General features: G+C 34.6%; 15 protein-coding genes and 1 long non-coding RNA gene across 27 annotated transcripts; 9 read left to right on the top strand and 7 right to left on the bottom strand.

Moving 5' to 3' along the window:
• Positions 1-1,023: 1,023 nt before the first annotated feature.
• LOC125576647 (K(+) efflux antiporter 4-like) lies at positions 1,024-5,822 on the top strand. The gene is made up of 20 exons (XM_048737154.1): positions 1,024-1,515; positions 1,822-1,865; positions 1,994-2,058; positions 2,176-2,239; positions 2,358-2,419; positions 2,527-2,602; positions 2,760-2,834; positions 2,980-3,051; positions 3,147-3,230; positions 3,353-3,421; positions 3,587-3,664; positions 3,828-3,916; positions 3,986-4,082; positions 4,162-4,215; positions 4,316-4,411; positions 4,584-4,772; positions 4,858-4,935; positions 5,069-5,113; positions 5,189-5,278; positions 5,376-5,822. The coding sequence occupies exons 1-20, from the start codon at positions 1,263-1,265 to the stop codon at positions 5,457-5,459; spliced, it is 1,764 nt and encodes a 587-aa protein (XP_048593111.1). The 5' UTR covers positions 1,024-1,262; the 3' UTR covers positions 5,460-5,822.
• Positions 5,823-7,833: 2,011 nt separating this feature from the next.
• Positions 7,834-9,946, bottom strand: LOC125576648 (probable protein arginine N-methyltransferase 1.2). The gene is made up of 9 exons (XM_048737155.1): positions 9,692-9,946; positions 9,586-9,596; positions 9,352-9,507; positions 9,201-9,264; positions 8,978-9,120; positions 8,799-8,886; positions 8,588-8,703; positions 8,350-8,500; positions 7,834-8,215 (listed from the first exon to the last, which is right to left on the bottom strand). The coding sequence occupies exons 1-9, from the start codon at positions 9,846-9,848 to the stop codon at positions 8,010-8,012; spliced, it is 1,092 nt and encodes a 363-aa protein (XP_048593112.1). The 5' UTR covers positions 9,849-9,946; the 3' UTR covers positions 7,834-8,009.
• A 91-nt stretch (positions 9,947-10,037) lies between these two features.
• LOC125576649 (phospholipase A2-beta-like) lies at positions 10,038-11,671 on the top strand. Of its 2 annotated transcripts, XM_048737157.1 has the most exons (4): positions 10,038-10,346; positions 10,509-10,545; positions 10,613-10,732; positions 11,230-11,671. In XM_048737157.1, the coding sequence occupies exons 1-4, from the start codon at positions 10,266-10,268 to the stop codon at positions 11,427-11,429; spliced, it is 438 nt and encodes a 145-aa protein (XP_048593114.1). In that variant the 5' UTR covers positions 10,038-10,265; the 3' UTR covers positions 11,430-11,671. The 2 variants fall into 2 exon arrangements, with proteins under 2 accessions (XP_048593114.1, XP_048593113.1); XM_048737156.1 differs by having other exon boundaries at positions 10,093-10,346; positions 10,509-10,732.
• A 4,374-nt stretch (positions 11,672-16,045) lies between these two features.
• Positions 16,046-19,824, top strand: LOC125576644. The gene is made up of 7 exons (XM_048737148.1): positions 16,046-16,288; positions 16,448-16,580; positions 16,708-16,811; positions 16,886-17,057; positions 17,140-17,274; positions 17,369-17,600; positions 17,679-19,824. The coding sequence occupies exons 1-7, from the start codon at positions 16,248-16,250 to the stop codon at positions 19,613-19,615; spliced, it is 2,754 nt and encodes a 917-aa protein (XP_048593105.1). The 5' UTR covers positions 16,046-16,247; the 3' UTR covers positions 19,616-19,824.
• A 67-nt stretch (positions 19,825-19,891) lies between these two features.
• Positions 19,892-21,060, bottom strand: LOC125576646 (40S ribosomal protein S15a-2). Its single transcript, XM_048737153.1, has 3 exons — positions 20,830-21,060; positions 20,186-20,346; positions 19,892-20,112 (listed from the first exon to the last, which is right to left on the bottom strand). Exons 1-3 carry the CDS (start codon positions 20,957-20,959, stop codon positions 20,014-20,016), a joined length of 390 nt encoding a protein of 129 aa, XP_048593110.1. The 5' UTR covers positions 20,960-21,060; the 3' UTR covers positions 19,892-20,013.
• Positions 21,061-21,159: 99 nt separating this feature from the next.
• LOC106376199 (60S ribosomal protein L28-1-like) lies at positions 21,160-22,560 on the top strand. Of its 2 annotated transcripts, none has more exons than XM_048737151.1 (4): positions 21,160-21,236; positions 21,342-21,499; positions 21,736-21,899; positions 22,267-22,560. In XM_048737151.1, the coding sequence occupies exons 2-4, from the start codon at positions 21,352-21,354 to the stop codon at positions 22,384-22,386; spliced, it is 432 nt and encodes a 143-aa protein (XP_048593108.1). In that variant the 5' UTR covers positions 21,160-21,236; positions 21,342-21,351; the 3' UTR covers positions 22,387-22,560. The 2 variants fall into 2 exon arrangements, with proteins under 2 accessions (XP_048593108.1, XP_048593109.1); XM_048737152.1 differs by having other exon boundaries at positions 21,167-21,206.
• A 232-nt stretch (positions 22,561-22,792) lies between these two features.
• LOC125576645 lies at positions 22,793-24,172 on the top strand. Of its 2 annotated transcripts, XM_048737150.1 has the most exons (3): positions 22,793-23,405; positions 23,612-23,706; positions 23,790-24,172. In XM_048737150.1, exons 1-3 carry the CDS (start codon positions 23,018-23,020, stop codon positions 23,793-23,795), a joined length of 489 nt encoding a protein of 162 aa, XP_048593107.1. In that variant the 5' UTR covers positions 22,793-23,017; the 3' UTR covers positions 23,796-24,172. The 2 variants fall into 2 exon arrangements, with proteins under 2 accessions (XP_048593107.1, XP_048593106.1); XM_048737149.1 differs by having other exon boundaries at positions 23,612-24,172.
• Positions 24,173-26,159: 1,987 nt separating this feature from the next.
• On the top strand, positions 26,160-26,633 carry LOC106350726. Its single transcript, XM_013790577.2, has one exon. The coding sequence runs from the start codon at positions 26,160-26,162 to the stop codon at positions 26,631-26,633; it is 474 nt and encodes a 157-aa protein (XP_013646031.2).
• Positions 26,634-31,008: 4,375 nt separating this feature from the next.
• On the top strand, positions 31,009-38,049 carry LOC125576642 (receptor-like kinase TMK3). Of its 7 annotated transcripts, none has more exons than XM_048737147.1 (3): positions 31,009-37,590; positions 37,722-37,731; positions 37,822-38,049. In XM_048737147.1, the coding sequence occupies exon 1, from the start codon at positions 31,384-31,386 to the stop codon at positions 32,755-32,757; it is 1,374 nt and encodes a 457-aa protein (XP_048593104.1). In that variant the 5' UTR covers positions 31,009-31,383; the 3' UTR covers positions 32,758-37,590; positions 37,722-37,731; positions 37,822-38,049. The 7 variants fall into 7 exon arrangements, with proteins under 7 accessions (XP_048593104.1, XP_048593102.1, XP_048593103.1 ...); XM_048737145.1 differs by having other exon boundaries at positions 37,712-37,731; XM_048737146.1 differs by having other exon boundaries at positions 37,665-37,731.
• Positions 38,050-39,384: 1,335 nt separating this feature from the next.
• Positions 39,385-41,145, bottom strand: LOC125576643. Of its 3 annotated transcripts, XR_007315072.1 has the most exons (4): positions 41,115-41,145; positions 41,008-41,051; positions 39,886-40,811; positions 39,385-39,742 (listed from the first exon to the last, which is right to left on the bottom strand). It is a non-coding gene; the product is annotated as an uncharacterized LOC125576643 (long non-coding RNA). The 3 variants fall into 3 exon arrangements; XR_007315070.1 differs by having other exon boundaries at positions 39,886-41,051; XR_007315071.1 differs by lacking the exon at positions 41,008-41,051.
• Positions 41,146-43,860: 2,715 nt separating this feature from the next.
• LOC125576641 (profilin-1-like) lies at positions 43,861-44,934 on the bottom strand. Its single transcript, XM_048737140.1, has 3 exons — positions 44,643-44,934; positions 44,295-44,432; positions 43,861-44,202 (listed from the first exon to the last, which is right to left on the bottom strand). The coding sequence occupies exons 1-3, from the start codon at positions 44,763-44,765 to the stop codon at positions 44,068-44,070; spliced, it is 396 nt and encodes a 131-aa protein (XP_048593097.1). The 5' UTR covers positions 44,766-44,934; the 3' UTR covers positions 43,861-44,067.
• A 13,193-nt stretch (positions 44,935-58,127) lies between these two features.
• Positions 58,128-59,630, bottom strand: LOC106374512 (profilin-5). The gene is made up of 3 exons (XM_013814519.3): positions 59,393-59,630; positions 59,016-59,153; positions 58,128-58,480 (listed from the first exon to the last, which is right to left on the bottom strand). Exons 1-3 carry the CDS (start codon positions 59,522-59,524, stop codon positions 58,346-58,348), a joined length of 405 nt encoding a protein of 134 aa, XP_013669973.1. The 5' UTR covers positions 59,525-59,630; the 3' UTR covers positions 58,128-58,345.
• Positions 59,631-70,970: 11,340 nt separating this feature from the next.
• Positions 70,971-72,770, bottom strand: LOC125576697 (serine/arginine repetitive matrix protein 1-like). The gene has a single exon (XM_048737265.1). The coding sequence runs from the start codon at positions 72,768-72,770 to the stop codon at positions 70,971-70,973; it is 1,800 nt and encodes a 599-aa protein (XP_048593222.1).
• Positions 72,771-74,096: 1,326 nt separating this feature from the next.
• LOC106410610 (AP-4 complex subunit sigma) lies at positions 74,097-75,177 on the top strand. Its single transcript, XM_013851154.3, has 4 exons — positions 74,097-74,354; positions 74,597-74,683; positions 74,773-74,841; positions 74,924-75,177. The coding sequence occupies exons 1-4, from the start codon at positions 74,214-74,216 to the stop codon at positions 75,056-75,058; spliced, it is 432 nt and encodes a 143-aa protein (XP_013706608.2). The 5' UTR covers positions 74,097-74,213; the 3' UTR covers positions 75,059-75,177.
• Positions 75,178-75,841: 664 nt separating this feature from the next.
• LOC106440588 (inositol oxygenase 2) lies at positions 75,842-78,685 on the bottom strand. The gene is made up of 11 exons (XM_013882291.3): positions 78,337-78,685; positions 78,084-78,207; positions 77,880-77,964; positions 77,581-77,785; positions 77,086-77,145; positions 76,899-76,951; positions 76,650-76,772; positions 76,489-76,558; positions 76,305-76,383; positions 76,142-76,223; positions 75,842-76,059 (listed from the first exon to the last, which is right to left on the bottom strand). The coding sequence occupies exons 1-11, from the start codon at positions 78,365-78,367 to the stop codon at positions 76,033-76,035; spliced, it is 939 nt and encodes a 312-aa protein (XP_013737745.2). The 5' UTR covers positions 78,368-78,685; the 3' UTR covers positions 75,842-76,032.
• A 5,546-nt stretch (positions 78,686-84,231) lies between these two features.
• On the top strand, positions 84,232-85,653 carry LOC125576696. The gene is made up of 4 exons (XM_048737264.1): positions 84,232-84,368; positions 84,421-84,585; positions 84,780-85,249; positions 85,349-85,653. Exons 1-4 carry the CDS (start codon positions 84,232-84,234, stop codon positions 85,651-85,653), a joined length of 1,077 nt encoding a protein of 358 aa, XP_048593221.1.
• The last annotated feature ends 15,382 nt before the right edge of the window (positions 85,654-101,035 follow it).

Genomic DNA, 101,035 nt, shown 5'->3' with positions numbered 1-101,035 from the left:
AAATATGTATCTATTTTATAACAATACATGAAAATCTATTTGTTACATAAGTTAAATTTGTGTTAATAACTATTATAATTTTATAGTAATAAAAAACCTTAATTTGTAAAACACTTGAACTATAACTAAATAACAATACATCGCAATTCACATTTTATTTTCTAAGTCTTTTTTTTTATCTTTTTGATTTATTTTAGTCTTCACTAAATTAATATGAAGATTATAAGTTTGATAGACAATAATTAATGGAAAATTTTCAATTGAAAATGCATGATTTTAATGAACACTAAATATGGAAGAGTGGAAAAACTTTTATTTCATGTTTCTGTTTTGTTTCATATTTTTATTTTCAAAATTTCAAGCTTTGATTTTAGTTATAGATTTGATTATTTTATTTGATGGTAGAAGTATTTTTACTTTTTTGTTCATTTATTTGAACATGTAATATATTTTTAATAAATGACTGTGTTGACAATATGACTCTAAAATTCATATAATATGATCTCAAACAAAATAATTATGTTTTTTGGTATAAAACCGAATAAACCGAAAACCGACGGTATATAAACCGAACCGAACCGAAGTAAATATGGATTTAGAATGGTAGTTATATTTTACTAACCGAAATACCGAAAACCGAAAAAAAACCGAACCGAAACCGAACCGATATCCGGATTGAACACCCCTACTCTCTCTGTTCCCAAAAGTAAGATTTTTTAGAGTATGGACGCTTATTAATAATTTAATAAATATTTATAATTTAATTTATCTTTTACTTTATTATACACTTTTCAATAACTTTCCACCAATGAAATTTAATTAATTCAAATATTCTCAATTAATGTTTTTCAAAAGTATAAAAAATACCTTAACAATATAGAAAATCTATCTTTGTGGAACAAGAAAAAATTCTAAAAAAATCTTAACTTGGAGTATTGAATGAGATATCATTTATTTATTAAAATAAAATGAAAATTTGCTGGTTTCTTCACCAAAATTAAGCTATTTAGTACAAGCAAAAAAAAAAAAAAACGATAACAGTTGAATATAATTTACACGTATTTAATGTGCATATTCAGCAAATGTTACCCTTTTTACTTTAATAGTATTAATTAATTTTCCTTCGATCTGTTTTCTTTCTCGCTCTCTAACCACCAGAAAGAGAGAGAAGAAGAAGAAGAAGGAAGCAGAATCTATCTTTCACAATCACTCTCTCTCTCTCTATTTCTTAATCGCTCCGCCGCGCCACCACCGTCACTGAGATGCGGCGGTGTAAAATCGGCGAATTCATCTCCGTGGAAACGATGAGGTTTCTGGCGTTTCTCCTGATCTGTAGTTTCCATCTTGCCTTCTCCGCCGAGTCCGATATCGGGACTGAGTCAGTTGCCACACGCGAGATCAACGGAAACGCCGCCGAGTCCAATGCGACGAACGCGAAACCTAAGGAGGACAGTTTCGCCGATATGATCGATAGGGCACTTGAGAAGGAGTTTCCGGAGAATGACCAGAACGATGGTTCGTTTGCTACACTAGGGATTTAGATTTGGTGAAAATTGATTCTACTCCTTAGGGATTTATCATTGATTTTAGCTAATGCTCACATCTGTATATATGCATTGGAGTTTTTAGATTACTCATGGCTTATAGAATTTAATGAATTGCATATTGAGATGATAAAAGTTATTGACCAATGGCATAGTGCTTAAAACTCTTGGATTATATCACTTGGTCTGGTCTCGTCCTAGAGGATATACAAGATGTTATTTGAACTCTTTGAATAAGTGGTTTGTGAATTGCTTTTGTCTTGTTTTGCTTTTGCAGTTCCTGATCCAGGAAGCTTTAATAATAGCGTTGCTGATCAGCAGGTTGGTTAATTGTAATCTTTGTTTTCGCCACTTCATTTGTGGCCTTATTGCTTTTAGACGGTACACTACTCAGTCTTTCTTGTTTTTTTTTTCCTTCTTTTTATTAAACCATTTGTTCTGCTCTTTAGGCTGTTCTGGAAACTGTTGCTCGAGTGAAGCCCAAGAAAAATGAGACCAAGACCAAGGAGGAGAAGTGAGTCTCTTTATAATCATGCTTGCTTTACCCTTTTTGGACTCGATTTGTGAAAGTTGTGGCTGCTATCTAGCTTTGTTTCAGAGGCGGTAATATAATCAGTGCCTTTTATGCTAGATCATTCTTTAATTTGGATAACGAGAATGGCGTAGAAGATACTCCAAGACTGATAGATAGGAAGGTAAGCTTTCATAGTCTTTGAAGAATTGTACTATATATTGGTTAAGAGAGAATGTACACCTGTTATCTACCCGTTTGTGACAACATTCCTGAATTGTGAATTTTCAATTCCAATCCAGGACAACGTTTTTATCATGTCCAATCCAAAGTCCAAGTACCCTGTACTGCAGCTAGATTTAAGGTAAATATAGCATTCGTAAGGAAAGGTCTTTGATCATTTATCATTTGTAAGAATCTACCTAACCGTTTTTTGTTGGGGACGCCTCTCTTAACTGGATATATTTGTAGGCTGATCTCAGATTTGGTCGTCGTCATTGTTTCTGCTACTTGTGGTGGAATTGCATTTGCTTGTGCTGGTCAACCGGTGAGTACACGCTTCCTTTGCAGAGCTTGTAACTTTCAACATTATTCCGTTACCATTTGAGTATTCACCTTTCCAAGAGCTTAGAATTGATTTTGTTGGCCTTTGAATCATCGAACAGTGACGGCCATATTTAATTTCTGTACTACTTACTTGGCAGGTCATTACTGGGTATCTGTTGGCTGGATCTATCATTGGACCGGGTGGGTTAAGCTTTGTTAGTGAAATGGTGCAGGTAGCTTACATCAGCTTTAGCTCTTCAAAGTTCCTCCTTTTTGTCTTCATATTGCATTTCGACGGAAGTTTTCATGATTAAGAGATTGACTGGCTATGTTAATGGTCGACAAGACTTGATATATATATTCTTTTGTGTAGCACAGGTTGAAACAGTAGCTCAGTTTGGTGTAATCTTTCTTCTTTTTGCTTTAGGATTAGAATTTTCTGCAGCAAAGGTTTGCATGTTTCCACCCTCTTACACTTTTCTGGTTTCTTTGTTCTTTTGAAACTTTTGAGATAGTCATTGATTTATTGTACTTTGTGGTCGCAGCTTCGTGTAGTTCGTGCAGTAGCTATTCCAGGAGGTCTTCTTCAAATATTTTTGTTCATGTGCTTGAGTGGGATAACAGCCTCGGTATGTTCTAGTTTGTAAATAGTAATAGCAATTGAGTGAGAATGAGTTATTAGGCTTATTGTGTATAAATCATGAAAAGGAATGCATTGGGTTGACTTGGCTGCTTCTTCATTGCATTGCAGTTATGCGGTGGTAAACTAACAGAAGGAATATTCGTAGGTGCTTTTCTTTCGATGTCGTCAACAGCGGTGGTATATTCTAATATCACTTTTGTAATTCTAAACTGTTATAATTTACTCTGTGTGCTCTCACTGTATTAAATCCTTTCTTTTGTTGTACCAGTTATGTTTCCCTAAGTTTCTCTTTAGGGGTGATCCTCATATGTTATTGTTACCTTGCCATGATTCTTGTATCAGGTATTGAAATTTTTAATGGAAAAAAATAGCATAAGTGCTCTACATGGCCAGATAACCGTTGGAACACTTATCCTTCAGGTATCCACTTAGTCACTCTCCAAACAATAGCATAGTAGTGTGATTCTTACAGGCTACTGTTTCCGCTTAGCCTTTTGTATGCAACTGGATTTCATCAGTTAATACGTTGTATGCGACAGTTTCTTTAATTAGATTTTTAAAATATGATTTCTTGGATATCTAGGATTGTGCTGTGGGTTTGCTTTTTGCTCTCCTTCCGGTTCTTGGTGGCACATCTGGGGTCCTTCAAGGAATGTTTTCCATGGCTAAATCGTATGTATTCTATTTTCCTGGAAGTTTTTAATACTTCATTTCTTTGATCGTGCGGTAATTTATTTCCAGGCTGGCTATTTTGATTGCGTTTTTGGCTGCTTTGTTTGTACTGTCACGTACCTGGGTACCTTGGTTTCTAAAACTTATGACAAGCCTTTCTTCTCAGGTATACACACATTTTTACTTGCTTCCGTTTTTGGTCTTCAAAATGTTTATCAACTTAAGCGTTCGTCAATCTTTGACAGACTAACGAGCTCTACCAGTTGGCCGCTGTAGCATTTTGTTTGCTTGTTGCTTGGGTCAGTCTGATCCATTTGTTCTTCTTATCTATTGGCCGTTTGCACATGTGCTATCTCAAATTTTCAGTTCATAAACTCAGTATTGTTTTGGTTTCTTCAGTGTAGTGACAAGCTCGGTCTAAGTCTTGAGCTGGGTTCCTTTGCGGCAGGAGTGATGATCTCAACAACGGATCTCGCCCAGCATACTCTTGAACAAGTAAGAAGTCAATTTTGACTCTTTCGGACTTGTGGATCTTTTCGCATTTTATTTGAACATTCTTATGCCACAAGTGTCTTTTGTGCTATATATCTGTTGGTGACTTTATGAAATGCATTTCTCTTTTTTGCCACATAGAGCTCTTCGTATCATTCCTGTGCTTCCCTTTCAGGTAGAACCAATCCGCAATTTTTTTGCAGCGCTGTTCCTTGCTAGTATTGGAATGTTGATACATATGCACTTCTTGTGGAACCATGTTGATATTCTGGTAGCAGCTGTGTTACTGGTGATAGTGATAAAGACCGTGGTCGTTGCAATCGTTGTTAAGGTCTTTGGATACAATAACAAAACTGCAGTACTTGTAAGAAGTGAACCCTTCCTTTTTGCTTTCACATTGCTCCAAACCTTACTCGTAGTGAGAGCCCTTACAGTTTTCTTGTCTATAGGTTGGAATGTCGCTTGCGCAGATTGGGGAATTTGCTTTTGTTCTGCTAAGTCGAGCATCTAATCTTCACCTTATTGAGGTAAGCAATCAAATGAAACTGTGTTGTGCAACTACGGTTATATCTTCCCGACTGTGTGGTACCCATAATAGGTTGCTCATAATTTTGCTTTTGGTGGAGTGATAACGGTGAAGGGTTTTGTGTTTATTCGCAGAGCAAACTGTACCTCCTGCTTCTGGGAACAACTGCTCTAAGCCTGGTATGGTTCACATCCACACCATTTCAGTTATAGAACGAATATTTTGACATGTACATTAAAGTGAATATGTTGCAGGTAACGACACCATTTCTATTCAAGTTGATACCGGCCGTTGTACATTTAGGAGTGCTCTTACGGTGGTTCTCTCCCGATAGCTCAACTGAGGTAAATCAAAAACATATATGTCGTCCTGTTTCTCTCTGCACACCTTTGGCACAAACTCAGCTTTTTGATTGTCTTTTCTCTTCATCTGTATCATCAGATTGGTTTCAAAGGAGGTTTGTATCGTTCAGAGAGTGCAAAGCTTATATCACAAATGATCCAAGGTTCTCTTCACGATTCTTGATGTTGATTTCCGTAGTTGACACGACAACATCAAAAAGCCACATTTGATCTCAAGCTAGGGAAAGGCGATGAATGGGGAGCCGTCGATTGTGTTCCGGATGTATAGATGTTTCTGAGAGATCAAGCCGAAGAGGAAACCGTATAAAATCTCTTACACGAAGATAACCACTACACAGACTTGTAACTTTGCTTCATTAAGTTTTGAAACAATCTTCAACGTATTGTAATGATACCAACCTATAAAACTAAAATCTCTTACATAAAGTGCTTTCTTGAGTTAATAGACTATAGAGTACAACAACAAATACAATGTAATCAAACAATATGAAAGAGAGAAAAAATATGAATCAATGTTTCTTTAACATTTCGTAGGAACCTTAGTTTATATTGGCTTTAACTTCAGACCAAGACTCTGTGGAGACAGAAGCTCACCCGACGGGGACTAAGTGGACTCCAAGGGCGATCACTAACCCGACCAGGCCGGTACAGTCCAAACCCCACGAAAAAGAATGCCATTGGTATCAGCATTGCATGTGGTTGCTCCTCTGTCACCATTGAGCAAAGCATGTTCCAAGAATCTAAAGAGCTTTTCGTTACACTAAACCCGGATACCTCAACCAAGGCGCTGTATTTTCTGTCTAGTGCAGCCACCATGCGAAACGTTTCAGAGTGGAAAGGAGATTAGTGTACGGCATTTCAAACTCCTCAAGCCGTCGGTTATGTCATGTCTCCTGTTGATTGCTTCCAGAAGCAGCCTAAGGCTAATAACATGTCTTTCACCAAGCAGATGAATACACACATCATATGATACACGAGCTTCCTGTCGTTGTCAGAAAACAATATCAAATCCATTGAGTATAGGCAGGGTTTCTTCAAGGAATCACAAGAAAGATTACCTTACTGAAGTACCTCTGCAAGAAATGATCTTTTAACAGTCCAGACATGCCATTATAGTACAACAAGTTTGACACTAGCTGCAGAGACAGTATTTACATCATGTTCTATATTCGTCTGGGTGCGTTTTCCATTTTGTAGAGTCCTATAAACTAACCTTATAATAAGCCCATTCAGACCATGAGGGTGCTTTGCGTTGAGGCGATATAAGAATCAGACCCAAAACTCGATCTTTATGTTTAATCTGCAAAACCATAAAACAACCACTAATAAGTAACAATAAATTTTATGATGTTCTATGAATTGCAGCTCAATGAGTGAATACAGAAAATAAGGAAAAATTGACGTGATTGCTACAGGTAGGAGAAACAATAGTGCTTGAATCTTTTTTTCTCTCCAAGTCTATAATTGTAAAACTAAACACAACCAGTACTATGTTTTACTCTCACTTCCACGTCTCTATTTTTTTTTAGCTGGCAAGAACTTACCATTTAGGGGATTGACTGCACAGATTGATCCATCCTTTTCCAATCTTACATCAATAAACAAACAATATATATTCTTGTGCCACAAGGTTAAATACACTTGTATTGATTAAAAGCCTAATAATAACTTTCATTAGAACAATGATACAAAGTTTTTATTAATGAACATATATGCCTTGTCACTTTTCAAAGTAGCAAGCATCGAGACTTACACACATAGCAAACTGGTCTACAAATTGAGGTCGACAAGGACTTGATATATATGTTTGGTCTGATTTTTCTCCTTTTTGCTTTAGGATAAGAATTTTCTGCAGCAAAGGTTTACATGTTTCCACCCTCTTACATTTTTTTGGTTTCTTTGTTCGTTTGAAACTTTTCAGACAGTTATTGACTTATTCATTGTGGTCGCAGCTTCGTGTAGTTTGTGGTCGCATAGTTTTGTTCATGTGCTTGAGTGGGATAATAACAGCCTCGGTATGTTCTAGTTTCTAAATAGTGATAGCAATTGAGTATGAGTTATTAGGATTTTGTTTACGATTCATGAAAGTTGCTCAAAAAAGAAGTTCATGCATGATTCATCAAAAAGAAAGCATTCGGTTGACTTAGTTGTTTCCTCATTGCAGTTATGCGGTGGTAAACTAACAGAAGGAATATTTGTAGGTGCTTTTCTTTCGATATCGTCAACAGCGGTGGTATATTCTAATATAATTTTTGTATTAAATCCTCTCTTTTGTTGTACAAGTTATGTTTCCCTAAGTTTCTCTTCAGGCTTGAGCCTCATATGTTATTATTACCTTGCCATGATTCTTGTACCAGGTCTTGAAATTTTTAATAGCCGTTGGAACACTTATCCTTCAGGTATCTACTTAGAGTCACTCTCCAAACTCTAGTATAGTAGTATGGTTTTTACAGGCTACTGTTTCCGCTTGCTCTTTTTATGCAACTGGATTTCTGAACAGAGAGGGTGTTGTTCCCAGGAAAACAGAGAGAGAGAGAGAGTCAGAGATATGCTTTTAATAGAACCACGGGGGTAAATTTATGTTTTCTTGTTCTGAAACATTGCAAAAATGGAAACTTGAAACATTACAAATGAGCACTGCTTTCTCAGCCTCAACATGATAAAATGAGACTTGTGGGAGATTGGCTCTATTGCTTCCCTTTAGAGACAGCTTTCACCGCATTTTGTACAGTTGGGTCCTTGAGATCTTGCAGTGCTGGCCATTCAAAGAATAGCTGAGCTTTATGTCGACATCTCTGGGATTCTTCTTGTTAGGTGCAATGGTCATGCTTCCTGTGATCATTTCACCCTCGCATACTGTTAACACATCATCAAGGTACAGCACTGTCTGCTTCCAGTGTGTAGCCCTAGATTTTGGTCCTGCATTGCATATTGTGATTATTGTCTCATAGAGTTCCAAACATCGACAAATAAGTTATTGCATCATATACATTTTTGTCTGTTGTTTCGGAATATCATATAAACAGAAAATTTCGCAGGAAAAAGTGTGTTACCTGTTGAGAAACCAATCATCTTGTGGCACATGGTGAATGACACATCAAAGTAGGCTACAAGGGCATGTATATGATCATTCCGTTTTGCCACAAGCATAAATGGGGATGTAAAGGAAGCATCTTCAGAAGCCATCTTAGAGATATCCATTGTCTTTAGAAAAAAAAAAAATTTGTATTAGAAAAAATTAACTAAAAAGAGAGCTATCAATAAGTACTCAAGTATAAATCTTTACTTTACCTTGAGTAGCTTGCTATCAGTCACGATCTGGTTGCCATCAACTGTGTCAACAAGAGGTTCCGTGATTGCTCTTCTCTTGATGCATGACATGTCAAACCCATACACGTCGTTCCAAACTGTTTAGGAGAAACAAGTAAAAGTCTGTAAACTAAAGGAAACGTATAGAATACTAGGAAAAAGTGACAAAGGTCTCTTTACTTCACAAACTCACATTCAACTTTGTCTTCTTTGTAATGAGCATCCTCTATGGCAGTAAGATAGAGAGAAGCTTTATCTGGTAGAACAATTCCACCATCAACCTAACAACAACCAAAAAGAAGCCAAAAGCATAAAGAAGAAGTGTTCAAAACTATAATGAAGCCATCAAAGGAGAAATCACTTTTAACTTACAAGCCATTTATTGCGGGCATACAAGACGGTGTCAAGCATGTTTTCATAAACAAGAAAGTAACCCATCCACTCAGAGATAATCACATCCACTTTAGGAACCGGAAGCTCGATTTCCTCAATCTTCCCTTTCAAAACCGTTATAACTGCCCCCAGAAAAGAACCAAACAGTTGTTAGTAACAAAGTTATTAATGAACACTTTAAACATTTGTATCAGATTATTACCATCAGAAAACCCATTTGACTTGACGATCTCCTTGGCAGTGTCAGCCATTTGAGAACATTCAACCTATTCAAAGAATCATTTGTGTCAATCAAATGAATCCAAAAGCCAAATGTGACAAGAGGAGGAGAAGATAGTGTATTATATACATACAGCGTATACGTGAGCAGCTCCTGCTTTAGCACAGAAGAGAGACAAGATCCCTGTGCCAGCTCCGACATCAAGAACGATTTTGTCCTTGACAAGAAACTTGTTCTTGTAAATAACATCACGGTAGCTCTTTGTCCTCACTACATCCTTCAACATTTCCTGATAAATAAGACAAACAAACACCATCAAGATCATACAGAACAGAGGGTTTCCGACTCAAACTGCAAAGACACTTACTTCATGAATACCTGCAAAACCCAAATCAATTTGAAACAGAGTTAGCACTTTTCGGAGATGAAGAAAACAATGAGAGAAGCTTCAAAGATGAAAGTTTTTTTATTACCGAAATGGGAGTAAGAATCGAAGTAGTAATCGGCGCTGGTTATGTCATCAGCGACATCGGCATCGCACATTGTTTCATCGGCGTCTTCAAAGGGTAACTTCGTGTTCTGATTTTGATCAGAGCCTTGCTCGTTGTGGTTGTTCTTGGTACCAGCCATTGCACAGAGAGAGAGAGAGAGAGAGAGAGGATTAGGGTTTTGGAGACGAGATTTGAATCGGAAAGGGCAGCCTAGGGTTTTAGGGAGACAACGTTTATGTTCACGGTTATTTAACCGTCGGTTTGATTTTATTGAAAGCCAAACCGGTTTGGTTTATTATACTGATTGAATTATTATACCGATCCGGTTCAGCTAATTTAATTCGTAACGTATTTTATTTGGGTTGACTCGAGAGAATAATTTTTAAAAACAATTTTTATTTGGTATGAAGCAAAGGAAGGAGCGGCGAGAAAGGAGGAGAAAGACCAATGAGATCGAAACCTTAGCGAAGAAGACAAAAGGACCATAAACATCAAATCCAGAAGCTTCTTCCTACTTACCTAGCGCAATAGAGAGAAAGAGAGAGAGTCAGAGACGATGATGGTTCGTTCTGCTTCGACGCGTTTCGCGGGAGCTTTCTTCCTTGTCATCTTCCTCGTCGATGTCGTTCGCTGCGAGGTTTGACCTTTCTTTCCTTTAAACGAATATGAGTTTCCATAATTAGACAAAAGCAATCGCATTGTCGTAGAATCAGCTTATGAAAATTATAATTGGAATCCGAAAGCTCAGATTCCACAAAGATTTGGTCATTCAGTTCACTAATGAATCAAATTGTGACAGGAGTGCACCAGAACCTGCATTGCACAGAATTGTGACAGTAAGTGTGGAGAACCTTTTCTTTTTCCGTTTTAGCTTCTCACTTGCGTATATTCGTCTGTTTACAGCACTTTCTATACGATATGGGAAGTATTGTGGGATCGGACACTCTGGATGCCCTGGTGAGGAGCCTTGTGATGATCTTGATGCTTGTTGTATGGTCCATGACAGTTGCGTTGGGGCCAAAGGTAAATAACCATTCAAGAATGCAGATCCCTTAACGATTTGATCATTCAAGAATACAAATCATAAGGTTCACTACACTTCTTATAGTTTTTGTTGAATTGTGAGGAAGATTTATATGCACATTATATCCTTGGCATTATAAACTGAAATTAACATCTGTAGCTACAGATTCAGTATACAAGTAAAAATAGACCTTGGGTTTTATCTGACCTGTTCGATCTGTCTCAACAAATGGCTTAATAGTGCAGAGTGCTAGGATAAGGTTCAGGTGATCTTAAGTGACTCTACTGCTCTACGAATTTTTTTTATCGTTCCTTGATGCTTTCTTCATCTGATGATACTGTGTTTAGTTTAGTGGTCTCAGTTTAGTGATCTAAAGCATACTAATGTTCATTCTTCTTATGCTATAGTTTTAACGAATTGCAAATGCTAAGTCTTTGGTCTTGGGTTGTCACTTGGCATGCTTATGCTTTTGTTATTTGTTTCCCCATTTTGGCAGGTATGACTAACATAAGCTGCCATAAGAAGTTCCAGAAATGCGTAAACAGGCTTAGCAAATCGATAAAACAATCCAAAAACAAAAAGGTTGGATTTTCAAAACAGTGCCCTTACTCGGTAGTCATACCAACGGTGAATCAAGGAATGGATATCGGCATTATGTTCAGTCAACTAGGCAATGATATGAGAACAGAGCTCTGAGTTTTAGAAGGCATCACATTGGTCATTGGTAGTTTTAGAAGACTCTTTGGTGGTGGTGGTGATGATAACTGGTAACTATTTCCACTGCAAGTCTCAATTCAAGTTCCACTGAATGATTTTCAGATGTTATTCTTGTATACTATAAGGCACTATGTGATTTGCTAGTTTTGGTCAGAAAGTCTCTTTCTATTCTTATTTTCAAATTATGAATTTTGATCCAGCTGATACCAACATTTCTCAAAGCATTGTCTCATCCTTTCACTAATATAGATCTTGCCATCGCTTCTTATATCCTCTCTAAACCGTAAAGCTCATCGCCTCTAGCTTTTTTTCAGATCTCAATTTGTTTTTCTTTGATTCGTCTTGAATTGATGGATTGTACACGCTTCAGATTTGATATTAGTTCTTGTCTAAGAAGCGTAGTCAATCTCTCTTGGCCGCCATAAATAGTTCTAGAAATTTTTAATACATACAAATTCTCATCAAAGTCCATGCAAACATTGATTACATCAATTGTCCCACATGCTATTAGTATCAACACCCAGTACATCCTGTTAGCTAAATAATATGATTAATCTCCACAATTTTGTATAAAATTAACAAAATTACATAGAATTAATATATTGTGTTGTGTTTAACCAGATTAGCCATTAGTTTAACTCGATTAAAACCTGAACATGACCATTAATTCTAACTCAAGAACATGTTTATGTTAGGATTAAAGGTCGGATTTAAACTTTAATCTAACTAAAACTATTGGGAAATATTTTAAGTAATTTATGTTAATTATTAAAATTTGCTTAATTTGATAAAAATTGAGGTAAATTGATCAAATTTTTAGTCTATAAAAACGATTAAAAAATTAACAAGTACCTGAGTGTATTGGGTGTTGATGTCAATAGTTTTGTCTACAAGTTAGAACTTCAACCATGACATGTGTGATTTCCTGACCTAACGGTTTCAAGCGTGACATGTTGACATTCCTAACCTCACGGTGTTGTAGATACATCAATATGATTTATCTGGTTTAAAAAACTAAGGTATGCAATTTTTTTTAAAGAGTGAATGTGCGAGATATATGATGTGAATGCATCTCCAGATCAGAACTGCTCAATATTGAAATATGAGCTAACCTTTCCTTCTAAGATTGTGTATTTCGGTTTTGGTTTTCGGTTCAGTTTTTTTTTCGGTTTTAGAGATCTGAAATCCGTGCAGATATTTATGATATTCGGTTTACTTTTAGTTTGTTTTTGGTTTTCAGTTCAGTCTGGGTAACAATGTTGAAAAAACGCTAACATCCGAAAAAATTTTGGGTTCAATTCGGTTCCAATTTGTTTAGGTAAAGTTTTCAAATAATTCGGGGTTTTAGAAGAAATTTTTTTGGTAATTTAAATTTTTAGAATAAAATATCGGATAGTCTGAAATATTTCGGATATAAAAACCATTTTGATAATTCATTTTTGTGGTAATTCAGTTGCAAATAGTATCTTTAGGATATTTGTTATTTGAAAACTAAATATAATTAATATTTTAAAATATATAAACTATATTTTTAAATTGTGGTGGTTTTCGTTCCGATTCAGTTTTGGTTTTCGATTTGGGCTCAGTTTTTTTTAGCTATAGAGATATATAATCCATTTGAATATCTAATAAACTCTGTTCATTTTTTATATAGGATTTTGGTTCGGTACAAGTTCCGGTATAAATGTGCCGAGGCCTGTTTCCTACCCAAAAAAGCTAATCACTACTATATGAAAGCTACTCATTTTGAGGCTTCTTAGGAGTGCCACATAGGACAAAATATTCTCCACCAATCATACTGTCACGTCATCGCGAATGTTTAGATGATGGGTCTCGAACCAACCAAACCCATCAAAATAGTAAGCCCATTGTATAACTTATAGCTTCCTTTTCTTTAGCCTACTCGCCTCAGACGTCTCCAGCGACTCCAAATCTATTCGTCTACCCAACTTCACCGGTGTAACTCCTACGACTACAACAATGGCACTTCAACGCTCCATTATAAGTTATAACTCATCAAGTGAAGACTCTTTGTACCTCTCCACATCCCTCCTCTCAATCTCTTGCCCAGTTCCTTAAATTTGATTTGTCACAAAAAGTCAGTGCATCAGATAGTTTTCGAAATTCAAATAATACTAGGTGTTTTTCTGCACCATGTGCAATGATAAATTTTTTAAAAGTTAAATTATATTTAATAAATTTTATTTTAAATATAATTTAACTTTTAAAAAATTTATTAATATTATATATTTTATTATTTTTGACTAATATTTAATATAAAATTGATTATTTTTGAGACTATAATGTTTGCTATTGTGATCAACACCTTTTTAGAGTACTCTGTTTGTATTTTTTTTTATTAGTCATTTTCCTGTTCTTTTTTTCTTTTTGGTAAAATGATTTAAAAAAACTGAAGCTAAAATTAATCTTTTTGTTCTTGATCATTCACGTTATCTTCAAAGTCAATAACATGGCCAACGTAAATGATCGACGTTGAGATTTCAGCTTTTTCTGATTTTTACTATTCTAATGTTTCATTATAATTTGAATATTCTCTTTGTTTTATAATATAATGGTTTAAAAGTATTTTTTTGTTTCACTATATAAATTGTTTTTGTATTTCAATGTAACTTTATATTTATTGGATATTGTGTGGCCAATTAAATTATGTAAATTACTGTGTAATTGATTAAATTTATATATTAAATGACAGTTTTCTAAAGTAATAACTTTTAAATATTACAGATTTTAATTAAAATTGATTACATTTTGAAAAAGATAGAGTAATCTATAAACTAACTCTATATAGATATGAGGAGAAAATTGTAAAATGGTCTCATCTTGAATTTCTCTCATTCTGTGCGTTCTTAATTGGGAAGAGATAATCAACATCTAATTTTATGTTACTCTCAGTATATTAGAAATGGTCGAACCGTAAACCAATTAAAGATGATGTAAGGAAGACATAAAGATGTATTTCTAGTTATCACAAATATAGAATCAATTGAGAACAACTTAATTATGTCCAGCGTAGGACAACATAGAAGAGTTTCCATACCTTCTAATATTATAATATCTCACTATATTAGTGGTTAAATCAGTTTTCTCTAGCACAAATACTCACTATATTCTTAGAGTTTAAGATTTTCTATCTGATGATATTAGTAGTTTGATCCAAAAAAAGAAGAAACGGTCGAACTGTACATTATAATTGGAGAAAAAAACAAACAAAAATCAACCGAAGACTTTTAAGGTATATGAAACAAAAATTAGAAATATCAATTCTCTGCAATTAAAGAATAATGCAATAAAATTGTAAAAATACAAAATAAAACAAAAAAAATACACAGAAAGAAAAATTTAGTAATGCTGTCAAAAAAAAGATTTAGTAAAATAAAATCATAATATAATTTCCATAATTGATAGTGCTCAGCTACACTAAAAAGTCTAAATTTACAACATACAAAGTTTTATTTACATATTGAAACCTATTATCTAATTAAAATGATTCTAAAAAAGTGTCAGCACGAAGAGTTAAAAGATATACTATAAAATATAATACATAACGTGAAAAATACATTATCACTAATCACTTAAAAATCATGTAAGTAGTAATAAAAATGAAATGACAATACATTTATTAAAACCATAGAACGACACGCAATAAGGTGTTATTAAATATATAAATTACAAATTAAATATGCTCAATGCAAACACATATAAAAATGAGACACATATTTGGATATATTTAAATTAATAATTTTAAATATATTATATTCTTGATAATTTTAAAATTACTTAAAAAGAAACTAAATTATTAAAAAATAATATACAAATAAAACTAAAGCAATATTTTGTAACGTCAAAATAATAAATGAATAAAAAATAGTATGTTAATAAAATAGATTTTAGATTTTAAAGACTTCTAATTCATGTAATATTACAAAATTCAAAATTTGTTTATTACAATTAATATTTTACATTAGATATATTAAAATAATATTATAGATCGATATTCAATTGTCAGTTTTCAACTATTACACGTAAAAATATATTATCAAGTACGTTTTTTTTTTGAAAAGGAGGTTTTATATTTTAAGTAGGTTATTGGAGTACTTTTTCTTTTCGTAAATTTATTCGAGATAAGATTCCGATTTTATAAACTAAGATAATTTGTGTTCTATACATAATTATATTTTTTTACATAACTCTAAAATCTCAGACTTGATTCTTCATATTTTATTAGTTAATTATGTTACATATAATAGAAATATTTACTTCAAACTAAAAATATAAAAAAATTAAATTTAAAAATTTGTTATATATAATTTAATATAGAAAAATTCATATACAAATAAAAATGATAAATGTAATAAATTTAAATATATTATCTGTGCGTAGCGCGGAGAAATGATCTAGTTCCAGTAAAACCATTTAACATATGAAAAAGGGTTCAATAGGTCCGACTAAAAAACTTTAGTCGAGGAATTGGAACTTTCCGATTCCTTTCTTGATTTATTATAATTTTATTTTATTACACGGTTCTCTCTTGACACGTCGTTGACAAAACATATATTAATGGGATTGTCCAACCCAAGAGCAATATTCTATTCTCATCTTCCTTCTCCCCCCCTCCTCTAAAATCAACATTATACGTTTCTTCTGGGTTTGTCCCCTTCGAAAATTCCAAACCCTAGTTTCGCTCTTCTTTCTTTTCGCCAGATTCGAACCAGACGGTCGAACGAACGGTTTCCGATCTTCCTCTTTTTTGTTTTTTTTTTTGCTAAGCTTCGTTCCATGAAGAAGGTTCTTCATCGAGGCTTTAAGCCTGCTAAATGGTAAAATTCGATTCCTCTTTTTTTTTGAGAATATGTTAAAAACATTACAGATTCTAGCTTTTGTTGTCTAGGATAAAACCTGATGAACTGAGTCTTTGGATGTTACTGTTTCATCCCTTCTTATGTTGTTTTTATTTTTATTTTTTAATGTGTGTGTAGTAAAACAGCTTTACAAATGGCGAATTCACGCCTGAAGATACTCAAGAACAAAAAGGAGATTCAGATCAAACAGCTGAGGCGAGAGTTAGCTCAATTGCTCGAAGCTGGGAATACCCCTACCGCTAGAATTCGTGTAAGAACAATTTTAATCTTTGATTCAATCATGTTTTGTATTGATCACATTGTGAATGTGTTTGGTTGTCACTCATGTTGTTTGTTGATGAGATTGTGAATGTGGTTTTTGTTTCTCCCTATCTCAGGTGGAACATGTCGTGAGGGAAGAGAAGACAGTGGCTGCTTATGAACTCATTGGGATCTACTGCGAACTTATTGTTGTTCGTTTGGGTGTTATCGAGTCTCAAAAGTAAGCAAAACTGTGTTCCTTTGTTTTGTTGTTCTGTGTATAATGTACTGATCGTTTGTGATATTTACTTACAGAAACTGCCCCATTGATCTGAAAGAAGCGGTTGCCAGCGTCTTATTCGCTTCCCAGAGGTTATCAGATGTCCCTGAGCTCTCAGAGATCGTTAAGCAATTCACTACCAAGTACGGGAAGGATTTTGCTACCTCTGCTATTGAGCTGCGTCCAGATTCTGGTGTCAGTCGCTTGGTAAGTGGTTGCATCCTGTTCCTATGTTGATTTTGTATTATTTAGAAGCGTTTCTTGATTATGATCTTGTTTATGTTTCTAGCTGGTGGATAAATTATCTGTCAAAGCCCCTGATGGTCCAACAAAGGTCAAGATTTTGACGGAGATAGCTGAGGAGCATAATGTTGTTTGGGAGGCACAGTCTTTTGTTGAACCGGATCCAAGAGACAAGTTTTTGGTAAGTAATAACAATAACATGTCTGTAGTGTTAATGCATGATTGTTTTCATCTATCTGTTAACAATAACAATGACCTTTTACTTGTGTGTTTAGAGTGGAGCAAGCTCGTTTCAGTCAGCGAGTAGTGTAAACGTTGTGGATTCCTCTAGAATCCCAAACAAGGAACAATATTCAAGCGTTCAAGCTCCAGCACCTGTTAATGTTCAACATGGAGCAAGCGAAAGGAACTCTTATTATGCAAGTGATGGAAGATCTTCAAGCCGTAGCGACAATGTTACTTCTGGGACGGCTGATGACTATCATCATCCAAATGCACGACCTTCTCGTAAGTAGTTTCCTTCCTGCTGTTTCTGTTTATGTTTCTTGATGTGAATCATTCAAAGAAGTTTGTTTTGTTTGACAGGGTCTAGGCCTGATGAAGGAGAATGTAGAAATCCCAATCATGGCGAAAGTAAGCAAAGGTGGGAAACAGAGTTTGTTGATTCTACAGATGCTGCACGTGCTGCTGCTGAAGCCGCTGAGAGAGCAAGTTTCGCTGCTAGAGCAGCTGCTGAGCTTTCTAGCAAGGAAAGGATGACGAGGCAGAATTCAACAGAGTCGCATATGTCCTCTGCATCTGTCAATTTCAGAAACGAGCCTTCACATAGACGTGACAGATCGAATGTTTCTGAAGATCATTCATCTCCAAGACACAATGTTAGGATGCAGTATCAAGATATGAACAGAACCCAACAAGATAGATATGGTAGGGGAAAGGAACCTGAGAATCCTCCTGCAGTTCAGCCATCAGAGAGACATTACCTGAATAATAACTCGAGAAAGAGTGGTTCCTTTGGTAGAGAGAAGCAGCCAAGCGAGGATAAGACAGATTTAAATGTTGGTTATTCGGAAGATGTTCAGTTCAAGAAGCAGTCAAGCAGAGCTTCATCACATTCACATTCAAGTAATTATTCTGATGAGCATGTCATTGACTCGGACTATATGAAGTCACCAAAAGCCGTGGAGGAGAATATCTTTGCAACTGAATATGATCGCCAATCTCAGAGCAGCTTTAAAGATAAAGATTTACATGATCATGGACATGATGATGCTGGTACTTTTGATGATTATAGCTCCTTTTTTGATAAACCTAAATTCGATGCTGAAGATGATGAATATGATCATGGAGTGGGATTCTCATTGCTTGGCAGCAAAGCACCTAGCCTTACGCCAACACCAGCTGCTTCCTGGAGCTTTAAAAGTGATCATAGTAAGTCTCATGGAAACCACAGCTCAAGCTCACAAGTCTTCCAAGAGAGCCCATTGTTTGATGATGTCCCTGCAAGTCCTCCTGCTTTTTACCATGAGCCAGATCGCCATGCTAAGTTTGACAACTATGATCCAAATTCAGAAAGTGAAGATGATCAGCCGAGACACAGAGGTAAAGTTGATGAAACGGTGAATCTGACATCTCATCGATCTCAGAAGTTTGAAGTCTCTGATCCTGTGGGACGTGAGTTTTGCCCTGTAGAGACAGATGAACATAAAGATGATTCAAGGACAAGGGAAGAATCAGATTCTGAGGCAGATGCTCTGACTGGTCTGAGTTTTAAACCTTTGGTCGGTGGATTCAGGAACAAAAAGACACTCCCGCCATATAGAATGAGCCTGGCGAGAAACGAGACATCGTCCAAGTCTGGAAAGGAACATAATGGAACTGATGATGCTGGCAAGTCGGTGTCTACTCCTAGAAGTAGCAGGAAAGCAAGCATCAGCGAGAAGAGACCAAGCTCTATACCGCCGCAACCATCTTCTAGTGATGATGATGACTCAGAGATCCAACTTCGTTCAAGAAGACCAGAAACAAAACCTCAAACCTCATATCGTGATTCCCGTTTCAGCCATGATGACCCAGAGGAAGAACTTCCAGGACAAGCTTTTGTCAGAAGTCAAGAGAAGACTCATAAGCCAACAACGAGAGTAAGAGATCAAAATAGATCAAACTTTAAGATCCCAGCTTCAGCCTGGTATGAAGATGATGAAGAAGAAGTCGAAAGAGTCAGTGCCAAGCCAGTTAAAATAACCGGGGTCTCTCTAAGGACTAAGGGGCAAGTGAAAGCTCATGAGAAGCGTTCATTTCCAGTTACACCAACGAGAACCAACCAAGAGTCTCATGACCAGCCATCTCCAAAATCAACTTCAGGACAAAAGACAGTTTCAAGCTCTGTTCCACCAACTGTAAAATCACCAGATCCAGAAACTCCGTCAAGGGAGAGAGCTAGTCATGTTCATCCCAACCTCCCGGATTGTGATGATATCTTTGCAAGGCTTGGCGCTCTTCGTACTCCTAATCGCCGCTGAATATGCCCATCCTCCGTCTGTTGATACATTTACTCTTGTCACAAAGATCACTCTAAACTCATTCCTTACTCTGACTGAAGTTGATTTTCTTACACATTATACAGATTGAAGCAGTGATGTGCTAATACTTGGTTCTTTTCTTCTTTTTTACCTTTTTGGTGTTTACTCTTGACTGATACATTATACAGATTGAAGTATTGGTGTGACTATGCTTGTTTCTTTCTTTTTGCGTATATTACTTTTGGTGTTTATTAGCAGAACAGAAAGCTAAAGATATTATAGAACAATGGAAACATTATCACAACAGATTAAAGTTTTGTTTTATATTTTTGCCATTTTGCTCAAAGTACAAGTGCAAGAAACAAACAAGTAAGCCAGACAAATGATTACGATCTCTTTTAATAGAAGAAACCTAGGACCTGACCACCAACATTCCTCTTGATAGCCTCTTCATGGTCCAAAATGCCATCAGGAGTGGTAACCACAACATAACCCCACTGCAGATAACATAACACAAGGTTAAATTAGTGGTACTGCAAGATAAGCATAATCAAGGGGGAAAAAAGAAACCTGGCGGGTTGGAAGAGTGCGTTCTGTGTACTGCCCAATCTCTTTAGCCTTGACGTCTTGCCTGTAAGTGAGAGCTTTGCAATCATTAACCCTTCCTTGTAGATCAACAGTTATTCTTCCAACTCTGTGCGGATCATGGACTTGATAGTTCTTGATGTAACCTGTAATTTACATAAACATTACACTTTCTGAAAGTAGCAAATAAAAATATTCAATTATTACAAATATTATCTACAGACATGAGCCACAAATCTTGACTTAGGATGCTCAAAACATAAAAGCAAATTGGAACAAGCGTAAATTAGACCATAGACTTGGAAAAGGAGCAGACATGGCTTTTTTCAGACAGTAGATCCAACATAATGAGTTAAAAACATAAACTTTCAATTGACTGCAACTTCACTTCCAAACCAATAACAAAAAAAAAAGATCATCTTTGGACGATGTTACATAGCAATGCTTCAGATATACGATTCGGGATAATTTCAAGGATTAACAAAGAGGTCCCTAAGTTACATGAGAATGAGAGTAATCATAGAGAAACAGAACTAGCTACTTGACGACAATTAAGTGAAGTCAATGTCAGAACCAAGCTGATGAATAGATGGATCTTCAGATCAAAAGCAGAGTGAAAAATGTGAGACCTTTCTCCTTCATGATTCGGAGGAAGGAAGACATAACGGTAGAGACAGGCTTCAACTCCACAGAAGCTTTCCCTCGCTTCTCCGCATTCACGATCGTCCTCAACGCGTCGTTCAGTATCCTCCTCCCCATCTCTCTCTCTCTCACTAACACAAGTTTCTATAGAAGAAATGAATCGAAAGATCTAAAACCCTTACCTTAACTTTGATAGAACAGAACAAATGTTTGCGATTTATGGCATTATCGATATATTTAATGATGATTAGGGGTAATTTAGACTTTTCGTTTAAATTAGGGTTTTATTTTTCGGAGGTGATATATAAATCGTTTTGATCTCGTCATATTACAAAAGCTTCGGCATAATCACCATTAAACCCGAGTCTATACCTCTCTCTCTCTCTCACTCACGGTGAGCGTTTAGATCCTCTCTCTCAATTGTTTAGATCGACACCTGTTCTTGTCTGTAATACTTATTTGTATTTCTATTTGGATTGGTCTGGTGGTGGTTATATAGGTTTTGAAAAATGGCGACAGTACCAGGACAATTGATATGGGAGATCGTTAAGACCAACAACTGTTTCTTGGTCAAACAGTTCGGAAGAGGCAATGCTAAGGTTCAGTTCAGCAAAGAGAAGAACAATCTCTGCAACCTTAACTCCTACAAGCACTCTGGTAAAGATCCAATCATCTTTTGCGTTCTCTTGTTTATCGATTGGATATTTTTGGTATTGGAACTGACCTTGTTGTTTTGTTTAGTGGCTGTCTGAAGTAGAAATGTGTCTACTTTATATTAAAAATATGATTACTACTTATTTACTTAAAAATATATTTCTTTGAAATTTAAAAATAAAACTTTATGTTTTGTGTTTTCAAGCACTAATGTCTCGATCTTTTTGACTTGGGTTCAGGTCTTGCAAACAAGAAGACAGTGACCATCCAGCCAGCTGACAAGGATCAAGGTGTTGTTTTGGCCACCACCAAGACCAAGAAGCAGAACAAGCCTAAGGTCTCTGTCAACAAGTCTATCCTTAAGAAGGAATTCCCCAGGATGTCCAAGGCTGTCGCTAACCAGGTAATTTTGTATCTCTACTCAACTAGTTTCTATGTCTGTAGGTTGCTGTTTCTAGTTATTGGTTATTTACAATTGTTCTTTGTTTTTACTTGTGAGTGGAGAGTTCATGTGTATATGTAATGGTAACATGGCTTGATAGTAGAGGTATTTGGTTATCTTTATCACTCTTATGTGGGATGATGAATATAAGTTATATCATGTTAGGCCTCTTTGTGGGATGAATTTTCACACTATTGATCTCTTCATAATGATTCTATTTATGATAAACTTTTGTCTCATAATAGACATTTAATGATGCCTACTTGTAGTGGCTTTACATGTGTTCATTTTGTCATAATTGGGTTCATTTGTGTGGAAATTGAATCAGGTGGTGGACAACTACTACAGGCCAGACTTGAAGAAATTCGCTCTTGCTAGACTCAGTGTCATCAGCAAAAGCATTAGGGTTGCCAAGTCCGGTGCCAAGCAAAGAAACCGTCAAGCTTAAGCCTTTTTCAAGTACTGAAGACGTTTATTAAGTTGTTTTTTGTTGAACTACCTTAACACTATGCTATGCTTATCCTTTTCAAAAGATGTTAGAACTTTTTTTTATTTATTATGCTTTTGGTTTCTGGTGTGCTTGTGTTGGATCTTTTTTTTTATAAAATCAAGGAGTTGATCATGTGATATATTTATTCTGTTTGACTCTGAACGAAATATCCATGAAGCCTCATTTAGGAGATAACTTCTGTGAGATTAACTGTGGTCTTCTCCTTCACATTCCTTCCACACACGAATAGCATGACAACCTTATAGAACTAGATTACAAGACGAAAAAAGACGAGTGTAAAGATAGGTTTTGATCAACTTTTTATTTGTTTCTTTGTGTGTTTAGCTTCCACCGCAAGAGAGACAATCTTCACGGTTTGTCAAAGAGCAAACCATCCGTGCCATCTTCGTCTCATCGTCTTCTTCTTCTTCTGTTCCTTCAGTTACATCAGTCCAGGGGAATGTCACCTTGGCTGACTAAAATAACTACACTGACACATAAAAGTGTTGGGTCCCACACGTTAGTGACTTAGATTTGGGGTCCCACACGTTTGAAGCCATCATGAAAACAGTTTGAAAGAAAATTCGATATGGAGAAAGCGGTATGTAACCATGGCTTCTTCATGATGGCTCCAAACGTGTGGGACCCCAAATCTAAGTCACTAACTCGACCTATGACCGTTTCAAATTCCTCTTCTGTCAGTGTGACCATCTCTCACCCTCGCACTCTCTCTTTTCTTGTGATCCAAGTTCACGGCATCAACAATGTCTCAAGGGTCGACGAAGAACTCATCTTGCAACAAGTGGGAAGGATGCTGAGAATATCAGATGAGGACGGTCGTGACGTGACCGAGTTCCAACAACTTCATGAGGATGCAAAGAAGTATGGTTTCGGTCGAATTTTCCGCTCGCCCTTTCTCTTTGAAGATATGGTGAAATCCATCTTGTTGTCTAACATTACTTGGGAGAGGACACTAGGTATGGCTTCTAGCCTCTGCATATTGCAATCTAAGCTAGCTGACGGAACCGTTAGTAGTCAAACTAATAAAAAAAGGAAACGAGTAGTCAAAGCAACGAAAGAAACAAGTGGAAATTTTATATCTTTATATATATATATATATTTTTTAATTCTGTTATAAGTTATATATTTCATTGATTAATCTAATCTAATGTTGTGTTTGGAGGTGCATGTAAATGTGGAATGTTCGAAAGAGACGCTAGAGACAGCAGCACAATCCTTTTACGACAGATTCTCTCCATTCCAGTCTTTAGCCTACTGGTTTGCTTCTAGTATTTTGGAATTTTTAAATCATATTCAGTTTCTTTTATATTTATATATATGCTTCTTCTTACACTTTATAGGTTTGATCTAATCCAAAACTACGAAACAAAACTTGGCAAGCTTAGCGAGTTGAGTCAGCTTGACTACAAGAGTGTTAGCGGATGCTCTCACATGAAGCAACTCAAGGCAGACTAGATGAATATCTCTCTCTCTAAAAAAAACTCGTTTTTCTTATTATTTAAGTAGCTTGGGTTCAATTTATTTTATGTTTTATTTTTTTTCTTCTGGATTTTTGGCTTTTTGTGTTCTACATTACAGCTTTGTAACATTTCATTTTCATGACCTGAGAATTAGATATGGGAGAAAGGCTCTGTGAATTAAATATGGGAGAAAAGCTCTCTTATGTGGTGTGTTGTCTCTGTAACGAAACGCTCTGTTACAGAAGATCATATGTTTGTCCCTATTTATGTGTTGTTCTTACGCTTTAGCTGTCCATCGCTTTTAAAGCTAAAACAATCCCAAATACGGTAACTTGACAATCAAATCCTCCCTTTATGTAAAGCCGGTTAGGTATAGAAACAATCTCCAAGCCGTTAATGAAAGCGAGAGTGTGTGGAGACTGAACTCAACCCATGATCCTTCTGCTGGTCCCGTGTCCAGGCTTGGCCAGTGGTGTCGGAGGTGTTGGAGGTAGCGCCGCAATTGATGAGGAAGACATCGGTGGGCTTGCATGCAGCCGTTTCTCCTTCTCCTCCAGTGGTGGAGGCGGAAATAAGAATAGAGATAACAAACAAAATAAAACAGATCACTGGAACTGAAAAAGAACAAAACAAAAAAAAACAATGAAACTCTTGTTTTGGAGAAGATGAGAGATGAGTGTATAATTGAAATCTTGTGTGGTGAGTGAGTAGGTGGGTTCCATCGTTGAGTGAGATACCAATCATATTGAATGATGCTTTACAAGCAAGCGACTCGTTCAATCAACGCGTAAACTGTAGCAACCTGTCATCCTACAATGACCATAGACATCAGTGATCATAGTTACTCTAAAGTAAAACGAATCAGGACATCATCATATACATTAACTACGGTAGATCATTGGGACCATTGTTCACTTACCACGATGACTCACAGAATCGTGACTCTTGGATAAAGAAATTAATCTATGTAAAAATAAATAAACGATGTATACTAAACTTTCTTAGCACGTTACGATGATTTTCCTCACTAATTTGACCATAATTAAATGTTTTTTTTTTGAATTGAATGTTAAATTTAATTCAAAGAAAAATACTTTTTTACAACATTTGCATCCTATTTTTGAGTTTGCATATTTAAAAAGTCTAAAATTTCCTAACAAAGTCTCATCTCCTTGGGAAGCAATTATGGCGCATGATCACTCATCCTAAATCCCTCTTGGCCAGAGTTTTTAAAAGCAGATACTTCCGCAATATTGACCCCCTAAACGCTCCTATTGGATCAAGACCCTCCTACGCATGGAGAAGTATGCATGCGGCTGAGCAGCTGATCAGACAAGGGGCCAAAGTGATAATAGGCAATGGCCACAACACCAATATATGGCAAGAGAGATGGTTAGGAAGTAAACCAGCGCACCCCATTGATACCACAAAGCTCATTCCAGAGCAATATCATCACCTCTTATCACCACAGACGAAAGTGAGCGACCTGATGTCTTGTTCTAAGAAAGAATGGAACACGAGCCTGATAAGCAACCTGTTTCCTCTGGAAATACAGCTTAAGATCGCTCACATAAACCTACACGGAGACAAAGGGGACGATACCTACAGTTGGGAGTATACAAAGACCGGTCACTACACAGTGAAGTCTGGCTATTGGGTTCTCAAGAACATCATTGAGGCAGAGCAGAAGGGCACAACAGTCGACCAACCAAGTCTCGATGGTCTCTACCAAAAGATTTGGAAGCAACAAACGAGTCCAATGGTACATCACTTCCTATGGAGATGCATAAGTGACGCATTACAAACAGCAGCAACGATGAAACGTCGTCATATTTCAAAAGAGGGTAGATGCATGCGCTGCTCCATGGAAAGCGAAACCGCAAATCACATACTGTTCCAATGCCCCTATGCACGCCTGGTTTGGGCAATGTCTCCCATTCATGCCCCGCCTGATGGTATAATGTCTGACTCGCTATATTCAAACATCTGTCGTGTGTTGAGCTTACAGGCACAATACCCTCAAGAAGATGTAAATGCAGAGCTGATTCCATGGCTTTTGTGGCGTCTCTGGAAGAATCATAATGCTTTTGTTTTCCAAAACATAGACTACACTGCTCCAGATACTGTCACCAAGGCCATCGAGGACATGAAGGAATGAGAAGGAAGAAAGGAGGAAAGTGTAGAGGTTAAAAAATCCACAAGCAACAGAAGGGTTTTCAACTGGAAACCGCCAATGCAAAGCTGGATCAAATGCAACTCCAGAATCAAGGCATTGGTTGGATAAGTAGAGATTCTACTGGTCGGTTGCTGTGGGCTGGAGCTCAACGGTATCGAGGAATGGGATCACCAATAGAAACTGAAGCAACAGCTCTCAAATGGGCAATGCAAACGATGCTGAGACTGGGATACACTCAGGTCATCTTTGAAACAGATTCTATGGTATTAGCGAGCATGATTGCGGGAAGGGAACCTATTTGGCCAAAGCTCTATCCAATCATCCAAGAAATCTCCCATCTTCTCTCGACAAGCCGGAGCTATAGGGTCGAGTATTACTCACGAGAAGGTAACAAGTCGGCAGATAGGATAGCGAAGGAAGCTCTTTCTTTTATGAATTATGTTTCTAAGTTGTATTCTATGGTGCCAAGTTGGTTAAAACAGATCTTTGAGGTGGATGTATCTATGTTAGGAGTGAACAATGATGTAGGTCCAAACTCTTTTGGTTAATGGAAAGTAGAAGTTGAACCAAAAAAAAAAAAGTCTCATCTCCTTAAGACATTTGGCTATCTCGTATCAAACCAATCTGCCATTCCACTTGCATACTCCTTATCTCCTTTTCGCTGAATCACAGAGATACATTTCACGCATTTTATAGTTTGTCACACAAAAGCTAATCGAAGAATATAATAGTATTATTTTATAGAAGAAAATGGAAATGACGTGAAGAAAACTCCAAGATCTATAAACAATATTCAAACTATATAAGCCGATCAACATTGTTAGTAGGACTGGACATTTTATCTATTAACTTTGATTCGATTAAAATTAATATTCATTTAAAAAGCAAATTATAAATTCTATAAAAATTAGAGTCAGATATCCGCTCCGATTCGAGTTTTATACAAATATATATATATATGTACAATAAATATAGAATTTTAAATGTATAATTTTGTATAAATATTATTTAACATACAATTTATAAATCTCATATAAAAGTATTAAGTTAAGAAAGAAATATAAATCTTTATAAATTACAATTTTCTAAATTTCATGTTTTACAGAAACATTTTAACTAATTTTAAAAAAAATTTAGAACATATAATTTCACTAATCTTTATTTTTACTTTATATTATGTAAAATATATTTTGTAAACAAACTTTTATAGTTTTTCTAGATTACTTGTGTTGAACAAGTGGATAACATATCTATAAATATATGTCCGCAAATATCTGTTAAATTTATGGATGTCCGGGTTTTTGAATATCCATATTTTTTAATCAAAACAAATCGAAAAATTAGATATCCGTAAACTGTGAAGTAAGTCATATAAATACTGAAAATCTCCTATATATTAATTGAAAATTATTTTAAAAGTTGTAACTTATATTTTGTAGTAATTGCAAAAGAGACTTGATGATGTGTCATTTAATTAAAATTTCAATTTGACTTACTTGGCAACATAAGAATCAATTGAATAATTTGTAGGTCCAAAATCCAATTGCTGAGGAACATTATATTAACAATTTTTGTATCCTCCTCATTTTTGTTTATTTTTATATTATTAAAAGAAATTAAAAAAATCACATTAACACATGTAATTTGGATTTTTTTCTTATATGTTATATTTTGAATTCTTGAAAATGACTTTAAATTACAAAAAATGTTAAAACTTCCTTTGAAAATTCTGTGATCAATGGCTCAATTGTTCTTGTTATAGCAAGATACAATGATCATAAAGTCGTATTAATATGAATTTTTATTTAATAGATATTCAAATTAAATAATATATATATATATATATATATATATATATATATATGTATTATTTAATATTGTTTAAATTAAACTATGTACCATTTAAAATACATAAATATGTTAATTTTAAAATTTGCATAAAAAGAGTATTGAGGCCTTAATATTTTAATTTTGAAATTTGCATCGAAAAAATATCACATCAAAAATTTTGGGATTAATGGTTTAAATTTGTTTGTTATATCAAATATTTATATTAAAATATACTATATATTTATGTCAATATAATGGAAATATAATTATATACCATATAAGATAAATAAAATGATTATTTTAATTTATTTAACATAAATATATTGTAAATAAACAAGAGGTATTATGTTGATTAATCTAATCTCCTATATATTAATTGAGAAACAATTCAGCATGTGTAAGATTTTATTAATTGATATTGTTCGAAAATCTTACAAGATTTATTTTGAAAATCTTACAAGATTTATTTAGAAACAATTGAAATCACCTCCAGCTTCGCTGAAGAAGCTAGGTTCCTCCAGGAGCTTAGAACATGGATTGCACAAAAAAATTGCTTTCCTAACCCTAATCTTCTTTCTATTCATCACAACACCAAAAGAGAATATTTAAAAGTGTCTATTGACAATCTGAAACAGTTTTTAATGATTAACTAAATGGGTCACATACATAATAAAGTGTGTTTTTGTTTAAAAATTATTGCATACTCAAAATCAATATGAACCATCATCATTTTCGTTTAAATTTTGTCATAATAAAAATATAGGTCTTGGAAAAAAAAACTGAATACAAAAAAAAACTGAACCAAAACCGAACCAAAAAAATAGTACTGAACTTTAACAAAAATTGGTTAGATATCCGAATGGGTTCAAAATTTTGGTATATAGAAAACCGGAACCAAACCCGATCCGAACCGAAATATTTTAGGTATCCGAACCAGCTTTATATACTTAAATATATTAATTATTTTTAAATTTAATTCTAAAAGAATATGCAAAATATATAAGATGTTATTAAGTTGTCCAAAATACTTGAAAATATATACAGATAGTTATAAGTATATGTTTAAAATAGCTAGATGATATCCCAGACCACCTCAAGTTTGAGTAATAGAATTGTCATTTGACGTAAAAAAAAAAGAAGCTAAATGATACTTAGAGATTGATTGTTTTCAGTTTTTGAATTAATTTTTGGTTTTTGATTTTCCAAAATCTAGTTTTGATCCAATCATTATTTTAACAAACTAGATTCCCTAATATTTAGGGCAACAATTTTTTCCATTGTTTTCCTGTGTTATGTATAAAATCTAGAATCCACATTTTTCTCGTTTCTACCCACGAAAACCATTTTGTTTTTGCTTTTTTTTTTTTGCAAAAAATTATTAACTTTAGGAAAAACATTTACTATCTATATTTATTATACAAAGCACATGAATAAACATAAAAAATAATAATATTATTCTTTAAAGTTTAAGTTATTGGAATTTTGTTTAGGTAAATTATTTATTTACTATTTTTACTATAAAATTATATATAATTAATTGAATTTGGTGGTAATAATTATTATACATTTATTACATTGTAACTTTATTTTTTATATAATATATGGCATTTTTTATGTTAAATGTTTGAATTACATAAATTTTATGTATGACTACCATTTTTAAAATATAATTATTTTAATTTTGCTTCTATAAATATAATTATTAATTATCTAAGCAAGAAGTGGAATTCCTACTCAATATTGCTCTCCCTTAGCAGCGGGAAAGGAGTCTATCTATCTGGGACGATATGAAAATGTGTCGGCACGGTTCCAACTCGTGGAAGAAGGAGGACTCTAAATTCATTTATTGATAAGTATTTTGTAATATTTTAATTTCGTATTTTTCATTAAAATTTATCATATTTTAAAAATACAAGTAAATTTTATTTAATTTGTTTAAAAAGCTTAACAGTTAACTATGTATTTTCGTTGAGATATCAATTAAATGTATATTTAATATGTAATTATTAGTTTTTAGTTAATGATATATTTTAAATAAAATTTAAAATAAGTTTTTATTTTCATAATAATACTATTTCTATTTTTTATTGTTTTTAAAATAATATTTTATTATAAATAGTATTATAGTTGAAAGGCAAAAACCAAAAACCAAAATCTAAAATTACCATTCAAGTTTTTGAAAAACCAAAATCTACAGAAAAATCAAAAACCAAAAATTTAAAACCAAAATTTAAAATCTAAAAACTAAAATCCAAAAACCTCTTAAACAATCATCACCTTAATATACCTAAAATACTTAAAATATATATTAATTTTCAATCCAAATATTTAATCTAAACCAATTTTTAAGTTACGTTTAAGTATTTTGGCATACATTATTAAAAATTATATGTTCTAAATTATTTATATTTTTAGATTTTGAAATATTTAAAGTATATATAAACTTTAATTTTTAAAAAAGTAAATAAATAAGTTATCTGAACTCAAACCCGAACCAGACCCACAAAGATGAGAACCAAACCAAACCCGTAAGGATCTGAATCGAACCGAACCAAATGGTACCCGAATACCCACATCTAATCAAATGTAAAAAAAAATTATTGATAACAAAATGTATATTGTTTATAATATTTTAATACAATATATTTTAAAAAAAAAACTCAATGGGCGGGGGTTATGGCGGATTATCATCTAGTTATAGTAGTATTCAATTTGTACCTATACTTAATTCCTTAATCATTAGTGGGAGCCGAAAATGCCAAAATAAAATCAATCATAGAAATACAGGCAAGAGAATAATAAATCAAAGACCATATCGTTTTTCTCATCTTGATCTGTAGATTTTTCTTTGTTTCCTTCTTACTATAAAAGTGGTCAGAGAGTTGCCAAATTTTCATCCAAGTTATGGTAGAGTATTCAATTCGTACCCATCCTCAATTCCTCAATCATTAGTGGGAGCTGAAAATGCCAAAAAAAAAAATCAATCATAGAAATACAGGCAAGAGAATAATAAATCAAAGACCATATCGTTTTTCTCATCTTGATCTGTAGATTTTTCTTTGTTTCCTTCTTACTATAAAAGTGGTCAGAGAGTTACCAAATTTTCATCCAAGTTATGGTAGAGTATTCAATTCGTACACATCCTCAATTCCTCAATCATTAGTGGGAGCTGAAAATGCCAAAAAAAAATCAATCATAGAAATACAGGAAAGAGAATAATAAATCAAAGACCATATCGTTTTCTCATCTTGATCCGTAGATTTTTATTTGTTTCCTTCTTACCATAAAAGTGGTCAGAGAGTTACCAAATTTTCATCCAATCAGTCAATCGTTTCGATCTTCTTACTTAAAATATGATTTTCCCATTTTGTACTGTTTATCTATTATTAATAGAGAGAGTGTCTCTATCCCACAATCACACAACACTCTCAAGTAGTCTCAATTTTCCATCACATTTTTCCCGCGAAAATGACGAGATCACATCTTTGCCTCCTCTGTCTCCTCCTGTCCCTTGTGAATTTCGCCGCTTCTCAAGACGATGCGACGATCATGCAATCCCTCAAATCTACTCTTCATCTCACACCAGACGTGGACTGGTCCAACCCTGACCCTTGCAAATGGCCCAGCGTCCAATGCGACGGAAGCAACCGCGTGACGAGGATCCAGCTTAAACAGAAAGGCATCAGCGGGACTCTCCCTCCGGATCTCCAGAAACTTTCCGAGCTCATCGTCCTCGAGTTATTCTCCAACAAAATCTCCGGCCCGGTTCCTGATCTCTCGGGACTAACGCATCTACAGAGGCTGAATCTACACGACAATCTCTTCGAATCGACGCCGGCGAATCTCTTCTCGGGGATGAACTCGTTGCAAGAAGTGTACCTCGACAACAACCCTTTCGCTTCTTGGGAGATTCCAGAGACTATTAAAGAAGCCACGTCTCTCAAGAACCTCTCTCTCGTCAACTGCAACCTCGCGGGTTCGATTCCTGATTTCTTCAGCTCCCAGACGCTCCCAAGCCTCGTTTCTTTGAAGCTATCTCGCAATAATCTGCAGGGAGTGCTGCCTTCCAGCTTCGGAGCTTCCTCGTTACAGCAGCTCTATCTCAACGGACAGAAGCTATTCGGGTCTATCTCGGTGTTACAGAAGATGACTTCTCTCGTCGAGGTTGATCTGCAAGCTAACACCTTTTGGGGTCCCATCCCTGATCTCTCTGGTTTACAGTCTCTCAGGTTGTTCAATGTAAGAGAGAATCAGCTCACTGGTCTTGTCCCACCGTCCTTTACTGGTCTCAAATCGCTTACTGTCGTGAATCTGACTAATAACTGCTTTCAAGGACCAACTCCCTTATTCGACAACTCCGTCGCTGTTGATATAATAGCCAACACGAATAGCTTCTGTCTGGAAACTGCTGGTGCTCCGTGTGATCCTCGCGTCGAGGCCTTGCTTTCTGTAGCTGATTCGTTTGGATATCGAGTGAAGCTAGCCAAGAGTTGGAAAGGGAATGATCCGTGTGGTCGTAGCTGGCTTGGGATTACTTGTTCTGGAAGTAATGATGTTACAGTGGTCGATCTTGGGAGGCAGGAGCTCACGGGTACGATACCTCCGAGTTTTGCTAAGCTTACTTCCTTGGAAACCATCAATCTTTCTAATAACCAACTCACTGGGAGTATACCGACAGAGCTTACCAATTTGCCTATGCTTAGGACACTCGATGTGTCGAACAACGACATCCACGGTGATGTGCCCAAATTCAGCCCAAGTGTGAGTGTGGTGACTACTGGTAACGTTAACATCGGGCCTGTCTCACCGACTGATTGGAAATCCTTCAGAAATAGAATATAGATCATTTTTTGAAAAACACATTTAAAAACTAAATGAAATTAATAAAGGAAATTGAAAATTTGACCTAGTTGTACTACACCCACGTCTTCTTTCTTTATCTAAAATTATAAATCAAATTATCTGCCGAGAGCATCTCTAACTCCACTTTATATTTCATTTTTTGCTTTATTTTGAAGTAAGTTTTGCTTCAACCTTACTTCATTTTTTTTGCTTCAGAATGAAATAATGAACATTGTTGTTTCAAATTTGAAAATCTACTGTACATATCTTCATTTTTTAAAGATGAACGTTTTCGTTATAAATTGGTACTTAACTTTTATTTATTCTTATCTTTTGACGAAATAAACTATATGCTTTAATATAATCCAATTAATTTCAAAATTTTGACTATTAATTTTATCTAATCAGATGTTTATATCAAAAAACATATGAATCTTTTTTAATTCGATTTAAAAGAATCAAAGATAAATAAGCTCATTTCTTACTCTAAACATTTTTGTTAATCAATTGTAGAAAAATATTATATATATGGTGTTTTTTTATACAAATTATGATGTTTTGTGTTTGTTTATTCATGTTATGTAATAAATTCATTATATGAGGATATTAAATTTATATGAAATAATAATTATGTTGGATTATTTTTAAAACAAAATAGTTAGGAAAAATAAGTAAATATAAAAAAGTAATAAGGTGTCTATTAGTAATTAATGATAAAGTAGAGATGAAATATACTTGGAATATTCTTTTTATAAGAAAGAAATGAAGCAAACCATTGCAGTGATTGCTACTTCATTTTGAAAAAAAAATGAATTTTTTAAGATAAAATTGAAGTCAACCATTGGAAATGCTCTAACTACAAAACAACATGCACACAAATAAAAAGTTTGCAGATAACGAGGTCAAAAGAAAAGCTAAAAAGGTAAAAAGTTAAAACTAAATGAAAATTTTGATTTATATGATATAAATAACACGAGTTATGAGAATTTGTGAAATGTTTTTAGCGATTTAAACCCCTAACAATTATTAGATCGGATGGAAAACCCCCAATTAAAACTTTATGTTTTTAAACCCTCAACTATTAAAACGTTAACCCACCGTTAATATCGTTAACCTTCTGTTAACACAGTCATCTTTTCTGGAGGGATTCATGTTATATTAACGAGGTGTTTCATATAATCACATAAACGTCACGAGAAGCTTACAACCGATGGATGTTTTAGTGATTTAAACCTCCAAATAAAAACTCATTTTTTGGTCTTGGAGAAATTTTAAATTTGCGGTTTTAGCAGAAAAACGTGATTTTCAGTTTTTGCAGGAAAATTCGATTTTAAGTTTTTAGCGGAAAAAAATTGATTTTGTGGTTTTGGCAGGAAAACCCGATTATTAGTTTTGGCAGAAACTTGATTTTTGAAGTTTTGGCGAAAAATGTGTTTTCGGTTTTACGAGAAAAATTGATTTTTGATTTTGGTAGAAACCCCTATTTTAAGGTTTTGGCAAAACAACTCATTTTACGGGGTTTTATGTGAAAGCTCGATTTTTTTGGTTTTGGCAAGAAAACTCGTTTTTGATTTTTTGGCGAGAAAAATTGATTTTACGGAGTGGTGAGAAAACTTTATTCTGCATAACCGAACAAATTTAAAATTCCAGTATACAGTTAAATATTGTATACAATTTATATAAAGCAAAATAAAAGAGCTAAAATTAAGCCCTAAAAATTTTAAGGCTAATTATGTTCAAGCCTTTTAAGCTTTGTGTCAATGTAAGGGTTTGTGCTAAAAGTTGGCCTACAAGGTCAAGGATAACCCTGGTAGGTTGAGCCACATTAATATTCCTACTGATGGTGTTGAATACACGCCGGATATAATTCTCTGTTACTATTCTATTCAGAACCGACTATAAAATAAAGACAAAGGAGAAAAAGGGATCCAAGCCTCAGAATCACATACCAAAATTATACTCTTTTTACAATCAAATTCACTTGTATTCTTACATATCTTGTTCTTCATCATTATGTCAACTTTGAGTATCACTAAGAAACTTTTTTCCATCTTTAAGTCTCATACGCATTATCATTTTGTTCAATACTTGTTCAACATATTAGATTAAAGCATAACCATAATTTATGAGTGGATCATCTGGTCCGTCATTTGGCGCGCGAAAGGAAGGAGGTGGGAATTAATACAAAAACCCTCTACAGATCCGGCGTGAAAACCAAATAAAATTGACTGGAACACACACATCTGATTTATCCAGAGCAATAAAAATCACGGGTTCCACCCTGCATGTCGTAGGACAGCAATTCAACGCCGATGTAACTCACATCACCGTAACACCACCGACATCACCAATTGCCAATCTGGACGAAACTCTATCCCATGCACCATGCGAGTTACGAAATGTTTCCTTTATCTTGATTCAATGTGCAGGTCAGACGGAGGTTATGGGACATCAAGCTTTACAAAGCTTAAAGCAACTCACAAAAATATTGGGTGAATAGCTGGAGCATATCGATTTTCAAATTGCTTCGTCACCAAGAATCCCGCGAGAATAATAGTTTAGACAATAGTAACCATGAATCCATTTCAGACAACATACCACAAGCCTGAAAAAAGAGATCATCATCTTGAAACAAACATTATCCCAAGCTACAACCTATCTCTAGTTGATGAAATCAAAGATCCACCGAGTCACCAGATCGGTCCTGAAGTTGTTCACGGACCGCTTAGCCAACGTTCCCATCTCGAACATCTAACCGAAGATCTCCTCTTACAAAGGGAAAACAAATTCATGAGCTCATATGACAGTTTTCTGCATTAGAATGGGACAAACTTCCTTTGACGACAGATAGAGATACCAGATATTTGCCTACTCTTTGTCAAGAACCTAATAAGAGCAGTAATATCGTCAAAAATTGGACCATATCAACATGCTTATCTTTTTCAGAATGAGACAAATGTTTGTGTCTTTTAATCATTGAATAATGGTACCATCAAATAAGAATTCATTGATCATACAAGTCAAATCTCCTTTCACTATGTCCTAAAACTTCTGAAAAATAAAGCGCTCGTTCCATCAGGGTGCATCGCAAATGTAAGTTTTACCTCTCATTCTGTAACTGAAGCTGTGAGTTTCTGATTTATCGCATCTGTGATTGTTGTAAAGATATTTTCCAAAAAGCATCATTTATTTCTTCTGAATTTGATGATTCGAAAGAATATGATGATTCGGAAAGTGTTCTAAAGTAACCTGTAGCAATGGCTCTCATTATCTCCCCATCTAGTCATCTTCCATAATATTTTCTGAATTGTCTTCAGCAGTCCTGTTATATTTTAATAGATTAGTTACAAGGACATGATGAGAACGGACTATATTATTATAACATACCCTGGACTTATATTTGGACTGAATGAGATTAGACTATAGTTTAGAATGAAGACAGTATATTTGCGTACCATAAAGCCTATTCATCAGGCCCAAATAATAATAATACGGGAATCTGTATATTAGGGTTTTCGCTTCTTTTAATTTTCTCACTGTGCCGTCTGAAGAGAAGATAGATCAGACGAAAATGGAGAAAGGCAAGGGAAGAAAGGAGGAGATTGTTACCAGGGAGTACACTATCAACCTCCCACTACAAGAAATATTGGTTTTGATAGCAGTAGAGGATAGTGTTTTTTGTCTTTATGCTATGGTTGACATAACCGTTAGTTTTAGATAGCGTTTGTATATTTTGAAACGCTATGATAACGTAGTATATTTGGAAACGTTATGATAGCGGATGTTTAATAGCAAAATAATTAAAACGCTATGTTTGGTTTATCTAATCCCTAAACCCTAAACAAGTTCTTAAACCCTAAACTCCAAGTATAAACCTTAAAAATCTTGTGTTCTCACACTATAACTTCAAATCTTGAATTTTAACTCAAATTTATTCTTTTTAAGTTTAATATATAACTTCCAAATACACAAACCTTAATTCCTCAATCAAACTCTATACCCTAAATCCTAACATGAAACATATATAAACCATACATCCAATACATATAAATTTCAAATCTAAATTTTTATTAATCTAACAAATTTTAAATCTAAATCCTAATCACAAATCCTTATATAGTAACTATAACCCTTGTACTTTCAAAATTTTTAACCCTAAAATCATAACACAAAACACTTTACACAAACTAATGATAAAAACCCCATTATGCAGTTTTTGAAAATCATATAACCACAAAAATCTAATCAAAATTTAAATTTCATATGTTAAATTACAATATATAATCTTTACATTTAGGCAATTTATAAAACAATTAAAAAGAAATCTAAAAACAATTTTAGTGCTTCTTTTTATGACCATTGATTGATTATAATCTAAGGGCTGAAATTATTCTTTTGTCTATCTCCAACCTTCTCTGTCATTGGTTAATTTTTTTTCTGAAAGATCAGGGTTCTTAGCCATTGATGCAACGTAATCCAAAGGCCACAATTTAGTCTCTCTCTTTCTCACTTATCTTCTCCTATACGACTTTTTATTTTTCTTTCTTCAGCGACAACATCGAAGATGAACCCAATGAGGGCAAAGCAACTGGTTGTTGGACCACCATCGAAGAAGAGACGACGGCACCGGTCTGAGTTCGTCGCTGTCGTCACCGGTCTCGAACTCGGAGGGAGCATGGTGGTGCTTAGTAGCGAGGGTGATTTCTGAAACGGCGGCGGAGAGAGGAGGCGTGAAGAGTTCGAGGTGGTGATGAAGTTTTGCCAAAGCAAAGCCCTCGCATCATCGCAGTGCTCATCCTCTTGTCCGGTGACGTTTTAAAACTCCTGAAGCAGGTTCGATTGTTTTGAATCTCTCTCTCAGCATCTGTGTTTTCTTAATTTTGGGTATTAATTTTTAGGGTTTTCAGATCTGTTTATCCATGTCAGTTATGGTTCCTTTTTTTTTTTTGGAAAGCCAATGTCAGGATTACACAGGTGAAGTTTGGATTGTTCTTTTAAGATGTATCCTCGGATTTGATTAGTGAATCACGTGTTCTGTTCTGAGACTTTCATTTGATTCTTAAGATGGCAAAGGAAGCTAGCAGTGGTGGTGGAGGTGAAGCCGAGCAAGAAGAAGAAGAGAGGTGGAGAAAGAGAGACGACAAAGACACAAAAGGAAGAAGAGGATGCGGCGAGGTGGATGGGAGAAGATTAGATTTAGATTTATTTTTTAATCTGGGTTTAGGCTTCTTTTTAATTTTGGGTTTCGTTTTTGTAATACAATTTAATTAATAAATTAATTTTAATTATAAATCAATTTTAATTTATAAATTGCTATTTCGATATATATTTTTAAATTTTTTTAATTATTTAATAAGATAATAATAACAAAAAAGAAACGTTATAAAAAAATATTTAATTGCATACATAAAAGCGCTATAATATATAACAATAAAATAGCAGTGCAAAAAACCGCTATCTAATGTGCCTGACCTACTATGACGGGCGATGATACAGCGCTTCATAAACCGCTATCGTATCGTTAGATAGCGTTTTTCGTCCGCTAATAAAAGTTTTTTTTCTTGTAGTGTCCACAGGCGCCTTCATAGCTGATAAAAATGTTGTGACATCTCTTTGTTTGTAGAAGAAGATTATTAGGAAGAGCCATTAACATCATCTCCTTCCTTATTGCTCCATGTACATTTTCGTTAGGGTTTTACAGATGCTGATTGATTCGATCGATTATAAATATATGTACGCAGCACATTCAAGAAGAAGGCACCCAATGTCATCAAAGAGATTATGAAGTTTGCACTGAAAGCAATGTGAACAAAGGATGTTAGAGTGGATGTTAAGCTCAACAAGCAGATATGGAGCAGGGGAATCCGTGGTCCTCCTAGGAGAGTCAGAGTCTATGTTGCATGTAAGAGAAATGATGATGAAGACGCCAAGGAGGAGTTTTACTCTCTCGTCACTGTCGCTGAGATTCCTGCTGAAGGATTGTCTGGTTTGGGCACCAAGGTCATCGATGAAGACGAGTGAAAAAATGGTAGATTTATTCACTCATAAACCCTTATCATTGCAACCTTTTTTGTTTGTTAAATCGCTAGATGAAAGACATAAGACTTTGCTTGTTTTTGATCACTTGGTAATTTATATCTTACTAGTGGTATTCCGGCGCTACGCGCCAGGTTTATATGTTTTATTCTTATATAAATTTATAATTTATGTTATAATCGTTTTAGTAAATAGAATATGTTTAAAATACGAAAATAAAAATATGTTGAAAAAGAATAATACATTTTCGATAGATCTTTGTTAGCGACTATAAGGTATGATTTTGTTTTGATATTGATTAATTCAAAATGGAATAGCGTAAGTGGTTGTGACTAATTGATTCAATAAAATAGAATAAATAACCAATAATAATAACAAAGTTCATTTAGTTAAAATTTAAACAAAAAGCGTTATATACAAACTTATACACGTTTTAGACTTTGTCTTTAGTTGCCCCTTTCTTATCCGAGTAGTTGTTCTCAGAGTTTAATATCCAAGTGTGTTTTGTTTTTTTTTTGTCACCAGCAAAAGTTATCTAAATACGTTAATACCCAGAGCTTAGAAACAAATGTCAACCAAGACTTAGATGGATTAAGACGAAATATTCTTTTATTGATTTAGAATATAGGAAATGTGAAAGTAGAACCATAAATATTTTCTTTAAAAACACTAAATGAAAAAAAAGCTTGCGAGAAAGTGGAAGAGTCTTCACTTGGCTATCTTCAGCATTTATGCTTTGTGTTCCTTCTTAAGCTCCCTCTCTGTTGTTGAAACATGTGGCTCCTTTGCTGAGCTCCCGACTGTGTTTTCCTCAGTTCCTGTTGTTTCAGTAAGTAGAAGCCACCACTGCAGGTGGCCTGATCAGTTGCAGACAGCTTATGGTTTTTTGAGCAGATGCAGGACACACATGAGGCTCCTGGCGTATCGTCACCTAGGTTGTTGTCCCCGCCTGTCCAAACGCATTATAAGATGTTAGACTGTATGTTAAAAGGAGAAATACATAGTATATGAAAGAGTTGGTAAACATGTAATGCAAAAGTTGCAGTAGGGCTAAACTGGTGACGATCAAAGAAACATGCGTATAAAACTAACCATGAATAGATGGATGATAATAACCAAAGCATCGAGGCCCTATTCCAAATCTTTTTTAAGATCGAAGATGTTGCTGATTTGTTGCACCGCTTTATAAATAAGAGAATGTTAGATAAGAAACCGAAGTTGTTTTGGATATTATTATAATAGAAAATACTTTCACATATCTCATTAGCAACAGTTTTCTCAAGCAAGGAATCATGATCATCCCAAGTGATTTGATCAAGCTTTAAAGAAGCAGGAGTAAGCCACATCTGTAGTATGACTAATGAAGATCAACACATAGGATGGACAAAAAATGCAACCCTCCAGGAAGAGTATTTTAACATCTCAAAGAGAGTTTCATATGTAGGCTTCAGAGCATGTCTCATATTCCACTCAATGCGATAGGAAACAATAGATAAAGCCTCATTATCTGTAGAATGAACCTCTCCATCGTCACCTAAAGAGGGTTCGTTCATCTAGAGAAATATATTGAAGAATATCAATCAAAATACAAAAACAAAAGATTTACTGGGTGCATCCTCAACCCCAAGATATTGCCTAATGAATTTCTAGACTTGCTCTCTGTTGACATCATATTCTTTGGCTAAAGCAAGCAGTAGATTCAAACGTTCTTGATGAAGCTAGAGGATAGAGTTTCCCTAAAATCATTTTGAGGGTAAGTAAGAACATGGAAGAAGCAATGTAAAGATAGTTTCTTACCTCTTGAAAGTCAATAAGAGTAGTGTCTCAGACACCAGTTTTATTCGCTGATTATGCAAAGATAAAATGGTATCAGTTCAGTTACCTTCCTCAGGTAACATCAAACCTACTGAGCTTGTAAACAGCTCCCTCTTTCAGCATATGTTTAAAAGTGTTAAGGCGATGAACAAATATGGAACCTTGGAGAAGCGTTGTCGCTGTTCCTTCTTGAATCAAAAAGCCTGCCATAAGAATACACCAAACTTGTAACCAAAAGACTTTGGAAAGAAAACAAACAAAAGCAAATCCTGCTTTTATAAGAGATGAGTTCACAATCTGCGACAACAGCTGCCTTTGGAGACTTTCTAGATATCTGATCTTTTCGATTGAATTTTCCACACTAAAATTCTACCACATGTCTGAAATCCACATGCTTACTGTGAAAGCCAATCTGTTTTCACTATGTAAGTTTTGATTTGCTCCTGTTGAAAGTTGTTTCTTGTCAGATTCAAATGATCAAATCAAAAGGAGGGAAAGCTCATTACCATTATCGTCGTCTAGACGCACCATCTCAAATCAACAGGAATGTTCACTACAATAAAGAGTACCGCACTGTCATCACGCCGGAGAGTTCCATCGAACCTCGAGATCTCCTCCAACTTTAAAACACTTCAAAACCTAGACACGCGAACTGAGAACCAAGAACCATCGCTTTCTTTCCTAAGTCGTCACCTCGCCGGAGAGCTTCATCGTCTACCGAGATCTCATCCGCAGTGACCCAATCCTACCTTAATGAAAGAAGTCATAGAGCTTCTATATCGGTATGCGATTTCTCTCAAAATCTCTGCCAGAAGTCGATGTTGGAGTAGACGATGAGTTCTTTCAAGCCTATAGAGTATAATCTCAAGTGATCAAAACAAATTCACCAATGGTCTCAGAAAAGAAAATAGTTTCAACTGCCTCATTATCTTGCTTACCGATTATCTTGCTCTCCGGATCACTTGAGATTCACTTAATCTCCCGGGTCAGCATAGTACTCCAATACCTGATAAGGACTCATGTATGCAAAATGCAACCTAAACATGGCTAAATCCTAATCTATATGATCAAAATTCACATGGGTAAATGGATAAAATCAAAGGGGGATTATCTCACATACCGAAGTAGCATGGAACCAAGTAAAGCTCTATGACTTCTTGCATAGTCCTCAAGAACTGGAGAGGCTCTACTGTGAGATACATCTCCTCAACAACTAATAACACTCCATTTCAATCCGATTTCCTCAAACCCGGCGTCGGCATCGGACCTTTCTATATCGGTATGCGATTTCTCTCAAAATCTCTGCTGCTTTTCTTTAGTTTCGGAACTCGAGGATCAGTTAATCACATTGGTCGTGCCTTAACAGACGATATATATAGGTTCAAGATATGTCACTTTTTGAAATCAATATCTAACAAAAAATAGAAAGTGATGTAACCGAGTTTATCCTTTTTACTCAAAAAAGGTGACAATAGAGGTGAAGAGAGTACTACTTTATTAATTTTCACATATCTAATTAAGATGAAAACATAAAGACACTTAGTACATTTTTTTATTTATGATACATAAAAATTACAAAATTACCTAAAATTTATAAACAACCAAGAGAAAATATTTATCAATATTATAATTTAATTATTTTTATATTTATTCCCGTGCTCATCTAGTTACTTTGTAAATATACATATTTGCATTGTGTAAACTTATATTTTAAAAGAAAAATATTTTTTTATTCTAATATTAAGATCATCTATGTGAACTTTTTTTTTATAAAATCACATTATATACAAATATTTGTTTTCATATAAGAATATATAGATATAAGAAAAGTATTTTATTACTTCAAAAGTATATTTTATATATTTAAAAATATATTTTAAATGATATTTTACTATTTTGTGAACTTTCCTTTTATTATGAAATCATATTATATATACATATATTTTCATTTTTTTTTCTTAAACTTTATAAATATTTCCTTTTTATTTTATATTTTTATTTGAATTTTTTTATAAAGTAAATAATAGTATTTAAATGCTTTTTTGAATTCATTAAGGCTATCATAGTAATCAACCACCGTGAGAATTAACGTGAGCGTGATACCTAGGAAAGTGACTTCTCAAATAATATTATAGAGATAATTTTAAAAATTTTGAAGACCAATGTGAATATTTTAGCCGGCAGTGTTCAGAACGGCCGACCGATCATTGGGCAAGGGAGTATGCAATGCATCAATGAAATTGTGTATTATATAACTCAACAGTATAGAGGCAAGAGAATTGTGAGTTTTGATGATGGATCTGAAGAATGATGTACCACTGAAACACCAAAAAAGATTTTAAAAAATCTCATCAACCACAATGGTAAGTTGTAGGCCCTGTTTTAAAAATAGGCCGCCTAGACGCTACGCGTCACTCTTCCGCTTTGATTTATGCCAACCGGTTTAAAAAATCGGATATCCGATTTTCTCTGTCTAGACCGCTTAAATGACAGTCTAGCCGCATAGGCGGCCGCCTAATCTATATATTTTTTTAATAATATTTTTATTTATTTATTTGATCTAAAATTTTATAAAAATCATTTATATTCATACTTTTAATGAAAAGTACACTATATTAAGTTTATATATTCTATTTGTTTATTTTATACAATCTTAAACATAGAAATGTATTAATGTTATACACAATTAAAGATTAACATGTTTTATAACATAGTAAAGAATTTTAAAATTCCACCCTGCATAATTTCCGATTAATTTCCGATTTTCTCTTTCGGCGCTAGGCCCAACCCGACCGTCCAACTAGAGGCTAGCGAGTTTCCGAACAGGGGTTATAAGGCAGATCATGCCTAATGAAGATTTTGCGACTTTGTGGGTTCTTGAAAATGTCAAGAAGCAAAAATGGACAGAGAAAACTACTGTGTTTCTTCCTTCAAACGTGAATCTGGTACTTAATGGGCACTAATGGTGACGAAGAACTAGCGTTTGCCTCTGGCTGTCCCTACGTTGTTTATTACTACGATGCTATGAAAAGAAACAAAATAGTATCGAAGGACTCTTATCCTTCCCAGTTTCGAACCCAGTCTAAAAAGTCCAAGTTCCTAAACTATTTCTACATCACATTTTCTTTACGTAAATTCATCTTTCTACAAACGTTCTTTTATGTGGCATTGTACACAGAAATGTTCAAAACCACAAAACGTAAACCTACCGCAGATCAATTTAAGAAAAACAAAACTATGGAGAAATAAAAATCTAAAGAAAAAACACAATACATAAGAAGGGATAAAAAAAGATGATCCAAATGCCATTACATAAGAGACACAAACCCAGTAACAAAGACCAACAACAAGAAATTGGTTCCAAGGCTTCAAATTGATTTGCGTTTTGATAGCACAACGATTCAATCACAATGACAAAGAGCATTTTTTAGTTAAAAAGAAGACTTTGAAACTGAAAATTTAGAGGTCAGACTCGATGAGGTAATCCCCGAGCCTTTCCACAACCAAGTTGCACTGCCCTCCAGTCATGGGCTCCTCGTAGATGCCAATGACCAAGGCTTGAGTCGTCTTCTTGATAGTAACGCCTCCAGGTCCCTGCATAGAGATTCACATTATTGTAAAATGAATTCTGATTCCTATCATAAGATTATGTACAAGTAAGGGTTAATAGATAAGAATAATGTTACCTTCTTGCCTCGGATGACAGCTCCTGGTTCACCTTGAATAACCATGTACTTGGCTCCACCGAGAAATAGACCGGTTGGGGCAAGGAACCCAGGCTCCTCGAAGTCCGTGGTGATTCCTTTGATCTCTTCAGGCTTCAACTGTAAACACACATTAGATTATCAGATAAACACATGGGGATCTTCTAGATCCCTAGGTTGAACTCAATCTACTGATCCAGAAAAGCAGATCGATTTTCTCATCAGGTTCCGGAGATGGTGAAATCGAAATCAGATCCGAGATTTCTCAGATCTAAAATCACCGAAAAGACGGCTGAATCTGACCCCAATGATCAGAGAAGAGAGAGAAACCTGAGGGAAATCGGCGCTCTGAGCCCAGACACTGCCGTCTTGACCGAGAATCGCGGCGGCGGTGAGGTGGTTGCCTTCCACATCGCACATAAGGTGGTCATCAACGTACGATTGCCACGACATCTTCTTCTTTTTCTCCGGTGGGGTTTTTACTTTTTTTTCTTTTTTTTTTTTTTTTTTGCTGTGAAAGACTTCTCCACTTCTCCCTCGATGTGAGCTTTTGATCGCAGACTAGGAAATGTTGTGGTTCAAATTTATATTCTCTCCCTTTCACAAATTATTATTTTTTATACAAGTACATTAAATTTCTATCATAAATCTCTTATATTTTATTATTTTAAATTTCTAATAGAATTCAACAACTGATAACTCAATAAATTTAAGAGAAACTAGATTTTGACCCGCCCTTTAAAGGGCGGGTATATCTTTTGTTTCAATTTTTCCGTATTATTTCAAGAAATTTAGTTTTAGATACAACCGAAAAACTATAATCATAATTTAAAATAAGGTTGTGGCTCCAGAGTTTTGTACACAAACCCATTAAAGCGGCAACGGTAATCCAAAATGCTTAAAATACTGTAGATATTTGAAATATTTATTGGGGTTTTAACCAAAGATTTAAACATAAGTAATTTTATGTTAAATTTAAGTATTTGTTCATGTATTATAAAATTTATATGTCATTTGTTGTTTTTATTTTTGAATCCGGTTTGTGTTTCAAAAAATATCCATCAATTAAGAACTTGATAACCCACAAAAACTGCTAAAACCAGAGCATGCATGTTGAACTTATGGGAGAGCTTATGGGTGATTGATATATAATCTAATTTTGTTTAAATTATCATTTTTAAAATTTAAAATTTAATTTGTTATAAAATTTGTTTAAATTATATTTTTATGTGAAATAAAAAAGAAATAATTTGAAAATTAAAAATTTACTATGTTTTTAAACATGGGATTTTCTTTTATTTTTAATATTAATATATTTATAATTATATTTTAAAATAAATTAAAAACTGACATAGTCATCTACAGTGAGGGTATGACTGGTTTCCCCGCTACCACCCGCAAACGCAACTTTTGCAGTTGGTAACGGTTGTTGGCGTTTTACAACAATCACTCAAACCGCTTTAAATTGCTTTGAACCGCTCCAAACCTCATAAATTCAAAAGCTGGTTCCAGGTAGCGTTTGCGGTTGCGGACAGTTGCAGGAGGATACTTATTTTTTTTCTTTTTCTTAAAACAATATAAATACAAAAATTAAATTATTCAATAAAAAATTAAATTGGAATTATAAAAATACTAAAATATATCTATTATATTTGAATTAATATTATAAAAATTTTAAATAAAAATATTTTCTTTTATTTAAAAAAAATGATACCATAACTTTCTAAATATAGTTTGTATATCTATTATAATATTATGATTTTTGATATTTTTATAATTTTATAAAATATAAATATTGTTAATTTATTATTTAACTGCTGTTGCATTTGACAGTTAACCAGTCTTAAGTATCCCGCAAACGCACCAATTTCTAACCGCATAACCAGTTGTACAAATCTCTTAAACCCGCTAGTAACCGTAACCACCCGCATCCGCAAACTCCCGCAACCGTAACGCTGCGTTTGAACCAGTTATGCCCTCAATCTAATAACTCAATGACCGGAAAATAATTAGATTCAACATCTAGACTGTGTTTAAAACATTAATTAAACCTTAGTTCATTCCCATTAATTTGTGTGGTGAAAATAATATTTATTAAAGTATAGTATCAATATTACTGTTTCCAAATGACATAATATTTATTTATTGGACTTCATCGTCGACAATTTGTAATATTGAAAGTAGTGGATCACTCTGATCTGAGAAGTAGTTACAAAATTATTCTATTAGTAACATTCGTATATGACATAATTGGATCCAAAAATTTTGGAATGAAAGTAGAAGTTATAAATTATTTTATCAAGGTGGTTATATCATATATTTAGATAATCAATTAGATGCAGTTATATTTTAAGTTGGACTAAACATATATCAATAGGTCATGTTCCTAATTTAATAGTATTGATTAAAATGATCAAAATGTTTCATTAAAGAGGAAAATGTACACATATACTCATATGGTTAATTAATTAAAACTTTAAGATTTAGAGTTAAGGAGTGGGGATTTGAGATTGAAATTTAAAATTTTATAAAATAAAAAATAAATATTAAAAATTTAAAATAAAATTTTAAAAATAGTTTTAAAAAGTATTTTCGAATTACGAAAAGAAAATCTGAAAAAAAAAACAAAAAAAAACAATTCAAAATTAAAAAAAAAATTATAAAAAGGTTTGAATTTGAAAACATATAATCTAAAACTATATAAAAAAAATTTTAATTTTTATTTTTTATATATCTAGGGTATTATGGTTTTTTTACCTATTAAATGAAATATTTTAGTCATTTTTCTCCTTGTAATTTATTTTTGTGACCAAAACTTGAAAATTAAATGGTCTATTTAGGAGAATTGCCCTAAATTTAATTATCTTTTAAAAATTTACTATTTATTATTACTAATAATAAATTTGTAAAAGCATTCACATCTATTTTTGTGAAAAAAATCTAAACATAAGAAATATTTTTCTGCTTAATTTTTAACTATTTTTTGTGTTCAAATCAAATTAATTATAGTTTAAAAATATAGTTATTATTACTTGAAGAATTTTTTTAAAAAATATTTAATACTTTATGTATTCTTAATATACAAAATGTTGTAGGGATATATTTTTACTATAAAAAAGTTGTAGAAAATTAGAATGGGAAATAGGAATTGAAAACATTAATAAGTAGATATGCACGAAGATATAGAAACAAATTTAGGCACAAATGGTATAAGTTGAGAATCTTTATAAATTTAATAAAGGGAAGAAAAATATATATAGAGAAATCAAAGTATTCGCTGAGTAGCGGAAAATATCAGTTAACATACATACACTAGTTAATTGTATAATAAGCTGTTTCTGAAAACGTTATTTAGATTTTTTTTTTAAAAAAAATTCTATATTACTGTATAGTTTCTATGTTTTGAATTTGATTGATGTTCGTATGTGATAAATTTAAACAAAATATTTAAAATTTTATAGTCGGGTTAAATTTGTTATTAATGAATTTAGATAGTGACACCTTGTATCAAACCCAACCAGGATCTTCTTATGGTGACTGACTTATTGCATCAAATATTCTAAAGGTACATATGCCGAAAATGCGATCGCTTGGAACTAGCTAATATGAGCTAAATGCACGATGAAGTCACACTTGAAACAAGTCGGGTGCCCATCATTATCAGGAATCTAGCAACCCACTCAGTAATCTACCACCTTTGGAAGCAGAGGAACAACCTTATGCGTAATCAGGAATCTATCACGGCCAATTCTGTTTTCCGAAGCATTAACAAGGAGATAAAGAACATCATCTCAGCAAGAAGACTGAGAAAGAAATTTAGCTTCCTTATGACCATGTGGCTGAGATAAGGGATTTAGGAGACTCTCTATTATGTTATCCACATAGGCGTGCTTAAGGTATAACCAAAAAGGCTTTTGTCTCAGGCCTCCAGAATATATAGAAATTTTAGGGCCCCATAATTTCAAAAATCTGGTGTAGCATAGTGGTTTTAGGTAAAAAATTTAATTAACATGCTTTTGTCAGAAAAAGTTAATTTTGTTTTATTGTCAACTTTCCAAAATTAAAAAGGAAAATCTTTTTCGTTATATCAAAATTCCTAAATAGAAAGAGAATAAAAATCGCAACTACTTTATACATTATCTATATATATTCTTAAGTTGTATGTATAACTTATTTCTCAAGCATTATCCCACCCTCTTTCTTCTTGGTTCCTTGTTGTGTGCTTCTGTCAACAAGCAGAATGTCTCTTTTTATTTAATCATCACCATCTCTTCTTGTATTAAGGTATATATATTTTTCTGTATAGACAATTTATATTTTTTGATTAAAAAGGCCCATTTTTTATATTTGCCTCGAGCCCCTGTAGACCTTCGCACGGCACTGGTTATCCATCTTGTTTTTTCTTCTTTTTTACCAAGATGGTTCAGAACAAAGATCTTACTTTGTAAAATCTTTTATTCATTATATGATATTTACAGTTTAGCAAAAAAAAGTCGGGTGCCCATCATTATCATTCATGCTTTACCACTTTACCAGGCATGCTTGTTCCAATAGCTCAAATTGTGTTGAAACAATATATACCATTCTGAATCATTCAGAGGCGGTTAATTATGTTAAAACGACATTTAAAAGCAGCTCAAATGTTTTGAGAAATACATGATGTGCATACATATAGTCTCTATACGATAATCCATGATTTATATTTTGGTTAACTGCAAGTGAAACCGAAATTACTTCGAGTTGCTTGCACTGAGTAAACGCAGTGACTCATATCATATAACTACGCATAATAATTAATACTTCCTCCATTCCGAAAGTTAGATTTTTTTAGATTTTTTTTGTTCCACAAATATAGATTTGATATATTGTTAAGGTAATTTTTAATACTTCCGAAAAACCTTAATTGAGAATATTTAAATTGATTAAATTTCATTGCTGGAAAGTTATTGAAAATTGTATAATAAAGTAAAAAATAAATTAAATTATAAACATTTATTAACCCAATTCTTAATAAGCGTGTATACTCTAGAAAATTTTACTTTCGGAAATAAATGGAGTATCCATTAATTTGGCTTTAATATATTATTTTAGACAATGAGTTGTAAACATGATTGAATTATTGATTTTTTTCAGTTATTCGGCACAAAAAGAAGTTGAGGGATGCCATAATGTGCCCACCATTCGTTCCTTCTCTATTCTCTCCGAATACAGAGTGGATATTCTCTTTGCAGATCACAATTATGTTATTGCGTGACACCCAACATTGCATTTACATCTGCCCCATCACTTTCAATAATTATAGTGTTTTAAAAAACCCTCAACTAAAAATCCTGTGAAATAAACCCTCAACTTTAGTTCCGTTAACATATATTACCCTCCGTCTAAAAAACCGTGACGGAGGGTGACATATGTTAACGGTTTATAAGTTGAGGGTTTATAATGTTGAAAACTTAGTTGAGGGTTTTTTTTACGATTCAAAAATAGTTGAGGAGTTTTATCACTAAAAGTCATTAAAGGGTTTTTAAGTTATTTATTATCCATTTATACATTGTTTTAGATTGATTTGTAAGCCTTTAAAACTAATTTATATTTTTAATATATTAATCTATTATAAAATTAATTTATACATCTTAAATTAATAATTTTCAACACGATTTACAACTTATTATAACTTCAAAATATTAAATTATTTGATATTTGACAATAGTGATATAAAAAAAATTGTGTGTTTATATCGTCATTTTCAAATATCAAATAATTGAAAGTTTCTAAGTTATATTAAGTCTTAAGTAGTGTTGAGGATAATTCATCCATGAAGTCAATCTTTCTATTTGGAGTATGACGTACTTTTTCTTATTTTCATTATTTTCGTCATCAGGCTCATACTTTCCTATTTTCCTATATTGTTCTTGATTTATTGTATTACTTTATGTTTCAAATATATTATTGATCAAGAAAATAAAAATATAATGTAGTTATTCATAAATCAATGAGAGTAAAAATAATCATGCATTATTTTGGAGGGGGAGAAGTATGAAACGGATGACAGAAATCATGAAAATAGGAAAAAGTGCGTCATACTCTAAATAGAAAGATTGACTTCATGGATGAATTATCTCGACACTACTTAAGACTTAATTTTTTTTTTTTGACAGCAAAAAACATTCACAGACTCATATAGACTCTGTAAACCAAGGTGGTAACTCTGAATCCATGTGTACGACGAAAGACGGTTGTTGCCGAGCACTACGTGCCAAACTATCCGCCCTTATGTTCTCCGCCCTAGGTACATGAACAATATCTGAGTTGACGAAACTTCTTCTCAAAAGCTTAATATCTTCTAGGTAGCTTTCAAATGCTGGCCATTCTTCTGGTTCCGAAACCATCTTCACCAATTGAGAACAATCCGTTGCAAACGTAACCTGAAACTGTCTTAAATTTCTCATGCATTCCATTGCCCAAATTAATGCCTCCATCTCCGAATGAAGCGGTGAAATACATGCCCTTACATTCCTTGCCCCTAGTAAACCATCATATCCTGGTAATGTACTGAGCCAACCTTGCCCTGAAAATAGATCCTTATCTTTCCATGAACCATCTGTGAAGCACCATCTTCCTGTGGTTCCTAAGTTAGGCCTGACCTGTATTTCATGTGCACACCCGTTGTTACTAACTTGTGCCTCCGCCCAAAGTATTGATTCTACTTCTGCTAGTCGAAGTGTTTCCCTGGGATCAATATCAAGATTACTGAATACTTTATTGTTCCGACCCTTCCAAATATACCATAATATCCATGCAAACTGATGATCCTCCATCTTTGGATTAACTCTCCAAAATAGATGGTCCATATTAGCAAAAAGAGAGCCAATAGGGAAAAAGTTCGGGTTTGATGGGATTTTAGAAAGTGCCCAGACTTGACGAGCTGGGGGACATTCAAAAAACACATGGTTTATTGATTCCTCTGTATCGCCACACCGTGCACAGCAAGTATCTCCTTGTATTCCTCTTGCTTTTAGATTTTTCGTTACCGCTATACAACCTGATATCAACTGCCATAAAAAATGTTTTAACTTTGGAGGACACCTCACTTTCCAGCAAAAAGCTTTGAGTATATCAACATTGGGACCATAAAATTCTGGTGGTTTTTCCTTATCAGGATAAATCCTTTCCACTTGGTACCCTGATTGTACCGTGTATTTTCCATTCTTGGTGAAATGCCATCCATTCCTATCCTCCATCCGATTTCTACTCAATGGTATACTTTCGATTATTTTTGCATCGTGTGGATCCACCAAGTCCCTAATTGCCTGTAAATTCCATGTTCGGGATTCCGGATTAATGAGAGAATCCACTGTGAGTTCCGGGTAACTATTATGAAGGTTTTTGTTAGCTGGTCTCGGGCGAGTGGATGGGAGTCAGGGATCATTCCATACTGAAATAGATGATCCTGTTCCAACCCTTTTAATTAGTCCTTTACAAACCAGAGATCTAGCAGAAGTAATACTCCTCCAGCCATATGACGGGGAATATGAACGAATCGGATCCAGGGGTGAAGCATTCCTGTAATACCGTCCTTTAAAAACTCGAGAAAAAAAGAGAATTTGGCTTCTCGATCAGTCGCCATAATTGCTTCCCAAGCATTGCCGTATTAAAATCAGTCAAGTCCTTAAAACCTAAACCACCATTATCCTTATGGACACACATTTTATCCCATGATTTCCAATGCATACCTCTTGTACTACCTCCTGGGCTCCACCAAAACTGCGCAACAGCACCCGTTAGCTTCTTCACAGTCGTTTTCGGTAGCCGATACACAGACATCACATGGTTTGGCAAAGCCGTAACTACCGATTTAATAATCACCTCCTTGCCACCCTTAGTAAAAAATCTAAAAGTCCATCCATTAACCCTATTATTTAACCGATCTTGTACGAAGCCAAACACTTGTACCTTAGAACCTCCTAGGCTTTCTGGCAGGCCTAAATAAGATCCCATTTCACCTAAATTCTGAATTCCCAAGATATCCCTCAATTCTTGACGACTATCTTCATCAATCTTATGTCCAAATTGAATTGAGGATTTCTGGAAATTAATCTGTTGTCCAGAGACAGTCTCATATTCCTTTAGAATCCTGAGTATAGTCTGACACTCTTCCTTGTTTGCCTTACAGAAGAATAAGCTATCATCTGCGAATAGCAAATGAGAGATGGTAGGGCAAGCTCTTGCCACTTTCATACCGGTTAATTGTTTCATCCGCTCCGCCTTTTTGATATTTGAAATTAACGCCTCCGTACACATAATAAATAAATAAGGGGATAAAGGATCCCCTTGACGTAATCCCCGCTGGGGAATAATAAGACCTCGTGGCTGCCCATTGAGAAGCACTCTATATTGAACCGAAGAGACACATTCTCGCATTAATTTGATCCAATGAGGATCAAAACCCATTTTGTGAAGGAGAGCCTCAATAAAATTCCACTCTATCCGATCATATGCCTTACTCATATCTGTTTTTATTGCCATAAACTTATTTTGACAAGACTTATTAGCTCTCAAACCATGAAACATTTCCTGCGCGATAAGAATATTATCCGAAATTAACCTTCCTGCCACAAAAGCCGATTGTGTCTCTGAAATAAGTCTGGGAAGACAACTTTTAAGCCTTTGACACAAAACCTTCGAAATTATTTTATAGCCCACATTACAAAGACTTATCGGCCTCAGTTCCGTCATCCTTGTCGGTCTCTCTACTTTTGGTATCATACAAATATTAGTTATATTCAGCCTTGAATCCAATTCGCCTGTTATCAAAAAATTATTCACCAGCTCAACCACATCCTTTTTAATGACATGCCATGAATGCTGAAAAAAGAGAGCTGTCATTCCGTCGGGTCCTGGTGCTTTCTCTGGATGCATCATAAATAAAGCTTGTCTCACCTCTTCCTCCGTTGCTACCCGCAATAGCCTTTGATTCATCTGAGGAGAAATTGATGGTCCTATCTCCTCCAGGAAACTAGTAAATTCCGTAGGATTAGTAGAATTAAACAAACCATCAAAATAATCTACCGCCACCTTCTCAACACCGTTCTCATCTGTGATCCAATTACCTGCTTCATCATGGAGGCCCACTATTTTATTTCGGATCCGCCGTTGCTTTGTCAGAGCATGATAAAACTTAGTATTCAGGTCCCCAGATGAGTACCACATATTTCGGCTCTTCTGATGCCAATACTCCTCCTCATCCTTATAGGCTTCCTGTAATTTCCTGGAAATCTCAATAATATCCTCTTGGGATCTATTGTTATCTGTTTGTACATCTTCCAAAGCTTGTTGAAGATTCTGAATATTTTCCTTCCCATAAGGTTGATTGTATTTCCGCCATGAAGATATTTCATGTCGACAATTATTAATTTTGGCAATAAAATCCCCTGATTGGCCCTCCTGATTTCCTGTCCACCCCGACACAATTGATTCCATAAAACCCTCCTGGCCTATCCACCGCTTATCAAACCTGAACTGTCCTCTTTTTTTCCTTGATAATTTATCTTCCAGAAAAGCAATCACCGGTCGATGATCCGATCCCACCATCCTCAAATACTCTGTATAAGAAAATGGAAAGAGTGTATGCCATTCCTCATTAGCCAAGGCTCTATCCAGTCTACATCTGACCGTTACAGCTCCTTTCCCTTTACCTCTCCGTCCTTGCCATGACATTTTATTACCACGGGCCGGAAATTCTAATAGTCCACTATTCCTTATCATATTGTTGAAAGGAATGAAGGAAGTCGCACATCTTAAAGAGCCCCCATCTTTTTCATGATTTCCAGTAATCTCGTTTAGATCTCCTATAATAAACCAGGGCTCCGATCTAGCTAAACCATATCGGGTTAACCTTTCCCATACATGTTCTCTTAAGCTTTGATCCGGCTCTCCATATACAAAAGTAAGAAATACTTGTTTCCCATTAACCACCGCCTCGACATCTATCATTCTATTGCTAGAATATAATATTTTAACCTGGTACTCATTATTATAAAAAAGCGCTAAACCGCCACTTCTCCCAATTGGATCCACCGTAACCAAACTATCATAACCAAAATGTGATTGAAATCCTTGTACAAATCCAAAATCCTGTTTCGTTTCTGATAAAAAAAAAAAAAATCTGGTTTATGTTTATGCCATGTTTCCCGAAGATAACTTATTGTCCAATGACTTCCAAGACCTCTGCAATTCCAACTTAATATTTTCATATATAAACCTGCTTGTATTGCTCTTTCGAGCCAGAAGATCGGGGTTTAATGATACCCAGCAATCTTAGATTCTCAAGGTTCCGAAGACCAGTAAAATCACAATCAATCTTGTGAGATACACGATCAACCCCATTAGGAACAGCATTACACCATTGAAATCCATTATTCCTTTTTTCAATCTTCAGAATACGTACATACAAAAGGCCGATTAAACTATAATACGTACTATTTTTAACCCCAACCTTGCGGTACACATATAGGTCCGTTGCAGACCCATTATCTTGAGAATATGACTCATTAAGCCCATTTAATCCAGAACCAATAACTTGCCAAGTGTTTCCCCAGCACCATAACAAATAATCAAAAAGATAGAGTAGAATTATAAAACACTTGTGCTCTGGAAAAATTTGTGCCACCAATAAATATAACCCACCATTCGTATCAAATGTTATATAGTATTCTTTATATTGATCCGATAAACCATATGTAATCCCCAAAGCAAAGAAACCAAATGCATTTACTATATTCCGGAATATACCTTTCAACTCCCATCTCCTCAATCGCAAAGGCCATAAGTGTATCAGGTTTTCACACCAATGCAGAGTCAGTACAGTAAACAAAACGCCAGTAATAGGCCACCACACACATCCATGATTCCAAACCAAAAAAGCCAAGCCCTCTCCGCAATGTAAAACGGTTACGTACACACCAAGAAACCACCATAAACTCAAGAAACCATTATTATTCCAAGTCTTGTTAAGAACCGAAAGAAACATAACAACTCCAACTTCCCCCACCCTCTTAAAACCAATTAAGTCACCAATAGTAAAGCAAAGTATTAAAAGAAATAAAAGACCACCCCCATAAACCAATTTCGTCTCGCGTAGGCTCTCTGTAAAATCAAAGCACAACTCCTTGAAGCCATCTATCACCACACGAATCTTGCCATAGTCCAAATCCACCTCCGTTGTCTCACCAATGGCGTAGGCTCTCTGGAAGGTTGAAGTTGACCAGAATTCAAGTGGGACCCCCAATACCTTGATCCAGAAAGCAATCTCTGAAGGATAGTTCCTTGTCATCTTTGGTTGCCACCGAGCCAAAGATAGCATCCAGTAGTCGAAGTGAAACGGCTGCATCTCTAGAACCGCCACAATATCTTCTTCTTTGTCAAAATGAAACTGGAACTTACCCAGTCCCAAGTCCACTCCCACGACCCACTCTTCCATCTTCCATATCTTCGGTAGCATCACGAGCAGCGACTTAACATCTTGCTCTTCCGGGTTCATACACCTCCCGGTCAACGTCATTGAGTAACTCTTGATCAAGTCAGAATTATCAAGATGAGGAACATATATCTTCAACCGCTTTCTAATTCCCTCGCCATTCTTCATGTCACCACCCTTTCCAACAAGCTGACTCTTATGATTTAGAACCGCGTAAATCATCAAGGAGAATCTTGTTTTGATGAAAACGAATCCCGTACCTTGAATCCCTTTTGGTCGTTCCTTTGATTTCCATATCCAATCCGAAAAACTTGAGAGTAACCATATACTGTCAATCCCAGATTCTTCTCTGCCCCCGAAGAACCTTCGCGAATCCCAAATAAACCTTGTTACCAAATTTTCCTCTTGATTCCATATCTGTCCGATCTGGTTATCAGGAAAATGATCTTCCCAGATCCTTTTTACTCCATAGATCCCCGGATCCCAACCTCGAAGCCACATGAAAACCCTAGAAAAAAAGAGCCATCGCCGTCGCCTTTTTTTCTTCACACCAGATATATGATGTGAATACTTAAGACTTAATATAACTTAAAAACTATAAATTATTTCATATTTGACAATGACGATATAAACACACAAATTTTTTTATATCACTATTGCCAAATATCAAATAATTTAATATTTCAAATTTATAATAAGTTGTAAGTAGTTTTAAAAATTATTAATTTCAGATGTATAAATTAATATACAAATATATTAATGTATTAAAATTTATAAATTAGTTTTAAAGGCTTATAAATCTTAAAACAATGTATAAATGATAATAAATAATTTAATAATATTTAATGACTTTTAGTGATAAAACCCCTCAACTAAAGATGAATCGTAAAAAAAACCCTCAACTAAAAATCCAGTGAAATAAACCCTCAACTTTAGTTTCGTTAACATATGTTACCCTCCGTCTAAAAAACCGTGACGGAGGGTAACAAATGTTAACGGTTTATAAGTTGAGGGTTTATTTCACTGGATTTTTAGTTGAGGGTTTTTTTTACGATTCATCTTTAGTTGAAGGGTTTAATTACTAAAAACCCAGATTATTAAGATGATCTTTGATTTTGAAATACTCAGTCTCTCATAAGTTTGTGGAAATAGTCGATGATCAAATTTAGGAGCATTTTTTTACTCAAAGAAAAAAAGTTGGGAAATAATTATCACATGAATTATTCAGTTTTTTATTATTGATCAGTCGATGAAAATGTCTTGGGTGCGTATTATAAAATTCGGTGTCTAGTGTTCCACCGTAATACCGTGACAGTTGTCTCAACCAAAACAATGTAAAATCTGCTTTATTCTTTCTTTCTCTTTTAACAAGGATTCAAAGACTTTGTAAACATTTTGATTTTTGGCATATGGTTATTTTTTAAAAAAAAAATTGATTTGACGACATACATGACCAAATTAAATTTATCTTTTCAATATTTTATCCAAACACTTTTAAAGTTAAGTTTACTTAAAATTGAGTAGTTGAATAACAGTAAGTTACTAGGAAATGATTTGTGGCACTGTGGGAGAGAAGGCAAAATAGAAAAAAAGTTTTTTGAACTTTCTAAAAATTAATGCATCACCGTTAGACGAATGGAACACACAAGTCAAGAAAATGAGCGTGAAGACCCGTTAGGGGATGCTTTGTCGGGGCGTTACATATTGTTAGAATCATGAACTCCTATAAGCAAGAGAGAAAGAAAGAGTGGAGAACTAGAGATAGTGAAAATGATCATCTTGTCTTTTTTTTAACATCATCTTGTCTTTTTCTTATAAGTAAAAAAGCAACTCTTAGCCGTTTTGAATTTAGAATCTTCAACTATAAAGATACAATAGTTTTGATGACTCCACACATCAAAATCCATATGTCTAGAAACACCAAAGTATAATGGTTGAAGGTGTATTGGAGAAGAATGTCTTCTCTAATAACATTTGGAGTCTAATATAAACGTAGATTAGAAATTATCTTTAGACTTTAGCCCCAGATAATGGAATGTGTTTGAATCTTAATATGATGCAACAACATTTCGGTAAAGGTCTGCGCCAAGATGGATTATATAGAGTTTGAAAACTCTATGAATGATGACAGTTATTACGGCATCTCTGATCAATGATACTTGGGAGGCGGTAGGCACATCAACTGATAGAAGGCTTTGCAACCACGGTTGGTTAGTTCTTAAAAAGGTTGATGGAGAATGTGCAAATGTAAAGAAAATTATTCACGTATCCGACTTTTTCACTTATTATTCACAGAACCATGTGAGTATATATATACGCAAAAAGAAGTGTAAGGAAAATTAAATCAAAACAAATAATTTAATTGCGAAACCAAGAAACAGAGGTAAATAGTCTTAAGTTTCGGATTCTTCTTTTGTGTAATTATCTGCAACCTCAAGTTCAACTTTCTTTTAAACTTTAAGCAGAAAGACTCAAAATTAAATTAGAAAAAAACATACAACCAACCAAAAAAAAAAGTTTAGTAAAACAATGGTTTAAAGGACTGGAACTGGAGCATTCTTCAGAGATCCTGTTCGATCAAGTAATCACCCAACCTCTCCACGACCATGTTACATTGTCCTGGAGTCACTGGTTCTTCGTACAGACCAAACACCATCGATTGTCCTGTTTTCTTGATCGTGATTCCTCCAGCTCCCTGCACAAGTTATAATAAGAATCCCACAAGTCTCAACCGCTAATAACGTTTTTGAGTTTGGAAACCAAATTCCTAACACCAGATATCAAGTGATTATATATTTGACCATCTTTGCAAAAGTTGATTCTCCTAATCTTAGGCATGAATTGTTTCAAATGCATTTTATGTGTTTACGTTTGCATTTGCATGGATCATTTTTATATTTAACTTACCATTTTGAATTACATAACATGTTTCAAGCTTCAAACGCAATTGTGAATTCCTTTTGCGTTTGCCATTTACATTTACACTTAACAAAAAAAGAATCTTAAATATTTCATATTTGAGCTTACATGGAAAAAGTGTACTAAATGTATATGAAAAAGCAAAGAAATAATTCAAGCTTAGAGTATCCATTGTTTCATATGCATCTGCATTTGCATGTATATGAGAAAAAAGAGCTAAACTTTCAGAAATTAGCTTTTTTAATTTGAGTTCCCTAAACTATTTTTGCAGATGCAAAAAAAAAAAACATTGGAAATTCTCCTAAGTATACCTTCTTGCCACGGATGACAGCATTAGGCTCGCCTTGAATAACCATATACTTTAGTCCTGCAAGGAACAAGCCTGTGGGAGCAAGGTGGCCTGGCTCATCGAAATCTTTCATGATATCTGTCATCTCTTGAGGCTTGAACTGTTTGAAGAGGATAAATCATCAGCTATTTTTTGTTTGAAAACAATTGTTTAACCATATCCAAAATCAGGAACTTGGTACATTTAGAAATAACCAGTAAGAAAATGTCAAATACAGTTATACACTTGCTATATATATTTAATTAAACACGCAGAGCCTACAACATAGTTTGAAACGGTTATGCAAGTTGGAATCGAGGAAGGCATTCATGGACGATCAAGGAGGAGACAGAGAGTTACCTGAGGAAAATTAGCGCTCTGAGCCCAAACACTACCGTCAAGGCCGATGATGGCGGCAGAGGTGAGGTGGTGACCTTGGCCATCACCAACATCGCACATCAAATGCTCATCAACGTAAGTTTGCCACGACATTATCTCGATTTCTTTCTTGTTCTTCCTGGTTTGTTAATTTTTAATAATCTTCTTACGTATGTATGTGCAATGCATGCAACTCTGAGGAGACTTCGTCGTCTCTCGCTCGATAAATAGGGAGCTAGCAAAAATGTCGTGCGATGAATCTGAACCGTTGGACTCAATAGGTACATTCTTAGCCGCTCACAAATTCAACTAATACTACTCACGTCTCGCCTTTGTTCTAGCTTGATCATTAACTCCATGCACGCCAAGTGTCCTTGTTTATAACGAACATGAAGTTTTTAAGGAAACAACGACAATATATTGACTTTTGTCTATTAGTTCTCTCATGTTAAAAATGATTGTAGGACCATGATTTTGTAATAGCGACCTTGAAACAACCTCTTCTGAATGAAAATATCGTCTCAGTTTGAACCTCTACACTATTTTGGCATACCATATCACAATTTTACAATTGCAACAGAGAACTATTATTTTGTACCATATATGATCATTCTGAATTTCCCAAGCTTATTGGCAAATTCTCGAAGAAGAGCTTTGCCATGTCGAACATAGATTCCTCTCGTTACCATTACCGACAATGAGCTTGTGACATAATCTACCATGGAATAAGGTTATATCAATTTAAATGTTATATTCTTTTTGTATTTCTCAAATCCTCCTATTCTTATAGAAAGTGTTTCGATTAATTCTTTTTATATTTATATACTACATAAAATAATATAGAAATCGATAAAATGATATAATATTCTTATATAAAACATTTTATTTGTATATAACATATTATTATAATTATTAATGTCTTATAATGTCCATATATGTCTTATAAGTCATTTATAAAATTATATATCATGGCTTACAAAACTATTTTATCATAAATTTAAATTATTTATAAGCGTATATAAAGCATTTATAAAAAAATAGAAATCGTCCTATATATTAAAGAAACATGAAAACGGAAGCGGGGGTACGTAGAAGCGGAAGCGTATGGAAGCGCATAAATGAATTTTTTTAAAAAAAATTAAGAAGTAGGTACGTGTTGAAAGCGTATCCATATATATATACACATATATATACATATGTAAGAATTTTATAACAAATCTACAACTAAAATTATATGATTTAAATTTAAGATAAATCATTTATCCATTTATAATAATTTTAAAATAAATTATTATATTAATTATTTTTAATACTTTATAACTGATTGACATAATATATTTGAAGATATGATTTATCTTTGATAAAAACCTCAATGCATAAAGATAATTTATAGTATTAATTTTAATATTTGTATATTTATATTCTCTCTATTCAAAATTATTAAATTTGAATTTCATATAAATTAGAAACTATAATTTCATATTTCTATTGATATAAAACATTGTGTTTTCTTTTTAAAAATGTAAGCGTGATTCCAAAACAGAATTGTAAGCTTCCAACGTGTTTTTAAAGAGAATATTTTAGAACCGTTTTTAAAGGGAGATTCCGTAAGATTCCACAAAGTTCTGATTCCGATTCCGGTTCCAAAGCGGGAAGCAGACGTCCGATAAAGCTTCTGCGCAACGTAGAGGAGAAGTTACCTAAGTGAATTTTTTTTACATGTCGATTATTTATGAAGTCTAAAGATATTTTTTTATAAATTACTTGGTCAATAATTTTTAATTTTGTTTATTTTAGTTTAGATTTAAAATAAAAAATAAATCTAGAACCATTTACTATCACTTGTCAAATAATCTAAATTAAATTACAAATAATTATTTATGGTAACTAATTATTAAAATTATATAAAAAAATAACGTTTGATCAATTTTTTTATATTTATAAACTATATAATACAATGAACGGAATTTTTTTATAATTTTTAATTAATTTAATTAGATCTACAATTAAAAGGTAAGTATAAAAATAATTATTATCACTTGCCAAATAGCCTAAATGATATTACAAATAATAATTTATGGTCGTTAATTTTCAAAATTATAGAAATTGTAAAAATGTTTAATCAATTATTTTTATATTTATATAATGCATAGAAAACAATTTGTAGAAATCAATATAATGATTTCATATTAATATAAAAATATACCCGTATCTATAATAATTATTAATCTTTTTAATGTCCATATATGATTTATTAATAATTAGGTTTTGAAGATTGGACGAATTATATTTACTGGAACATGTAAGAACTATGATTTAGAAATATTTTGCATTTAAGTCAAATAATATAGTGAATAAGTTAAAATTATGATTGAAACGAATTCTAAGATAGATTTTTGGTTCAATGATTGTATGCTTTGTATTACTATTTATAGAGATAAATAAATATTACAAAAATAAGTAAGAAATTAGGAAGACGGTAGCAAAAAAAAATTAATAAAAAATTGAAATGATAACGAGAAAAATAAGAACAAATTGTTGATAACGTGTAATTTTTATGATTGATTTCAGTTGAATTAAGTACATAACCACATTATATACACAACACATTCACCTAAAATTCTAAGTAGCCAACACGTTGGGCTAACGTTATATCCCCTATATATTAAAAGAGAAACATTATAACATTTTTGTAGCCACGTGTCATCACCGCAATCATTCTTAGAATCCTTAGAAAAATATGATGGTCCATCAAAATATATAATAAGCTTTTATTAAACTAATCATAAATTGATTATTAATGTTCTTAATTGTTTCCTTAAATAAAAATAACAGAATTACCAAATGTGGCTAAATTATATATGACAATTAATGATTTTGAATAATAAAGATTTGATAAAAACTAGTCTATTCTCTATCATTTTTTTATAATTTTAACATATTAAAATAAATTAAACAACCACATTAACTATATAGTAAAAATTTAGATTTTTATGTATATAAAATATTTTGAAATTTTTAAAAAGGAATATAAATGACTAAACTTGTCAAAAAATCTCACATTGAATTTTTCATGGTTTAAAGTTTTCGTTATAACAAGATATAAATGATTACAAAATTATATAATAAGAAGTTTCAGTTAATAAATATTAATATATTAATATTGTTTAAAATAAATTATGTATCATATAAAAATACATATGTATTTTAATTTCGAAATTTTCTTTGATTTTTCGTTTGATAAACTTTTTGAACAAATATTGACAACTTAATATTTAATTTTAAAACTTTTCATAATGTTTTTAAAATTATAAATGACTAAAACTATTAAAATCTCACCAAAAAAAATTGTTATCGGTGATTCAAAATTTTTGTTACAGAAAATACAAATGATCAAAAAACAATATGAGTATAAAATATTATTTAACAGATATCAATATTATAAATGTAATTTATATATATGTTAATATCATTGAAACTTAATTTTGTATCATATAAAATAGAAAACAAAATATGTTTGAATTAATAAAATATATTTATGTGTTTGCACCAATTTAATCATATACATAATATTTACTGAGTTTTTAATTATTAATATATATGAATTATTTAATAATATATAAATGAATATATAATACATAAAACTAATTTATTTAATATTTATTCCGTGTAAGATGCGGATCGTAACCTAGTAACTAACTAAAGAAATGTACCGGTTGGTCAACTCAGATAAATCAGTAGATTGTGTCGCCTACAAGTAACAAAACAACAAAAGACTTTTACACTTATGTAATAGAGAAAAAAATCAATAATTTTATAGAATTGATGATAACATGTAATTTTTATGGCGAATATTTTTGTCATTAGGAAGCAATTTTCAAACCTCAGTCTACCTAATAAAAAGGTTATTCAAAGAACTTTAGACTTGTGATCTTCACCTATTGTTGTGGATACGTATAAAAGAAAATACCAGTGATTGATTTCAGCTGAATTAAGCATGCATTTACATTGGGATAAATTCTAATTTTTCTTGTGATTTTGTTAGAAATTGTATTAGCTCAGACTTCTTTAAATGTTTCATCTAAATAATTTATTTAATATGTTTTTTTTTTAATTTTAGGATGTTTATTTGGATGGAGGATATAATCCTTTGTTTTTTTACTTAGGGCTCGACTGGTTCAAACGCAGCGGTTACAGTGCGGATGGTTGTGATTCCAAGCGTCATTAAGAGTTTTGCATGACTGGCACAACGTTTGAAAATTGTTGCGTTTGCAAGATATTTCGGACTGATTGATTATAAGATATTGCATCGATTTAATAATAAATTACCCATATTAATATATTATAACATTATAAAAGTATAAAAACATACTATTGTAATAAAATATAATAAATATCAAAATAATATGATTAATAAAAATATTATGTTTATTTATGAAAATTTTAAATTAGTTGAAATTTAGAATTTAATAAAATTTGCTTTGAAAATTTATAATAAAACTTTTAAAAAACATTTTATTTCGTTTTATATATGTGTATATCTTTATATATGTATGTATATTAATGTTTAAAAATTCTAATAAATAGTTAGTTTAAAGTTTTTATAAAACAAATTATGATATTGTTTGTGAATTTTAATTAATATATAAAATCTATATATATTTTTATTTATAACATTTCCATTTTAAATTTGAAATTTTATAATTTTAAAATATTTTTGAAAATAATTTTATATTTATTTTTACACCCGCAACTGCAAACGCTAGCTGGAACCAACTTTTGATTTTAAGAGGTTTGAAGCGATTTGTAACAGTTTGTATGATTGTTCCGAAACGCTGTCAACCGCTACCAACTGCAAAAGCTGCGTTTGCGGGTGGTAGCGGGGAAACCAATCAGACTCTTAGTTGTTGTACATATCATCACCATCAAAATGAATTTAATCTAATCTATTAATTTAGGATCCTATTTTTATCTACTATTAACAAGTCATAGTAGAACCACTTATAGAATTAGTTAATATGACATATTTGATTATTTACATTAATAATAAACCAACTATAAATTTGATTTTTTTTAGTTATAACAAAATCGGTTGAGAAAGAATCTAACAAAATCTTACTGAAAATTTTAAATATTTTTATAAAATAACATATTAATTAATTTCGTATTTAGTAATATAATATTGTTATAAATCAATGTTAACTAAAATTTTATTATAAAACAAGAAAATAAAATTATATATTATTCTTTATAAATTCTATAATTATATTCTGTGTTATATAAAAATAGAAGTGCTATATGAATTAAATATGACAAAATTCTGTTAAATAGGTAAATTAACAAAAACAAATTTATACAAAAATAAATTTATTAAAATATGTTCAACCTAAGACAGTTTTAGGTTACGTTTACAACGGATTGTTCTCAATTGGTGAAGATGGTTTCGGAACCAGAAGAATGACCAGCATTTGAAACCTACCTGGAAGATATCAAGCTTTTACGAAGAAGTTTCCTCAACTCAGACATCATCCATATTCCCCGAACGGAGAACCAAAGGGCGGATAGCTTGGCACATAGTGCTAGGAAACAACCGTCTTTCATCGTTCATATGGATGCGGAGTTGCCGATTTGGTTTACAGAGTCAATATGAGTCTGTGAATGTCTTGCTGTCAAAAAAAAAAATTAAAATATGTTCAACTTTTATATCTACAACTATATATTATCTTTTTATTTATTTTTAAACTCTCAACAATATATTGTTTAAAATATTTATATACAAATATAATAGTATATAATAACCTTCAGTTCATATACTATTTAAAAAATATGTTATTAGAAAACTATTAAATTTTAGTAATTCATTTAAAATATTAATGAAAACTCAAATTTTAATTATTATTTTTAATTATAAAGAAATATGTTGAGAAGAAAATAGAATATATTACCAAAAAATCAAATATTCTTATAAGATAATGTAGTAATATAGTAACAAAAACAAATTCAAAATTCATGTAATCTTCCAAACTGAAAAATAGTTGTGTAATTTTTTAAAGTTTTCTTGACAAAATATAAATTTTGAAAATAAATATTCAAACCCAAAATAATATATTTCAAATTTTACAAAAGATAAAATCATAGATAATAAAGAATAACTTTTTGAAATGCACCAAGAAAAAAAAACTATATATGTTGTAAAAATTAAAGCAATCTAATATTTTGAAATCTTAATTAAAAATAAAAAGTAAACTCAATATCATAACATCCAAAATATCATATATCAATAAAATTTACTAAAATAATGTGTTATATGCTACTATGTATAAAATCGTCTAAAATAATAGGGCTATATTATTTAAAAAAAAAATAGTGTTTTTCCTTATAAATCCCGCTAAATACTAGAATAATATATGTTAAAGTATATTTTTTAAACATAACATGTAAATATAAATTATTTTAAATATATTTCTTTTCTATAATATAAATAAATAAAATTTTAAAATGTATTATAGCAAAATGTATAAATTAAAGAAAAAACGTTTTAAAAGAGATTATCTATTTGATTATTTTATATTGTTATTTTATTAGACCTAACTCGAAAATATATTAGTAAGTAATAAAAATTAATAACAAAGTAAAATGTATGAAACAAATTACTATATGTTAATAATACCGAATAAGAAATATAAAAATAAAATTATGAGTTACACAATATATAATAATAAAATGAAATTTATATATTTAAAATATTTGTAATAATATCAAATATATTTATAAAATGAAAAATTATCCGCACAGACGTGCGGATTAAAATCTAGTTAAAGCATTAAGATTAACAACAATAGTTATCAATTAAGAAAGTAATTTTTATTTTTCTATCGTTATATTAATCAACTTATAAGGTAAAGACTGAAAACAAAATCTATGGTCTAGTGATATGATTAACAGAATCAGGATACTCTTGACGAATGTAATCGTACATGAGTCCTTGTAAAGGGCTCATGACAAGCGGTTGGGTTAGATATATGGTGTTACATTCCGGACCGAGGGAGGAAGCAGGCGCATTCACACTGTGTAACCAGTAGAGTCCATGAATACCATGTCTTGCAATTGTATTATCTAAGAGAAGTCCTGGCACTATGGCCAGCTCGTTCTCCTCTGTAACTTTTAGTCAAAACGACATTTTCACCTACTTATAGTTCTCTATCAGACTTTTGATCTTTACCTATTGTTGTGGATACATACAAAAGAAAATACCAGTGATTGATTTCAGTTGAATTAAGCATGAATTTAAATTGGGATAAATTCTAATTTACTTGATGATAACGCGTAATTTTTATGGCCGGCCACCAGCCACCGGCGGATTAGAAAATATATGTTAAGGCCGAGATTCAAATCCAAATTATCTAATCCGTTTATACTTTAATTATAATTGCGATTGATTTACTTTCTTCTAGGTGATAAAGCAAGTAGAAACACTCAGGATGTGTTTATCTTTTTTTTTTGTAACACCAACTTTTCATTCATTTTTAAACTCCAATGTTTGAGGGAGCTATTACAATGGATTCATTCCACAGGGCCTGCTTTGCCAAAGCATCGGCGTCCTTGTTTCTACTACGCTGAATCCAGCAAAAAGAGATAGAATCAAAAGCTAAAGCTAAACAACGAATGTCAGCGACAATGCCGTAGATTTCCGCCACCGGGGAGCCTTTGTTGATTGCAGTAATCAGTTTTGAAGAGTCTGATTCACACCGCACCTGTCGGAGGCCTTTTTCAATACCACAAGCTAGAGCTTCCCTCAGCGCTAGCCCCTCAGCCACAATGGGAGAGTTGACGAAATGACAATGAGCAAGGAAGGATGATCTGACGTCCTGGCCGCTAAAGGTCCAGCCAAGTCCCGCCAGTTGGAGATCTTCTCTCCACGCCGCGTCTGATTGTATCAGTGTTGAGCCAGAATTGTTGGTGCAGGCTGGAGTCTTTGTTCCTTGATTAGGGGTTGGGCCCTTGTTGTCTCCTTGTTCCGTCAGCCATTCCCGGGCCGCAGCTATCGCCTTTGTCATGATCGCTTCTGGGGTTGTCTCCTTATTGTTGAAAATGTAGTCATTCCTTGCAAGCCATAGAAACCAGAGGATCCAAGGGGCCAGTTGTCCGGAGCTTACTCCCGTAGGTGGAAGGCAAGTGGATTTGTAGAGGGAATCCCAACAACCAGACAAATCTATCAATCCTCTTGTATCAATGCAGTGCGTGAAAGGGGCCAATTTCCAGACCCGTTGTGCCATTCCACAGTGAAGAAAAAGATGATTCATAGATTCAAGGGTGTTACACCTCTTACAGTGTGGTGTTGTCGTGATGTTGCGAATTGCTAGGCATTCGCCAACTGGGAGAGCTCCTCGAAATAGTTTCCACAGGAATAACTTGATTTTTGGTGCTGTGTGGAGCTTCCAAATTCCAGCAGTCCAGTCAAAGTTTTCTGTTTCCGGTTCTTCAATTGTCTCCCTTGAAATACGAAGCGCCATTCTGTAGCCTGATTTAGTGCTGTACTCTCCAGACTCATTTCCTAACCAGATAAGCTTATCCGGCGCCCCCGTTTTGCTCGGTTTCAGGCTTAGGATCTTGCTCTCTTCATGCGGCAATAACCTTCTTATTTCGTTCACGTTCCACTCTGAGCCATCAGGTAGGAGGAGGCAGTCAACCGTGAGGTTTAGCTGGGTCATTGGAGGTGGGCCCATTGGCCTAGTCTGAGTCGAGCAGCTCAGCCATGGATCACTCCATAGGAGTATAGATTTCCCATTACCGACTGCCCAGCCTGCATTGCTCAGAATGAGGTCTCTGCCAATCAAGAGTCCTTGCCAGCCATGAGATTCCACTGATTTGTGTGTAGCCTGTAGGAACGAGGTCTCCGGAAAGTATTTTCCCATCAGGACTCTGCTCAGGAGACAAGTCGGGTTGTGAATTAATCTCCAACTTAGTTTTGCCAAGAACGCATCATTGAAGCTCTGGAAATCTTTGAAACCGAGGCCTCCTTCAGACTTTGGTTGTGTCATTTTCTCCCAAGAGACCCATGCCATTTTCCTCTTCCCATCTTTATCACCCCACCAAAAACCAGTTAAAGCTGATTGAATGCGCTTACATAGTGAGACAGGCAGTTTAAAGCAAGACATCGCGTGAGATGGGATGGGAGATAGGACACTTTGGAGCATCACCATCTTCCCCGCTGTCGTAAGATATTTATTCGACCACCCCTTTGCTTTCACCACAATTCTGTCAATGATTGACGAGAATAAATCTTTTTTCTTCCGTCCAAAGCTCTCGGGCAAACCAAGGTACTTTCCGACCCCTCCCTCTTTTTGAATGCTCAAGATATTCTTCATGCTTGATTTCAGTGATGCTGGTGCTTTACGGGAGAAAGTGACTGACGATTTATCAGTGTTAATGCACTGTCCTGAGGCGGTTTCATACCGCTGTAGGATCCGCTTGAGGGCTGTTGCGCTTTCCGCATTTGCTCTAGTAAAGAACATAGTGTCGTCCGCGAAGAGAAGGTGGTTCACTTGCGGACTGCCTCGTGCCACTCGGACACCCATCATCTCTCCCTCTATTTGTGCTCTGTTACACAACCCCGAGAGTACTTCCCCACACAGAATGAACAAGTATGGTGAGAGGGGATCTCCTTGACGGATACCCCGGCTCGGTTTAACTCTTCCTCTAGGCGAGCCGTTGATGAGGAAGGCGTAGGTAACTGAAGAGACACATTCCATTATCCACTCTATCCATGTCGGATGGAATCCCAATCTTTCAAGGACGAGTTGGATAAACTCCCATTCTAGCCTGTCATATGCTTTACTCATGTCTGTTTTCACAGCCATTGAGCAAATCTTCTCTGCTTTGGAAGTTTGGAGGAAGTGGAGAACTTCGTGGGTGATGAGAACATTGTCCGATATGGCTCTCCCGGGAACAAAGGCCGATTGGTTTTCCGAGATGATTGAAGAGAGGAGAGGCTGCAGTCGTTTTGTTAGGATCTTGGAGATGATCTTGTAGTACACGTTGCATAGAGCGATCGGTCTATATTCAGCGACTGTCTGCGGGCTATGTACCTTTGGGATTAATCGGACGAAGGTATCATTGATCTTCGCTGGGAGCTTCGCCGTGACAAAGAAACCTTGGATTTCCTCTATGATATCCGGTCCAATAGTGTCCCAGTTTGAGTGGAAAAAACCCGCTGAAAACCCGTCCGGGCCTGGTGCCTTATCAGCATGAATTGAGAACACTGCCGTTCTTATCTCCCCGGCGTCTGGGATCTTTATGAGTCTCTCATTCTCCTCCGTAGAAACCTTCGGTTGGAGAGCTGCGGTTACCACTTCTGCTCGTTCTCCTGCGGTGCTGGTAAACAGGTTGTTAAAATATTGCACTATGACCTTGGCAATCTGATCCTCCTTATAAACTGGATTCCCATCGAGGTCCTCTATCACCGAGAAGGAATTTGCTCGTCTCCTGTTTTTTGTTGTAGCATGAAAGAAACCCGAGTTCCGGTCGCCCAGCCTTAACCACAGCAATCTACTCCTTTGCCTCCAGTATGCTTCTTCTGATTTATAGGCCGCTTTCAGGTCGCTGGAGATTTTTTGGATAAGTTCTGTGTCGTTTAGAGGACTTGTTAGTGCCGTTTCCAGTTCCTCTCGCTTTCTCTCGATCACTATGCGGCTGTTGCTCTGTTTCGTTTTGTTCCATCTCGATATAGCTCCTCGCACCAATCCTATCCTCTCCGAAATAGACTTTGCTCTAGCAGCTTGCCAGGTCTCTCGGATCAGTAACGTTACTTCGGGGTTATCCTTTAGACGGCGATCATATCTGAATAACCCTCGGCGCCTCTTCTTGCACGGTTCAAAAACTGAAATCAGGGGCTTATGATCTGATGCTTCGTATGGAAGGTAAACACATCTCGCTGTTGGGAATCTCTCCGCCCATTTAGAGTTTGCAGCTGCGCGATCGAGTCTGCAGCGAACCAAATCATCTCCTCGTTGTCCTCTCCATGAAAGGGAATCCCCTGTATGTTGAATATCAAAAAGGTCTCCTTCCGCAAAGAAAGTGCGCATGTCAGCAAAGGATCCTTCCGGTCGTTCATTGCCTCCTGTTTTCTCGTCATTGCTGAGGAGGTCGTTGAAATCCCCGGTAATGTACCAGGGTGAGTCTCTTTCTTCAGCAAGGTTGACTAGGTAGTCCCATAGTTCCTTCCGCTTGTGCTTCTCTGTATCTCCATAAATGAAAGATGCAAAGAACTTTTGTCCCTCAACTTCAATCTCGGTATCAATTAGGTTTGCACTAGCTTCCAAAACTTCGAGTTTTATTTCTTGTTTCCAAAATAGGGCCAAACCACCCGCACCGTGGCCCGTGGGAGGTACTAAATCATAATACTCGTAATCCAAATGCTTGCATTTATCAAGTACAAATTCATTGGGGTTCTTAGTTTCCATGAGAAATAAAACATCCGGGCTGGTGCTTTTCTTTATTTCCCCGAGACGTTGAACTGTCCAAGGATTCCCCAAGCCTTGGCAGTTCCAGCTCGCAATTTTTAAGGAACGAGAGTTGACGGATTGTGAAAATCCGTCTTCTTCTTCTTTGTGATCGCAGGCACCATGCGGGATAGCGGCTGATCGTCTGAGTTCTGTGACGAGCCTCTCCTGTTAGAGCTATCGCGTGAGTTTGTAGGTCTGTTTTTCTGCCCTCTTGGTACAGCACTTGGCGTATTAGCTGGAGTGAGCTTCCTACGGCATGTAGGAGGTTTTGTCTGTTGTACCTTTCGTTTTCGTGAGGTAGAGCCCGCTAAGAGTTTTGGACTCGAATGTACTGTTCTCTTTGATCCTGGTGGTCTTCCCGGCTTGCGTCGGGGCGCGGTTTGGTCAGGTGGGCTTGTTCCCTTTGAGAGTGGTGGAGGGGGTCCCAGCCGGAGGATGGCAGAGGTTCTTTTTGGACTAGGCGTAGCCGTACGTTCCATTGGAGGGGTTGCTTGTGACGCAAGTTTTGCTCTCACCATATGTGCGGCTGTTTCCTCAAATTCTCCAAGTTCTTCCGCTTGACGGTATCTCTCCATCCGAGCTGCGCTCTCTGTTGGATCAGCTACAGACGCATATTGGTTCATAAAACCTCTAACTTCTCCCAACGCTTCTTCCATCGCATCTGTGGGGAGGTCATCGATTGGTAACCGTAGGGGAATCCCCCTATCAGTTGAGACGTGTCCTCCTTTAGATGCACTAGATTCCTCTCTGTCAATTCGGGGAAGAATTGGAGGGCTAGGAAGTCTCCCAACTCTAGCTGAAGGGTCTGTAGTTTGTGGTATCTCAAACCGGGGAGGTTGGCTGTTGTTCCTCTGTGCTGCACGGAAAGCAGATGTGTGAGAGGATCGTTCTCTCTCCATTGCTCTTTTATCTGAGATTTGCCGCCACTGATAGTTTCTGTCTTCCGATCTTCTGGGATTTGTGTTTCTGGTTGATTCAGAAGGTTTGTACACTCCATGGTGTCGTTCACGAGAATAGCTTCGATTATCTCTGCTATAAGGGCCTAAACGCTCAGAGTTTCTATGCCGAAGGGAGGTTGATTTTCCATACTCTGAGGGTCTGTGGTCATTGTAGCCCCTTGCGTTTTCAGATTGAGTATGAGCTTTCTTTTCTTCCTCCACTTGAGATTGTTGCTCTTTTTTCTCTGCTTTAGCCTTTAGGCATTCTCTAGCTTCATGGTCTAAGCGCTTGCAGTAGGTGCAGTGTTTATCCAGGCCTTCATAGACGAGGGTTGCTGTTACTTCGTCGCCGTTTGGAAACTCAACAATTGATTCCATGATGAGGGGAAGTCTCCCATTGATCTGTACCCTTATTCTAGCACTGAGTGAAGTTATATCGGCTGTTTCATAAACACCCAGATCTTCCCCTATAACTTTGACAGTATCCTCCGTCCAGAGGTGCACAGGGAGGCCCTGGACTTTAATCCAAAACGGAATGAGTGATGGAAAGTCAGGTGCAGTGGTGGGGTTCCATCTTTCTACGATGACCATCCACTTTGCATAGCGGTAGGGTCGCTTTTCAAGGACCGAGAGGAGATCCTCTTCTCTTGCAAATTGGAACTGGAACATACCTTGTCCGAGGTCGGACCCCACCGGGCGTGTCTCAGTGGCCCAGCGGTCTGTGAAGAAAGGTAGTAAAGACCAAACCTTTTGAACAGATAGGTTCGTGACCCTACCAATTAGGGTTAGGGAGTGTTTCTGGAGAAGGTATGAGTTGGCCGGCTCTGGGGCTCTTACTCGAGCTTTCCGTGGAGCTTGGTATGGTTCTGAGACCATTCCTTTCCCTTTTTCAGCTGCTGTTAGTCTCCTATTCTCCATTCTGGGTTGACACTGTTGGATAGTAAAAAAGCTCTGTTTTGTATGTGGCTCCGCTATTGAATGAGGAAATTGTCGATGGAGTGGTAGTAAAAGAAGAGTCCTTCTAATCTCAAGGAGAGAGCTGAGCTTTCTAAACGGAGGAAACCCTTTCTAGCAGGCAGAGAGAGATAAAAACTTCGTGGGGCTGGTCTTGTGGGTTCATCGTCGAGGTATCGTCGGTTGTCATGGCGGTCCCGCCGACCCGAGTCGGGGGTATGAACCCGGCGTTTTGAGCTTCACGCGGTGGGGTCTGCTCAAGGACCGGTGGATAATTCTCTAAAGGGAAGGAATTTGAAAAGATTCTCTGATTTGCAGCAGAAAGTTGTTCAGAAACGGTAAGAAACTGGCGGTTAAACGGGTGAGTTTACGGAGTCAACTTTCGGGGGACCTTTCTCGAAGATCGTGCCTGGGAGAGTTTTTTAGCTTACTTTTTTTTTGGATCCAGGCATGATTTTTAAGCGACGTATAACTTAGGATGTGTTTATCTAGTCTTCGTTTTTTACTGACTAGGGAGAGAAGAAAACTCATGCTTTCACTATGATCAATACGATACAATAGTAATGAGTTAATCTCTCTTTGTGCAGGTATTACAAGAACATACACAAAGTGATCACCGGAGAGGATTAGCACAGTGATTACGACGAGGATGACTCGCTGTCAGCCTCTGAGCCTTCTGACGCTGAAGACTAGTAGTCGTGAACCGGAGAAAGCGCAGTAATCTCAAGAGCTATGATCTCTTCCTCGATCTCTTTATCTCGATCTTCTTCTTTCTCCTTGCTCTGTGTGTAATATTTCTCTACTCTTTGCCACAAATCCTCTATTTTTTCTCAACCTCTTCTGCTTTATAAGGAAGATGATGATCGTTGTACAACCTTTGCGGGACCTGCTTTTGTAACTGACTGCTGACTCAGCACCAGCTCGTTACCGAGCTTAAATGATTTCACGGACTGATGTTACTTGGGCCGGTCTTATTTCGTTAGCACAAGAAGAAACCCAAAACTAATTGGACACCGCTTCACAATATCGGCATCACCGGGATCCACATTTTGGCCGTCGAACATTATGGTTTATTCAAAAAAGAAAATAATAAGAATAATTTGATGTCATGAATTCACCAAGATTTAAGAACCATGCCACGCAACCCGAAATAATCTACCAAATGATGTACATAAACACACTAATGTTGGCTAGGACGTAAGGCATTTTTATTAGCGGGCTAGGGTAAGTTTGAGCTAAGCCTGCTTAGTATTTATATATGGGCCGATAAATACAGTTCTTTTCGAAAAAAATAGTTAATTTTCTCCTATTAAAAACAAAAAATAAAAAATAGCGATGACGTGTGTATGTATCCTCAAGAAGAAGAAGTAAAAAATCGAAAGATCTGAGAGAGAGAGAGGAAGGAAGATGGGAATAAGGTTCATACTGATGGTGAACAAGCAAGGCCAGACTCGCCTTGCTCAGTACTACGAGTGGCTCACTCTCGAGGAACGCCGTGCTCTCGAAGGCGAGATCGTTCGTAAATGCCTCGCCCGCAACGACCAGCAGGTTAACCTCTCTTTCTCTTCCAAATTCGATCGTGATTTTTGGCTCCGATCTCGATCTGCTTTGGGTCGTAATTAGCTGTTTCAAATCCTGGAATTGGAAAATTTGATTCTATCAGATCGATCCGGCATTAGCTTTTGAAAAATCTCTTAGTTTCATCGAAATTTGTGATTAGATTAGATTCGATTGATGTTTGAGTTCCTTTGTTCATATGTTGGTGTATTGGCTGGCTCTTAACGAAGCAGTGTTCGTTTGTGGAGCATCGCAACTACAAGATCGTCTACAGGCGTTACGCGTCTTTGTTTTTCATGGTTGGTGTTGATGACGATGAAGTAAGTTATTATACCGTTACCTTTTATGTGCTCTAGGTGTGTTGATTTTAACAACTGATTAAAGCATTTTTCTTGGAGTCTTGTTGTAGAACGAGCTGGCGATTCTAGAGTTCATACATCTTTTGGTTGAGACTATGGACAAGCATTTTGGGAATGTGGTAAGTTTTAGTAACTGAATAGAGAGTTTTGTCTTGTTTTGTGTCTTCTATGTGTGATTCGATTCTTGTTTCATGCATCTAGTGTGAGCTGGACATAATGTTCCATCTCGAGAAAGCTCATTTCATGCTCGAGGAAATGGTCATGAATGGTTGCATTGTCGAGACCAGCAAAGCCAACATACTTTCACCTATACAGCTCATGGACAAAGCCCATTAAATTCAAGAGCCTTTGTTCGTTTCCTTTTCATCCCACTGTTTGTTAAGACAACTTCTGTAATATTATTACTGCTTCACTCTTTTGTCTCTGGTCGAATCTAAAGAACAATTTGTTTCTTACATGCTTTGAATGGTAGGGGTTAGAGATGTTAGTTTAATGGGGACTTCAAATATCCGTTTCATTCTACTTAACCTACTTGTATTGTTTATTAGCCACTTAAAAACAAAATCATTCTTTTTTATATCCTTTAGTTTTCCAAATTGCAAATATGTTTAACCAAAAATATATAAATTCTTACAGAAATCTTCAAGAGAGAACAATGTCGCTATTTTTTCAAACTTAAAAACATATATCAAACCAATTAATGAGTTCATGTCGTCTTGCAGTGGCGTTATCAAAATGGGAAAAACATTTAAACGGATACTTTAAACAATATCTCTCACCACCAACTCTTTCCTTGCTGGTATAGTTAGAAGATGCTTGAATGTGTAGGAGTAGTATTAGTATCGTATTGTAGTTTCCAAATCTACCTTCATGGTTTATGGCGAACCGTTCCATAAAATTTCATTACTTATAAGTTATAACCTCTTTTTTAAGTCGACATATTTTTCGTGGTCATCACAAGCTTAGGGCATCAAACAAAAATTAAAAATGTTGGACTGACGGTCCTAGCTTAACAAATACTGAGAATGGATTTTTGTTCACTAATCCAAATTTATTTGATAATTGACCGAAGATACTGAAATATCAAAGGTAAAATTTGAACTTAGGAACTTAAAGATATAGAGATCAATTTATTTTATTTTATTGATTAAATACAACGTCATTCTTAAAATGATTGGGAAAAGAAAAGAAGAATGAACATTATTTCTTATTAGATAATTTAAACTTTCTTTTTATGCAGTAGAAACTCATCAACCTTCCGTCTCGTCCTCCAAGTAAAATGTAATCAGTGATCTCCCAACTTTTATCTTTCACCATTTTAGTTTTGCCGGAAAATACTGCATTGAAGCGCATGATATGTTTACAAATATGGATATATAGTAACACATATATTCTATTGTACATAGAAAGTATTTTTACCTTGTTGATAAGGGAAATGTAGTAAGGCTTCACTTGTTCGACATCTACATGAACTTTGCTCTTACTGTATAGGTCATATTTACTGCAATTTTTTTAATTCGTTTGAATAAAAAAACTTAGAATATAGAATAGTAACAACATAAAATAAATGACAAAAATTTACTTGAAAACATGGAGCCACTTGAGATCCTCCCTGTCTTCATCGTTCATCAAGTGTGTGTAGGTTCCCGCTTTGTGCAATGCTGCACGATTATTTATTAGAATTTTAGTAATTAAAAAGTAGCTGATATCTATACTAAATTTAGTGAGTGAAACATAAGATATGGTTGACACATTTGAAAACGTACGATAAAAGGAATGGTATCGAATAATGAAGAGACCAGCGTGAGGAAGAGTTGCGCCATTCTCCTTGGCCACCTATTTTAAATTATCAAATCAATCATATTATAAGTTTTGGTAGTTCTTTTAAATCATAATCATTTACAGAAAATAAGAAACTGATTATTACCAAATACATGTAGTCGTCATGACCCCATGACATAAGGACATTGTCCAGTCCACATCCTTCACTGTAAACTCCATTTTTGGTGTTGTACTTTGGGGTGTTATTATCAGGATTTTCTTTAAAATACTGCAATATAGTAATGGTAAATATATTAATTAACATAACTCAACCATCATCTACGTTTAAATTCGAACTTGTCTTTCACAAAATCTGAAATACACTACCGATAGACCTAGTGCATTATATTTTTACCTTGTGGTGAATATTGGCCGGGTCGAAGGTGCATCCAACTGGAAATGTGTCGCCTATAATTCAATGGAAGTGTTAAACTGTGTACTTTTTTGTTGCTATTTTACAGAATTAAACGAAAATATAGTTCTAGACAAGTATATAGTCCACAAAAACTTAAAATAGGATCATTCATATTTAATGTACATACCAACGACAGCCCACTGAGGAAGACCACCGAATTCTGGCAAAAGGAGAACCTTTCCAAGATCTGGATAAAAACCAACAGTAATTCAAAATCCAATACTGACACAAGAATCTCTTCTACAAGTATTCTAAACCAGGGTATTAAAAAACGGTAGCTTAGAATATAATTAATTCTCATGTGTACATGTTTTGCTTCAAAGAGAATGGTACAACAAAAAATCTTTGAAACTGTTGGCCGTTTTATATTGCAACATTTATAACGTGGGATGATGGCATTTTATTGAATTTCATGTTACACAACCAGCGCCATTGACAAGTTCAACTTGCAGCCTTTTATCATTTTGGACCTCTCGACTTAAATTAAAAGATTGTAATTATAAATTCGTAGAAACACATAGTCATTTTTGTGTGAATAACTATTATATACGATACATTGAAAATGTTCAAAATTTGTATTGTGTACATATATAGTTATGATATAGCAGAAGAAGACATGTACCGTGGATAAGAGCAGTGAGATGGAGCCAGTCTTCGTTAGGATAATCCTTGCGGATGGCTTCAGCGGTTTGGAGAAGGTGTTGAATTTGAGGCTCATCGAGATCAGGATCGCTCTCATCAACCACATTGTTCAATAGCTCACAACATTCCCATATACTCATTTCCATTTTGTTAACTTTTCCATACTCTTTTCTCATATCTTTCACCTGTTTCAATTTTTTCTAAGTTGTTAGCTTTCTATTAACACTAGATATTTTTAATTTAGTTAGCCTCATAAAACTTTAATTTAATTAAACTTACAAAATCATAAGTCTGATGAATATGTTGCATCCTGTAGAATTCCTCAACACCCTGCTGTCTCTCGCTTTCACCGTTCTCATAGTCCCTAAACATAAATAGAAAATGATAGTGATAAATTTTCATGTGCAACATTCATAAACATATTATCACATGCAGGTTAATCAATGTAGTTATATCTCTAGAGACAAAAGAAAAAGCACAAACCTAAAAGAGTGGCCCAGGAAATTGATATCAGGAGCATCGAATTCATCAGTTTCTTTAGATTTTGGAACCATAAAACCTCCATCACCCCTCTCCTCTTTTGTTTTCTTTTCCTCGATTCTTGAATCTATAAAATGATCAAAACGTAAGTTTCATATGTTTATGGATAAAAATCTTATATACTATCATTGTTCAGAACTAATCTAAGCATAGCGTTCTCTAATATATTAAAAGAAAAAAAGAAATGAAACGTTACCAGAGACGTAATGTTCAACAAGAACAGTCATCGTGTTAGGAAGTTGATACGTAAATTTAAAACAGAAAAGGTGATCAAAAACCAAGATACTGTGAAGATGCTGATGAAGGTGCAAGAGAATGAAGAAATGTATTTATATTGATCCAATCAAAAAGTCCTTCCTGCATATTTGGAGACAGTGTGAGTCCTTAGGGAGCAAACTTAACTTGCATTGTGTCCTCAAACTGAAATTACAAAAAGAAGATGTTACTCTTGTCCGTTTCTTTGTTGCACCAAAATTGAGGAAGTCTGTCCTGAATTATGAAATAATGAAATAAATTGAGTCCTTAGCAGCAAAATAATAAATTAGGACTCAAGAAGAACAGCTGTGTTGTTCAGTTTTTGTGATATTTTAGGATATACTATTAAAGAAATTGACAAGTTGGGAGGAGAAACAAGTCAGCGTGACGTGGATAATTATCTCCAACCAGTTGTGTTTTGACCAACCTTTGAGTCAGTATCTGCTCAGATTTTATTTCCTTCTTTTAAGATTACTCTCTTTCTATTTAAACTTGATGTTTTAAAATATTATTCTACATATCTAAAAATGATTAAAAACATATCACTAAATTTCCAGTTATGGTAGTTTATTTACTTAATCATTTGGTAGAGATCGCCATATCTGTGACAAGAATTTTTTTTAAATATACGTGATGAAATATAGTATTGATTTTGTAATCTTTAATGAATCACATTACAGTTGTTCCCAACCATATGTATTTTTGTGTTATTTAGTTTTAAATGATTGTGTGTTAGTAATTTTCGGGTTTCAGGACTGATGCTTAGGGTCCGAATGGTGACCGCGGAATTGGTAATATTAGCGGGACGGAATTTAAGTGCGGTACGGTCTAACTGCGGTTCGTGCGGTTTGCGGGACAAGTGCGGTTTTGACAAAATTAGCGGTGCGGAATTGTGTTGATTGGTGAACATGTATAGTTTGCGGAATTGAATAATAAAAAAAATAATATTAAACAAAAATATCAATGAAATCAATATAGTTTAAAGTTAAAATAATTTATTTACTGTTATTGATGTTTTTTTTCCTTATTTAGAAAATTTCAATACCAAAATTTATCTGAATTAAAAATTTAAATTACATACATATTAAAAAAGTAAAATACAAAAAAAACATTATGGAATATTTTGATTTTCTCACAACATATTTGCAATATTATCTCTTATTTGCACCATTTGTTCTCCGCGTGTCGTATAAATTGCCAGAACAGCAGTATCATGATAAAGTAGGATTACGTGGAGCGGGTCAACCCGCCCCGCATAACCCACCAACGTGCAATAATATCATAATTGTTTTATACATAATTTTAAATAAACTTTTAATTTACATTTATGTTCATATAAATTTAGCTACTAAAATTATTTAAAAATACAAATTTAAAAATATTGTAAAGATTATTAATAATTTTACTTAAACTAAATTTAACTAAAAGAATTAGTATATAATTTATATTTTAGGTATTTGATATAGAAGTGCACATCGCTATTAAATTTTCAATTAACTACAATAAGATTGACTGCATTATTTAGAATGCATAGCTACTATATAAATTTACTAAAAGATAACTAATTTAACAGTATAACAATAATATGTATGTGTATTAGTATATATAACGTTACTTAGTTGAAATTTAACATATTTCCAGTTTAATTTAAATTCAGTGCATTAGTATTAATTTTATAACTAATTTTACTTTTTAACATAGGAAAAAACAATTTATTTGAGTCAGTTCAGGAAAAAAAAATATTGGAAACGGTTGAATCAAAAAATGTTACGTTTTTTAGGTGTAGAATGAATGTTAGTATAGTATTGTCCAATAGGTATTTATATAGAGTTAAAATATTATTTTAAAAATCGAAAATAAGAAAAAAGCTATTGACCAGTGCGGATTTCATTGGACCGCTGGTTAATATATGCGGTCTGCTTTTGAGAAGCGTTATTGCTTTTATAAGCCTATTCTCTCTGTTATTTTTTGAAGTGCGTTTTTTGTTTTACTGTATACAAAAAAACGCATTTGAAAACAAGATAGTGTGAATGGTGAACCGAGTGCGGTTTTCGAAATACCGCTTTGAAATCCGCGAATCAGTTGTCGCCAATCATAACCTTAAAATTGAATTTTTACAACGCGTTTTTGTTTTTAAAAGTAAGAAGAAATTATGTCAATTTAACGTGTTTTACATAGGAGAAATTGCGGCGGGGATACTTCACCGTCCATAGCACTTTGTCTTCATGTCCACCTCGTGATATGTATCAAAATTAAATTTATAACCAAATATTTATAATATGACGTCAAGAAACAAAAAAGAACTATCATCCATTTAGCACATGATCAAAAAGATTTGTGTTCACAGATATTTTATTTGATATTGATATGAACAGAAAAGAGTTGTTACGTTTCTAATACAAAATATAGTGCATTTCTAATTCTAAAAAGGGGAATTGGAGTCTTTATACATAAGAAAAGGAAAAATTAACTCCATATCCATAACATCACTTTGGCTACTATATGTTATATATTGTTGTATAAAGTACCAAAAATAACATTTTATGCGCGTGTAAACATCAACGAGTATTATTATCTTGCAAATTGAAAAATTGTTTTTACTTTACAAACTCTTGCATACAGCGAAGAAGGGAGATTTGAAGAGGGTGCGTGCTTTCGGTTGTGCGGTATAAGTAGGATATTGAGAGTTAGGGTTTCAGTAGTTTTTTTCAATTTTACGGCGGCACAATTGAGTTTCCAAACCCAACAAATCAAGGTAAGTTTGATTTGATTTCATAGCATTTGGGTATATAGTCTAAGTTTCAAGCTGATCTCGTCTTGTATCTGTGGGTGATTATATATGTCAGGTGTCTGGTTTGTTGGGTTGGAGATAGTGAAAACAGACGATGGATTGAATTGGGGAAGATGAACAGTAACGTTGTGCAATGTACTCTATTCTATTTTATAATTACAGTATAGTATGTTACAATTCTTCTCCTCCTCTTCGGTAAAGTGTATCTCCTTTGCCTTATGATTCTTCTCCTTCACTACTCCATCAGCTTTGTTGTCTTATCCTTCAGTATTGTCGCTAATATATAGCTTTCACCTTATTTATATATTGAGTGGTAATGTGTATTTGCGTTTTGAAATTTCATGCTTTATAAATGGTATTATTTTGCTATTGTGTTGAATGAATGCTCTAAGTTAATGGAGATTCACATACATGTTTGTATTGACAGTTTATATTGCTTTCATACAATCTTTGAATAAACATTACATTATAGTATACTAATCTATTCATCAAAATAGTATAGTTTCCTCTTATGTCGCTTTCACTCTTACACTCCCTCCTACTCTTTCTCTCCTCCCCTCCCTCCCCCGATCTCTCTTTGTATTGACAGTTTATATAGCTTTCATACAATCTTTGAATAAACATTACATTATAGTATACTAATCTATTCATCAAAATAGTATAGTTTCCTCTTATGTCGCTTTCACTCTTACACTCCCTCCTACTCTTTCTCTCCTCCCCTCCCTCCCCCGATCTCTCTTTGTCTTTCTCTCCATTCCTCCTTCCTTTCCTCCATACTTCTATCTTTCCTCCTTCCTCCTCCTCCCCTTCTGTTCCTCACCTATCCATTTTTCTCCTTTTCCCAATCATCAATATAGTAACTATCATCAATTACCATACTATTCTAAATGAAATATAGTATATTTTAGACCTTCAAGGTTAGGGTTTAGGTAGCTCCGTTATGGGCGATGGTTTGGTTTTACAATTTGGGTTTAGGGTTTAGGTTAAGGGTTTACGGTTTGGGTTTAGTGTTTAGAGTTTCGGTTTAGGGGGTTTTGGATTTAAGGTTTGGGTTTAGGGTCTACGGTTTGGGTTTAGACCTTCAAGGTTAGGGTTTAGATAGTTCCGTTATGGACGATGGTTTGGTTTTACAATTTGGGTTTAGAATTTGGATTTAGGGGGTTTAGGGTTTAAGTAGCTCCGTTTGAGTCTATGGTTTGGGTTAAGAATTTGTGTTTAGGGTTTGGGTTTATGGTTTACAGTTTTGGTTTAGGGTTTAGGTAGCTCCGTTATTGTTTACGGTTTGAGTTAAGAAGTTGGGTTTAGGGTTTGGGTTTAAGGTTTAAGGGTTATCTTTTGAGACTATATTACATTTTATATAGTATAGTATAGCATGTGCATTGGAATCATTTGCACGCACACGCGCTTCGGAGGTTATTACGGGTAATTTTAGGTGAACTTGTCACATCGATGGGTTTTTACTGTAGAATGGCTATATTCTTCATTTTAGTGCTCCTTATGAATATTCAGCAAATTGTCCCTTCTAAAAATAGCCTATTCTAAAAGCTCCATATTAACGTATGATATGTAGTATACGAGAAGTTATAAAATTTTTAGCATTATGTATGTAACAACCATGAATTTTATCCGCCACTGAGGAGATAACTAAGGTTCTGACTGGTTCAAACGCAGCGGTTGCGGCTGCGGTTGTGAGAGTTTGCGAATGCGGGTGGTTGCGGTTTCTAACAGTTTTAAGAGATTTGTACGACTGGTTCCGCGGTTAAAAATTGGAGTGTTTGCGGGATATTTATGACTGGTTAACTACACATACAGCTGCGGTTAAATAATAAATTAACAATACTTACATTTTATATAATAATAAAAATATCAAAAACCATAATATTATAAAAATATAAAAAATACATTTAGAAAGTTATAGTTTAAAATTTTTAAAAATTATAGAAAATATTTTTATTTCAAAATTTTATAAAATTAATTAAAATATAATAAATATATTTTAGTATTTCTATAATTACAATTTAAATTTTTTATTGAATATTTTTATTTTTGTATTTATATTGTTTAAAAAAAAGAAAAAAAATTATCCTCCTGCAACCGCAAACGCTAACTAGAACCAGCTTTTGAATTTATGAGGTTTAGAGCGGTTTGAAGCGGTTTAGAGCGAATTGAATGATAGTTACAGAACGCCAACAACCGGTACCAACCGCAAAAGCTGTGGTTGCGGGTGGTAGCGGGAAAACCAGTCATGCCCTAAGACAGTCTTTGCTCTACCACTTGACAAGTGCCGAGAGCCCGATGGATATTCTGTGGAGTTCCTAAAATTAGCCTGGACAGTGGTGGGAAATGATATTATTGCGGGGGTTCAGGAATTCTTCAGGAATGGTAGACTCCTAAAGGATCTAAGCAACACTGCCATCACGCTCATCCCAAAGAATCCGCAAGCTTGCCATCTTCGAGATTTCAGACCTATCAGTTGCTGCAATATCATCTATAAGGTAATCTCGAAAATTATTACAAATCGTCTTAAGCCTTTGCTGCAGGAGTGTATAAGCATCAACCAGGCGGCGTTCCTAAAAGAAAGAAGTCTAAGAGAAAATGTGCTACTCTCGTCTGAGCTCATAAGAGATTACACAAAGGCTACGTGCCAGAGGAGCTCAATGCTTAAAGTTGATATAAGGAAGGCATTCGATGTGGTTTGCTGGGACTTTGTGATAAAAGTGATGGAAGCTCAGAATTTTTCTCCTCTGTTCAGAACTTGGGTTAAAGAGTGTATCACTTCACCTTGATACTCTGTCCATAAATGGAGAGTTTGCGGGTTTTTTCAGAGGAAAAAAGGGCCTACGACAAGGTGATGGTATCTCTCGGTACTTTTTCATTATGGTGATGGAAGTCCTATCTAAAATCTTAGAAAAGGCGGTTGAAGATGGTAAAATCAGGTTGCACCCGAAATGTGAGGACCCGTTGATTACACATTTGTTGTTTGCTGATGATTTGTTGGTGTTTTCTAATGGAACAAGACACTCCTTGACGGGTATATTTTCGGTAATGGATGACTTCAAGAGGATAAGTGGTCTCGAAATGAATCCAGCCAAATCAGAAATATTTTTTTGTGGTTATGCTGATATTGAAGCATCAGTACTGAGTGATCTATCTGGATTCAAGCTTGGTACATTCCCAACAAGGTATCTGGGTTTGTTTGCTGATGATTTTGTTAGTGTTTTCTAATGGAACAAGACACTCCTTGTCGGGTATATTTTCGGTAATGGATGACTTCAAGAGGATAAGTGGTCTCGAGATGAATCCAGCCAAATCAGAAATATTTTTTGGTGGTTATGTTGATATTGAAGCATCGGTACTGAGTGATCTATCTGGATTCAAGCTTGGCACATTCCCAACAAGGTATCTGGGTCTCCCACTGAAGCCAGGACGCCGCCTTTCTCTTGCAACTCTGCAGCCTCTCATTGACAAAATTACCGGCAAGTTAACTTCTTGGACAGTCAAATACCTATCTTTTGCAGGAAAGATCATGCTTATAGCATCTCAAATCTATGGACTTGTTAACTTCTGGAGTGCAGTTTTTGTTCTCCCTAAAGCCTTCTATGCAAAGAGTATATGTACTGCCATATTGGAAATGGAGAGAATGCTGCTTTCTGGTTCGATAATTGCACCAGTATTGGACCGTTACTTGAATTTGCAGGACAAGGAGGCCCGAGAGCAATGAGAGTTAGAAAGGGAGCTAAAGTAATTGATGCCACACGTCAAGGGTCCTGGTTTTTGCCTCCTGCTCGTTCGGATCAAATCCGTATGATTCAGGCTGAGATAACTACCATACAACCGCCAAATGCTTCTCATGGTTCAGATCAATTTCTTTGGCGTAAATCAGATGGGACTTTCGGACCGGTTTTCTGTTCTAAGGTCACGTGGGAGTACCTCTGTATACCCTCTCCTACTGTCTATTGGCATAAGGTGGTTTGGTTCAAAGAGTATATCCCTAGGAACTCATTTATGGCTTGGTTAGCTTTATTGAGGAGGATGCCAACAAGAGATAGGCTACGTCGTTGGGGTATGTACGTACATTCAGTATGTGTACTCTGTTCTACCAGCAGTGAAACACATCACCATTTCTTCTTTGAGTGTGAATACTCTTCTACTCTATGACAAGCTTTTGCTTCTCAAATCTGGCCCAACCCGCCTAATGATTTGCATTCAGCAGCATCATGGATTCTCCAACTGTCTCGGCAGTCTAATGCCAATGCCATCTGCCTAATCAAGCTCATATTTCAGGCCTCTATCTACCTGTTATGGAAAGAGAAGAATGCTCGTATCTTCACAGCGGTCTATACTCCACCACGCATCATCCATCACGTCTTGGACCGTCTTCTTCGGGATCGCCTTCTCTCTATCAAGGCTCTTCCACCTGCTCAATCACCCCTCCAATTCTATCTCTCCATCTACCGGCCTCCTTGAGTTAACTAGTGACTGTGGTGTTATTTTGTTCTTGTGTTGTTAATCTTTTGAGTTGAGTTGTTGTTTCTTTCGTGTGTAATAAGTTGCTTGCAACATTGTTAAAAATTCTAAAATGGTATAAATCTTAACATTTTACCCAAAAAAAAAATCATGAAGTTTATCGTGAGTTAAAAGAAATAACAAATTTTTTATTCATTTGCTATAATTACACCTTTTAATAAGTTATTTTTTGTTTAAATGATAAATTCTATACCAATTTTTTTTGTGACAGAAGTTATATAGAACAAAAATAGCAGAATGAAAAAATATAAATCTAAAACAACACTAGAGAGGAAGAAGAAGCAAACCCAACTGGAACTTCGGTCACTACCATATTTAACAAAAAAGTTTATTAGCTTGGACATAGTCGAAACTTAACACAAGAAGCATTGTCGCATGGGAAGGTAGCCTTTGATAACCTATGAGACCACGGTTTGATAGAATTTGGCTTGTCCACAGTGCTGCTCCAAATGATTGATTTATATCCACACGCAGCTTTGCCATCCTAGTCGCTGCAGCTCGAGCCTCGAGCAACCACTGGTAGCGTAGAGCATGAGCTCCTAGAGCTTCAATCATCTAACCGCCCCAACAAAACTTTAGAGTGCCTTCAGGGATACCGAGCAACAATTGAAGTCCACATTTATTAGATTCGACTTCGGAAGTAAGTGCGAGCCATAGCATAAAAGCTTTTAATAAGCTTATTTCGATTCATTATGTATTTGTTTTTCTTTTTTTGGTTCAGTTTGATGCAGACTTTCAAAAGAAATATAAACTATTCTACTGATAAATATAACTGGACTGAAACAAAAACATGAAGAGATGTGTGCTTGACTTAGGGTGATGCCAGTAAAAAGATTAAAAAAATAGCTTGATGATCGTTTCAAAATTCATGAGCTCGTGACCTCTTTTGGTACGTGGATGGGACAAACACAGCACTGCTTACGACGTCGACCAACCGCGTTCCAGTTGAGTTTAATAGTATACGTGTTTTTAATCTAAATCCCATGTTTACGTTCGGAGACTTCCTGTAGTGTATAACTTAAATTGCCCACACCTATTAGATAAGCCAACCCATTCCACTTTTATGGGACTGAGCTAGCCACAAACCCACAATGCGTAACAAAGCAAGCGCCTAGTAGCATGCAACTTAAGTTAAAAAAAAAAAAATTGGAACAGTTTTTTTCTTCTGAGCCTCCATCCATTATCTTGCGTTGATCTAAACAGAACTTTTGGGATGATTCTTTCTTTTGAGAACTAGCGGTTTTCAAATCAAGTATGATTTCGGTAACCCAATGAACTAGCGTTATGCTTCATCTCCTCTATCTATTTTAGGCTCTTGGTTGGCTTTGCTTTGAGTTAGCCATTTTTGTAAAGCCACGGCTAAAAGTACTTGTCCTCTGAGCCTTTTGACCGAACTATAGAGCTGTGGATCTATGAAATTATTTTGGAGAAAAAAGTGACAGTAGCTTTTTCTTCTCTCCAGTGTGAGAGAGATTTCTTTACAAAGGATTGGAAATTAATTTATTTTTCTTCCAATCTGATGTTGTAATCTTCGACATGGATTTAGAAACCATGATCGATGACAATAAATTGATGTTTTTAAAATTAAGTGGTGGAGAAATCATTTTCACTACTTTATTTTGGAAACAATCACCGTGGCGTGTTATTATCATGGAGATGAGAATTTTTGGTGACTATCGTAAAAGAGTAATGACACTCGAATATTCAAAACAAATTTTATCAGAAAGAAACAATGTCCTCCAAGAAAACTTCCATAGATTCGAGTTGCAGAATACACCAAAGGAAAGCTTTTGATGTTGTCTAAAAATATTTTTTTCCAGAAACTATCTATCTATCTATATCTATCTATCTATAACAATAAAGTAGAGTATTCTACTTTCTTCTGCTGTCACGTCACCCTGGAGAGAGAAGCGTTTTGCGCCACACAAAACCATTCTTTTCGTTTCGAAAAACATTCTGAGCTCCACGGAAACTTTAAGAGTTTATTATTAAGGTCCATGCGGTGGCCCAAATACCCTTCTGGAGAAGCGTTGACGGTCCAACTCCTCTATCTATAATAATAAAGTAGAGTATTCTACTTTCTTCTGCTGCCACGTCACCCTGGAGAGAGAAGCGTTTTGCGCCACACAAAACCATTCTTTTCGTTTCGAAAAACCTTCTGAGTCCACGGAAACTTTAAGAGTTTATTATTAAAGCCCATGCGGTGGCCCAAATACCCTTCTGGAGAAGCGTTGACGGCCCAACTCCTCTACCCCACCAGAAGCCCTAAGGACAGCCGTTAAGAAGCTCTGGCCTAACGTCACTCCTCCTGAAATTGGATTCTTAAAAATTTCTTAATTTCAGTAACATTGGCAACGAACCCTTCAGTTAACCTTCCTACAAATATATAACATACACACGTCCTGGCCTATTCCATAGGACCACAAATCACACTACATCAATTGCTGACAATCTGCAAAATCTACTGCAAACATCCCCGAAGCTGTTAAGCTGTTTTCTTTAAAGATGTTATTCCAGGCGAAACTGGTCTTCAGACTCATGCCATCGAACAGAGTTGAGACTCCAGCAACAAGATAGGTAGACAAACCTAAGTTCTAACGCAGTATGCTTTGATTTAACTTTCTTCAGATTTTGGGATGCAACCAAGCAGAAGCCATGAAACCTAGCAACAGAAGAAAGTCGTTAACTTTTTTCTTCTTCTAATTTTAATTTAACTTTCTTCTTCAAATTGTGATTCTGTAGACTAGAGCTCCGGATTGGGTGAGTGTATCAGCAAGGAAATTTTATGAGAGGAACTGGCCCTTTTATCTAAAAACTGAGAGTGAGAAGCCATATATGTCCATTTTGGTTTCGTTAAATCTTTTCTTTTCATTTCCAAAATCAGACGCCAAGAATTCAGGTGAACATGGATGAGCCGAGGTGTGAGAGACGTGACCAGTAGCTTCTCGAACAAAAGAGATCAGAGAAGGATCGCAGAGTTCAACGTGAAAAGAAAACAGCGAGGAGGATATTACAAGAAGCTATAAAGTACAGAAGATTCAGTGGTTCATGCTCGCACCGTAACAAAAACGGCTTAGCAGCTGACAAAATGAAAATAAAACTAAGAGAAGTGAAGCTGAAGGCTGACCAACCGAATAAATCTCCGTGCTTAAGAAGGGAGCATAGAGTTGAAGAAGACTAAACTGAGAGAACGGGTTTAATTGTGCTGGAAGCAGTATATGGAGGAATGGAGAACGAAAGCTTTGCAGTAGGGAAATGCTCGAGCGAACCTCAAAAGGATTTTAGATATTCAGTGGTATAATTCACGTATCTCAATCGATGAATATCCTAAATTCCTAATATGACCATCAATGTGTTTCAGCAGGTGCATAATGATTTAAATCTACATTACTTTTGGTGTATAATATTAATGTTAATCTTTCTGATTTGTTAATAGTTATATATCCATGTATGTGTATGTGTGTCTGCAAACTTAATTATATATAGTTATTTTATTATGAATTACAATTAAGTTCTATAGTACAGTTTATACGAAGAGTTATATTTTTCAAAAAAAGATAATTTGTAAACAAATACAATCAACCTTCCATTGTGATATGATTGAGTCCTATATAAGGTTAAACAAAACCTTACGGCGGAAGAAGAAAAAGGTTATGGCAGATTGTTAAGTGAGTATGTTTTTGGTTCATATTAAACAATTCTAAAACTCGGGTTGCTTAAAAAGAGAACTAAGGTTTTCTCGCCTTACACAACTGTATGTTTCTGATATGCAAAGTGATTTCATGCTACTGTATGTTTCTGATTTTCATATCATGATTTTTCCATGTTCAAGAATAAAATGTTATAATAAATTTTATTATTATATAATAAATAGTTACATATATAATATATCAAATTTTATAAAAATGAAAACAAACTAACCCTAAAAGCTGACTCAAACTCCCTTAACCCCTGCGACACCTCGTTGAGACACCAGAGGAGACGACGGGTCGCTGGACCTTGCTCGCTCCGGAGCCGAGAGAGGGATTCAACGGCGAGGCTTCCACCAGGGCACCATACATATCAGATTCGACAGAGAGGTGAGGTAGAAGAGCAAAGGATAGATGAGGAAGGGAGGAAGATAAACGTTTCCGGCGTCGCACGAGATGGCCGATCGCCGGAGCCGAGGTGAAACCCTAGAAAATCGCTTTTGTTAGAGAGAGTCTAGTAGAGACATTTACATGGTTTTATCAATAAGATTTTGATCATCTATCAGTTCGAGTTGTTTTGTCTCTTTAATTTTTTTTTTTAAAAAAAACTGTTTTAAGTGAGTTTTTTTTGGTGTAAATGTTTTAAGTGAGTTAACCCACAATTGTAGATATCTAAAATAAATATTACGTTCGGACATCATACATGTGAATTAGTAAATATTTCTCATTAAAAAAATTATTTCTAACTTTCAATATTAGTTCTGAGTTTGGAAAATTTAGATTAACCTATAGCCTCGCGAGATTTGAAACATTACCGAACAACAACGATGTTTTGTACTATAGGCGCACCGGACAAAGGTCATGAAGAAACTTTAAGTTTGCAAATATTTTATTTCTTTCGAGCAAACAAGTATCTATATCACATCGGTTTGATTATATAACTGCATATAATACAGCGGAAGAATAAGAATTTCGAAAACAACGTTTCATAAGAATGCGACATCCAACGGCTGCCAATGCCATGGGCTCTCCATTTACCAATTATTTTTGATGTCTATTTGTGTATTTATTGTAGTAGACAACGAACTTTTCGATTTAGTCGATCATGTCCAAATGACATTACTCCATCTATATTATTAAAAGAGAATTATCTTTTAAAAATATCTTTTAATTTTTAAATTTAATTACACTTCCATGCCACTGAAAATTAAATTGAATTTCTTATTTTAATGTTTATCTTTTTCAGTTAGATTAATATGTTTTCCTTAAATAAATATGAGTTAAATGTAATTAAATCAACTTTAAAATACACCTATATTAACAAATTATTGAAACAAATATTAAAAACAACCTAAACTATAAAAAATAATTTAAAAGCTAGTTTCCACGCTTTTGGTCTTATAATACATATACATTACCATATATAAACAAAATTAATGCTTATTACTATAACTTACCAATAAAATATTATGCATATATATTATACGTGATTCATTTATGTTTTAAACTTCCTTATTAGAAATATTTTGGAAAATTATCATCAATTATTTTTAATAAAAAAAGAAATATTCCAGCAATATCAGCTTTATATTTTAAACATAAAATTAACTTTATTTCCATGATTTTAGTTAAAATAGGCGGATCAATTTATATCCCGTCCAATTAGGCTTTTAGAATAGTTGTAATTCATTTTTAGTTTGACCCAAACACATAATATACTAATAATACATTTCAATCATATAATTAAATATGAAAGAAATGTCAATATAAATTTGATCTAACATAGTATATTAATATATATATATATATATATTTACATCTAATCGTTTTTGTATAGTTACATAACTGTTCCAACTCACATTTAATAAATATATATATATATAACACGATGCAGTAAAAAAATATATGATATACATAAATCGTTACATAAACATCCGTGCGGTCGCACGGGTCAAGCTCTAGTCTATTTTAATTTAGTTGTCGTAGTAAAATTTTCGTTTCAAAATAAATATCGTTTTATAATTTCAATACAAAATTTATTAATTTTATATACTGTTTTATCTTTTTATTGATTAAAATGTGATTAAATGTATAAGTAATGATGTCTTTATTTTTTTAAAAATATAGAATTAATTATTTTCTTAATTTATGTGTACAAACCTAAAATGCTAAATAAAATAAAACAGACAAAATATTTTATAAGGAAATATAATAAAACTGAACTGTAAAAATCATAACCTTAAGTCTTCCATAGGATCTTTGCAAAATCCTAAGGAATGGTGACAGGAGGCAGAATTGATGCAAAAAAAAACAATTCATATATCAATTCACTTCCACATAATATTAGTTATTGATGACTATTAAAGAGTGCATCCTCTTTTGTATTTGCCACAATTATGTCTTTGTAGTTTGGATTCCATTGGTTATAACTTATAACTTAGAAGGATGCATATAATTGATCTAGCTATTTAAAATTTTGTAGACTTGATACTTCACGTATACTTTAAGGTTACGCCAAAGTATATTATTAACTAATACTTTGTACCTATGTGTCGTGTCAATCATCTACTACGAAAAAAAGATATTAGTTTCCACATTTATTAGGAAAAAGTCCCAAATTTAATTAACATACGTAGACATAAGCAAAAGTAAATAAATAGATTTCAATATCATTAAATTTCACCGTTTATATACTTTGGTTAGACTAAACGTTCGGGTATCCGTTCGGATTCGGATCAGATGCTTTGAATTTTCGGGTTTTCGGATGGAGAGGTACATAACCCGTTCGGGTTATTTTATACTTCGGATCGGGTTCGCGTTTTTAAGGTTAAGATTCGGGTTATTTCAGATATAACTGAACTGTGTAACAAATAATAATAAACTTTTTATGTATCTTTGATTTGACCATGTGAGACTAGAAACAATACTATTGAAGTTAAAAGATTAAACAACTTAATATAAGATTTATGATCTTTTTGATTTGTTATTATGTTGAAGAACACGAGCATTCTTTTTTTTCATGTAATTTATATTTGTATTATCTTGAATAGAAAATGGTATTTAATCTATTTATTCATAAATCAAAATCAAAGAGACATAAAAATCAAAGAGAAATCAAACCTGGATAATCATGAATGTTTGAGCTCATACCTGTGTAAAGAGCAAAGAGAAAACAAATCGCAAATCTTACATATAATCAAACAGAAATCAAAATCGCAAACTATAGTGATTCATATATGTAATCGGTCATAAAATGAGTTTGAGTATGTACTGAACATATATGTCGAAGAAAGAGAAGACAGAGAGATGAATGATAATGGAAGATGTAAGTTTAGGGTTAGTAATATATATATATATATATAACCGAAACCCGAACCCGAACCGACCTGAAACCCAAAAAATCCAAAAATTTCAGTAAAATTTTTGGAAACGGTGATTTGCAAAACTTATTTTCTGTTTAAGAAAAAATATAGAGGAGGAAAAAGAGAATTATTTATGTTATTCAAAAAAACAAAAATAGACATTTGTCTAAATTATCATTTGAACAAAAAAAAATATTTTGGACAATTATATTATACCAATTTAAAATCGGTGGAAGTATTAATTTAATGTAGCTGTATTTGTATTTGTAACAACATCATGAGTTATGATATATGGAAAAGGCTTAAGAAAATTGATTTGTTACCTATATCACCAAAATTAGCTTACATTTTCCGTCACACATCCGTTTAGAATTCCGGAGTTAAACGTGCTTGGGCTGGTGATACCACTCAAATTACCCTAAGGAGTGTTACTCTCATCAAAAGAGGTTCAGATGTAGTACTTTGGGATCGAATCCACAAGGAGCTAGGAAACAATTAAATCTAGTATTTATTAATTTTAAGAGTTGTAAATATTTAAATGAAATAGCAATAGCAACAAGCAAAGTAAAAAGTAAATGTAACTTGGTTGGAAATGATATCAGATGCAGGGCCACTATTCAGGTGTTGGAGATTATAATATCTATAGATGCCTATTTGTTGCTTGCATGATATGTTGGAGCTCAACCGCTTAACTCAGTGATCAGATGTCGCATGTTTCACTGGTTAACAGGCTAGATCTCATGTCTCAACGGTTAGTATGTTAAAAACGAAAGAGTGTCGATCGACGGTCCTATTGGGACGTCGACCGATATACCTTTGCCTGAGTCGACAGATAGTTAATTGAGGACATCGATCGACGGGTTCTAGCCATGCCTATGTACGAGATGATATGCCCTATTAAGATACTAAATTGGCGGTTAGCCCTCTCTAGCAGTCCTAATATGATAGGTAGATGTCAGGATGGGATAACAAGGGTGCTTGAGTAAGCAATTTTATGATCAAGTTCTAGTTAGCTAGGCTAAAATAAGCAATGAATACAAATCTATCATGAATATCACAACAAGGCAGATCTATAGTTTGGGGCTAATCCCACAAACCTATCTGAACCCTGGATCTAATAAATGAACTACTCAGACATAGCAAAACAATTCATAACAATAAAGAAATGGGAATTCATAGTATAGATGAAAAGAATTGAAAGCAAGGAGTTCCAATCACAAGTGATCTTCTCTCCAAAACTCTCTCTTCTTTCTCAAAGTAAAACTGTAACAAAAAGCTCTCTTTTGCCGTCAAAACACTTAGGCAGTACATAATCTACTAGGTTAAAACCTCGTCAGGGCAATTTCGTAATTTGGCTTGGCCTTGGATTTTAAGTTCGCTGGATCCAAAATGTCGCATGTCCAGTGTCTCGACATCGATCGATGGTACTTGTGTATATTGATCGATATTAATCTTCATTTGTCGAGGCATCTCTTGGTGTTGATCGACAACACTGATGCGCATCGATCGATTGTTCTTCCTCTCGTCGACCTCTACATGGTCAGCTCGGGTGAAATATCTTTTAATCTCCAAAATGCTCCAAAGTCATAGATTTACTCTGAAATGCACCTGAACCTGAAAACATACCTAGAAGAGTAGAAAACATAGATATATATATATAGTAAAACACCTATATACCATGGATGAAAACGGGTCAAATCCAAGGTATATCAACTCCCCCAGACTTACCCTTTTGCTTATCCTCAAGCAAAACATACAAACAGTCTCTCTGAAAGAGGTTTGAAAATATTAGGGACTTAAGATTTTAAACTATAGAAATCTTTTCCTCAAATATTTTGCAACCACATCTAAAAAGTCCTAATCACAGAAGCACACTATGCAATATTCTAGCTTAACAACCATTTCTAACATAACACAACTCATCAATTCACGTCTGACATCTCCTCTACTGACTTCATTTCTTAGCATAAATATAAAGTGAATGATTTACCTTGGGAGTATCGATCATAGGAAGCAAGGATTTCAGACAAGTATCTGGAGCTGCAGGTAAAAGTTAGTTCCTAGTTTCTCTCTCTCTCTCTCTAATTTTCTCTCTTGAGTCAAAGTCTGCTTCCATTGCAGGATCAGTGACCAAGATTGGACAGGCTTCCATGAATCAAAATTTAATGGTGGTTGCCACCAAGCTCTGTTCACTTCTTTTTAACCTATATCCAAGAGTTCTTTTCGAAAGCGAGCCTTGAAGATTGCCACCTCCAAGTCCCGTTTCGAACTCTTTTATTGGAGTCTTTATGAATCAAGCCTTAATGGTTTTAGCCACCAAGTCCTGTTCAGACTCATCCTAAGTAAACAATAGATCTTTTTTTTTTTGAAATGGAAAATATATATCACTAACTATTCTAGGGTCAAAATTTAGAGAGAGAAAATGAGATAAATAATCTACACAGGGCGTTACCTTCCAGACCTGTTTGAAGAATCCGATCCCATGTATACCAAGCCCCAAGACAAGCGGTTATGTCAGGTTCAGTGTTGGAAATCAACTTTGGTTACTTCATACGATCAAGGCAAGTGTGTAGTTGATAGGTTGATCTGCTTTACTATCTATAGTGCTATCTGCAATCAGTAAATCTAAAATAGTGCTAAAGATTGGTTAGATATTCAAGTTTAAATCAATATAAGATTATAGTCCCTATTTTCAATAGCTAAGCATAATTTATTAAAATTCCTTTTATATAAGAATAAAATAAATTATATCAGTAAATCTTCCCCCATATTTAAATTACACTGTCCCAGTGTAACTCAGCCAGAGTTATGATAGAATAATTCATAATGTACGAAATGTAACAAGCAAAGAAGATACATCTTACCGGATTAGATATCGATCGATGGGAAAATGTTACATCGATTGTCGTGTGGTTGTTTATGTCAAGCGATGTCGACGTCTCGTCGGCGGTCGATATCAATGTCCTCCTACTTGGGTCTCCTAAATCTGAAAGAAATAAAACGAAAGTAAATAAATGTTAGCTAATAAAACAAAAATAAAATACCTAATAGTGGGTGGCCTCCCACTCAGCGCTTGGTTATAGTCATTTAGCTTGTTGGAAAACAAGCATCCACGTCATTTTTGCACATTCTGGACCAAGATGCAATGAAACTTCTTGTGGCCTCATCATTTCTTGTCCATTTGTCATCCATCTTCTCAAGTACATTGGAGATGTTTTGTAGCCTATCTTGAATGTTGTCAATGCTGACCTGGTGCCAGCCTATGTTGTCATAGGTGTATGCTGAAAGTTCTGTCAGTTTCTTGTGCATTGACTCTATCGTCTTGTGTATCAGCTGCTCGCCGGCTGGTGTAGACTTGGCGTCGATCGATGCGATTATGTATTCGTCGGTCGATCTCGGCGACTTACCATCGAGCGATTTCGCTCGCTTCCTGTCAATCGATGTTGATATCTGGTGTTGGAATGCGAGTTGCCTCTGAAAGACTTTGACTTCTTTCTGTAGCTATTTTGCGTGGCTGTCTAGTCCACTGATTCTGTTGTCGAATGGAAAGTAGATGTCATCGCAGCGTTTGTCAAGTCGTTCCTCCATGGTGTCGATAGCAGTGTAGATCTTGGATGTGATCTTGTCAACCTCTGCTGCTATGTAGGGAAGTAACTCCACAGGATTCTTGGCATCGATCCATGGCCTTCGTAGCCTATCGATCGAAGATGAGTTTGCCTGAAAAAAATTCTGATTAGTAATGTTATCAATATCCCTTTGGGCATGAAGTATTTGACTAGACAATTTGTTTAAATCTATCATGACTGGTGATACGAAGCGGTCATGCATGATTTTGTAAGTCTGCAGCCTATTATCCATGGCTGAGATCTTAGTGTCGAGCGATGTGATGGTACACACATCGATCGATGTGGCTAATATCCCAGCACATGATCCTTCGTCCTCATAGAAAATACCCACAACTTTTTTGAATCATCATCAATGAAAGTAAAAAAAATATGATGCGCCGCCAAGAGATCTTGTTTTCACTGGACCACACACATCAGAATATACCAGATCTAGTATCTCAGTTTCCTAGAAGGCACATAAGACTTGAAAGATACCATGTGTTGTTTTCCCGTAAAGCAATGTGAACATTTCTGCAGGTGCAAACCAGAAATTCCTGGAATCACCTCATTCTTTGACAACACAGACATTCTCTTCTCACTCGTGTGACCGAGTCTCTTATGCCAGAAATCCATGACACCTTCATTCTCCACCTCATTAACAACATCTTTGGTAGCCTGCATCCAATAGAAGGATGAAGACTTCTCGTCTCGAGCCACAATCAAAGAACAGCAAGAGAGCTTCTATTGACCACCACCGTGCAAACTGAAATAATCCTCATCATCAAGTCTTCCCTTTGATATCAAATTCATCCTAATATCAGGGACATGCTTAATATCCTTAAGCACCAACCTAGTCCCAAGACTAGTATCCAAGTATATATCTCCAATGCCAACAACCTGAGCCATTGCATCATTTCCCATCTTCACAGAACCATAATTACCCCTAGTATAGGTAGAAAACAAATCCCGCTGTGATGTTGCATGAGTTGTAGCTCCAATATCAATCACCCAACGGGTGTCTTGGCATGCGACATTAATGGCATCACCCTCAAGAAGAATGAGAAACTGGTCTTCGGTGACAGTCACCCAATCCACATTTTCTTCTTGATTTTTTTGCTGCTTGTTTTCAACTTCGAACAATCTTTTTTTATGTGCCCTTTCTTGTGACAAAAATATCACCCCATATTAGCAAATTTATTAGATTGATCATGCTCATGTTCTTGTACCTCTTGGGATCTCTACTCGAACTCTTCCCCCTTGACTCAATAATAAAGACATCTGAACGCGAACTATTAGCATTCGATTGTCTTCTTGCTTTCTCATTAAGAACACTGTCTTCACTGAATTCATCGAAATAACACCTTTCGACGTGTAGTTACAAAGAGACATCCTGAAAACCTCCCAAGGATCCAGTAAAGTACCGAGAAACCACAGACCGTGAATCTCATCATCAAACTTGATGTCCATATCAAACAGCTTATTGAGCAATTCCTGAAACGTATTCAAGTGATCCTTCATCGGAGTTCCCTCCTGATACCTCAACTCAATCAACTTCTTGATCATGTCCATTTTGTTATTTCCGGTCTTCCTAGCATACAACTGCTCCAGCTTCTTCCAGAAAGAACGAGCATCTGACTCAGTCTAAATATAATGCAAAACATTATCATCTACCCACTGCCTTATCAACCCACACACTTGGCGATGCAGCAGCTTCCACTCTTCATCCGTCTTCTTCTCAGGTTTCTTCTCCTCGAAAACTGGAACATGAAATTCTTTAACAAAGAGAAGATCCTTCATCTTTTCCTTCCATAGTTGATAGTTAGCACCATTCAAACTTATCATCTTACTCATATTCTCCATCATTCACACAAGCAAATAATAAGCCGAAATTATCAAACCCAAAGCTCTAAGAAAACCAGAAGCTTTGATACCACTTTGTTGGGAAAAACACGGGGGAGAGGCATAGAAGAATGTTACAGTCATGTTCCCCTAACCTTGTATAAACATGTGAGGAAAATACTTCGACGATAGCAGAATATAGTATAAGTTGAAACTAAATGAGGCAAGTACTTTTAACGTTGGAAAACCTCTTCGATGTGAGAAGTAAAAACTAACGGGACCGTAGTCCACTAAAAAATCTACTATATAAATGGGTATGAGTATAGCCACGTCCTCCCTGTTCAACACCCTGAACAAAACAGAGACTCTAGCTACAAAGAGCTATCTCCAACACAACAACAACAACTACAGCAAGAAAGCAACACAAAGAGCTTCAAAAACATGCAGCACATGACGACCTCAGCTCACTAGGATTCCGGCAACCAGAGACTAATCCCGCCATAACAATTCAAGATGAACAAGTCAACAAAATTTTTAGCTCAATCAGAGAAGATCCAACCGTCGGATTTACCAAACACTCAAGACAGCAATGCTAAAGAACTGTGACGACTAGCTGCACTAAAACCTAGACAACAGAAGATGCAACCGTTGAAATCCAAATCTGAAAATATGTCTTCTTCTCCCCTTTTCTCTTTTTTTTTTGTCTAATAAGTCTTTTTAAGCACTCTTCTTTCTTGTGTCAACTCTGTGTTCTATGTTTTCTTCTAACCACAAAAATTAGGTTAAAAGACTATATATAATGTCTCACTAACCCCCAAAATCCAATATTAATCTCATGTACTAATACTAATGACCTAATTTCCTAATTTGGTTATCGCCGATTAAATCTAATGGGTTTTCTCCATCCAGAACCGGTCCTTAACGGAAGCGTACAAAACATGTGCTTCCAGCCGTGAGATATTAAGTAAAATACCGGCCGCATTTTTGTCAAAAGTTTCTTCAGCCAAGTTGGTGATGGTGCTATAGTTTGCTTGACAAGGTCATGGGTTCAAGACTTTGTGTCTACATATTTTACAATTTTTTTTATTTTTAATATTTAACAGGCCAAAATAATTTATTTGGCTTGTAGCCCAAATATACGTAGGACCGGCTATGTCTCCATCTAAAAGAAAAGCGGATCAAGTGCAGATCAAGCGGATCAAGTGTAGATTATATGGGAGAAAGATAGATCAAAAAGTCTATTATAGTCAAAACGCTTGCCACTCCTATTTATAACCTACAATTTTGGAGATGTTCGTCCTTTTTTTTTTCTTTTTGACTAATAAATATTTTTGTTAGAAATTATTAATATATTTAATATTCTTCTATAAATAACATATTTTCATTCAATTTTATTTACAGTTTTAACATTACAAAAAAACTTCAATTTTCTATTTATCTCTTTTTATTTATGTCATATAAATTTAACATTTATCTGAATTATCGATATGATGTTGTGTTTTTAATTAAGTAAATATATATATTAATGGAAGATAGATGTATTGGTTTAAAAAAAAATGTGTTTGGTTTATTACTAATATTTTCATATTTTAATCTACAAAATTACAGTAACATAACTATAGTGCAATATTTATTACTATTTATGTATTGTATTTATATAGTTATATATTTTATTTTATCTTTGTAATTTTTATTATTTAAATATGTAATCTATTTTATTTAATTTTTCATCTTTATAAATTTTAATCAGTGTTTTGAAAACCGGACCGGACTTGCCGGTCAAACCGATCGGACTATGTCTCGCTCGTCTAACCGGTTATGAGTTGTGTTAAGAATCTAATTTGAGTAAAATTGGTAAACTCAGTCAATAACTGGTCAAACTTGGTAAAACTAGTGATCCGTTTCGATATTAAAACTTGTTTTTTTTAATTCAACTTAAAATTAAATTAAAATGCCGTTGGATTGGTCGACCTTTGACGAGTCAATGTCCAGTCCGGTATTCAAAAAATTAAATATAATAGAATGTTTAATCTACCTTTGTCTCATATGATCTGGACTTGATCTGCTTGATCTGTACTTGATCTGCTTGATCCGCATGATTTACTACCCAACTCCAACGAGGTCGGGTCAACACAGTCGGAAAAAATCGCATCGGAGGACAAAATGTGGTGCCGTCGTCGATTTAAATCACTCAGTCTGATTATACCACGTGTCGGAATCGTAACGAAAGTTCCTACTCTAGTCTCAGGCTTTGTAATGTCAGATAGACATTGACACGTCATTAGTCAAAGACCAAAAGCCTTGTACCACGTGTACTTTTCGTACAACTTATTTGTCCCCCATTTGATTCTTTTTTTTGTTCATATTTTATATTTTTCTTTAAAGATTTTCGTAATCCTTTGTCGGGCCCTTGTTTATCGCCAAAAGGAAGAGACACGTAGGAGAGTAAGGTAGGTGGCATTAACAGAGTCACTGTCACGTGACTTGGACACAGATCACGTGATTAGGTTTCCCTCTTTGGACATGTTCGCTTCACCTCCTTTATTGAACTTGCTTCTGCAAATACACAATAATGGCTTCCAAATATCTGACACATATGCTTCTATTAAATCATTTTTAAAGCAATATGCTTCTACTAAAGCATTTTAGAAGGAGTTAATTTTGAAAAAAAATTGATTCGAGGCTACCTAGCTAGTTATATTTGTAATGAAGTAGGTATTTTCTGGTTTATTTTGGTATAAAATTAGTAGTAATGTTTTCTGTTAATGAAAATAGTAACTAGTAATTATTGTTGTTTTAAAAAATACTGATAAGTTAAGTTTGACAA

The sequence above is a fragment of the Brassica napus genome, chromosome A7, assembly GCF_020379485.1.
Source record: "Brassica napus cultivar Da-Ae chromosome A7, Da-Ae, whole genome shotgun sequence".
Classification (NCBI taxonomy): Eukaryota; Viridiplantae; Streptophyta; class Magnoliopsida; order Brassicales; family Brassicaceae; genus Brassica; species Brassica napus.
The sequence above is the reverse complement of the archived record's forward strand: the minus strand, read 5'-3'. Positions and strand labels throughout refer to the sequence as shown.

Excerpts from the sequence above, each read along its gene's own strand:
- LOC106374512 (XM_013814519.3), bottom strand. The coding sequence starts at position 59,524 with ATGTCGTGGCAAACTTACGTTGATGAGCATTTGATGTGCGATGTTGGT. Across the intron at positions 59,154-59,392 it reads AGAGCGCTAATTTTCCTCAG|TTCAAGCCTCAAGAGATGAC; the intron begins GTAACTCTCTGT and ends CTCTTCAAACAG. Across the intron at positions 58,481-59,015 it reads CTGTCATCCGTGGCAAGAAG|GGAGCTGGAGGAATCACGAT; the intron begins GTATACTTAGGA and ends TAACTTGTGCAG.
- LOC125576646 (XM_048737153.1), bottom strand. The coding sequence starts at position 20,959 with ATGGGGAGGAGGATACTGAACGACGCGTTGAGGACGATCGTGAATGCG. Across the intron at positions 20,347-20,829 it reads CCGAATCATGAAGGAGAAAG|GTTACATCAAGAACTATCAA; the intron begins GTCTCACATTTT and ends TGTAAATTACAG. Across the intron at positions 20,113-20,185 it reads GCACTCTTCCAACCCGCCAG|TGGGGTTATGTTGTGGTTAC; the intron begins GTTTCTTTTTTC and ends TGTTATCTGCAG.
- LOC125576644 (XM_048737148.1), top strand. The coding sequence starts at position 16,248 with ATGAAGAAGGTTCTTCATCGAGGCTTTAAGCCTGCTAAATG. Across the intron at positions 16,289-16,447 it reads GGCTTTAAGCCTGCTAAATG|TAAAACAGCTTTACAAATGG; the intron begins GTAAAATTCGAT and ends ATGTGTGTGTAG. Across the intron at positions 17,275-17,368 it reads ATCCAAGAGACAAGTTTTTG|AGTGGAGCAAGCTCGTTTCA; the intron begins GTAAGTAATAAC and ends TTGTGTGTTTAG.
- LOC106410610 (XM_013851154.3), top strand. The coding sequence starts at position 74,214 with ATGGGAATAAGGTTCATACTGATGGTGAACAAGCAAGGCCAGACTCGC. Across the intron at positions 74,355-74,596 it reads TCGCCCGCAACGACCAGCAG|TGTTCGTTTGTGGAGCATCG; the intron begins GTTAACCTCTCT and ends TTAACGAAGCAG. Across the intron at positions 74,684-74,772 it reads TTGGTGTTGATGACGATGAA|AACGAGCTGGCGATTCTAGA; the intron begins GTAAGTTATTAT and ends GTCTTGTTGTAG.
- LOC125576648 (XM_048737155.1), bottom strand. The coding sequence starts at position 9,848 with ATGGCTGGTACCAAGAACAACCACAACGAGCAAGGCTCTGATCAAAAT. Across the intron at positions 9,265-9,351 it reads GAGCTGCTCACGTATACGCT|GTTGAATGTTCTCAAATGGC; the intron begins GTATGTATATAA and ends TTCTTTGAATAG. Across the intron at positions 8,216-8,349 it reads GATGATTGGTTTCTCAACAG|GACCAAAATCTAGGGCTACA; the intron begins GTAACACACTTT and ends TATGCAATGCAG.
- LOC125576697 (XM_048737265.1), bottom strand. The coding sequence starts at position 72,770 with ATGGAGAATAGGAGACTAACAGCAGCTGAAAAAGGGAAAGGAATGGTC.
- LOC106376199 (XM_048737151.1), top strand. The coding sequence starts at position 21,352 with ATGGCGACAGTACCAGGACAATTGATATGGGAGATCGTTAAGACCAAC. Across the intron at positions 21,500-21,735 it reads TAACTCCTACAAGCACTCTG|GTCTTGCAAACAAGAAGACA; the intron begins GTAAAGATCCAA and ends ACTTGGGTTCAG. Across the intron at positions 21,900-22,266 it reads CCAAGGCTGTCGCTAACCAG|GTGGTGGACAACTACTACAG; the intron begins GTAATTTTGTAT and ends AAATTGAATCAG.
- LOC125576642 (XM_048737142.1), top strand. The coding sequence starts at position 31,384 with ATGACGAGATCACATCTTTGCCTCCTCTGTCTCCTCCTGTCCCTTGTG.
- LOC125576645 (XM_048737149.1), top strand. The coding sequence starts at position 23,018 with ATGGAGAAAGCGGTATGTAACCATGGCTTCTTCATGATGGCTCCAAAC. Across the intron at positions 23,406-23,611 it reads TACTTGGGAGAGGACACTAG|GTGCATGTAAATGTGGAATG; the intron begins GTATGGCTTCTA and ends TTGTGTTTGGAG.
- LOC125576641 (XM_048737140.1), bottom strand. The coding sequence starts at position 44,765 with ATGTCGTGGCAATCGTACGTTGATGACCACCTTATGTGCGATGTGGAA. Across the intron at positions 44,433-44,642 it reads AGAGCGCCGATTTCCCTCAG|TTGAAGCCTGAAGAGATCAA; the intron begins GTTTCTCTCTCT and ends GTGTGTTTACAG. Across the intron at positions 44,203-44,294 it reads CTGTCATCCGAGGCAAGAAG|GGACCTGGAGGCGTTACTAT; the intron begins GTAACATTATTC and ends ATCTCTATGCAG.
- LOC125576649 (XM_048737156.1), top strand. Across the intron at positions 10,733-11,229 it reads CAGTTGCGTTGGGGCCAAAG|GTATGACTAACATAAGCTGC; the intron begins GTAAATAACCAT and ends CCATTTTGGCAG.
- LOC125576647 (XM_048737154.1), top strand. The coding sequence starts at position 1,263 with ATGCGGCGGTGTAAAATCGGCGAATTCATCTCCGTGGAAACGATGAGG. Across the intron at positions 1,866-1,993 it reads ATAGCGTTGCTGATCAGCAG|GCTGTTCTGGAAACTGTTGC; the intron begins GTTGGTTAATTG and ends TCTGCTCTTTAG. Across the intron at positions 2,059-2,175 it reads ACCAAGACCAAGGAGGAGAA|ATCATTCTTTAATTTGGATA; the intron begins GTGAGTCTCTTT and ends CTTTTATGCTAG.
- LOC106440588 (XM_013882291.3), bottom strand. The coding sequence starts at position 78,367 with ATGACTGTTCTTGTTGAACATTACGTCTCTG. Across the intron at positions 76,384-76,488 it reads TCGATACCATTCCTTTTATC|CATTGCACAAAGCGGGAACC; the intron begins GTACGTTTTCAA and ends ATAATCGTGCAG. Across the intron at positions 76,224-76,304 it reads AAGTGGCTCCATGTTTTCAA|TAAATATGACCTATACAGTA; the intron begins GTAAATTTTTGT and ends AAAAAATTGCAG.
- LOC106350726 (XM_013790577.2), top strand. The coding sequence starts at position 26,160 with ATGCAACTCCAGAATCAAGGCATTGGTTGGATAAGTAGAGATTCTACT.
- LOC125576696 (XM_048737264.1), top strand. The coding sequence starts at position 84,232 with ATGGATGACTTCAAGAGGATAAGTGGTCTCGAAATGAATCCAGCCAAA. Across the intron at positions 84,369-84,420 it reads CTTGGTACATTCCCAACAAG|ACACTCCTTGTCGGGTATAT; the intron begins GTATCTGGGTTT and ends TAATGGAACAAG. Across the intron at positions 84,586-84,779 it reads CTTGGCACATTCCCAACAAG|CCTTCTATGCAAAGAGTATA; the intron begins GTATCTGGGTCT and ends TTCTCCCTAAAG.